The sequence below is a fragment of the Carassius gibelio genome, chromosome A5 (assembly GCF_023724105.1).
Source record: "Carassius gibelio isolate Cgi1373 ecotype wild population from Czech Republic chromosome A5, carGib1.2-hapl.c, whole genome shotgun sequence".
NCBI lineage: Eukaryota > Metazoa > Chordata > Actinopteri > Cypriniformes > Cyprinidae > Carassius > Carassius gibelio.
In genome coordinates this window covers 13373760-13480185 of record NC_068375.1, presented here as the reverse complement: position 1 = coordinate 13480185, position 106426 = coordinate 13373760, and the positions used below count along the sequence as shown (strand labels likewise).

Sequence of the window (106426 nt, the reverse complement as noted above, 5' to 3'; positions counted from 1 at the left end):
GTTAGAGATCAACAGAACAGGCTTATTTGTTTTGTTATGTCTCCACCTACCGGCGTGACATAGTAATGCGTTTATTCCTCACCTCGGTCATTCTGTAGCGGCTGGTCATTAGTTTTGCTGGTGGAAATCATGCTCTTGCTTGCAGATATGTATCTTCAGATGGCCCTGGTGCCCATATGGCCATTATATTTTGCTCTCCGGATATTGCACTAGCTTAAAAAATATATTGGGTCATATCTTCAGGATGATTTGAGGAATGAAAATTCATTTGATAACTTCTTACTAAACTTGTCTCTCAGTGATATATGGGATTTTTAAACTATGAGCTCATTTGGGCCTGTGGATTTTAAGGAAAAGCCTATTATTTTATAACTATTTAATTTAATTTGCTCACTAATAATGTATATAATTGTCATTAATCACTTTTTCCCTATGTGAGAAAAATTACCGTTTGATTAGATAACGGAATAACATTCTCGTATTTAACTTTTAATCAAAAAGATTCTGGAAAATGAATTTAAAAAAAAATTAAATTACGAAAGAATTTTTCAATATTTGTGATTACATATTTATTTTCTGAACTCTTAACAGTCGATATGAATTCTGATCTGCATGTTTCTAGTTCCTTGTAAAATAATGATTTTCTTCTGCAAATTTTTTATTAGGGGGCTAAGACTACACTACAACAAATATTTGATATACTCTAAATAAAACAAAGATTATTTGAGTATGCTTAAGAAAATACTTTTTGTCAGGTTTAGTTTAATGTGGATAATTGTTTCCAATAGTATTTTTCCCCCATTTTTATCCAGCCGACTATCCTACAGTAGCTACCATTACAAGAACTATAACTATTGGTACTATATTTAGAGGGATAGTTCATGCAAAGATTAAAATTCTTTCATCATTTACATCCTGATATTTTGAAAAAGGTGGGTAGCCAAACAGTTTCTGGTCCCCTTTGACTTCCGTAGTATATACAGTCAAAGTTGAAAAGGCAGTACATGTAGGATTGGGGGTAATGGTAATCAGCCACTGAAAATCCCATATTTACTGATCACTAATCTGATTACTAATGCATTTCAATATGACAGTAAACTTTTCAAATAAAATGTTAAAAATCATAAAACTTTCAGGTCCAAATTGCACCATTTTTTGAAATGGCAAATACATTCTTGTGCATATAGTGGTGAACTGAAAAGTGCTTATGTACGCACTTGTTACAAATAATACACACTACAAAGTGTCTCTTTGTTAATATTTAATCACTGATTCTTGGGAATCATTACAGCAAGTGGTGAGTTTCCCAAAGGATAAAGGCATTTTTATGGAATCCAGCTGCAATCTAAAGAAATTTCAACTGCAAAACTTGGGGCCAGCCCTATCATTTTCCCTAGTCCTTTTTTAAAAGAAATGTTTTCTTGGTTCTAATGGCAATCACATCAGTATTATGTTGCTTAATGAACAAACATGACCTAATTGCACAGTATTTCATCCACATGGTTTTTTCAAAGGGGAGTAAATTCCGGAATACCATTGAGCAGACACTGATTTATGGGATTGCAGTTATGTTTTGTACTGCATCTGTTTTAAGATCAGATTTGTTACTAGAGAGATCTGGATGGACAGAGAAATCGGATCATAGTACAAATGTTAAACAGTCTTTTTTGATCTCCCAAGGGGGGGTACTACAGGTGATCCTTTCTTTTTATCAAAATAAACTGACTTGCATATGACAAAAAAATGTAATATGCTATTTATTTATTTTACTTTTTTTACTTTATTAAATCAAATGTGGGCATGTTAATTAACATGCTATTCACACGTTTCTAAAGAAAATCTAAATCTAACAATATCATAGCGGTAAAACATTTGCCATATGATCAAAATGTCATTTCAATGAAAAATAATTCATAGAGTCTCAAAACTGTTCGATTCATATCACTTGTGCGTGTAATACCTCCTCTCAAGCCCATCAAGAAAAGATTCTCCAATTCTCACCTCCAACTGATTCAAAAGAATGAAATCACTCAGCAAAGGATTCAAAACAAGTATCAAAAGCTGTGGATTCAATGTTCATTTGAACTGAACTACAGGTTGGAAGTTGCCATTGTATGCTAATATTTTATAATAGTACCAAAGTATGCACTAATATGGACTGGAACTGCAATACTGGTTTTTGAAGCTTCACGGTGCATCTTAACTTGCAAATTCTGTTGACCATGGTTCCTGAATACTGTATAATTCATACTTTAAAATTCATGTCTCAAAAAAAATCAAAGAAAAAGAAATCAACACAGATATGAGCAGGTGTAGAATAACGGAGCCTGTCTGTTTTATTTACTTGTTTGCTACAGTATCTAGTGACCAGTGACCAGCCAAAGACCTTCACAGCTTTTGCTGGGAGTCTTTGAACATACCATTTTTAAAAAGCATAAATGGCTAATAAATTAAACCGTATAAATCGAGGCCCAAATGTTTTCTAAACTCCAAACGGTCACAGTCGACTGAGAGTATAACAGGGTACTGGTTTATCCGAGCATTCGAGTATCCTGACCAACATTCTTGCGTCTGTTAAGTCAGACATCAGTGTCCATCTCGGAGGTAGTCTACCGGGTCGGTGCGTCAGTTTGTCCGTGCTGTACCACTGACCTTCAAAACCACTTCTATTATGTCTTTTTATAGCATGTCAGATCATCTTAGATACTCTCCGATTTGTGGTTTTTGTTTGTGCCTCTAAAAAAGTCAGGTTTTGGTGTTAACTGTAAACAGATGTCCAGTGAAGCATTAGTCCAAACGTCTAGGCATCAAATTGGCTTCATCTTTTCCAATGCACCTCCTGAGAACCGTTTTAGCCCTCATCAGTGTTCTTCCTAGACAGAGAAACGGAGTTTAGGATGATATAGAAATATCAGGATTCTGAACTCTTTCTGAACAAAGATCTTTTAACCTCTCGTGTGAACGAAGTGTCTTCTTGATGGATTCCATTTGCAGAATTTGCACTAGCATGAGCCTGTGAGCACAAAGAAAGAGGAAAAGACAGAACCTTTGAATATTTGTTACACCGTTAGACTGTGTTGGTATACAAAACAGTGTCCACTGGAGAAATTGTCTGCTGTTGACCTGGTTCTTGTCCGGACGGGTGCGCATGGCCTGCACTAGCTGGTCCACATGTTGGTTGTGTTCTAGAGCGTTCCTCAGGGCATCTTCTGTGCTCAGCAGCCTTTGACGCAGACGGGTCACCTCTGTGTCTGAAGCAGACGGGTCCATCATCGAGTATCGACGGTGGTCTGGAGAGGACCTCTCCCGACCCTGAAATAAGGATAGAAATAGGGAATGTTCTCTCAAATGCAGTTTAAACGTGTCAACAATGGCATGAATTGTTTGTTATAAAACGGAAGCAACAGCAAGTTTCTGCTCATGTATCTCACCAGCAGCAAAAGTTTCTCTCGGAGGGTTTTGATGTCATCCTGTAATTTCTGCTCCTTCATCCTCCACTCGGCGCGGTGGACTTCACGGCTAATTTCCCAATCCACTCCCGCTGAGTGACGCGGAGATTCCAGCAATAACACCCGAAGTTCATTCAGACTCCTGATACGCATTCACACACACACACACACAGAAAATGACAATGTATTTGCATAAAACTAAATAATAATATGAAAAAAAAAATTCTAAACAGAATTTTAGGGCAACATTCTTCGGTACTGTAGCGCCTGTTTGACCCAGTCAAATTTTAAAAAGTACATAATCAAATGTGCTTCTGTACATCGTTCTCAAGGCAAAGTCGTTTAAAACGGATAGTCCACCCAAAAACAGAAATCTTGTCATCATTTACTCACACTCATATCTTTCCAAAGCTGTACCCATAAATTTAAATCTTGTCATTTACCCACCCTCAAGTCTTTCCAAAGATGTATGAGTTTCTTTCCTCCGTGGAACACAAAAGAGGAATTTTGAAGAATATTGATAACCGAATGGTTCTGATTCCAGCTGACATCCATAGTATTTGTTGGTACTAATATGGAAGTGAATATGAAGTGAACCAAAAATGTTTGATTACCAACATTATTCAAAATATCTTCTTTTGTGTTTCACAGAGTTAAGAAACTCATACAGCTTTGGTAAGACTTGAGGGGGAGTAAATGAAAAGATTTTCATTTTCGGGTGGACTGTTCCTTTAAGAGCCCAAACCCCTGACAGGGGTTGAATTGACTGAAAAGGCTAAAATGAAGTTTTGGCCACAGTTTCAATCAGTGTAATTGTCTTCATTAACTGAAATAGCTCTGGACTGGATTACAATCATCTTTATCCTTGTGTACTGGGAAGCAATACGATCCAGATGATGGTTTCTCATGATAGAGTCTGGGATCCTAATTTCAAATACACACTATATTGTATAGTGTAGAAGTTAGATGATCTAAGAATTTCTAGAAATGTGCTTCAAAAATTGAGACAATAATTTCCATGTGGCTCAGACGGTTAAATGGTTAAAAGCTCACTCACACCTGTAATAAATCACAAAGTGTCCTCTCCTTCTCCATGTTAAGCTCTTTACCTCTCTTTCTTCAGAAGCTCCTGGCTAATAACCACCAGCTGGCCTGATGCATCATGGGATTTCTTGGTCATGGACTCCAGCTCTGCCTCCAAGCGTGTCTTTTCCATAACGAGTCCATCTGCCGTCTTCTCTCCCAAACGAACCTTTTCCTCCAAGGCTACACATGCATTTATTGTAAGGAGAACAAAATATCACTAGCATCATACTATGTTATGAGATATATATATATATATAAAGCTCTTAGATGTTTTACAAAAAACATAACAAGAATGGCATAAATGTTGCACCTTAAATGTGATACTTACCAGTTATTTGGGTCTTCAGGGAATCTACTTGGGTTGTTAGAGTGGATACTTCTTTTTCCCTTTTTGTGAGTTTCTCCAGGGTTTCTAATAGAACGTTTGAAGTTATAAACACAGGGTTAGAGAACAACTTTCTCAATTTGAAATGTCTGAAAACTACTGAATAATTACTTTTAAAATTTTGATTAAAAAAAGAATACCAGAATGATCTAGCATACCACTGTCAACTAATTTACATACACTACAGTGCAAAAGTCTGTATCATTAAAATTAAATATATATACTGTATATACCGTATTTTCCGGACTATAAGTCACACTTTTTTTCATAGTTTGGCTTAGTTATAATCAGGTGCGACTTATCAAAATGAATTTGACATGAACCAAGAGGGCGCTGTATGCTGCTCAGTGCTCCTGTAGTCTACACTGAAGACACACAGCGCCCTCTCGCGGCTGGAGACGGTAATGTTTTCTCTTGGTTCTTGGTTCTAAATAAATGCAACTTATAGTCCAGTGTGACTTATATATATTTTGCCTCATCATGACTTATTTTTGGGCTGATGCGACTTATAGTCTGAAAAATACGCTATTTATTTATTCAGCAACAATACATTGAAGCAGTCAAAAGTGACAGTAAAGACATTTTAATATTATTAAAGATTTATTTTTTCAAGTAAATTAGGTTCTTTTGGACATCAAAGAATCCTGAAAAAACAACAGATCACGCTCTCCCAAAAATATGAATCTGCATTTAACTGAACTGTTTTCAACTGTGACGATAATAGAAAATGTTTCTGATGATTTCTGAAAGATCATGTGACACTGAAGACTGGAGTAATGGCTGCTGAAGACTCAGCTTCGTCACCACAGGAATAAATGACATTTTAAATTACACTGAGACAGAAAACAGTCATTTTGACTTTGTAATAATATTTCACAATATTACTGTCTTACTGTACTTTTTTGGTCAAATAAATTCAGCCTTGATGGGCATAAGAGGCAGGTTTCAAAAACAAAAAAAAATCTGAATAGTTACAGAAGTAAACATTCGTTTTTCGTCGTCAGTATTTGTACACATACCTTCCATATTCTGCTTTAGTTTAATCTTCTCTTCCGAGTTTTCATTGTTTTTGATCATCTGGATGGGCAGAAAACATTATATTTAGGTGAACTTAAAAAAAAACAACAACACGTTTCCTGAATTTTTTATGAACCCCAGTCAACAATCCTAAAGGTTTAAGAATGTGTGTTCAAATTAGGAGCTAATGCCATATGATTTCAATGGGGTCACATATTGATAATCTAGGTATCAAATTAAATCCTTTTAGGATTTCAGTTAATCCAGTAGGATCCTTTAGAAGTGGTTCCAGATATATACAAACAAATTGTAATTTTAGCCCTGTATCCACTGGAGTAAAAGAAAATCAGCACATTTTCAAAGAGCAGAATCATTGAAATAAATAGGGTTTTGTCGCAGAGGTCACTGACGTTAACATCCTGGGTGGTGTGGTCCGCCTCTACAGCTTGGAGTCGGTTCTCATTGACTCTCAGCTTCTCCTGCAGAGAGAGGATCTCTGCTCGGCTCTGAGCTTCAGCCTTCTGCAGGGCCTCATAATCTACCATCTTCTTCTCAGCCAGCTCTAGCTGCTCTTTGAGAAGATGGGTGGCCCTTTCCTGCTCTTCACGGGACTTATCCAACTCGCTGATCCTCAGCTCCGCCTTCTGAAGCTTCGCCGAGATCTCTTTGAGCTCCAGAGACTCCTGGTTGCTCTTGGCTTCCAGCTGGATCTTCCAGTTCTCCTCACTCTCCTCTTGCTGGTCCCGCAGTTCCTGAAGTCTGGCACGTAGATCTTCACGCTCTTTGGCCATCACGGCAACATCAATCTCATGTTTGGCCTTCAGGTTCTCTAATTCCAATTGCTGTTCCATCTTTAAGCTCTCCAGAGCTGCTCTCATCTCAGGTGTGGTTCCTTCACCCTCTGCTCCACTGGTCTCACTGGCTCCACGATCTCCTGATAGCGAGGCTTTTAGTTCCACTAGAGCCCGTTGATGGTCTCCGACCAAAGCGTCAAGTTTGGCTTTCCAGCTGTCCATCATCTCCATGTTTTCACGAGTGGCTTGCTGAAGTCTTTGCTTCAGGTCGGAGATCTCTTGGCTCTGACGTTCTGTGGTGGCTTTAAGACGTTCGACTTCTTTCTGGCTGCTGCTCAAAGATGCTTCGTACCTCTCGCGCAGCTGGCTGCTCTCTTCACGGCGTTCACGACCTGCAGAAAGAAGCTGTTCTCGCAAAACCAGAGTCTCTGAGCTTATGCCTGGTCCGCTGTCTCCAGCGTCTGCGCCCGGACCGGAGGAGCCTCTCTGAAGCCGAGCCTGGAGCTCCTCGACCTCAGCCTTGTGCAATGCCAATTCCTCTTCTAGCTGCATAACACGACTCTTCTCCTCAACTGTAGTTTGCTAGAGGACAGAAAAAGGTTTAGAAGGATCTTTTATATGCCAAAAACCTCCAATCACTCAGCTCAGGGGCAACTCTCAAAGGATTTAGTCATTTGACTTCTATGTTAGGATTTAATTAGAGATTAAAAATAAAGCACATTTTGAGGGTGTTTGTCATTGTATCAAATGGAAAAAGCTCATTAAATGACAAAAGTGATGAAAACAACAATACAAACGACTAAACTAGGGATGCACTATAAACACTGGGAACCTTAACGGTTACGGCCAATGCTGAGTAAATCTGTAGGGGTCCTAAAACAATTGAGAAATTACCATTTTAGGACCATACAAATTTTACGTGACGTTATTTTCATGACACTTAAATAAAATTCAACAATACACAATTTTCATGTAAAAAAAAAAGAAAGTAATTATGTAAATAATCCTGTCCAGTAATAATTTATCGTTCAATTTAAATTATCAAGATTCAAATATTTTTGCATTATAGTAATATTTTTGAATTACAGAATACTACTGAGAACTGTGAATATATATATATAACTTTACAATCTGAATCATTAATAAAAGTATATCAGTTTTTCATTATTCTAAAAAGATTTTTAAAATTACAGTACACTAGTAAACTTAAATAAAATAAAATAAAAATATATCACACTGTTTAAAAATATATATCTATACTGAATATTGTGCATCCCCCAAATAAACATTTTAATGTTGTTGATACTGTAATCAGTATGAAATATCTTGGAGAGTTGCCCACTAGAACTAGCAACTGAAGGGCAATTCAGGCATGAGAGGCAAACAAAGCCTTCGCTTGCCCTGCAAAAATTTCAGTAATGGCCATTTCTTCAAAAATGGCTCTTGCATGTGCAAAAAAAAAAAAAAAAAAAGCAGATATAGTGCAACCTATGAAACTACACCAGCATTCCTGTTGAATTCAAGCCCAAGCAAGTCTGTCCATCTAGAAGCAGCCAGGCAAATATGAGATGGAACAGCACACAGCAAGTCCAAAGGAACGCATTCAAATTACGTTTAAAGAAAAAAAAGATTCAGAACACAGAACAACCAAATATTTATATTAGTCATTCTGGAGTCATCTGAAAATGTGACAGTTCAAAGAAAAATACCATTAGAGGTTATCAGAGGTCTGATAATACTATAAGAGTTCATAGATGCAGTCTCAAACCACAAGAGAGAAGTAGGAAAAGCACAGATCTACATAAAATATCTATATTTAATATAGAAGAGCCCTCTGAAAACCACAGTGTGTTACTCCCTTTTTATCACCTTGACACTCTCGCCCAGCCTCATGGGGGTCGGCTGGAGCCTGCCTCTGACCTGTTGATAAATGTGAAGTCCTGTTGATTAGAGTGCCTCAACTGTGCTTCCTTCATTCACAATGACAGCCAAAACTACACTTTTACATTAACTCAAGTAAATGTGAGGCCCTGTTTATGTCTGGTATTAAGATGTGTTTTGATCGATCGGATCACAAGCAGACAAGGTAGACACATTCCCGCTTACACCTGATCTCTTAATCAGTCTCTCTTCAAATAAGCTTGCACATATATTATGTTAGGTAATTTTTTTTTTGCCTGAATGCACTGTAAGTCGCTTAGAATAAAAGCGTCTGCTAAATGCATACATTTATTTAAATTAATATACAGTATAGAGAGAGAGAGAGTGAGACGTTATTTCCGGGTCCAACACATTTCGTGCACTTCAGTCATTGACATAACCGAGTCTTTGAAGCATTTCCTACATTACTTCTTTTATTCTTTTATTCTTTTTTTTTCAGTCATTTAATTTAAATGTGTATTTCAAATTTGTCCTGCCCTTTTTAATTAATTAATTTATAAATTAATAAAAACAAAAATACAGAAAACGAGTCATAAAGTGTACAATAAAGCACAATCAAATCCTTATATATAATCACATTGCGCTTGAATCAAGTTAAAGGTGTAATCTGCCGATTGTCCTGCAGGTGACCGCATAAATCTGTCTTCTTACGATGCACTTAGGGCTTAACGATTACTCCAGAGCACTCTTAGATCTACGATGATTTTTAAGTGCTACTTAAAGGTAAAGGTTGTAGGACCTGCCACTAGAGGGCGCACTACCAAAACAATAACCATCGCATGGTTTGATGACACATAGAAGGAGTGTGGAATGATGGGATTTGTTGTCTTCTATCCAACTGATGGCCATCAATCAGACGGAAAGATAAATCATGGATTTAACAGATGCAAAGACGCGATCATACTATGGATCAGACGCTCCTCGTGCGGGTCTAGAGACGCGATGCCCCGCGTTTGGAGTGTATGCCCCATAATACTAATCTTGTTGATCGTTATAATAGCATAAGTTTTCTGTAAAGATACGAATCAAAACAACTCACCTGTCGAGTAAAAAACAAGCGAGATCGGCATATCTTTCTAGTTAAAGTTTGTCGCGAAGCTCTCTCCATCTACAAAATGCAACACCGATATTGATCCTTGTTCTTTCTCTCCTCTTGGCCCAAACTCTTCTTGGATCGTTTGGTTGGCCCGTACGCTTACGTTTTTATGGGAGCTGTCCTTGTCGACAGAACCGGCGGCAGATGGTAAACAGTAATTATTTTCCATAAATAAGTAACACAATCCACCATAAAATGTGCAAGACGAAGTTAATAAGGAACTGCTTGAAGCAAGCTAGTGGTTTGCTGAACGATAGACACTACTTCCGACACTGTTGTCATGTGGTTTCTACATCAGTAGAGGCGGTAACAAAGGATAACTAATGTCATTGACAGGCGACTGCACTGCCCCGTGTCACTGTTTAGAATGGGAATTTTCTCATGATTTACAAGTAGTTGAAAACATTAGAGATCTTGTTAGTAATCAGCTGGACAAAATACATAACACTAGCCTAGTGGTTTTTGGATATTTTACTGCAAATATCTTACAAATTGTAACTTTAAGTTACGGTGCATTTGGGAAAACTCAGCCCTGGTTGGTAGTTAGGGTGTTGCTAGGGTAAACTAGGCGGTCGCTAGGGTGTTGCTACAGTGGATGTTGTCCATCCACTTGTCTCTAAGACCAGATATGTGATGAGACAGAACACAAGATAAAGGTGTTGCACAAAATGTACAGGGTGATTTAAGTGCAGAAGAGGAATAATATGCACCAACAATAATGAGATCACTGCCGAGAAGAAAACACCTCAACTCCAACCCAAGGGGCTCAGGCAGATGTTTAGAGAACAAGAGAAGACAGACATGAGAAAATATCTTGCAAATGAAAGGTGAAAGCAATTCCTGGCTAACAGGGGCAATGCTGCCACACAAAGACAAGCAAAGATCTCCAACACTCGTGACTTCGGGGGTTTCACAGCAATGCAATTTCTGATCAGAGCTGGAGTCAATTCCAATTAAATCAACATTGTAAATGCCAAAAAAATGGGTGAAATTGAAATAGATCTGAAATATCTGATCTTTTCATCTTTAGGTCAAATGAGCATATATGGGAGCTTTAGGTGAATGATGGAGATCCCAGGCCTGGTCAGTCAAGCGAAAACAGTGGCGAGGCATAGACACTGTCTCTAACAAAGGGACAGAAACATGGCAGTGGGAGAGATGGCTACAGGCTGGGTGTTTCATCTCCCTGCATGTTTACCATCTTTTCCTCTAACTCTTTCTGAAGCCGCTCTGCTTTGGACTTTTCTAAATGCAGACACTGTTCGAGCTGCCGAATACGGGCATGCTCCAGTTTGGTCTGAGTCTACAGAGAGAAAGAGAGGAGGGGGAAAGGAAAGACACAAGAAAAAGAGACATAGGTAGGTAGAACAGAAAAAGATTAACAGGTCTTAGCTTATTCAGCAATCATAATACCACAGTGTGAAGACGTTTAAAGGCAGGACAGAGTTTGTTCTCACATTCGGCATGACAGTATAGGGCTGGATAAATGGAGACGTGTTCAACACATTTTCATACATTTAAACAGATCTTACTAAGAGCAGATATTATATTACATTTCATTTTTTGCAAATTAATATTAAGCTGTTTAAGTACGGTATGTAGGACTGTCATAAAGGTCCTATATTCATAACAAATTTCTTTTTTGGATTGAAGATGTTTGGAAAGACTTTTAAATTGACCCAATTCTATCATTCAGTGATGGTATTTATTTACATCCGCTATCTTCATAGCAATCCTCAAAGTTGTAAAAAAGTACACATTATCTCCCAGTAAAGCAGTAAAAAAGAAAAAAGAAGCAGATACCTCCAGGTCTCCTTTGGTGATGGACTCTTCCTCAACTCTGAACTGAAGATCTTCCACCTTCCTGTTGTAACACATAATGACCATCAGGTGTCAGGGAACTCCTCATTTACTTTTTTATTCGTTTCTTTGGTAGATACCACCATAGAGAGCAGTTTTGGACTTTATACTGAGCCCTATTGGCATGAATGCTGGATCACACAAAACAAAAGTGTTTAATAAGCAAATATAATTGTAGAAATACACTTTTTCCAGGTAGTTGTCAACAATGATTTGTTTTTAGTTTTTTGTGAAGATGTATCAGTATCAGCTGTTTCTGTTTATCTAGCAAACGATACACAGTTATATATCTCATCATATACTGCTTACTGTGATTAAGAGAAAAGTGCACCTTTTTTGTGCTTCAACACATCAAATTGAACTTTCAACATGGTAGGTAAATTACCAAATTATAAAATCATATACATAATTTATGGCCAATTTTTTTATTAGAATTTCCCCCAAAAACTGTGTGGTGAGTGCAGGAAATATTAAAAAAATCAACCACTATTACACCTTTCCCTGGCTTTAACACTGACAATGACAGTGAACAGCCTTTTTTCTGTGATTGTCCATTAGGACTTTTTTTTTCCCTTAATAATTTATTATTTTCATTCCCCCCCACCAGAATTTCTGCAATAACTGTAAGAAAAAGCCAATTGTTTTAAATATATATATATTTTTAATAAACAGAAACTCAGAAACAATAGTTGTTTATAGGGGAAAAAAGATATATGGTTATTTAATTTTATTTATTTAATTAAGATATCGTTATTGATATAATCATAATCATAATAATAATATACATTTTAATAATTTTAAATAAGTCATCTTGTGGCCCCCTTGGAAGCTTGCTAAGGTCCCCGACTGAGATCAAGTGATACGTTTTCATCTTATTTTTCATATTTACCTTTTCTCTTCTTCAAGCTGATTGGCCAGTTCCATTTTGTCTTTCTGTGTGCTCGCCAACATGGCTCCGACTTGCTGTAGATTGCTCTCTGCCTCAGTTGCATACTGAACGAGAGATGAGAAAAGGTCTTTGTCGTACAGAAATGAATCCAAATGTGGTGTTTAATGGAGCGTGTAAGTTTGTATTTGTGGGTAAATGGAATACACATACAAGTGTTGTGTTTATATGTCACACCTGCAGATGTCGGGCCTTCAGAGCCGTCAGCTCTTTTTCCACCTCGCAGATATGGCTGGTTGCCTTTGCGACCTCGGCCCGCTCCAGGTCTCTCTCGGCCAGGAGCTGCTCTATGTGCTGCTGTTTCTCCTTCAAGGCTTCCTGCAGAGCCGTGGTCCCTGAGATCTTCCGCGCGTACCTCGACGACGTCTCTGTCAGCTGCCAGAAAAATAAAGTGAAATAAAATGAGACTACTGAATTCAAATCCACACAATTGAATTGTTAAATGGCTCTTTTCAAGGGGAAAAAATAGCATTTTCTACCCTAGAGGAAAATATGATTCAACATGTTATGGCCCCTTTAACAGTCAAATCAGGAAGCAACGCTGCAAAATGTCAACATAAGAAATGATTTGCATTGGCTCTTCCTAATTGGCATTTTAACATCTCTTACCAGGCCGGTGCGACTGGGACGCCCCCCCACGCTGGAGGCCACAGAGCTGACGGAGCTGATGGAGGAGCTGGAGGGGCTGTGAACCAGAGATGACACACCCATTGCCATTCGCTTGCTCTTCTTAGCTTTAGCTGGACTGGTGGATGGGAAGCCAATGCGGATCACTTTGTGAATTGGAGCAAAAAGGCCAAACTTATGTGGGCACTGAAAATATCTAAAAAGAGACGGAGAGAATAAGAAATAAGCTCTGTGATGAACTGCAAAGCCCCTTTCACACTGCAATTCCAGCAAATACAGGGGTAAAGTGTTCCAGCAATTTCACACTGCCAGTGATGACCCGGTATATGTGCGTGCTTTCACACACAACCCGTGAAGATCCCGTAACGACACATGACATCAGGGCGTGACGTGTAATGTACAAGTTGAAAACACTAAGCACATTATACTTTCCCTGAAGCTAGTAAACGATCTCAGCGTCAGCGCGGAAAGTGAGGAACTAACTGATCTCTGCTTCTTTACAGTTCGCACATATTTTTTTGTCGCAAATATTGATCTTCCTTCAAAACATCCAGTGAAAGAGTTGCGCGATAATGTGCGTCATCACTACGACACGGCATTAGATCTGGCTTTTGTTCACACAAAGCTCGTCCCGGGTTGAACCCGGCAATGTTACTAGGTCCTCGACCCGGGTTCAATGCCGGAATCAATCCCCGGACGTGGTTGCTTTCACACAGAAGGCGACCCGGCAATGTTCCGGCAATTTGCCGAGTCCGACGTGCAGTGTGAAAGGGGCTTAAGAAATGCAAAAATGGATCTCGACTATATTGTTTGAGATTGAGTTTACTCTAACTGTTTACTGTTTATACTGTATATACATAAATGAAGTCTTGGTAAGAATAGAGGCTCTTTCGAAACTTTTGAATGGTAGTGTAATAAAGGTCTGTTTTAATTACTGTTGTAATTCTCTTAGTAAACATTTATTTTCTAATCATCTGAACTTAACAGGGGCAGAAGTCAAACTTGATGTCAAGCTATCATTATAAAAACAAACTCCATAATCTACTCAATTTGGCCTTGGACAAAATGTCAACAGTTAATGAGTATTCATGAAGCTGCTTATTCTTGTTTGGAACTGAACCATTCCCGTTCTTCATTAAAAAGACAGCAGAGGTTTAACCTTGGCTCAGCATGTGAATCATTACTTTCCAAATTACTTGGCCTGTCTTTTACCACTAATAGTCAACACGAAACTGCATTTTATTTTAGTAATGTAACATTATTTCACTTAAATACTATGCAGGGTGGGAGTTTGTCCATCAGGAATTGTTTGGATTGGGAATGGTGAACATTAAATATCTGAATGCAGTTATTTAGTAGATGTTTATTAGATATTTATTCAAGTTATTAGATGTTGATCAAAACATAAATAGCATGCACTGATGGATTGCTGAATAAGTCAAAAAGTGATTCCATGTTGTAAAATAAAGGTTTTTCACATGTAGTAACGGTTCTATTTCATGCTAAAATGGTTCTTTGTGTTAAGAGTTTAGGGCTCTTTATTCTCACCCTTTGTTGTCAAAACAGCTAAATACTGATTTTCTGGAGCTCAGTGATCCAACTACACTCTCAACAGGTAAATTATTTCTTTCTTACATTTAAATAAAAATTTAACAAAAATGTTCTTTTCTCAATCACTTCCAGTCATGTTTTTTTCTCTTTTTTAGTTTAACAGAACATGTAAGTGTGAGCAGCTCTGTTCAGTGAAGTATACCTCTCTCCTCTTCACCACTAAGTAACACAGTTATGGAAATTATTTATTATTTATTTATTTTTGTACATTTATTACTTGGGTTTATGCATAAACATACCCAGCCACAGATATCCCATGACTTTATTTATTTATGTATGTATATTTTTTTACCCGCTCACATACTAAACAGAACAAGAAACAAATGGAAAGAGACACAATGTAATTCTAAACTCAATTGTGTATTTCAGAAGCATCACATCATGCCACAACCTCATCATCTGCAGAGAGAAACTGCCACTCAATTACACCGCAATACACATAATGATAGAAAATACAGTATTTCACTGTAACTTAGTCTCTGTTACATTTTCTGTTTCTATTTTGTTTAACTTCTTTAAGTATTTGTTCATGTTCAATGTCAGCTGTCATTTATTAATGTGCTCTTCTAATAACTGTTAGAGCACTGTAATTATTGCTATAATTTCACATTATAAAAAAAAAGTACCTAACTGACAAAGCATGCTGTTGTGGTTGTTTTTATATAAAAGCATAATAGAGGCTATAAAATATTATAAGACCAGGCAGATAAATACAATATAAATAAATAATACTAATATTAATTATATAGTCCAGTTCTCACTATTAACTAATTATTACCTCCGAATTATGAATTTAAAGAGCCACACAGATGGGAAATCAAAAATTACCTGTATTACAGTGTATGATGTAGCTGTCCATCTGTGTAAACAATGTGCAAAGTAATTAAACCAAAAAGTACACGATTTATAAAGTTATTGGCTTCTAAAGTAAGGAGTCGACTCTGAATCGCTGAAACGAGTCGTTATAGATTTCAAATCTTTTGCCCATCTCTATGTACGTCACTAGGAGCACTTTGCATAATAATCTCCGCCTACCGTCTTTGGGATAAACAGAACTCTGACCTGCCCCACCCCCCCAGTGTGTTTTTAATTGTAAAGGCAAGTTTGTTTTATTTTCACTGCCAAAGAATGAAGATCAGAAAAACCAGTGGCTAAAACTCATTTTCATAAAAGAGGGTTCATTACCAACTTTATTTAGAACAATGAGCATCTCCGAATCACAAAGCGAAGTATGATTATGAAGTTATGTGTCTGTTTTCTCCTGAGCGTCTTATCAGTATGTGTGCTGTCTGCAGCCTTTCTCTGCGCTGATCGTCATGTACAAACACGTAATTAAAATGAAGTGTAACTCCGTGAATACTCAACGAAGAGACATGAGAGAGATATCTATAGAAAGCTTGACATGTCTACTTTAAAACTAAACAAGTGCTGCCGAACAGATATTCTGTGATAAAGTAATCCATATGAAAACAACGCAATGTCTGTTTTTCATGTCTCCCTTCGTTTTATGTGACCACGCCCCCGCGCTGAACGCGCTATTCAGATTCAAACTGAAGCGCGCAGCTTGAATACACCCACACAGAAGAAAAAGCAGCAAGACTGTTCAAGTTTTTTATTTTACTGTTTGCTTCGCGGTAAGAGGAATAAGACATAATAATGACCAATCAGAACACAGTATGCAACCAAAAGGTGGGGTTTAAGGAAACTGAATCTTTTGAACAGCTTCGCGCGAACCATTTGGGGATCTCTGAGAATTGAGGTAATTTTAAAATGATATTTTGACAAAATGACAATGTTTTTTAACCTTGGATGGATTTAAACTTAATGTACAGGACTTATAAACAGTGATAGGAAGCTTAGAATTTTCATCTTACTGGCTCTTTTAGGCATGAAACAATGAGACCTCTTAATGCTGAAGGCATGAGGGTGTTGCTAAAGACAGGACATGATAGCATAAGACTAATGATGTACCTGGTTCCAGCTACAGCTCCATCGTTTTTCCCTAGCGGCTCGTCCAGCTCCACTCCACACCACTCGCCCTTGGCAAAGTCAGTCTCTCCCACATAACGCACTACTCCTGTTTTAGTTCCACCAACCTGAGGAGAGAGCCCAGAGGAGACAAAGTGATAACATGGTCACATTTTTTATTGTGATAACAGTATAATGAAACACTCAACTGAAAAAGGCAAAACAATTATTAGTTTATTACTCTAATAAATCACACACCATATGATAATTATACTAAATTATATATTTTTATATTTATTACTTACATAAAAATATCTACAATTGAATATATGTCTCTTTCAACTTTCAACTCATGGTGTTACTCTTAAAATGGCCAAATTTATCTATCACTAATGAATGTATGTCTAAAATATTTACCGCCTAGAAAAATAGAGCTGGTGCCACTGAATGTCAGCAGTGCAGTGTAGTGTAGTAAAATCTGCCAGTTGGTGCTGAGATATAACTGGGAATGACTGTTGTGTTGGTTGAACTGGCCTACATTCATCAACCCAGTGCGGGGAAAAAAGGAGGTCACAGTCTATTCATTAGTGATGGCACAACTACTATACATAAGAAAGCATATTGTGTCCTTTAGAAACAACGAAGTGTATACACATTCTGTGTGCTTCAGAAGGATGCAATCATATTACTTTAAAAAAACATCTCCCTCCCTTTTATATACACACAATCACAATTGCCATAACAAAAGAGTGTAAGAAAAGTCTCTGGTTCCAAGCAAGTCACATTTAAAGCTTTTCTGATAAATTATGCAGAACATACCGAAATGTAAACTGAATCTCTCAAGGTAAAAGGGTGAATTTAGACTCAGAGCAGAAAGACTAAAAATTATGGTTTATTGCCATATTTGAATTAATAAATTATTCTGACCAAATGATACACTAAACAAAGATTGAAAATCTCTAAATCTCAAGTGCAACTGATCAAAAAATGGCCAATTACCGATATGTTGTCCTTTAAGCATTAAATAAGCCATTGATGCATCCATTGAATGCATCAAATTACATTTGTTTTGTGATGTTCTGTTTTTGTGAATCATTCGACTTAATTCAACATAATTTAACATTTTTGTAACATTTAACTGTACATTATTCCCTAAAAAGAAACAAAAAATAAGAATTCAAATGGGCCTGGTACAGAACCTTGGGGCACGTTTTTACAAATAAAATTATTTACTCTTCTTTATCAACCAGCCTTGCACTCGAATTGTTTTTAGCAATGCTTAGTCATATGACACAGCAAAACAGAACATGAAAAAGCAGGAAACCATCCATCCTTTGACTCCATTCCACATCTGAGAGCGATTATCTAATGACTGCAATAACTAAAGGAATAGCAACAGATAAAACAAAGAATTAATGAAAGTCATACCCTCTTGGTTAGGGATCAAAAGATTGTCTACAATGAATTGCTTCGAAACAAAACTACACACATCTACAATCATACCTTTCAGCCAAAGACATACATAGACTACATAGCCTTTACCAGAGAGTGTGAAGGAGGAGATATGTAAACAGTAGAACATAAATGCATAAACACAAGCTTACATGTGTGCCCTACAGTCGTGTCAACATTTACGTTTTAATCTGACTCTACTCAAATGGAATGAAAAGCCAAACTGCTTATTTGCAGCTGTTGTCAGTTTGCAAAATGCCTAGTCTCAGCTCAGACAGCACACCCCACTTACTGCCCACAGTCTGTTAACTGACTGTCTAATGCATATTGCAGAAAAGAATTGCAAATGTTGGATGAAATTCTGCAGTTCCAATTTTATTTGGCTGGCCTCTAAGCACCACTGGAGGTCAGTTTGTAATCGGTCCACCTGGAAACTAATGTTCTGCATACATTTTAACCATTTTCTATAGCACTGTTTGTACAACTAAAGGCTGATTTATACTTCTGTGTCTGACCTATGCCATAGCCTTGATGCCATAGGCTAAGCGTCAGTTTTTATTTATACTTCTGCATCGTTGTCCACGTCAATGTGCAGTACACATGCAAACCACTAGTGCTGGTGTAGCCTGAAGACCTAAATGACAAATTGTTGGTTATATAGTCCATCCTAAGTGGGTGGTTCTTGGCCATAAACTGCAGTGTGGATCACTTGGACAACATTGTATGCCAATAATTCAAATCCTATCTCTGTAAAACCTTTATAAAAAGAAGTGTGTCTAATAATTGAATGTGCACTTGTACTTCAAATATTAAAAGTATATTTAAAAATAACCGTATTTGCAAATAGTAATAACATAATAGAAGTTAAATGTACGTTAAGAGAGTTCTCTCTCAGGACTAATTTAGAAGAAAAAACTTTTAATAAAGTCAAATTCAAGGTTTTATTTTAATAAGTACATTCTAAATAATTGTTTTAAAAATATTTTGTTGTGCTGTAAAAATAAGTACACTTCTAACATACAAAAGCAAAATATTTGATTTTAACAAAATTTTAACTGTAGAGAGTTATTTGATAATACATATATAGTATATTATCAAATATTTTTATCAGATATTTTTTATGTGCTAAATTGCAACTTTATTATTACAAATGTGTAATTGCAAATTTATAAAAAAAATAATAATAATAAAACACAAGATTCAAAAGAAATGACATTAAAGTTTAAGTTTACCTTAAATGCTTGTCAGTACAGCTGGCAGCTTACTTTAACAAAATTTCAAGACAACAGAGGTTATTTTGAAATTAAAAATGAAGACGAACTTAAGACGTACTTCAGAGGGTAAAAAAAGATCTCTAAAGTTATGCTAATTGGATTTAATATAAATTTAAACTATAACATTTAATTTAATTGTAAAAAACAAAGCATTTTTCAAATACATATTCTTTAAAGTGTTTAATTACTGAAAATGTACTCTTGGTTTTGGTCTTTAATTAGTAATCATGTAAATTTAATCGGAATCAGAACCAGAACAATACAACTACTTAGAATTTCCTTACTTACATGAGAGCACTGCATTTATTAATGTCAAAGGCGAAATTTATTCATGTCAAAGGAAAAAATTCCTTTTCACTGTTGTCAGTTTGTGAGACATTTTCAATCTTTTTAAAAGGATAGATCAAATGACCTTAACAAAAGTTTAAAACTGAAGTAGATGTCTTAATGTTTTCATAGGTTCATCAGGTGGCGTACTAAGCAAAGCGAGACATTCTGCTCCAGAGGCATCTGTGGTTTGGCATTAAAAAGTAGAGCATCCGGAAGGGATTATATTCAGACAGATGCATCACATGCCCCTGCCAGTGAGCGTGTCTGTGTGTATGCATCTGACGTGGCAGATGAGCCATAGTATGCTCCAGCTTGGATAAGGTGATAATACAAACATTCCTGAGGGAACGTTCCAGATGTGCAATGTTTACTTTATCATGTCATCTCACTGCTGTTTTTTCATGCAGGAATGGTTGGAATCCCAAACCAGAACAGCAGCAATTTACAAGGGTAAAAACATATCAAACACACGTTTGGCAAATCCTTCCAAGTCACTTAAGAACAATATGGTTTTGAGCTGCTATTCCCTAACAGTCCTTCTGTGTGAGAGATCATCTATAAATTCAGCAGAATACATGAGCACAGTACAGAGATGAGCGGTGAGGAGTAGAGAAAGCTGACTCAGACAGTCTCTGCTCTCAATATCTCTCATTCCCTATGCTGCAGATCCACAAACGGTCAGCATAAGCCTCAACTTGATCCACCTTCCAGTTCCTTTGATGGACTGTCTTAACCGACTGAGGGACATTCAGAAGTCTGCTCAATAACACCAGAGTGAAAAACCCCTCTACATCATACTACATTATATATAAGGAAAAAGATGTTATCACAGCTCCCTGACAGATATTCAAGATTCAAGATTTTTATTCATCACATACACAATTTAGTTTAGAAGCCTGATGGCCTGGGGGAAGAAACTCCTCCAGAGTCTCTCAGATTTTGCCATCAGGTAACGGAAGCGCTTACCAGATGGCAGCAAAGTGAAAAGATGGTTAGTGGGGTTGACAGAGTCCTTGATGATTTTAACAGCTCTGCTTTTGCAGCATTTGAGGTAGATGTCCTGCAGAGAGGGGAGAGCAGACCCAGATGCCTGAAGTTCATTTTTGAAGCTTAAAGTGTGCAGAGCAGGCCATCGCCATCTTGGCAGCGTGTCACCGCTCGAAAATGGGCAAAAAGGCGGGAGCTAGACCCGTCCACCTAGTATGACGGCACTGTCAGCAGCGGTAAACCACCTGTCACTCAATCACATGCCCCTGCCCCCATGCCCCTGGATCATGAGAGAAGTAGAGGGCTGCTGCTGTCTCTTCCTGAAGTCCACAATCAGTTCTTTAGTTTTGCTCACATTCAGAGAGAGACAGTTGTCCTGGCACCATGATGTTAGTTTCTTTACCTCATCCAAGTATGCAGTCTCATTATTGTTGTGAATGAGGTCCAGAACAACATTATCATCAGCAAATTCGATTATAGATGTGGACCTGTGCGAAGACACGCAGTCATGTGTGTAGAGAGAGTAGAGCAGGGAACTCAGGACACAGCCCTGTGGGGCTCCTACGTTTAGGGTGATGGAGTTGGAGGTGTACTGGGCTAGTGAAGACCACTAAAGGTCTTCCGGTGAGGAAATCAAGAATCCAGATGCAGAGTGAAGAATTCAGACTAAAGTCCATGAGTTTGGAAGCCATCTTTATGGGGACTATAGTATTAAACGCTGAGGTATAGTCGATAAAAAGCAGCCTTACATAGTTCCTGTTATTGCTGTCAATGTGTGTGAGAGAAGAGTGCAGGATGTGAGAGATGGCATCATCGGTGGATCTGTTCGGGTGATAGGCAAACTGAAGAGGGTCCAAAGTATCCGGGACGGAGGAGAAGATGACATTTTTAACAAGTCCCTCGAAGACCTTCATGAATATTGATGTGAGGGCAACTGGACGATAGTCATGAACACTTGCTCCACATATACAATATTTGTTCTTGTATAAACTACAATAATTTTCTCAGAAAACAAGACTGTACGAAAAGTTTTTTTAGTACATATACTGTCCAGTGATGCCGGGAAGAGTGTGTTGTGTGGTTGGCTGTTTTAACAACAGCACAAAACTACAGGCCTGAAATAAAACCGTTTGTGAAATTCATGAACCTTTGTTGCACATTGACTGCCCATGTTTACGGCCATACGGATTACACAGAGTTCCTGGTCAAGCAGAGAAAATGTATGTGTGGTGTGAGAGCATGTGAAAAGTGTCAATTGTGTGCGTCTCACATTTTATTGCATTTGTATTAGCTGTTTGAAGAGTAAAAAAAAAATCAACGCAATTACAATCGGCAAGTTGGTGGGACTAAAAGGGGAAAAAAATAATTGGGTCGGTCCTAAATTGACAGGGTCGGTCGGGTTATGGCAAACAAGAATATTTGTATAGTTGTTTGAAGCTTGTGAACATATAAGCAACACTGCTAGTAATGACAGCGTTCAGTTTTATTGTTGTCATCAATTAATACACTTCTTAATTACATTACATTACATATTTTTACATTATTACATTATGTTGTCAATAAATCAACTTTATCAGTAAGTTTTGGCCACCTCCTGACATCTACCCAATGTTCCCTTTCACCAGACATTTTCTTTAATGAGCAGGATCCGCTTTTATTGAAATGTCATTAGAGGGCAAGTGTCACACCGTCACACTTCGCAGGCACGCAGTAATGGCGGCAGGCAAGATGGCGGGGCCCATAGTGTTCGCGGCGGATGTGTATAGTTGGAATCTCTGTGTGTCAGTACTGCCATATTAAAGTAATTTTTTCTTCAGAAAAAAACTGAATCTTCACTGGTTTCAAAATTCAATTTAATAACGATTATCAATATCAACTCAATATCACGATGCGTCACATTATCAGTTTTCAATACGTATGGCTACCTTTTCATATAAATTTTATATAAAATTATATAAGTTTTTTAAAAAGGTTTTTTTAAATAAGTGTTCAAGTGTCCGAAAGTGTACAGACAATAGTTTAGGATTTTTCACTTTTTTTCCTCCGCATTATTGCACTAATTCGCACAAATGCACAGATCTATTTCGATATCAGATGTTTTTTTTTTTACCTGCTCTGAGTCTGAAAACATAACTGACTGTGTGTACATCAATTTCATATAAAAATATTTGAAAACACAAGTGCATTTAACCGCAGCAGAAACTGAGCTTCAGGACAACAAACACAAAGCGCATGTGAAAGTCTGTCAATGTGTGAGTTTTGTGCATTTAATAGTACTGCATTCCAGATGACATAAACGAAAGCATATCTAAAGTAAAACATGGCGGGTGGAAGCACAGACTGTCAAGCGATGTGCAAATATCTCACTGCGCAAATTCTGTGCATTTTGCAGTGCCATATGCGGGAAAAATAAAAAGCTCAGAATCGATTCTAAAATGGTCTGGCTGATATAACTAATTACTTAACGCAGGGTGCGTGCTTTGTTCAGTTCATTGGTTGTTGACTGAATAAAAGGCTAGTCTTATTGCAAGCTTGCAGTCAAATTGAAAAAGGGGTATATGTGGACATAGCAATTGAAGTTGTCAGGTATACATCACCACAGAGAATTGATTTAATTACAAAGTCCAAAAATATAATCATTAAAATTAAACATATACAAGGACAACTCGTTCACAGTAGGATTTACAAAATCCTGCAAAATAGATTCACAGGTGCCCCAAAATTGGCACCAAGTGCCAAATAAGAATGAACTTGAATGAACGTTTTTAAAACAATTAAATATTTTGCAAACTCTTAGCACATGCCAACAGTGCTTTTTGCGGCTTTTTGTGTAGCACTTTTTGCGATTACATGGTCACAAGTATTTTTATGCGTTTTACTATTTTCGTGTTTTCTCCGAGTTTCTTTCTCGAAATAATTCTTTCCAGTAAATAAATCAATTTTACCCACTTTTTCTCAGACTGCTTTTGGAACAAAAGTCACAAATACCGTTTCTGTGTGTGACAATCATCCTTAAGTCATGCAAGCTCTTTGAATTCAAGAAGCTGCTTTTCTGCACTTTTACTTGGGTGTTCACTGATCAGCATGAAAATATTATCTCAGCAGCGTTGATACTAGACAGAGATGAGGACTGGCATGTTTTTCTGATACGGAAAGCTATGCTTTGCTTTCTTTGTTCGTATTTGTGGAACACAAACTGAAAAATTTTGTGTACTGAATCTCATTTAATGACATAAACACAATGAATGTTTTAACAGGCTACTCCTCACATAACAAATTTTTGTATAATAACGTGTACATTTATGTTGTTGCCAGTGATGATCTCAGCAAAAAATATCACTTGGAAATGAAAATATTTGATCGCAAATCAGACCATTTGAGGCCCAGACTGGAGCCCTTTTACAGACACAAAAATATTTATTTATTGCAAATAAAAAAAATTTTTTTTATTATTTTGATCACATTGATGAAGTTTTGTGTTTTACAAGGCAACGTCATGATGGTCTGTCGAATTCTGGTCCTTGGCTCATATATTGCTGATACATGAGCATCGTTTTCACACATGTGCATGTGGAAGTCTTGGGAGAGCAAACAATGGAAAAGCGCTGACTTTGAGAGGACAGCACAGTCATGGTAATAAGATACCAGTCGTAGGGGGAAACAACAGGGAACTGACATCTTTCCAATGCAGTTCAGTTATACTGCAAGCTGGAATACCACTAAACAGATATGTGCATTTTATATATATAAAAAATGTATATGTCATACAACATGCTAAACATTTTTGTGCACAGTTCTACAGGGTCATCTGAAAGGATTTGAGTTCACCTATAGGAATATACTAGATTAAATTCAACTGCAACTCTATTGACAGCATCTCTGGTGGATTCAATAACTTCGATTTGTCGCTCTACTCAACAAAAATGCTGTAAATTAGCCCCAGAGGGGCAGTGGTGATTTATGTAAAAAAAAAAAAAAACATAATTTTTAGATACTGTGTGACGTGTCTGTGTGTGTCAGGGGGTTTCATCCCATGCGTTCATCACTAAACAAACCAATCAGGTGTCAGTCAGGACTGAAGCAGACAGTCAAGTAGAAAGCTGAGATCAATGGCTGATGGTTTATGGAGAAGTAATCCCATCTGATTAAGAATATTGACTGCCTAAAAAGCTTTAGGACTGAGCTTTACTAAATGGAAAGCAATTTGACCCACAGCCAATCAACTGTATAGTGGAGCAGTAAGCTATTATCTAACATTAGGAATCTAACACAAGGAAAGCCACACAATAGTCGCTCAAAGCCAGATAGACTTTTAAGGACAGGCTAATCCGAAATCAATGATTTCACAATAATATACCAGCATGCAAATGGTGTTAAAATGGTACTGTAGTTTTGTCTGCAAAAGGTTGTAGAGAAAACACAGAGAGGTTCTACACATCACTAGATACTAACAAGATGGAGTATTTCCAAATCCTAATCATAGCTCCAGTCTCCAGCCAATTTTGAATGACTGAATATATAAAACCTTCAAATTCAATTTATTTATAGAGATTTCACTAACAAACCCTATTTCATTAGACTCTTCATGAACTGAAGCACTTGCAAGTAATTTACAGGCTTCAACATCCATGTCAGTGATGTCATTAAACTGAATTGAGCACAGATTTGCAAGTTGGACAATAAAAATAAAATCCACAGAAGAAACCAGATTTATCCTATGACAGTACATTATGCATCAGCACACAACTTGTTCCACATTAAAACTCACTGAATTGGAAACAGTCTTTGGTTCGATTAAAACGACCAGTCAGTTTCCGAGGCATAAGAAATTGAAACAACATAACCACAATGATTACAACAGCCTATAGTGATTACTTCGATTTAAATTTTCAATATAGAGTTTAAAAATGACTAATATTATTTGTCATAACATTGGTCCAGCAAATACACATGTGCGGTCACAAACACACGTAAAGATCTGGATCTGGATCTTCTAGTTAGAAGGCGGGACTTATTCCACCATATAACGTTTTGTATATATTACATTTACATTTATGCATTTAGCAGACACTTTTATCCAAAGCGACTTACAGTGCTTTTAGGCCAACACAACATGTTTTACCTAACATGTGCTCCCGGGAGTCGAACCCACAACCTCACGCTGCTAATATATATATATATATATATATATATATATATATATATATATATATATATATATATATATATATATATATATATATATATATATATATATATTAGCAGCATGTATACATACACACATACACACGTTTGTGAAAAATGGGGACATCCCATAGGCGTAATGGTTTTTATACTGTACAAACTCTATATTCTATCACCCTTCACCAACCCTACACCTAACCCTGACAGGAAACTTTGTGCATTTTTACTTTCTCAAAAAAAATAATTCTGTATGATTTAAAAGCGTTTTGAAAAATAGGGACATGTGTTATGTCTTCATAAGTCACCCTCACCTTGTAATACCTGTGTCATACCCATGTCATTATACAGAGTTGTGTCCTGATATGTCACAAAAACAAGAGTTCACACACACACACACACACACACACACACACTTACACAGAGACACAGTTATACTATTATCCTCACTGAGGAAAAACTTAAACTCACCAGCACTCGATCTCCAACCTTAAGGTCCTTTTCTCCACCTTTCTTCACGGATCCACTGTCAGACATATTGGATCCTGACTCATTGCCGGTTTTGACGGAGCTGTTGAGCATGCCTTCTCTGAGCGGCATGACCACACGCTGGCCGGATGCTCCCGCACCTCCCTGCAGCTGCGCGTTCTGCTGCTGCTCGTCGCTCCCGTCTCCGATGGGTTGCCGCGTGAGCTTGGAAGGCCTGGTGAAGATGCCCTGCAAAGCCTGGCACTCAAAGTAACGCACCCCATTGACGGAGCCGTCATTTTTGCCAACTAGGTCATTCAGCACCACTCCAGCCCACTGTCCCGGGGAAAACTGGGTCTCTCCAAGATAGGCGATAACTCCTGGTTTGACTCCGTTCACCCATACACGTTCACCGACCACAAAGTCCCCAGCCACCTCATCACCCACCTCAGAGGCTTTAGAGCTGGACTTGTCTGAAGTGTTGCTAGAGGGGGTGGGAGTCGTCTGCCTGTAGGGGCAACCTGAGGATAGAAAAAGATTCAGTAGTAGATTATGAAAGGAATATTCCAGGTTCAACGCAACAAAGCTTCACCAACATAACCTGTGGTACATTGTCAGTCAAGAAAGAACTGCCTCAGAGTTTGTGAAAATCAAATTTGTGTCGCGACAGACTTACAGTGGAGGTCTATGGGGCAAGGCATTCTGGAAGGTTCTCTGATGCTCGGACAATTTGAAGTATTACTATTCATTCTGCCATGCAAAAATGTGTGTTATTTGAGATGTGGTCTAAACAGCCCTTTAGTGGTGGGACTACTGCTGTAAGTGGATGAACCTCTAATTATGCAATACCAATGTAATTACTGTGGGTGGAGTTTGCTCCATATAAACAGTGCATTGCATTTTTTGTATTCTTGTGTGTATCATGTTTCTCTATCTCCAGTTTAATGGATATATTACCAAAATAGTACCAAAATGTTTTTAAAAAATGAGGGGAAATCATTTTCTGTGGTAAATGACAGTATGTCAGAGATACAGGAATTTTTAAAGGGTTCATATGATGGTGCTAAAAAGAACATTATTTGGTGTAATGAGATGTGTTTATGCAGTTTAAGGTTAAAAAAAACACATTATTTTCCACATACTGTAAATTATTGTTTCTCCTGTATGCCCTGCCTTCTGAAACACGTACATTTTTACAAGGCTCATCGGTCTGAAAAGCAAGGTGTGCTATGATTGGCCAGGTATCCAGTGTGTTGTGATTGGCCGAACACCACAAGTGTGTGACAGAAATGTTACGCCCCTTATCATATTGTGATGCCCTGTCCATCCGGGGTGACGAGACATAAAGATTTAAATCCCATTATAAATGGGATATAAACAAGATTTCTAGTCTTGTCCTCTTTTGGAAGGCCAAACTAAGTAGTTTAACTTTCACAACGAAACAGCGTCACACTGCGGCCTTGAGTGAGCAGAGGCGGGCTTGCGGCATTGGATATCGTCCTCTTTTGGAAGGCCAAACAAGGTAGTTTTGCTTTCACAACCAAACACTTCCCACATAGTGACGTAGACATCTAGGGGCATGTTAGAACGAGCCGTTTTAGGAGGGCGTGGACGAGTCTTAACTTATATAAAAAATATCTCTTTGGATTTGAGACTTTAGTCTTTGCAACATTACATATCTTCTTTATTCACCAAGAGCTTGTAACACTCCAAAGAGAAAGGAAAAATTGAAATCGCATCATATGACCCCTTTAAGAAACTGGTAGACTTTCAGATGTGTAAGGTATTTAATCATAAGTCAGTCATATAGACAACCAATCTGTTTACCCATCTAGCATGATAGGTCACCGTTAACTAGCTTTGACAGAAAGCAAAATTTGTATTTCTTAAAGAATTATCTGAAAGAAGACTCCATTTATTTAAATAACAAAACAGTGAAATAGTAATACTATGGAATACTATTACAATTTAAACTAACCGTTTTCTAATTTAATATATTTTTTAAAAATGTATTGCTGTGATGGCAAAGCTGGATTTTCAGCAACATTACTCCAGTCTTCAGTGCCACATGATCTTTCAGAAATCATTCTATATGCTGCATGTTTCCGGAAACTATGACATTTTTTCAGAAATCTTTAATGTGATGAATACAAACTAATAAGAACTTATATATATATATATATATATATATATATATATATATATATATATATATATATATATATATATATATATATATATACAGTAAAGTAAAACGTCATTGAAAATGATTTTGACATCTGATAATACCATTACTTTCCATAATCCCTGTCATACAAAGTTCAGTGAAAAATTACACTTTAATGTCAACATGACTCATGTTTCACAATGTTTTCACTTCTGTAATGTGACATTTTTCAGAGGGAAAAATGATATTTGCTTGAGACTTGGTACATTGATGTTATCGAATAGATACTGAAGAATAATAAATCATAATACATAAAAGTAGCATGGGGCACAATGAAAAACATCCATTTTAAGAATTTACAGCGTTCTCTGTATTTCACAGCATTTGTTGTCCACACTTGCTACACAGCTCATTTGATGCATGGCATCAGACAACTTTCATCATTTTTCTCATGTCTGGATGTCACAGCAGCCTTTATGCAAGGCTGAGCAGCACTCTAATTTATGAACGAATCTGGGTCAGTGGGATTTGCAGTATGAACCTGGGAGCTTTACACGTGGTGCTTTTGACACATGCCACATACCCAATACTGCTTGAAGGATACAGCGATGATGTGTGAGCCTCGGCTCATTTAGTGTGTGTTCAGTCAGTCTTTCATACCTCTGTGTATGTGTGGGAGGTCACTGGTGCTGGGGGGAGGGGGATGATGACTGCTTTTGTTTCTCAATTGCTCCAACATGTTACTGGACTGATAAACATAGTAGTTAAAGATGTCTGTTAGGAAGAAAATTCTGGGCTCCTTTGACTTGCTGTTGTTTAGAAATGGCACATAACAATGCTGGAACATTGTGCTCCATAAGAGCTGACAAACTGTACAGAATTTTGGACGTTGTACAAATATTATTGAGGTCAGTAGTCTACCACACAGAAGCAGATGTGTCAGCAGTGATGGAAATATGTAAACAAATCCCCAATTGGCAGAAAGTAGAGTAGAATACAAGAACTATGGTCAATTGCTGCTTGCTCAGCATCGATGTGTAAGCTTCCATTTACCATTTGTGACCTGGACCACCGAAACTTGTTAAGCAATAGCCAAAAAAACATAGTTTAGGTCAAAATTATCGATTTTTCTCTTATGCCAAAAATCATTACGATATTAAGTGAAGATCATGTTCCATGAAGATATTTAGTACATTTCCTACCATAAATATATCAAAAATAAATTTTTGATTAGTAATATTAATTGCTAAGAACTTCATTTGGACAACAAGCGCCATGATTAATCGAAAATAAAACCAAAATCGTGATATGGATTATTGCAATTATAGAACTACAAAGGCTGCGATTTTTTATTAAATAAATATATGCAAACGTCAGCAGTAAATGTTGCTCAATCTCTGCGTGTTTCCATATTATTCCAAATTTACCAAGGGTGATAAATTCTGCCAATATTAGTGGAGGGCACTGTAGTTGTGCTGAAGTTGTAGTTGTGCTCATATATATATATATATATATATATATATATATATATATATATATATATATATATATATATATATGAGCACAACTAACCTGGTGTAATTTATGTATGTATGTATATATGTAAATTCATTTGTTTAAAAAATTACATTTTAAATCACAATTTTAACCAGAAATATCACAATTAAATTTTTCCCCAAATCGTGCCGCCCTAATGTCAATAAAAGCCTAAATTAAATCATTGTGTTTATCATGCAAAATTGTGATGTCTCTTCAAAAGTGGCGATTCCAATAGATTAATTTTACAATGTCTTTATGAAAAGTATAAATATTTTAGTGAAATGGACTTAAATGCGGGGTCAGACATCTCTTAGGTTTCGAAAAAAAAAAATAAATAATTAAAATTAGATGAATGATTATTGGTTTGTAACAACATGAGGATGAATAACGGATGATAGATTTTTCATTTTTTGTTAAACTATCCCTATTTAATTTAGAACAACATAATATAAATCAAAACAACAGTAATATTCCTGTAGTGTATATTCATGGAAAGAATGCAGGAAACTAATTAAATTAAATTAAAATTGACTGTAAATTTTGTACATTCATTTGTTACTTAGTTAGCAACTATGGTTTTGGGAAACGCACCCCAGAGCGGCCTATACATTCTGCCTTTTTTGTGTACCACACAAGAGTGAGTAAATGATGACAGAATTGTCAGTTTTAGTGAATTACTCTTTTTTTAAATAATAGAATATTCTTTTCTTGACTTAAATTGGTTCATTTAGCAGAGACTTGTGTTGTGTTTTCATTCTCCATGTGCTCGGTGACCTAGTTTTTTTTTAATTGCCCTGATTCGTTCATTCTCTTCACCTGTCCTTGTTAATCATCTCATCTCAGCAATATATACATATTTACACCTAGAAAGAATTACACTCGATTTGTTGCATGGTCTGATCCATTGTTTCACTAGCCGATGACCACATTACAAACCAAAATGTGCATCAAACATTAGGCAGCAGTGAAGCGCACTCAGCGCAGTGCAGTGAAACATAAGCAGAAAGGAGTGTGTGCATGTGCCGGGACTCGAGAGAGGAGTTCACGAGCGCTACACCGCAGCAGAATAAACTAGGCCCATTCAGGAAGTCCCGGCCCATTGCGGGGCTTGAACGAAAGGCTCTGGTGCATTTCTTGCCCAAGTGGCTGCGTTGCTACGGTAACACTAGATCAGTAATGGAAAAAAAGAAAAAGGAGTGATGCAGGAAGAAGAGAAGAACACAAGCCTCACTTCACTATTGTGCCTGCACTCCTCCTCCCACCATCTCAATCCCACCATTCAGCAGCACAAGCTAACACAATGACCCCAGCTCAGCCTTTAACCACCCCCTGCTCTCTCTCTCACACACACACACACACACACACACACACCCTGATCACTCTTCCACCATAAACACTCCCTCTTTTCTTCCCTCTGAAAATAAAAGAGTATCTCCTGATAACAAAAACTTGGATAAATAATGTGTGTAACTTTTCTTGTTTGTTGTTGTTGTTGTAATTTTTTAATTTACACTTTATTTGGTCAGGTATCCTTGTTACAATGTAATTACTTAATTATACAAAGAGTAACACTATTTTTTAGGGACCAATTCTCACTATTAACTAGTTTATTAGCATGCATATTACTTGCATATTAACTGTTTATCGAGCACACATTAATGTTTTATTCAGCATAACCATTCACCATACTTGGCTGTATGTCACGTCACTTTCACTATCTGAATGTAGCTTTGGAGAGCATAAGATTGTTATTTTAAAAGGTTGCTTATACAGGTATATGTTAAGAAAATAGTGATTGGTCCTCCTCCTTTTTCTTTTTTCATTCTGTTCCTTCTATGCATTCATCCATTGATGAATCCTTCATCATAAACACTGTTCTTGACCCCTAATTGCTTTACAGATGGTTATTCCTAGATGTCAGAGTAACTTTTCTGAATCAACCGGGACGCTTCTAACCGCAGCTGCAGTGATGCGCTGACTTTACAGATTAGCGATTGGCTCCTTCCTTCACAAGGCGGAGCTTCCTGCGATTGAGCGGCCATATTGAGCGATGCATTTTTTCCCATTCAAAACTATACGAGTCACATTTCTTGGGTATTCTATATATGTATGCCATTACCTCCGACTTGTTTAGTTTAGGTATTGGGTAGGATCAGGAATCAAACTGCAAAAAAATATTTGAGTCTTTACCTATCGAACAATTCTGGAAGTTGCATCTTGAAAATTACATATTACTTAAATTAAAGCCTTAATTCCTAATACAATGAACACAGTGTATTAATGACAACCTGATCCAGTGGTGGTCCATCTAAAGGCTGAGAGAAACTACACTTAAGCACCATTCACACTTATGACGATAACTATAACGATAACGATATAGTTCTAAAATTTGATCTCAATATTAAAGAATAGTCCACACCACAACTATAACAATAATATCTAATATCGTTATTTTTATAGTTATCATTCTTGGTGTGAACAGGGCTTTAGAAAATAGGGTGAAGAACTGTGTGGTAAAAATGTTACTGAACAAAGCGCTCACAATTAATTCATACCAAATTCTCTAGCCTAAAAACTCAAATCTACACTGGTTCAGACAGTCTTGTGTCTAACCCAATGTGCTACTCATTTCCTGTGCCTGGGTGCGTATGTAAGAAATCTACAGGGAAACACTCATCATGACATCATGTCAGAGGATGTTTATATTGTTAACCACTTTATGCATTAGTACAGATTGCAGAATTGGTGCTCCGTTTTTAAGTTTGAGCTAAACATCACTGCAAACTCTAAATAAATAATGCAGAACATTATATTACAATCAACTGAAAGACTTTAAAAATACTTAAAATTATTTTTTAAATCCCACAAAATAATTTTGTCCCTAGGGTTTTTTCTGTTGTGATGATGTACTTTCCATTAAAACAGGAAGTCTGGATGTAGAATAGTTTTGTACTTTTTAAATAGGTTTTATTACATCACAACCATGAACTCTGATTTGCTACTTGATTTAAGCTGTACTGTAGATTTGAAGGATATTCTCACAGTACAAGGTATTTGATTTGACAAAAAACTTTGCAGTAAAATACGAGTTATCGATATTTAAGTCTTTTTTTTTCAATTTTTAACTGTAAACTTTTTATTTACAAGTGAATTTACTCAATGTTTAATAGTAAACTAGCATTAAGATTTCCTCAAAATTGAACAGAAAAAAAAACATCATCTGTTTTCTATAGAAAAAAATATGTCCTTAATTAAATGAACTGTCACACTATATGCCACTTTTAAGGTGTAGTGTATTTTAATAAATAATAATAATAATAATAATAATAATACAAATAAACAGCATTTATTTTTAATTATTACACAAGATTGTGTGCTGCACAACTAAAAACTTTCATCTTTTGATTTTTGTATATTATTATGATTGTTATTGTTTTATTTATTTTTTATTTTTCAGTTGAAATATCAACCGTCCATTCCTGAAGTCACATTTAGCTACAAGCACATACTCTTCTTCTTCTTCTTCTTCTTCTTCAGTCTCTGAGAACAGCCAGCCAAGTTTAACATTTTAAAAAGGCTATCCAAATTTTACCAACGCAGTTAAAAATATCCTGAACTGCTTTTGCTAAACATAAAACACGTACTGTTGGTAGAGACAAACAAAACGTTGATATAAAAAGACTTTTGAGTTTTGGGCAAAATGGCTTTTTAACCTACCCTTTAGGAACATCACATTTAATGACTTCTTTATGTGAAAAGCAGAACAACTCCTGATTTCACTGCACTTCCTGTACATGTGTGTTTTACTGCTTGAACCATGACACCCTTCTGAGTGAGACACAAACTAATGTAGATAACGTGGTCTGGTCTCGTTGTGGTTGGATGCTCACTGTGATTCATGTAAACCAGTGTCTGTGTCAACATGGTAGTATTTTATTAGTAATAATCCAGGCAACACAGAATCTGCAACTAAAAAATTCAATAGAAAATGCCACAGATCTCTGTAGAAGTTGTGCACTACTTATTAAATTAGGCGTGTTTATTATATACAGGTTCTTCCAGCTTTGCCCATGCTCAAATCGATTTCACCCACAAAATCAGTTAAAATTCTTAAAATATTTTTTGAGAATTGAAATTAAGCACTTAAATTACTAAAACAGAAATGTAAATAAAAAAATGCATTTAATCTAAATAAATGTTACAAAAACGATATAAATGACAATGGGCCCTATCTTGCACCCAGCGCAATTGACTTTGTACACCGACGCATGTGTCATTCCTATTTTGCACCCACGCAAAGCGCGCTTTTCCCTCCACAGAGGCACGTCGCTAAACTACTGAATGAACTTGCGCTCCCTGGGCGGTTCAGCGCAAAAAAGGAGGCGTGTTCCGGCGCAAACAATCCCTGGTGCTATTTTGCTGTTCCATTAAACAATTGCGCCACTGACCAGAAAAAACCTAGGGCCCTATTTAAACGATCTGAAACGCAAGTGTCAAAGCGCGAAGCGCAAGTAAGTTTGTGGGCGGGTCTCGGCGCTGTTGCTATTTTCCCGGCGGGATAAATGGCTCTTGCGCCCGGCGCAAATCTAAAATGGGTTGGTCTGAAGTAGCTTCATTATTCATAGGTGTGGTTTGGGCGTAACGTGAAATAAACCAATCAGAGCGTCATCCAACATTCCCTTTAAAAACAGGTGCGCAAGTTCCATTATGGATTGCTATTATTATGGCGTATTTACCAGGCGCACGCCAGGAGCGGTTCACAGCCGAGGAGACTGATGTTCTTGTAAGAGCAGTGAAAGACAGAGAAGTTGTGTTGTATGGGGATGGGAGAAACCCACCCAAAATTGCGTCGGTTAAACAGGCGTGGGAGGAAATAGCCACAATTGTTTCATCGATTTTTTTCCTGGTTCTTGACGGACAAACATATTTGTCAGATGTCCTTACATAGCCTATATGTCTTGCCACTATTGGGCAAACAGGTCTGATCCTTAATTACTACAATTAGCCTGAATAATTTGTAAGCTAGATTTATGCCTATTTTTTCACATCTTCGTGGCACACCACAATGATTTCCGTCATCTCATGTGTTAATATTTTTTTTTAGTGTAACAGTTTATGATAAATGATAGTTAAATAATGCTGGTGGAAAAAGTGTCTGCAGATTCTGGGCCTAGTGAAGGCTAATTTGATGAGACATATCTCTGGCTTGTCTGGGTCTGGAGGCGAGCGAGGCACAGAAGAAGCTGACTTACTGTCTTTTTGAGCCGCAGGACTGGTTGATGGGCCAACAGTTGTTCGTCCCACTGGACTGGAGTGTTTAGGACCCCTGCCAGGGATCTTCAAGCCACTGGACTTCAGCATGTTCATTATGTCCACTGGAGAAACTTCAAGTTTCGCAGCTTATTAAGGTTTTTTTCTTTTCTTTCTTTTCTTTTTTTCCCTTTCGAGGCACTAAATGTGAGGATGGCGGATATCCCTCTCCATTCTACCTGCGGGACTGAAGACAACCATCATGAGAGATTGAAACACACAGCTAAATCCCACTGACTGCATGCAGTTTGCTCCAGTATATGAATGGCCCGAGTCAGCTCATAAACAAGATACTGGCTGAGCCATAGCATCCATAATGACATGCTTCGGGCCAAAGAAAGACACAAAACACACATTTTTATCGCTTGAACGAGGCTGAAACAATGTAATCGACACCGACACACTGTGGATGTGTTGTTTTGCGAATGAATTATTTCCTGAGTGATAAATGAGCGAAAAAGCAAGGTCATTTGCGGTATTCTAGTCTATCTGTGTAACGAGACCCATTATCCACTGAGGTCGGCACTTTCGATATGCTGTCATCACCGCTACCTTCCGAACCCTAAATTCGCCTCGTTGAAAAATCACTGCGTGAATTTCACGTCAAAAGATAGATTACTGCAGCATAAAGCGTATAATATATCCTAATAGAAGCTGAAGTTTGGTGTTCGGGCTCATTTCTGCGCCGTGGAGTCTGCTGCTCTATTGTTTTGGCTCTTCACTGCGGCGCGCTCGCGACCGTCTCCACACGCCCCTGTCAAGCGACATAAAGCCCATCCGCTCTCACAAACAGCACTATTACCTTAAGAAGTCCAAATCCTGCGAATTATGAATGAGTCGGCGCCGGCAAACTTCAGATGTGCAGGGATGGCTCAGTCGGCTTCCCGGCATGAGATTTGTCAGCGTCTGCCACTCCCTTTGCTCTCTCTCTCTCTCTCTTTCTCTCTCCCCCCTCTCTCTCTCTCTCCCACGCGGATGCGAAAAATATGGATGCTGAGTTAAAGCTGGCAGTGAGAGCCGAGTGATAGTGGGCCAGGATGCGAGGCTCACAGACACCCAGTGATGGAGCTAGTGTTTTATAACCTGGGGGTAGTCAAGTCTAAATCAAAGGGTCCATAGACCATGTATTCACAAATAAATCCAACCTGGCATAAAAATTAACGAATAAATCCTGTGATTGCTGATGAGGCTTACTTCACGTTACCATAACTTCAAATGTTAGTTTTACTGAAACTTAACTCTGATTTCTAATTTGTCTGTTTTGGCCAAAACGCTTGAATCCCTGGTGAGTGATCAGATGAAAGACTTCTTGCATGTACAGGACATTTTATCACCAGTTCAGTCAGGTTTTAGAAAAAAAAACATAGTACCATCACATCTGCAATGAAGGTGATAAAGGACATCTCTGTTGCTCGTGACAAGCAGCACTGTGCAGCACTTTTTATTGATTTGTCAAAAGCTTTTGACATGGTTAATCATGACGTTTTAAAGATTAGGCTTCTTAATTCAGGGCTTCCAGAGAATACTGTCTCTTGGTTCTCAAACTATCTTAGTGACAGAACCCAGTGCATTAAGTATGATGGCGTTCAATCGGGTATTTTACCAATCCTTAAAGGGGTTCCACAAGGCTCTGTGTTAGGCCCTCTTTTATTTACTATTTATATAAATAACCTTAATCTGCATGTGTCTGATGCAAACTTTCATTTTTATGCAGATGACACAGTTATTTACTGCTGTGCACCCTCTCTTAAACAAGCCATTGAACATTTACAGAATGCCTTCACTGTGGTCCAAAACACGTTGCTACAGTTGAAACTTGTGCTTAATGCAGAAAAAACCAAATGTATGCTCTTCACAGGCACTCGGAATAGACCACTGAATGTTCCTTCAGTGATTACTCTTGACGGACGTGAAATACAGACTGTTACAACTTATAAGTATCTTGGTACTGTTATTGATGATTACCTGTCATTTAAGCCTCATGTTCACTGTCTAGTGAGAAAGTTGAGGCTAAAATTGGGTTTTTACTTTCGAAATAAGCTGTGTTTTTCTTTTAATGTTAAAAAACGGTTAGTGGCATCCACTTTTTTATCTGTGCTGGACTATGGTGATATATTATATATGCATTCATCTGCTCAATGCCTTCAAATGATTGACGCAGCCTATCATGCATCGCTGAGATTTATTACTAATTGTAAAGCTTGAAGCCACCACTGTGAGCTGTACTCTCGTGTAGGGTGGTCTGCTCTAGCCACACGGAGGCTTTGTCATTGGTACATATTTATATATAAGGTATATATAATTCTTGGTGTGCTTCCATCCTATTTATGTTCACTTCTTATGAAAAAAAGTGCTGGTCATTACTCTCTCCGTTCTCAGGCTGTTGTCTTGTTGTCTGTCCCACATGTCAGTACTGAGCTGGGTAAAAAGGCCTTTTGTTTATTCTGCTCCCTTTACATGGAATTTGCTGCAGAACAACTTAAAACTTAGTAAATTGATTCCTTTGAGTGTTTTTAAAGGGGGGGTGAAATGCTCGTTTTCACTCAATATCCTGTTAATCTTGAGTACCTATAGAGTAGTACTGCATCCTTCATAACTCCAAAAAGTCTTTAGTTTTATTATATTCATAAGAGAAAGATAGTCTGTTTTTTCCCGGAAAAACACGACAGGCTGGAGGCGTGACGTGTGGGCGGAGCTAAAGAATCACGAGCGCCAGTAGGCTTTTGCGTTGAGAGCGTTTGGAAGCTGTGACAGCTGTGAAGGCTGAAACTGAATGAGAGCAGCAGCAGCAACGACTCGCTCCGAGCGGGGCTCGAACTCGGGTCTCCGCATGGGAGGCGGACGCACTAACAAGGAGGCAGAGATATTTTAAGCAGTTTTACTCACCGCATGCGGTTCCAACACACGATCGTGACCCTTTTTCGTTGGGACTGCATTATCCTTAAGAAATAAATGATGTGCAAATCCGGCGTCAAACTGGGCCTTGTGAACAAGCATCTTCGAAATGCAGGGAACAAACACAAACACTTGCACAACTCCGTTGATGCTCTGTAAAATAAACTCCATCCACTGGTCCCTTAATGCTGTTTTTTTTGGTAATCTGTGCAGAGTTGTCTTGCCCTGGCAACCAAAAACACACTCCTTTTGTGACATTTCGCGACGCTCCCGCTCTGATCAGTGAATGCCTGTTCTCTCTCAGTGCTCTGCTATACGGGAGCGCGCGCTCTTCCGGCAGAAGTGCCCTTATAAGGAAATTCCGCTCCATCTAACGTCACACAGAGCCACACTCGAAAAAAACTTTCCGAAACTTGTGACAAACCGGAAGGAGTATTTTTGTTCCAAAAATACTCCTTCAAACGTACAACTTAATTTTTGAAAATGCCTTAGGACCCATATAATTTCCTTATATGGGTCCTAAGGCACTTCTGCCGGAAGAGCGCGCACTCCCATATAGCAGAGCACTGAGAGGCTGAGCACAGCCTGATCAGAGCGAGAGCGTCGCGAAAAGTCACAAAAGGAGTGTGTTTTTGGTTGCCAGGGCAAGACAACCCTGCACAGATTACCAAAAGAGAAACAGCATTAAGAGACCAGTGAATGGAGTTTATTTTTACAGAGCATCAACGGAGTTGTGCAAGTGTTTTTGTTTGTTCCCTGCATTTCGGATTGCACATCGTTTATTTCTTAAGGATAATGCAGTCCCAACGAAAAAGGGTCACGATCGTGTGTTGGAACCACATGCGGTGAGTAAAACTGCTTCAAATATCTCTGTGTTGTTAACTTAGCTATCAGCGCGTAAGCACATCAAGTAAACAACATGCGATGTTGTCATCAAACTGCACTTTCCACATGTACAGCTAAAAAAAAAAAAAAAAGACGACATAAAGTGGAACTTAGTCATTTTCCAAAACCGCTAAGCAAATATATACAGTTTCAGTACATACCACATAGCATACCGCCTTTGCTGATGCTGCTCTTGTTAAATTTCAGCCTGTCACAGCTTCCACATGCTCTCAACTCAAAAGCCTACTGGCGCTTGTGATTCTTTAGCTCCGCCCACATGTCACGCCTCTAGGCGCTCGTGTTTTTCCGGGAAAAATCGGTATAGACTATCTTTCTCTTATAAATATAATAAAAATAAAGACTTTTTGGAGTTATGAAGGATGCAGTACTACTCTATAGGTACTCAAGATACCCCCCCCCCCCCTTTAAGTTATGAATGAGATGTTTTGAGTTGGACTAAATAAAGGATAAATAATAAAAATAATAATAATAATAATAATTAACCGGAGACTGGAGCAAAACATCTAACATTAAAGGGATACTCCATCCCAAAATGAACATTGTCATTAATCACTTACCCCCATGCCATTACAAACCCATAAAAAGCTTCATTCGGATTCAGAACACAACTGAAGATATTTTGGATGAAAAGTGGGAGGCTTGTGACTGTCCCAAGTAAGTTACACTGTCAATTCCAGAAAAGTGTGAAAGACATCGTCAGAATAGTCCATCTGCCATCAGTGGTTCAACTGTAACGTTATGAAGCCCCAAGAATTGACTTTTATCAACAATTTGTCTCCTCTGTTTCTCTCCACATCACTGTAGCGCCATTTTGGAGATTATGAGCTGATCACAAGTAGTGTATGCTCTTCTGTGTCAGCGGTGCAGCAAGGATACAATTTTTACGTATATTCACGCTATGATTTGAAAGAAAACAGTGCAACCTTGTGGGGGGCTAACCCAGAAGAGCAAACGCTCCTGCATTCAGTTCATAATCTCCAAAATGGCGCTACAGTGACGTGGAGAGAAACAGGAGAGGAATAGTTGATTACTTCATTTCTGGACTTTGACAGTGTAAATTACTTGGCAGTTAATGGGGCAGTCACAAGCCTCCCACTTTTCATCCAAAATATTAAAATTGTGTTCCGAAGATGAATGAAGCTTTTACGGGTTTGGAATGATAAGTTATTAATGAAAAAAAAACTTAATTTAGGGGTAGAGAGGTATCCCTTTAACTTATGCTGCAAATTTTGTAAATGTTGTTCAGGAATCCTTAAACGTCAACTTAGACTAGGCTACGTCAAACAGAGCTGCCACCTTTTGAGTGAGAATTACTCAGGAATAATTAACAAGTTTCCAATCAAATGTTTTTTTTTTTTTTTTTCTAAAAAAAAAAAAACGTCTTAACTCAACAGGAAACCCTGTAAGATTAAAAGTAACACTTGATTGTATACAAGTTCACATTGGCCACTTTTATAATAACGTTAAATCTGTTTGCTCCATTTTATTAATCATAATGTAAAGAGTAATTATATTAGTAAATATAGCCTATAATACATGTCATTTTTGCAAAATTCTCCTCTCTAGTGTACATTTTTCTCACTAGTTTATGGACACTAAATGGATTTTCTGTGGTTATGTGACTTGTAGGTGTTTTCAAGCTGCTGTCTTTCCGCGGTTGAAACAGTCATTGAGTGAATACACAAGACACTAATTCAGTAAGTTGTACTGTACCTCAGATGTTCATTCATGTTCATTTCATAATGCACTCTCGCTTTGCTTTAACTGAGGATCTGTCACTACAAAACTGTATTTATCGTTTGAAATTCTTCATAAATCTAACAGAAATTGAATGTTGAGACTTTGTTTCATATTTACAAAAGTAACCTGCTTTGTCTTGTCTGTCTGCTCTGTGATGTTTTTCATTCCTTAAGACTGAAAGAAGCATTTATTTTAGCCTTGAAATTGCACTTCATCTCATGTGTTGTCATCATGATTGTGTGGCATACGCTACATGAGATGAATTGTGATTCAATGCTAAAATAAACGCTTCTTTCAGTACGATTAAACAAAGAAAATGAAATAGTAGCATATTCAATTTTGGGGTGGCCAATCAGATGTCAGTTGGGTCCAGTGCCACAGACACCCCTCTGGCTCTGCCACGGCACATTTTAGCAAAGCTCTTTTAACACAGATGCCCAGAAATGTCCTCAAAGTGTGTCGGTGGTGAGCAAATGGTTGCTGAATAGATGAGTGTCATAAAGCAGGAGGGGGGAAAGCCTTCAGGCAGGGAGGCCATTTCAGCGATGTCCGATTTCGAGATTAATAAATATAGAAAAATGTTAATTCCTGGCTTTATTTGTACCGATTTAGAGCATGTAGTAGTACATACATGCTGGGATGACAGGGACCATGAGGAATCAGTACTGAATCACGTTTAACTTCTTCTTTGAACATAGGCTAACTGTTTAAAAGAACCGATTCGCACAAAACGAGTACTTCCTATTACTACACTTTGGAGGACACAGTTTACTATCCTACCAGGAGGAGGAAGTTATGCCAATGTGGAGGACTTTTTTTTTTTTTTTTTGCTTTAGAAGACAGGGACATGGAAACATATTTAAGCCATATCATTTCTATACCAGTTACGTCCACATTACACACTCCTAGTCTTCAGATTCGTGAAAATGGAATCACAATGAAATAAAAGTTCAAATAAACATTCACACACATACACATGGCAAACATGCAATGAAGAGAACTCGATATCCTTAAAACATTGCATGTTTGCCATGTGTGCAAAATAATCTAGTAAATAATATACATAATTATATAAATGGGTGATTTGTGGAATGTGCTTTCAAAGTCTAAAACCTGTGTGACTGTCATAATATAATCTAACTTTGTTAAGGTTTTCACCTGAAGACCACAGATCCTCTTCATGGGAAAGCAAAAAAGTTAACAGGCAGGAAGAAAGAGAGCTCTTTTGCTATTCATGCCTTTTTTATTGATTTGTGCATGAACACATTTCATGATCATGAGGAAATTAAAACATGCTTAAAATCCTTTTGAAATAGGTAAGAAAAGGTCAGAAAAGTACAACCTCAATTTTATGAATTTTATGATTCTGCCATACTACTAATAATAACCAGAACCTTGGAGTGAAAATCATCAGCTGGGCTGCTATAGCTTCCCATTTCCAAAGAAACTGTTATTTCTCTTATCCTTAATAAACAATAGAAAACTGAGCCAAAAAAATCTCCTCCAACCAGTGCCTCCTCTTTAGCATGTGAAATAAGTGCCTGTTTTAATAATAGAGAAGAGGTGAAACACAATAATGTGTTTCCCTCAAAAGAAAACACAGTGAGGTGGAGAGAGAGAGAAAATAACAGAGGGCTAGTCATGTTTCAGATGACTACTGAAGAGAAAACAGGAAGCACATTCTTTCTTGCAAACATAAGCCACCACTTTAACTGACTCTTTAATAACAGGAGCTATGAATGCAAAATTATCAAAACTCAGAGAATAAAATACTCATACCATCAGTCTTAGGCTAATAATAAGAAACCAACGCGCTATGAAAAGGTACAAAGCTTTCGCCGGTACCCTAACAAACCCTAAAGTTAAGTGTAAGAAAGAATAATGAATTTTTATATATATATATATATATATATATATATATATTTACATACACACACACACACACACACACACAAAATAATAATTAAATAATAATAAAAAAGAAAGAAAAATGGTCCAAATATCTCAATGAATGATATAGGCTACTCAAATCATAATTATTATGAGCATATTGCCCTATATTGACTTACTTGGTTATATTGTCAATAAAAAGACATCCAGTTTTATTTCCAAAACATACTGAACATATGACTTTAGGAATTGTGTAACTGCAGCATGGAGATTCTGGAAATATGTGTATATATATATATATATATATATATATATATATATATATATATATATATATATATATATATATATATATTGTATTGAAAAAAGAAAATAATACAGGTTTCAACATTAGGGAGGAATAAAAGATGATCGTCTTGAAATTTTACACTTAGGTTAATGCAAGCCGCTCTCAAGAGATTTGTTTATTGCAAGTAATATTTACTAAAAGTTAGTACATTTCAGTTATAAGTAAATATGGCTGCCGATATGGCTGCCGAGGAATTGAACACACCATCCAATAGAGACATTCTTGATCATTTTCTGGAACTGAAATTTAAAGAGTTTTGTATTTACAAGCACTGCTGTAAAGCGAAAGAAGCCTGACTTCAGCTCATGAATAAAAACATTCTAATGCCACCTAGTGGAGAAAAACTAAACACCACTTTTTAGGAAAAAAGTAATGGTCCACGTTTTAAAATGACAGAAATACACAGTTTATATCATAAAAAGACAACAGGAAAGGCAGCTTTCTATGGGTTTCAGATCTAAGAATAAACTAATTATCTTCTTGCCATCAGCCTAAAGAAAACAAATGAAAAACAAACATCTTAAATCTATTTAAACAGTTTAATAAAACTGAATTAATAGAAGATTACACGGTGGAAGAGTTGACATGCATATCTACAGTGCTTTTTAAAGTCAAAAGCACATTAAATAAAGAATGCTGATTAGTTGAAGTTAATGCTGAAAATCATTACAGTTGAAACTAATTTGTTTGAATGCATGTAAAAGCTGCAGAGGTTTTGGAGTTTGCAACCCACTTGAATCACTGCAGTAAGTTAACACTGTCCTTACCTTGATACAAAATACACAGCAAACACACCAGAACTATCCTTTAATAAAGGGATCGCAATCACAGCCCTCTACATGTTCCATCTGTGCACCAAGAACTGCTTCAAAAGTTCAAGAACACAAGAACAAATCAAACTTACTGTACAGTATTTCTTCTCTCATCTATGTGTTTGAAGCCTGCGGATGAGCTCGGTGACTGAATAACACTGAGAATTATGAAATGCAACCAGTTTAAGACAAAAGTCCTTTTGTTTACGCTTGTTATTTCAAGAAAACCTTTTTATTCTTCGATCTTTCCTCTTCTTCCACCGCGGCATGTGCGTCATGTAGGTCTTGGAGAATACTGAAAAGCTTTGATAGTCCATCTACTTTCTTCTGGTCTGTAGAACAAAAAGCCATCAGTAGAACAAATGTTACTTGGAAATAATACACGCGAGTTGTGTTTCAACACGGACACTAATCATTAAATGGAATGGAGGATGCATTGAAATGGGAAAAGAAAACAGTGCTATTTTTGCTATATATCATTTAAATATCATTATAGCATTTATTGGTATTTTAAATAAGCTTTTGTTTTTATATATTCAGTTTTCATTTTAAATTTTGCAACTATGTGTTTTTGTCATTTTTATTAGTTTATTATATTCTTCAGTTTTAGTTTGAGTCATCTTAATACTTCTAACTTAAACTTATTTCACCTGTCAAGACACCATTTATAATTATCAGTGTAAATTTCCCATTTAATATGCATTTCATTTTATTTCAGTATTTTCTAATTGTAAAAAAACACAGAAAGAAAGCAGGCTTGAAAACATACCTCTTCCTGAATCTGCCTCCTGAACCCCCTGCTGCTCTATCAACTCATAATATTTATCTCTGCAAAAAAAAAGTGCCAACATCATATTTAGATGACCTGGACTTATAGCTAATTGACATGGATTATAGACACAAATAGGACAAAACTGTTTCGTATAAACACATTTAACTGTTGCATACAATTGAAGTCTAATTGAATTGTTATTGTATAGATTTATGTGTTTGATGTCAGTCCTTTCCAGTATGTTAAAGGCACATTACCGCATAGCGTGCTGGACACTACGGAGGTGTTGGTAGATGAGCTGCGCCTCCAGGTCTGGGTCCAGTGGGTCGAACCACTCCTGCAGAGTCACTCCATGCCTGGTTTTATCACAGCCAGGGTCTATCAACAAAGAGTTTTCACTGCAGTTTAGTCAGAAAGATAAAAAAACAGGATAAGAAATCATTCATTCAGGGCCACATTAACCTGATAAAAAGTAACTGTAAAGACTACGTCTACTTTCTTTCTAGAATATGTACCACTGTTTTATGCAGCACAACATGTGTCCGACCTTGATAATAATAATAAAAACATTTATTGAGGAGCAAATCAGCATGTTAGAATGATTTCTGAAGGATCATGTGACCAGCTGCTGAAAATTCAGCTGTGCCATTACAGGAAACCAATTATGTATTAAATGTATTAAAATAGAAAACAGTTAGTAGTTATTTTAAATTATTGATACTTAACAGTATTACTGTTTTCACTGTAACAAATGTAGCCTTCTTGAACATATGAGAAAAAAAAGAGAAAAAAAAGTTAGATGATCTAACATTTGCAGTACCTGATTTCTCCTTCTGATGGCAGCAGCTCCATCTGTCGGTTTTGTAGATGCCAGGATGGTAGCAGCTCATAGTGTTTGTGTTGTGACTGCAGGCTTTCCTCAAAGCAGACAGCCAGTGATTCAACTCATTTACACTCTACAGCCACGCAGAGAGACAAAGCCCTTTTCACAGCCCATTCTTATAAGCTCACCAACAACAAACAGATATCTGAGTCAGTGCCTATGAATAGCCACATTCACGATTTATTTGTGAATCCGGTGCAATACTAACTTTGCAGTTGAGGTACAGGGTCTCCTGCTGGCCAGAGTCTTCACTTGAGATAACCTGCATGACGTTGGCACTGCCGAAGCACTTCTCCTCCACCTTCTCTACCGCCTGGATCTTTGGCAGCGAAATAAACGAGCTCTTCTGCAGATTCAGAGACCACAGTCTACTTCATTTATCTTACATACCTTATAAATGGGTGTTTCTATAGACACTTTTGGTCGCTTTAAAAAAAAACCTAATATTTCATCTGTAACCAGGCACTGTAACCATCTTTTGATCATGATGGAAATAAGGCTAAATATTTGAGGGAATTCATTTGAAATATTTTGACATAATGTTTAGACCATGGTTATTTTAGCTAACAGACTATTGGAAACAATGAAATAAAGCTGAAGTAAACTAAATATAAACATGAAATAAAACTTAAATATAAATATTAGATGAAAAACGGAAAGAAAGAGAGAAATGTTGCCTTTGAAAATAAGTTTGAGGGGAAGTAAATAGACTGGAAAATAAATGAAAACTAAAAATAAAACGGAGACAAAACTTAAATACATAGAAATAGAAATATTTACAAAATAATAATAAAAAAATGAGAAACACTACAAAACTACTAAAAATGTGACAATACCAAGATACTTATAAAAATGTTTTAATATATAAAATAAAAGCAAATTCAAATACTAATAAAACTTATAACAACATAAATATAGAAAAATAATAGAATAAATAGTTTCAAATTTTTTTACAATTAAATCATATTATTAGTTTAGTTTTATAGGTTCAGGCCAATACAAGTTATTTGTAAGTACAATAAAAACATCCATTAAGAGTCAGGACATGTAGTGCAGAGTAATGCTCACTAGAGTAATGTTCACTCAAGATCAACTAATTATATAATTATATAACATATAATAATCTCAACTTTTGAATGCATTATTAGTTTTGTGTATAAAAATGCAATTAATTGCACTTAATCGCAGACATTAATTCAAAAGTTGTGTATTGTGCACTTTTTTTTCATTTAAAAATACTGCTACATGAACAAAAGTAATAACTTTAAACTAATAAGGTGCTTTTTTTACAGCAGTCTTACTTTTACAGAGTAGCAGTTAAAATATTTATTGTAGCCTAAATCTCAACTTATAACATTAATGTAATTAAATTAAATATAAAACAAGCCATGCACTGCCAGGACATTAATGTTTTATAGAAAATATTTTATAGTTTGTTATAGAAAAACAAGTCCAGAGCTTCGATCATATCATTATAACAGGCACCTTCCTGTTAGAGACCTGTATATTATATAAAGACCAGTGAGAGTGAGCTCTAACTGCACCGTAGCGCAGATCTTCTGATATGTGCTGTACGATTGCATAAATATTTCTGAGCAGCATAAGTGATAGATCTGTAAAGCAATATACTGTGAGAGGGACATGTGTTACCGTGTCCCACACGACTCAAAATAATAAACCACAAAGTTAACAAAACGATTCACTCCACTATGTTGAGCGAGAGCGCTTCTCCGTGTTCACATGCTATCGGAAACTTCCTATTTCAGAAACATATAAAGTCATGATTACGAGCTCGCATTCTTTTCTGTTAAAAATAACAGTGGACAGCCTAAATAATTTGATCGAGAGAGTCCCCTCCTGTGACCCATGATTTGACACTATGTGTATTCAGAGCCAGTGAGCAACGGACTTCCATACTAATTAAAAACTACATTAACACGTGATAAAATAATTGTCAGTGTTAATCAATTAAATAGTTAACGCGATAACGTGTTAACTTTCCCAGTTAACAGAGTTAATGGAAAGAGACCAAATCAATAGCAGCTTTAAACCTGAATCACTGCGACTCACTTTAGAGTGCTGCGTCCGCGAGTACGACAGAGTGTCTTTACTGAGCGTAACATAGTACTTCTTAAAGGGTGATGTCATGGGCATGCACTTGTCCTTGGTCCTGTGGAGTAAAAGGAAGCCTTCTTTCTCCATAGTGCCACACTGGAGGCTCATTCTTGTCTGAAGCTCAAGATCTGTTTTAAAAATAAAGCAAACAAGAGAGAGAGAGAGAGAGAGAGAGAGAGAGAGAGAGAGAGAGAGAGCAAGAAAAGTGTATAAAATCAGGGTTTGGGTTGTCTTCTGTTTATTTTTGGATGAACTACACAATTAAACCTGCAGCTTCAAGAGAGCTTGGGGGGGAGGGGGGGGGGGGTGAAATGCTATTTCATGCATACTGAGTTTTTTACACTGTTAAAGAGTTGGATTCCCATGCTAAACATGGACAAAGTTTCAAAAATTAAGTTGTACGTTTGAAGGAGTATTTTTGGAACAAGTTTCGGAAAGTTTTTTTCGAGTATGGGTCTGTGTGACGTTAGATGGAGCAGAATTTCCTTATATGGGTCCTGAGGGCACTTCTGCCGGAAGAGCGCGCGCTCCCGTATAGCAGAGCAGAGACGAGACATTCACTGATCAGAGCGAGAGACCGAATTGTCACAAAAGACGTGTGTTTTTGGTTGCCAGGGCAAGACAACCCTGCACAGATTACCAAAAAAAAAAAAACACGCCGGATTTGCGTATCGTTTATTTCTTAAGGATAATGAAGTCCCAACGAAAAAGGGTCACGATCGTGTGTTGGAACCGCTTCAAATATCTCTGTGTTGTTAACTTAGCAATCGGCGCGTAAGGACATCAAGTAAACAACATGCGATGTTGTCATCAAACTGCACTTTCCACATGTACAGCTTAAAAAAAAAAAAAAAAAGATGACATAAAGTGAAACTTAGTCATTTTCCAAAACCGTTAAGCAAATATATACAGTTTCAGTACATACCACATAGAGACATCCTGCTGTAGTCGTTGCTGCTGCTGCTCTTGTTCAATTTGGAAGAGGAAAAATTTATAACTTTTTAAAACTTTTTAAAACTTATACGTATTCATCCACATTTAATCTCTGCGTTGCCTTTGTTGCCGCCGATGTAAAATCAGCAACAGAATACACTCCTCTTCAGTTGCCATTGTGATCCGAATATCACGCGACCCGACTCTACTAATATCACCCGACTCTACTACCCCCTGTTGCGTGAGCGGTGTATTGCATACACGCATTGCCCGTGATGCTTGCATCCACTGTTTAGACTATGAAAGGGAGCGTGTCGCTCGCGTTGACTATGTAACGGCCCTAATGTCACAGTTTCCAGATGCTCTCAATGCAAAAGCTTACAGACGATCGTGATTCTTTAGCTCCGCCCACACGTCACGCCTCCAGCCGCTCGTGTTTTTCCGGGAAATAACGGTACAGACTATCTTTCTCTTATAAATATAATAAAACTAAAGACTTTTTGGAGATATGAAGGATGCAGTACTGCTCTGTAGGAACTCAAGATTAACAGGATATTGAGTGAAACCGAGCATTTCACCTCCCCTTTAATTATCTAAAGATTGATCGGATATGACAGGTATGAATGAGTCTCAATTTTTCATCTAATAAGTAATTTCGAGCAGCTCACCTTCTGACTCATGGCAGTTGACCAGTTTGGTGATGAAGTCTTTGAGCTGAGTGATGCCTTGCTGTATGGCTGGCTGCAAGCAGACCATCCATGGCTCTTTCGAGCAACATGTGAGAGTGTCCATGTTCCCAATGGTCTGCACAGCCTGAGGAAACACACGAGACAGACACAGGAGGGAATAACCATATAACGAGGTCTTTGAATGACCTGAGGTCATAATCCATGACTATAATGTGACCAAAATAATGGATGTTTTTGTACCAGTGAGTGCAACATCTTAGCCTCCATTAAGTGAAAGGACATGAGCTTGATTTGTGTTATGTTAAAGTGATATGAATGCTAGACAAAGGTAATATGTTAATATGCTATGGGTATTCACAAGAATGGTTTCCTTGAAAATGGATCATACTTTGGCAAGTAGCAGGAGTGTTCGGCTTGTACGAGCGTCAGCATGTTTCTCTCGCAGGTGAAATAATTTTGGAGACATGATGGCAGGTGAGATGAACCGCAGACACAGGAAGCTGGTCACTGCAATGAACTTCACCTTCTGAGGAAGAATATACAAACTGGTTATAAAAGTATTGTGATCTAAATAGTATCTTTTTAAATGTATGTGTGATCTTTATGTCAAATCTTTCAAATTAATAAATTATATTGCAATATTATTACACTATAGGGCTTTTACCAATCAAATGAAATCAGTAACAACAAAATCCATCTTTGCAATGCATGAATGCATTACACTGATTTTACAGTTTCATTATTAATGTTATGATATTCATGCTTTAAATATAAAATTTTGAGTAAAATATGAATTTTTGAAACGACATGAGTGTGAGCAAATGATGACAGAAATGTCATTTTGAGTGAACTATCCCTCAATTCTAGGGTCATTTTAAAATGGTACAAAATAGTCCACCTCTAAATCTGCATTATATTCTAGTAAGGCTCAAGCATTTCTGGGCTGGAAAACAGCTGAACTCTGGACATATTAACATTTTTTTGTGACTGTTCCATACTGTTTCAGGTGACCTTTTAAATATTGTTTTTGAAAAGGAATGTGACTGACCCGGTACTCTGGCTCAGGGAAGCGTTCCTGCACTCGGAGGTAGAGTTGATGGAAAACCTGGCAGATGAGCAGGGGGCAGTAGGAGGCCGACTGCAGGACGGAGGTGAGCAGCTCAGACAGGTACGACTGCAGGAGGATGGAGCTCTGCTGAATAATATCAGACTCAGTCTGCTGACGGTGCAAGCCTGCACACCTACAATATCAAAAGAACCAGGAAAAACTCACAGAAAACTTTTACAAGCCATTAAAAGGCTAAATGCAGGATATATATATATATATATATATATATATATATATATATATATATATATATATATATATATATGTAGTCTTACCCTGCCTCTTTCAGTTCTACTTTACTTGGGTCCAGTTCTACGTATTTCTTTTCTTCAAAGATTCGGTTTATTATCGGGCCCAGAAGTCTGTGCAGATATTGCATCCCAGCCACCTGCGGCAACAGAATAAAGACAAAGGTGCATTTGTGTAATATTGTACATTATCACATTATGAAATCGTCTGGAATAAAATATAATAAAACAGCAGGAGGATTAAGCTGGAATAGGTATGCAATACAGCAAAAATCAAGTTTAATTTAACATGAAATTACTAATTAACATATTCATTGATTCATCTGTGTGTATGTTTGCCTTTGTAATCTTTCCTCAAAATGTAAGATGGTCTCTTTCTGGCTAAGTGGGCAACTCTTTTCTAGAATAAACATCAATGAAGATCAGACTTTATGCTCCAAGTCAAAAGTCTTGCTTTCATATTCAATCAGTTTAAAGATTTCAGCATAATTATTAAACATTCTGCACGTCAAATCTGGCCCACAAGATCCACTTTCCTACAGAGCTTAGCTCTAAACCTAATCCCACGAAAACCTGAGCAAGATCATGTCTTCAGGATCATTAAAAAGCCACAGGTAGGTTAGTTTGATCAGGGTTGGAGCTAAACTCTGCAGCACATTGGCCCTCCAGGGCACGATTTGAGGAACCCTGGGTTAGGGTGACCACACTATAACAGGGCCTAAATTTGCGCACCATTTAAACATTCATGAAAGCTCAAAATAACAAGCCTAACTAGTGATAGTAAATATCTGTATCCAAAAGCACAAACATGAAATAGCATTTGAAAAATGTAAAAAGTTATAGTGTGTCCATCATGTGTTCCTTGACCTAGTTTTCCCTCATGTATGATAATGTAATTATGTTCAGGTGTGTCTTGTTAATTATTTTCATTTGCCTGTGTATTTAAGTTCCTGTCTGTTTAGTTAGTGTTTGTCGGGTCTTAAATGTCAATTACTGTATTTTCCGGACTATAAGTCATGTAGACGGTAATGTTTTCTCGGTATAAATACGGTATAAGTGTGTTTCCATCCTTCCTTGTGTGGATTGTTAACCTTCATCTTCATCATTGTCTTCAAGAGTGTTCATTCTACACCGTAGTGTGACAAGTATAGAGTATATTCACAGTTTGTGAAAAAAAAAAAAATTAATACAATTAGAAAAAGTGTGTGTGTGTGTGTGTGAAGTCATTCATTTTATTATACTGTTTTGATCTGTTTGACATTTGCAATGGTTACTATTAATCATTTTCCATATAGTGACATTTGTGTCAGTTTGATCCACAAAAATTATAATCATTATTAATTATAATAATAATGAACCCACAACAATGAAAACAAGTCCATGATTTTTAATTCATAGATAATATCAAATTCAACAAAATTCTGTAATATTTTGACTATGAAATATCCCAGACTAAGTATTTTACCTTCAGAAATGATTCCATAGACTTGGATGCTAATGAATTATTGCGGAACAGTGTGTTGGGTTCATCTGAGGAGAGGAAGAATAACAGAAAATCATCACATTAATAGCATGACAGTGCACATAAGATGTTGAAAGCTTTTGGGTTTTCCCAAAATAAACAGCTAATTCACATGTATATGTTTCTGGTTTGCTTACTAGTCTTTCCCAGCTCCAGCTTGAAAATAACATCCAAGAACTCCTTGACAAGTCCTTGACCCAAAAACAGCTTCACCAGATTATTAGCTACTTCTTGTCTGTTCTCGGCTGTGGTGGTCTCATCAATCAGCATGATGAAATCAGGCCAGTTGCCCTACAATTATTAGTCATTTCAGTCTCAAACGAGGATATGCTCAAAATGAACTTGATATACACAATGCAACACTGTGAGCTAAAACATTACATTAAAACTAGGGGTGCTTTCCTTTTAACATTAGCAGGCGAGAATAGAGTATCCATCAAATGCATACAAATGAGATCAGATAACACATCTCGCAATCCATATACCAAGTTATGCCTTGTTATCTTGTTATGAGGAATGCCATGTGAATTTAAGAGATAATGCACAGGCATATTCCCTGAGATAAGGCTCTGTCCAAATGGCATCAGACTCACTTTGAGCTGAGAGCAGACCGACTGGCTGAGTAGCTCTGTGACTGGCTTGTAATGGCTGGATGGCAACACAACCTCATCTCGAAGACGTAGCTGCAGCCGCAGAGAACCCAGAGTTCCTCTAGGAGAGAATAAGAGAATCGCAACAACATTTTATTACTATTACTTCTTCTCTTTTTGGATTAAAACGTGATTTCAACGTTAGATTAACCTTAACCTTTCGTTTCACTCAAGAAAACATGCTGTGAGGGCTTACTCATAGTGAAAGAAACACAGTGAAAACTTTCCAGGAAGTAACACACAGCATGACAGACAAACGGTATTACACAGAATGACTCCACTAAGGACACTGTTCTGTTCAGCAATACATAAAAAAGCCAAACAGTATGTGTTATTACTGTGGATGTGGGTGGCTATGTTTTCTAACTCTGTCATGATGGAACAGAAAATGAGGACACCGTGGCAGACCAACTGAAAAACACAATATTGTGGCAAGCATTTGAAGACAACTTGGCCTTAAAAATGTATGTTTCACACCAAAGTATTGGATTGGAATTTCTCTACTATGCGACAGAGAGTCGAAGGTTAAGACACAATCGTTAGCCTATTTTTACAAAAACTACATTTTCGTGTTTCTTTTCGTGTGTGCCAATTTAGCCACAACGATTCATAAAACACTCCATAATGAAATGTGGCTGACAAACTGTTTAAGAATGCAAGACTGTCTACAATTATCTCAAATTTCCTCTTTTTTATTTCAAAATATTACAATTTGTCAGATCTGTCATGATATGACCCACTTAAACCTTTGTTATTCCAAATAGCATTAATATGTTGTAACTTGCACACGTAGTCACTCCATACGCCACATGCTCTCTCAATGTAAAGATGGGTAATACTCAAGGGAGGTGGAAATTTGGAAGAGTTCATGTGTGTGTAGCGAGTCTGAGCCAGTCACTGAACAGCAGGCAACAGATGGTGAGCTGTCAAAAATCCAATCAGGAAGAAGATGGTGAGAGAGTGAAAAAGAGGGGAGCCAAGGGGAGCCAGGGACTATAAGAGCTTAATGGGAAACTTTTCATTAGGATGACATATGAGAAAGAGTAGAAAAATAAAAATAAAAATCATGATGACTTAGGGTTGATTATCAACATTACAATATTACAATATGGTTATTGCATGATGTCACAAAAAAAAAAAAAAAAAAAAAATACAGTTAAATAATTGGATTGGCTATGACATTTTTATTCCCATTTTGTTTGTTTTTTTTTGTTTTGTTTGTTTTTTTGTCAGAATAGAAAAAAGTCAAAACTGTTTAGCAGGAAAGGACGATTGTATATTAGCATTTTCAAAACAAGCCAAAATCTGTAAATTTTGAATACAAAAGTGTTATATATTATAAAATATAGTTAAAATATTAATAAGTTTAAAAGCAGCTGTTTGTTTACCATAAACAATGAAGCTGCCTGGTGATATCAATTACAATGGTAATTTCAATGTTCTTATGTTTTCTACGTGTGTAAAAGGTGATATTAAATTCATGAATAAAAAAATATTAAGTTCACATATTTTATATAAAATTAAGGTAATGTAAAATTTTAAGTGACATCCACTACCATTCCAAATTTGGGCTATGTTTTTTTTTTTTTTTTTTATGAATACTTTTATTTAACAAAGATGCATTAAATTGGTTAAAAGTTAAAGAAAATGCATTTATAATGTTAAAAAGAAAGTGTATCATGGTTTGCACAAAAATATTAGGCAGTATAACCGTGCCAACACTGATAATAATAAGAAATGTCTCTTGAGCAGCAAATGAGCATATTAGAATGATTTCTGAAGGATTATTTGACATTAGGCTCATTTGAGATGAGCCTCGCCTGAAATTTGTGCTGTGTGCTGACACACTGAATAGCAGAGTAATGATGCTGAAAATGTATTTCATATTATTACTGTTTAAAATGCATTTTTGATCAAATAAATGCAGCCTTGTTGAGCATAAGAAATGTATTTAAAAAATATAAAAATCGCACCAACTTTTAAACTGTTGTGTAGATTTTGCTTCATTAGCAAAATCAATTATTAATTTCTGTTAATTAATGTTAATAAATGCATAAAGCAAAGAAATGGTCATTGTCAGATTACAGGTGGTGGTCATATAATTAGAATATCATCAAAAAGTTGATTTATTTCACTAATTCTGTCACGTGCGGTGATACAGGAACTAGAAGAGATCCAAGTGCAGGAATGATTCTTTATTAAGGGTAATTCAAACGGGTAAACAAGCCAGGCAGGGTCAAAACCAGAAGATCCAAAACAAAACATAAACAAGACACGAACACAAGGCAAGGCAAGAATGACGGACATGAAATAACTTTTACATTAAACAAGGACTCCGTAACAAAGACAGAAACAAACCAGGTATTTATAGACAGGTGCAAATGATGTACGTGGGAACAGCTGAATACAATGAACAGTGACGATAAGGGGAAGTGAGACCTCTAGTGGACACCCAGGGATACACAGACCAGACACTGTGACATTACCCCCCCCCTAAGGAGCAGCTACCAGATGCTCCTCAGACACACAAAAACAAACCAAAAAGACCAGGAGGGAGGAGGACCGGAGGAGGCTCAGGTGGAGGGATGGAGGGCCAGACTAACTGAGGGGAACAGACAGAAACAAAACAGAACTCAAGCACACAAAACAGAAGTCCATAAGGAACATCATGTGGCGCCCCCCAGGGCGGAGCGGACGACCACCACGTCCTCGTGGTCGATGTCGGAGTCCCCCAGGGTGGAGCAGATGACCAACACGCCCCCGTGGTTGAGGCCGGAGTCCCCCAGGACGGAGCAGCAGACCACCCAGTGACTTGACTTGGCTCTGGAGGGTCATCGAACATCTGACTCAACTCTGGAGTGTCCACTGGCACCTGACTTGACTCCGGAGGGTCCACTGGAACCTGCCTCGACTCCGGAAGGTCCACCGTAACCTGACTCGACACCGGAGAGTCCACGGGAATCTGACTCGACTCCGGAGAGTTCACGGGAACATGACTCGACTCCGGAGAGTCCACCGGAACCTGACTCGACTCTGGAGAGTCCACCGGAACCTGACTCGACTCCGGAGAGTCCACCGGAACCTGATTCGACTCCGGAGAGTCCACGGGAATCTGACTCGACTCTGGAGAGTTCACAGGAACATGACTCGACTCTGGAGAATTCACCGGAACCTGACTCAACTCCGGAGAGTCCACCGGAACCTGACTCGACTCTAGAGAGTCCACGGGAATCTGAATCTATCTGGAGAGTTCACGGGAACATGACTCTACTCTGGAGAGTTCACAGGATCCTGACTAGACTCTGGACTGTCTGTGGAGACCTGAGGCGCCTCGGCTTCCACCGCCTCTGTCACGGCATCGGGAGCGGCCTCGGGCACTGCATCGGGAACGGCCTCGGGGACCGCCTCGGCATCGGGCACCACCTGGGCCTCCGGAACAGCATCGGGCACCGCCTCGGCCTCTGGAACAGCATCGGGCACCGCCTCGGGATCAGGCACTACCTCGGCCTCCGGAACAGCATCGGTCACCGCCTCGGCCTCCAGAACAGCATCGGGCACCTCCTCGACCTCTGGAGCAGCATCGGGCACCGCCTCGACCTCTGGAACAGCATCGAGCACTGCCTCGATCTCTGGAACAACCTCGGGCACTGCCTTGGCCTCCGGGACAGCATCGGGCACCGCCTCGGCCTCCGGAACAACATCGGGCACCGCCTCGGCATTGGGCACCACCTCGGCCTCCGGAACAGCATCGGACACCACCTCGGCCTCCAGAACAGCATCGGGCACCACCTCGACCTCCGGAACAGCATTGGGCACCACCTCAGCATCGGGCACCACATCGGCCTTCGGAACAGCCTCGGGCACCACCTCGGCCTCCGGAACAGCATCGGGCACCGCCTCAACCTCCGGAACAGCATCGGGCACCACCTCGGGGACGGCAGCGGCCCGCTCGGGAACGTCCTCCTGGACGGCAGTGGCCCGCTCGGGAATGTCCCCCTGGACGGCAGCGGCCCGCTCGAGAACGTTCTCCAGGCCTTGAGGAATGGTAGACGCCTGTCTCCTCGTCCTCCGCCCTTTATGATGGTGAGTCGGTGGCACCTTGACTGGCGACTCAGGATTTGAGTCGGCAATCTTGTGCTGTGGTGCTGGGTTGGCGGCCATCTTGTGCTGTGGCTCTAAGCTGGCGCCCATCTTGTGCTATGGGGCTAGGCTGGCGGCCATCTTGGGCTGTAGCGCTAGGCTGGCGGCCATCTTGGGTTGTGGCGCTGGACTGGCGGCCATCTTGTACTGTGGCGCTGGACTGGTGGCCAATTTGGGCATTGGCGCTGGGTTAGCGGCCCTCTTGTGCTGTGGCGCTGGGCTGACAGTTATCTTGTGCTGTGGTGCTGGATTGGCGGCCATCTTGGTTTGTGGTGCTGGCTCAGCAGCTTTGACGTGAACAGTCTTGGGAACTTCTAGGATCTGTGACAGCATGGAGAAATACTCTAAGAATGAGTCAGCGGCCATCTTGAACGTCGGCGCTGAGCTGGTGGCCATCTGGTACTGTGGTGTGAGGCTGGCTTCCATCTTGCCTCGTGGTGCGGGGTTGGTGGCCATGCACCGCAGCGGCGCTGGGTTGGCGGCCATTTTGTGCTGTGGCGCGGGGCTGGCGGCCATCTTGTGTTGTGGTACTGGGCTGGCGACCACTTGGTGCTGTGGCACTGGGCTGGCAGCCATCTTTGGGTTGTGGCGCTGTGCTGGCGTCCATCCTGCCTCTTGGCACGGATCTAGCGGCCATCATGGGCAGTGGCTCCACCATGGCGGGTGTGCGCTTCTTCTCACCTCTCCGTCCGCCATGGTGAGACGGTGACTCTGACCCATTCCACGGGAGCCCAGGATTGAAGGGAGGCCATGGTTGAGAGCGATGCTGAGTCTCCTCTCGACCACTCCCTCCTCGGCGACCTCCCCTAGTCCCCCGGAAAACCACCAGGCGAGTTCCCTCAAAACCGCCTCTCTCCCGCTCTGTGGCTGGGGATGAGACATGGGCAGACATAACGCTGGTTCTCTGTGTGACGGAGTCCTTCTGTCACGTGCGGTGATACAGGAACGAGAAGAGATCCAAGTGCAGGTATGATTCTTTATTAAGGGTAATCCAAACGGGTAAACAAGCCAGGCAGGGTCAAAACCAGAAGATCCAAAACAAAACATAAACAAGACACGAACACAAGGCAAGGCAAGAATGCCGGACATGAAATAACTTTTACATTACACAAGGACTCCGTAACAAAGACAGAAACAAACCAGGTATTTATAGACAGGTGCAAACTATGTAAGTGGGAACAGCTGAATACAATGAACAGTGACGATAAGGGGAAGTGAGACCTCTAGTGGACACCCAGGGATACACAGACCAGACACTGTGACAAATTCCATTCAAAAAGTGAAACTTGTATATTATTTTCATTCATAACACAAAGACTGATATATTTCAAATGTTTATTTCTTTTAATTTTGATGATTATAACTGACAACTAAGGAAAATCCCAAATTTAGTATTTCAGAAAATTTGAATATTGTGAAAAGCTTCAATATTGAAGACACCTGGTGCCACACTCTAATCATCTGATTAAATCAAAACACTTATAAAGGCCTTTAAATGTTCTCTCAGTCTAGTTCTGTAGGCTACACAATCATGGAGAAGACTGCTGACTTGACAGTTGTCCAAAAGACGACGACTAACACCTTGCACAAGGAGGGCAAGACACAAAAGGTCATTGCAAAAGAGGCTAGCTGTTCACAGAGCTCTGTGTCCAAGCACATTAATAGAGAAGCGAAGGGAAGGAAAAGATGTGGTAGAAAAAAAGTGTACAAGCAATAGGCATAACTGCACCCTGGAGAGGATTGTGAAACAAAACCCATTCAAAGATGTGGGGGAGATTCACAAAGAGTGGACTGCAGCTGGAGTCAGTGCTTCAAGAACCACTACACAAAGACATATGCAAGACATGGGTTTCAGCTGTCGCATACCTTGTGTCAAGCCACTCTTGAACAACAGACAGTGTCAGAAGCATCTCACCTGGGCTAAAGACAAAAAAACCTGGACTGCTGCCAAGTGGTCTAAAGTTATGTTCTCTGATGAAAGTAAATTTGGCATTTACTTTGGAAATCAGGGTCCCAGAGTCTGGAGGAAGAGAGGAGAGACACACAATCCACGTTGTTTGAGGTCCAGTGTAAAGTTTCCACAGTCAGTGATGGTTTGGGGTGCCATGTCTTCTGCTGGTGTTGGTCCACTGTGTTTTCTGAGGTCCAAGGTCAACACAGCCATATACCAGGAAGTTTTAGATCACTTCATGCTTCCTGCTGCTGACCAACTTTAGGGAGATGCATATTTCATTTTCCAACAGGACTTGGCACCTGCACACAGTGCCAAAGCTACCAGTACCTGGTTTAAGGAACATGGTATCCCTGTTCTTAATTGGCCAGCAAACTCACCTGACCTTATTGTGAAGAGGAAGATGCGATATGTCAGACCCAAGAATGTAGAAATGCTGAAGGTCACTATCAGAGCAACCTGGGCTCTCATAAAACCTGAGCAGTGCCACAGACTGATCAACTCCATGCCAGGCCGCATTGCTGCAGTAATTCAGGCAAAAGGAGCCCCAACTAAGTATTGAGTGCTGTGCATGCTCATACTTTTCAGTTTCATACTTTTTAGTTGGCTAAGATATCTAAAAATCCTTTCTTTATATTGGTCTTAAGTTATATTCAAGTTTTCTGACATACTGAATTTGGGATTTTCCTTAGTTTCAGTTATAATCATCAAAATGAAAAGAAATAAACATTTTAATGTTTTTAACATGGTGGATGCCTGCTTGTCCCATAGATGATCTGCTCACGATCTTTAACTTCCTGCACGAGCAGGTTGGTTTCTTCACCTGAGAAGCGTTCAGCTTTTCCACCAACAAATTCCGCCATGTAAATAGCGATCCGCCATGGCGCAAGCACATCTCGCTCTTAAAGGGAATTGGAGATGAAACTCTGATTGGTTTATTGAACGTTACGCTCATTACTTAAGAGAACAGGGACTACCCATTCCAAAAATGGACCGTTTTTTCCGTCTTTAAAATAGAAAAAGTGGATTTGGACACGCCCTGAGTGCACCTACAATGTGTGCTTTAAACTTTAGATTTAGATTGTTAACATAGGGCCCAATTACTTTCATTAGTTTTGGGTGAGCGTTTCAATAATATTAATAGTGTTTCAAACTGAAAGAGAGGTTAACAGAGGTTAACAAAACAGTTTTGGTTCCCATTTACTTCCACTGTGTGGTTAAAATATATAACTGAAATCAGTGGGAACTGAAATGTTTTGGCTACCAACATTCTTAAAAAACAAAAACTTATTTTGTGTTTCAAAGAAGAAATAAAGTTATACAGGTTTGGAACAACATGAGAATGAGTAAATGATGATAGAATTTTAATTTTACATTTTGTAATTTTTCGTATTATTTTTAAACTTAAATAATTTGAGGTCCTTTATTGATAATAAAGTCAATTTGTGACCCCAAACAAGTCAATCTCAAGTCAACAGAACATGATATTCAGTGGAACATGATAATCATGGATATTCAGTCTTAGCACTCCCTAAATGCAATCCCTTAGCCAATAAGAATAGATACGAAAACGGGATGCTCCAATATTTTGAATATTAAAATGAAAAATGATGTACATATGATACTCAAATGCCAAAACTTTCATTCATCTACCCCAAACATTTCAAGAAAATTACACCTTGCTTACATAAATCAGACCTTGTAGATGTGGAACCTGAACTGTGTGACTCATAGAAGGAATTAGACAGTAAGTTATTTGGCACCATCGTGTCAAGTGAATTAATAAATGAACAATTTAATGTCACTGACTCCTTTGCCAACATTTTATGCATTTAGCAGACGCTTTTTTTCCAAAGCGACTTACAGTGCATTCAGGCTATCAATTTTTACTTATCATGTGTTCCCGGGGAATCGAACCCCCAACCTTGACAGACAGACGTCTCTCACACCGACTCGCCACGTCCCCAAAAAAACACTCTGTCTTAATCTACCCACATACTTGCACAAGCTCTCAAATGAGGCATAACTTTTGTCATCACCCAACTGAATCCCCCTTACTGAAGTTTTTACATAAGCCTTTCCATCCCACTCTTCCTGTGCCATCTTGAGATATAATCTCCACTGTCAATCCACGTAGCCAAATTATCTCTTATGGGTGGAGAGGAAGGATAGGTGGAGGGGGAGATAGAGCAAATGAACAGAAAAAAAATCCCAGGATTTAACCAGGGTAAGGATTAGTTCTTCCTGTCAACAAATGGACCGGAACAAACAAGCGTAAGACTGCAAAAGCCTGAGGGCAGAATGCATAACAATCCTCCAATGTTAGCTCAGAGAAATTCCCAGGAAAGCTGCACTTTTTCAAAAGTATAGTTATATTATCCATTATATTTTATTGCCCTTCTGCCAATTGCTTAATGTGCTCTGCCACAGGCAACCGTTAAAGGGTTTATAAGATGCGATTTCAGTTTTTCCTTTCTCTTTGGAGTGTAACAAGCTCTTGGTGCATTAAGAAAATCTGTAAAGTTGCAAAGACTAAAGTCTAATATCCAAAGAGATATTCTTTATCAAAGTTAAGACTCGTCCACACCACCCTAAACCAGCTCGTTCTAACATGCCCCTATATGTCTACGTCACTATGTGGGAAAGATTTGCATAATGACGCCAAAATGTTAACACACAAAGAAAGAAGGTGTACCTTTTATTCTCGTTGTAGTATTATTAATGCCACCACCTCCATCTCGTATAGATACTGTGTGTTTCACTGTGAAAGTGAAACTACTTTATTTGGCCTCTGCTCACTCTAGGCCACTCACTCAAGGCTGTGGTGTGTGATGATGTTTTGTTAAGAAAGTGCAACTACTTAGGCCTTCCAAAAGAGGACATGACTAGAAATCATGTTTATATCACATTTAGAATGGGTTTTATATTTATGCATCGTCGCTCCGGCTGCACAGGGCATCATTATTTGTTAAGGGGCGTAATATTTCCACCACATGCTTGAGGTATTCGGCAAATCACAATACACTGGATAGCTGGCTAATCACAGCACACCTTGCTTTTCAGACCGATGAGCCTTGTAAAAATCGACGTGTTTCAGAAGGCAGGGCATATAGGAGAAACAATAATGTACAGTACGTGGACAATAATGTGTTTTTTGAACCTTAAACAACATTAACACATTTCATTACACCAAATAATGTTCTTTTTGACTCCTTTAAAGATGAATATTTGCCACGTTCACACTGCCAGTTTTTGGGACTGGCAACCGTATTTACTTAAAGGTGTGAGTATCGACATGCCCCGTTCACACAGCAACTTACAGTAGCTTCTCAGATACGGTCTGTATGCAACGGGAGTCAAGCCCATTAACCTTCATTAAAGGGCTCATATGACGTTGCTAAAAAGAACATTATGTTGTGTATTTGATTTAATGCAATGTGTTTATGTGCTTTGAGGTAAATTATTGGGGTGGTGTTGCACAGTAGATAAGTCACACACCTTTGGTGTGAGAGACCCAGGTTTGAATCCACTGTGAGACACCAATGTGTCCCTGAGCAAGACATAACCCTTAGTTGCTCCAGAGGCGTGCACCCTCTGACATATATAGCAATTGTAAGTCGTTTTGGATAAAAGCATCAGATAAATGTAAAAAAACTTTATTTTCTTAGAATGAGCAGCTGGTGGGCTTGCGCCAACCACATGTGACGACCCTGGGCCTTCTTTCTTTGCATGAAAATTTCGGTGGTGTTATGCAAATCTTCCCACACAATGACATCGACATGTGGGGGCGTGTTTAACCGAGGCGTTTTAGGAGGGTGTGGGCAAGTTTTTATAAAAAATATCTCTTTGGGTTTGAGACTTAAGTCTTTGCAACTTTAGGGATCTTATCTATGCATGATCAGCTTGTAACACTCCAAAAGAGAAAGGACATTTTGAATTTGCATCATACAGTATGACTCCTTTGACCGACAGCAGCTTTTACTTTTGGGTGGAGAGCAGAGCCTTTCTGTCGTGCACTGACAGTAGCTGCTCCAGTGCTACACACAGCTCATTTCTCCATCACTGTAAGTTATCCCACATGATATTTGCCACAATTCCAAATACACTCACTCATATTCACTGTGTTTGGATTTGTCAGGCCCCAGGTGAAACCAGCCCTCCTCTTGCTTGGCGGACTGAAGCTTGTTGATGTTGAACAGGACCTGAAGGAAAACATCAATCAACGTGAAAATTGGCTGTCAAACCAACCGAAGCTAAACACAGCAATTGGAAAAATTATTATTGGGTGACAAAGGCAATGTCACAGTGAACATCTGTCAAATAGAATTTTTCCACAAAAGCAATGTTATGAAACTGTCACTATTCATCAATTGGTTAGGTAAATTCAGAAATTGCACTATACTGACTATAAGTAAAACATATTTGCTACAGATATATAGGAGCATGAATAATGAACATAGTTGCATAGTTTGACTGTTTGCCTGTTTCGTTTGTAAAATGTATATTGTCACCATGAATTTAAAAACATTCCCACAACCTACGTATATTCATTATTTACTCATACTCAGTTAATCATGATGAGATTCCAGATCTTTGAGGATAAAAGTGATGAATGAATAAAACTTTAATTTTCTAAACTTTTCAAACTAGTATGGCTTCAGACAACTAATATAGTGCATGAGCTTTATGAACTATTGTTATGATACTATATGTACAGTTCATATTTTTGTAATCCACTGCAAGTACAACATACACATTTTTAACAATATGAAGGTGAAAAAAAATATGACAGTTTTTTTAACACATAATCTCATACATAATTAAATGCATTGTATTTTATTTTGAACAAAGACAAAGGTCAACTTTAGAACATGAGGGAATCCTCTAAGGACTCATGGAAATTTCTATTCTGTACAGTCACCTTTCCCAGAAAGTCGTTTCTGCTGACCAGATCCCAGTCCCATACTTCCACACTCAATAATCCAGTGTCAGCTAGCGTCTCGTCCAGCTCAAACTCAAAACTCTCGTTCCACCGTGGGTAACAGGACTTTTTAACCACCTGGAGGAAGCAGGGCCATGGTAATCAGTAACAAACAGAGAGTTGTAACTGTGTGTAAAATGAAATCATAAATGTAGAGAGCCATGTCCTTACCGTACTCTCATACGTTTTGCCATTGTATCTCACTCTAACAAAAGGATCAGAAGCCCCATTGCGATCCTTTTTTGCAAGATCTCTAAAAACAAAGCCAAAAGTTTTTAAAGCTATTAGACGTGAATCCAAATGAAGCTTATGAAGATAAAATCTTTGAATTCCCATTCCAGCAGTCCTGAATTACACACACTGAAATGTTTTTTGTTTTCAAAATTTAAAATGTTTTAAATACATTGTCCTAATAATACTTAAACATCAAAGTGTATACCCAGGGTTAATTTTATGTAATGCTGGAGTATCTTTTTCCATTTATTTCATGGTTTAATTCAGACAGTATACATTTAACACTATAATTCAGAGTTTCTGTGGCTCTAGCCATGCCAATTGGCATGCATTCCTCCACCAATGCACATGGGACATTCTATTCAAATAAAAAATGAAAAATACTGTATTAAAAATAAAACTTCTTTTGATACCCTTGTTCCCAGATAGAGGTAATGGAGACAGTGTTTTGAAGTTCTGATACTAGGGGTCGCACTTGGGAGCCTAGACACCTCTGACATCATTGAGAAAAGGCCAGTGAAATTTGTGAGCAAAAATTGCATAGCTGGCCATTCCCCAGACACCCGGGTATAAATAGGCCAGCATGGCATTTGCTCACTCGTTTTGTTCTGAGGAGTCAAGAGGTATCTCAATCACTCAGAAGCAGTTCAAATTTGTGGCAAAGTGAACACAATGTCTCCATTCCCTCCATCAGGGAACAAGGGATACCATACGTAACCAAGAAGCTCACTTCCTGCTGGTAGCTTCGACATTGTGACATCCAGGAGAGCCTCCATATAAGGCAGAGATCACCTTTAGCCATTGACTTTCCTCAATCAAGCAAAGAAAAGAAAAAAAAAAAACCTTGGAGAAGTGTTCCTGGTTGTAACGTTGGGGAAGTATTAATTTCCCCAAGGCGGAAAAGAACAGTATAGAGGCCACATCCTACCCAAAGGGGAGATTAAATGTGGAAATACATGGCCTCACTACAAGGGAGTACTACATAGGGAAGGTTTCTGTGGAGAGCTCCGCATAAGAGGAGAACTACAAAGTACAGAAACAAGCAATTCAGAACAGAGCAGTGGACTAATACACATATGGGGCCGCCAAAGTGAGACACATCATATGGAGCACTTATCCATTATGAGAGTTCATGCAAGGGATACTTACCCGTAATGGTTCCTTGTAGTGAGTTCCTCCGCTAAACTCAGCTATGTAGAACGGTAGTCCAGGGTTCATAAGAAGGAACTGAACTATACTAAATAAGTGCACTTTATCACCTCAGAGGGGGAAAGGTGCTAAATGCAAGCTCTACACCCTACCAGCAACCTGAGTTTAAAAGCTTAGCTCAAAACTCTGGATGAAGCTGGTTCCATTCGCTGACTGTAGAATCTAGCAAATGTATCAGGTGAAGCCCAACTTGCAGCTCTGAAAATGTCTGCTAGCGAGGAGCTATTCACTAAATCTGACACAGCAGCAACACCCCTGATTGAGCGTGAGCCTTCACTTGCCTTGGAGCATGACCTGCCATGGGAGGAAGTCTGCTGCACGATAGGTCACCAGGAATGTGAGTGGCACGCAGAGACCTGACCTCAAAGGCAAACCAAAGAAATGGACTATGTTTTGGAAGGACCGAGAGATGAAAGCATGTGTCCTTCGGTCTACTGTTGCAAACCATCTCGGTACCTCACACATGTTAGCATGCTTGAGCATACAATTCTGAATGGGAGCTTGTGAAGGGATCGGTTCGGCACCTTTAAGTCCAAGATTGGTCTGAACCCCCCATCCTTCATGGGTACAATGAAGCAGGGACTGTAAAACCCCTTCATCAGGCTTTATCGGGCCCTTTGCCAGAAAGATTTCAACTTTCACTCAAAGAACAGCAGAAAGGAACTGGGGCACTCAGTCTCCAAGAACTAGCCATCTGAGAGAGTGCGCTCAGGACAGGGTCCACTTAAGCCTGATGCTCTCTGCTGCCCAGGCAAGCATGGCTGCCATTTCACTGTAAGGCTCTGACTGGCACACAGCACCCAGAAGTGTCACCGATTCTGATCAGTCGGGCCCACCCTCTATTGCTTTGATAGATAACTTATCCTCATCATGAGCCCCGAATGAGAGATCAAACCCATGCTGAGGTGGGCTCTCAAATTCACCCAGAAAATCTACTGAAGAACACTTTCGGTTTGAGGAGTGAGAGGTCCACGGGAATTCACTCCCACAACATCACCTTGCTCTTCTACAGTGCTCTCCTATAGAGGCCTCATACTCTGAAGTAGAAGGGCCAGGATGGGAAGCAGCTGACGTGACTGGCAGTCTTTTTTATAAAAAAAAAAGACAAAAAAGAAAGAATGCGAGCCGCAATCGCTATGTACTGATAGACATGTCCTCAGAAGAAGGACATAAATCATCAACCAAAGCTGCTACAGCAAATAATGAGCACAGCAATCCTGCCTGTGAGAGAGTGCAAACGGCAATTACAAGGACATGGACGGAAAAGCATTTTGTAAACATATACAAATCCATCTGTGAAGCTCATTTAGAGAAATTGCTCTATTAAGAGGAAATTTCCTTTCAAAGAACGCCGTTGAAGCACTCAGGGGTACTCTCACTACACTTATCTGTGTATGGGCAAGGGAGAAACCGCTGTTTGTGCCAAAGATCTAACAACAAGGAGATTGAGAGGTGAATGCATACTGCATCTCCCAGAGAGACGCTGCATTGGCTTTTCTGATGTTACGTTCATAAATCATTATTTTTGAACAAATCTTCTGAGCGAATGAATTGTTCTCCTAAATAAAATGTTACTTAAAAACCTGAACCACTTATTTAGTCTTTTTAATAAAGCCAAATCAGTTTAATAAATACGTAAAAAAATATACGTTTGTTGACTTAAGACTTAACACTTAAGACACTCTTTTTCACCACCTGCAGGCATATTTATGTAATATGAAGAAATGGGCATTGAGCGAATCAGTGAATAAATCTGAACTAATCTGAACTCCTTTCAAGAGTGCCTTCTTGTGTGAACGCAAACATGACCCGGGATGGATCCTGGGTTGGGGACCTAAAAACATTGCTGGGATCAGTCCCAGAACGAGCCCTGTGTTAACAAAAGCCAGAACCAATGCCATAAAAGGTTTGTCTTAGTGATGATGCACATTATCGTGAGACTCTTTTACAGAGTGTTTTGAAGGCAGTTCAATGTTCACAATGACAAAATATGTGCAACTGGTATGTAGCAGAGATCAGGGAGCTCCTCACTATCTGCGCAGAAGCCGAGATTGTTCACCAGCTTAGTGAAATGGTATGCATCACATTACGTCACAGCATAATGTCCCATGTCTTTTTCGGGATCCATACGGGATGTTTGTGAACACACACACAGAATCTGGAAAATCACTGGCAGTAAATGAAATTACGGAACACATCATCCATGTATTTTCCGGAAGCTCTGAGTAAGGGCTTTACAGTGCACATTTTATTGGCATAGTATTTGAAATATATTACCATATTTTTTGTTGTTTTTTTGTATTGTTTATACATTTTTATATATAGTTAGTCAATTCTTGCATTGCATTTGTGAAGCCTGAAAGGTCATTTAAGATTAAATGGTGACACTTAATAATAAGGGCTTATTTGTTAACTTTAGTTAAAGCATTAAGTCATAAACTAACTATGAGTAATTTATTTTTACAGCATTCAAAAAAAATTTTTTTTTCTAAAATCCTGTCAAACGTGTACAAACTGACAGTCACCGCAATAAGCTACTACTAAATATTGTAGACACATAATTTTCTGTAAAGTTGCTTTGTAACGATTTGTATTGTAAAAAGCGCTATACAAATGAACTTGAAATTAATTGAAAAAATTGAAAAAATACTGTAGAAATATTGGTAATTGATATCTTCATATTTGCTAGTAAGTTGTTTGCATTCCAAATATTTTTTCCTCACATCTAAAATAACTAATAGAATCATTCAAGAAGAATTGTTCATGTAATTATTAAGGATCCAGAATTGTTTAGATGAATCAGAACCAGAACTGTTATATTCTGTACTATTCCCATTCGTGAATTAATAAAATGGCTTTACTGATCATTAAGGATGCACACAAATATACAAATAACAGTTTCAGTCACAAATCATTTGCTGCTCCTCACAGTAACTCACCTTGCCTCTAGGACTTGGCAGCACAGTTTTCGTGGAATATCTCCATCTCCCTGAACTGAAATCTGGAGGTGAATCTCCCCTTGCACCTCCTCATCTGGGTCGATCTCTGTTAGGTTCATCCATCCATCTACACCTAAACAAAAAAGATAAAAAAGACAAGAATCTGAAAAAGGAGAGTTCATATATCTGTCATTGACACCGATATGAATAATTTAGCAGACAATCAAGTCATCATGGGCGAAGTTCACAGACAAGGACTCTAAAGCGATCTAGTTCACAGCGCCCTAATGATGCAGGAACAGAATTCAGAGCAGTATTATTATGGCTTCCACTGCTCCTTAACATTACTGTACATCTGCAAACACACACATACGACCTGATAGGGGAAAGTCAGTAGATATATACACATGTAGTTGGGAAAATTTATTATATCATCTCTCTCCAGTACCTCTAAGAGGCTTAGATTAATATAATTAATGGCCTTGCTGTATTTCTACAGAATAGGCTTATGGTAGTCAAAGAGTATTCACTGACATGTTGGATGTTCAATAAATGTGTGTACACTAAGAATATACTGAGATTTAAGCAGTTTTTCACTGAAAATCTGCTCTGTTGCAGCCCTTACAATAATATGCAATAACGGCTCATATTCTCTCAGAGACAACAAGAGACGACTCCACGTCCACATACGCTGATAACAGCATATAACTGTCTTGAATTACTCCTTAATATTTCTCATGGGCCCATACATAGTGGGAAAAAATAGAAATGATAAATTAATTTTGTGTTAAACAGGTTCTTTTTGAAAGTTAGTGCTTGAAATAAAGCTGCTATTAATTTTCATTAATGACTACAGTGTAAACAATTTTATTAACCGGACTATAATTCATTGTATAAATTAATAAACCTGTTTAAAAATACCTTTTTAAAATATTTTCAATGAGGATTAGGAATAGTTTATCTTTTATTATCCTCACAGGATGTCAGTTATGCGGTGATGTTTGATGAAATTATTGCTAGGCAAATGAATTGTAATTTAATAATAAAAGTAAACTAATAATAATAACAGGCCTACATTAATTGGAAATGCAAAATCCTGTTAATACTGCAAATATTATTGATTTTTACAATATCACTGGCTATAGTTGACACAGTATGCTAACTCAGTGGAAACTAACTGAATCTGGGTGGCTATGGTGACCTCAGAATAAGAATGAAACAGATTAATATTAGCGTAGATGCCATTCTTATGAGGGAAGTGTTCCCGGTTCCGGTTGGCCTAATTAATGCAGCCTAAACATCCTTCAATAGATTTGAATTATAGAAATGTGATAGTGTGTTATGTGTATGTCAGGCTAATGACATGAGTCTTTAATCTAGATTTAAACTGACAGAGTGTTTCTGCCTCCCGAACAACACTAGGTAGATTGTTCTAGAGTCTGGGGCTAAACAGGTAAAAAGATCTGGTGCTCGCAGTTGATTTTGATATTCTAGCCATTATCAAATGGCCAGAGTTTTGAGATTGCAACAGATGTGTTATAATGTCATATGAGCTTGCTCTAGTATTCAGGGCTTTATAGGTTATTAGCAAGGCATTAAAATGTATACAATGTTCAATTTGGGAGCTAGTGCAGAGTTGACAGAACTGGGCTAATATGTTCATTCTTCCTGGTTCTAGTAAGAACCCCAGCTGCGGAACTTTGGACTAACTATAGGTTGTTTATTAAGCGTGCAGAGCAACTACCCAATAAATCATTACAATAATCTAACCTCGAGGTCATGAAGGTGTGAATAAACATTCCTGCATTTGTCATTGAGAGCACAGGTCGTAATTTATATGTTTTTAAGATGGAACATTTTTACAAATGTTTTACAAATGCTAAAAACATGGTTTTCAAAGGAAACACAGCTATCAAATAGCACACCTAGGCTCCTAACTGATGACAAGGAATTGAAATAGCAGCAATCTAGTGTTAGACAATGTTCTAAGTTATAACATGCAGAGGTTTTTGGTCCAATAATTATCACCTCTGTTTTTTCAGAATTTAGCAGTAGGAAATTACTAATTATCCAGTCGTTGTTAGAACTTTGCATTCCGTTAGTTTTGGGAATTGGTTAAGTCTAAATCGCTGGGTTATATTTTTAGCAATAGCCAAAAAATCATTCCATGGGTCAAAATGATACATTTTTCTTTTATGCCAAAAATCATTAGGATATTGAGTAAAGATCATGTTCCATGAATATATTTTTTAAATTTCCTACCTTAAATATATCAAAACTTAGTTTTTGATTAGTAATATGTATTGCTAAGAACTTTATTTGGACAATTTTAAAGGTGATTTTCTCAGTATTTTATCGATTCAGATTCCAGATTCCTTTCAAACCATGCATCAATGGAAAGCTTATTTATTCAGCTTTCATTCGGAAAAACGGGTACTTAAGACTGGTTTTGTGGTCCAAGGTCACATATAGAGCTGAGTTTAATTAAAGCAAACACCATTTTTCCTGATGATATCTCCCAAGTAGTGTTGTTTTTAGCAGCCTGTTTTAATTTCAAAGTTTTAAAGTTTTAGTCACATTCATACTCTTTTTAGTCTAGTCAAGTTCTAGCCAACTAAAAGTCTGAACATTTTTAGTCTTATTTTAGTCAGAATTATCCATGACTCTTTTCATCTAAATTTAGTCATTGTATTTTAGTCTCTTTTTAGTAATGCAATTCTATTTAACCCAGTCAATATAGTATAATACCTAGCAGTATAGAAGAAACCAACATTTCCCTTTAGCCAAAACCATTTTAAAAAAGATTATCTTATTATATTATTGTTACCTTATAGGCTCAAGGACACTTCCATTCCATACACACATACATTTATTTTACCAGCCAAACATGTTAGAAGAACACACATTGGTCCCTTTCTCTGTGTCAGACTTAACTTTGTTGTCTTCTATTACAGTGTCTGATATCGTATTTGTAAGTTCACACTTTATCATCTCTTTAATGTTATTTTTAGTAATCTCCAGCTGGTGAGGTCGAACATTAGTACAGACATGAATAACGATCTTACTGAATTTACATTTAGTATTAGCCAGCCATTTTAAATTAAAAATATATATATATATAAAATGTGAAAGATGTCAGGCACTCTGGCTCCCGGTAAATATTGAACTATGGTGGCTGGTGTCTCTATTTTCACGTTCCATACAATCGAATCTCCAATGACTTTAGGGCACTTTCATCAGGTTTCTCAGTGGGTGCGTCACTGAGTGGGAAGAACCTGTTTAATGCTTTGATCGGAACGGAAAAGCCACCTCATAGTCACCCAGTCGCCCTGCTGTGGGGGCTCTGCAACCGGAACTGAACAATATACAAGACTTGCTAAGCTAGTCACATCCAAAGGCCCTAGCTCACATTCTTACTAAACTCGATAAAGGTTGGATGCATCTCTAGAGCTGAAATCTTCTCTGTCAAACGAACTATTTCCCTGAATTTATCACATATGAATCCCTCACCTCTGACAGAGAAGGCTACACTATACTTGTGGCAATATTTAAGCAGTTTAAACAAAAGAGAGTGATAGAAAGATTCCAACAGAAAAAGAAAGCTATACGAAGCTACAATCACAAACCACTCAGCAGCATTGCAGCATGTGTGAGCTCCATCCTTAAAATGTCTGTATTTAGGAAATCAAGCAGCTCTTCAACTGAAAGACTGACCCAAGGACCATTAAACCACTCAGATTTTGCAGTCACTAGTTATTTTGGCTGTTCTGATGTGGACATTAGGCTTGTTTGTTCCTGTGGCCTGATAAGCAGATTTTCCTCTTAATTAGTATTCCAGTGAATCACTCGTCAAGGTCTGTTTTTCTTTATTGCTCTGGTGAGAAGCCCAAAAATAAGTTGGGCATGCCAAGGACAACCTTTCCATTTAGATGAATGCTGCTTTCCATTTATTTTCTGGAACTAAAATTATTTGCAGTATCTGACTAAACATGCATTTTTCATATATTTGTTTGAAGCTCAGATGCAATTGTTATCTTCAATACACCACACAATACTGTCATAAATAAATAAGTGAGAGAGAGAGAGAGAGAGAGAGAGCTCATGCTTTCCAGGAAAAAAATAAGTTTTTGTTACACTGTATGGCTTAAAAGAAATAAACTGAAAAGAGAATGCAAAATCACCATAATAACCAGAAAATAGTCTGAAATAGCCCATTCTTGACTTCAATCATCCTGCCGCTGAAAATAAAAGACAAAAACATGAAATTTAAATGGAAGAATTTGTTCACAAACAATCTTTTTAAAGAAAAGAACAGAACCATGAAAAAATAAGCTCAAGTCAACTACTAAACAGCTATTTTCTAGAAGCAATTTTTCCAGTGATATAGTATTCATGCAATGAAAAACTCCACTGGAATGAGGTATAGAAGGCATAGACTGACAGTTAAAAGTCTGATTCGTGAATATGTTCAAAACAGTGGCCCACACACACACAAGGCCAACCTTTAAAGTGGGGGTGAAATGCTATTTCATGCATACTGAGTTGTTTATACTGTTAAAGAGTTGGATTCCCATGCTAAACATGGACAAAGTTTCAAAAATTAAGTTGTATGTTTGAAGGAGTATTTCTGTTCCAAAAATACTCCTTCCGGTTTGTCACAAGTTTCGGAAAGTTTTTTTCGAGTATGGCTCTGTGTGACGTTAGATGGAGCGGAATGTCCTTATATGGGTTCTGAGGGGACTTCTGCCAGAAGAGCGCGCGCTCCCGTATAGCAGAGCACTGAAAGCACAACAGACTTCACTGATCAGAGCAAGAGCGTCGCGAAATGTCACAAAAGGAGTGTGTTTTTGGTTGCCAGGGCAAGACAACCCTGCACAGATTACCTAAAGAGAAACAGCATTAAGGGACCAGTGGATGGAGTTTATTTTTACAGAGCATCAATGGAGTTGTGCAAGTGTTTTTGTTTGTTCCCTGCATTTCGAAGATGCTTGTTTTACAAACAAGGCCCAGTTTGACGACGGATTTGCGTATCGTTTATTTCTTAAGGATAATGCAGTCCCAACGAAAAAAGGTCACGATCGTGTGTTGGAACTCCAGGCGGTGACTAAAACTGCTTCAAATATCTCTGTGTTGTTAACTTAGCTATCGGCGCGTAAGCACATCAAGTAAACAACATGTGATGTTGTCATCAAACTGCACGAGTAAAACTGCTTCAAATATCTCTGTGTTGTTAACTTAGCTATCGGCGCGTAAGCACATCAAGTAAACAACATGCGATGTTGTCATCAAACTGCACTTTCCACATGTACAGCTTAAAAAAATAATAATAATAAAAAGACGACAAAGTGGAACTTAGTCATTTTCCAAAACCGCTAAGCAAATATATATACAGTTTCAGTACATACCACATAGAGACGCTGTTGTTGCTGCTGCTCTTGTTAAATTTCAGCCTCTGGATCTGATTCTGGATCATAAAAATATGCTGAATCTGACTGTTAGCCATGGTTTGTTTTGGTTGGTTTTGTCCTCAAGCTTCCAAACGCTCTCAAAGCAAAAGCCTACTGGCGCTCGTGATTCTTTAGCTCCGCCCACACGTCACGCCTACAGACGCTCGTGTTTTTCCGGGAAAAATCGGTACAGACTATCTTTCTCTTATGAATATAATAAAACTAAAGACTTTTTGGAGTTATGAAGGATGCAGTACTACTCTATAGGTACTCAAGATTAACAGGAGATTGAGTGAAAACGAGCATTTCACCCCCCCTTTAAAGAGTGAAGGTCTCTGCTTCAAACAGATTCTACGCCACTAGCCAAAGTCACTTATAACAGAGTGCATTCTTCTCTCATCTGGGGGGCCCAGAGAGTAAACAATGCACACAAATGTTCTTAAAAAAAAAAAAAAGTCCAAAAGTTGCTTCTAATATTTTATTTGTTACCAAGGTGTTGTACAGATATTAATAAGTGTTTTTAGCGCATTGCTAATGTTTTAGCAACTTGCTAGGTTTTTCTCACGATGTTACAGGTGGCTGTTAGTGGCAATACTTTATTAGAACCACATTATAGAATTCATTTGACATGTAAAATGTCAATGATTTGTTGTTGTCAATAAGGTAAGAATATGATAGCTAACTTGAATGTTCACATCCTGTCAAAACCAAGGGAAACTTGTGCGCAGGGCTATTTCTGTACTCTGCAGAACGTTTCCTTTCACTAAAAGCTATTTTAGAGGCCTTGGAGAGAAAGGTTATGCAAGGCAATTTGATTATAGCTACAGTGAGAGTAAGTGTGAGAAGAGGACAGATGAAGAGAGAACTGACATAAAGAGTCATTCAAAAGTCAATGAAGGCTGACTTGAGTTATAGTTACTGTCAGACCCACTACTTCTAGATACTTCTTAGACACTCATTGGCTTATTTTTTCATGTCATGTCTGGTAAGGACATGCAGACCATTAATATTTATTCATGTTTTTGAAAGAAGATTCTTAAGCTCTTCAATTTCAAAGAACAATTTTCTATTTTATTTATTACTTCAGACATCTGTGTCAAATTATTCTTCAGAAATCATTTGAATATGCTGATCTGGTGCTAAATTATTAATAAATTACTTAAAAGGTTATTACAGAAATTGCAATTGGTTCTAGTTGCATTAGCAGCCAGTGAGATTGCTGCTCAGCATTCTAATGATTGGCTGGTGCTTGCAGTTGCAGCGCACTTCAGAAGACCTCCACCTCCACCTTCCCCAGCTCCACCTGTATATATCTTCTACTAGGTTTTATGAATGCTATAAATGGGGGTTATTTCAAATATGTTCTATGTGCAGCAGCAGTATTTCTGTACTTCACAGTAGCATGACTGTGGATTTTGTGTATTGGCATCTATCCCGCCAAGACCAAACACATTATCATTGTCATGTATACCCCCATGCTAAACTTTCTGAGAGTTGTCATGACAGAAATAAACTAATAAATATTAGCCAGCAAAATAGTAAGAAATGTTTCTCAGGCAGCAAATCAGTATATTTCTTTAATAAGTTTTTCTAAATTAAGTCTAAATTATTCCAAAATTTGATAGTATATTTGTTTATATGGTAGTATCTGTATGTAGTGTGGGGAACAAGATGAAGAACTGTTGCAAGCATCATTCGAACCAGAATTACCCACATGAGAACCAAAGCTCAACATGTTACCTCTGACAAACCGGCTGTGGTCGTGAAATGAGGCTCGGGTTGCTGACCAACTTAACAGGCTCTCGATCATGTTTAGGCTTTTGTTAATGCTAACAAGCTGAGCCACACATCCAAAAAATCGTTACTAAACGTCTCTCTGAGACACAGTGAACTAAATAATGTTAATGAATGGTGTCATTTCGTTTTTTATTCCATTACGGATGGCCTGTGTTCTGTGACTAGTCATGACCACGACACAGGGAGTACAATGAGTGATGCTCTCTACCATTTTGTGTCATGATAATGGATAACCCTGCCATGTCCTTGCCCCTCAGGCATAACACACATGAGTTGCAAGCCCAGACACACAATGACTCACCAGCACCAATCTCAAAAACACCACCTCACAGGAACCCTAGAGTTTGGTCATAATACACAAGTGAGTCCTACTACAGCTTTGTTGAATTAAAGTCAGTTCATGCAGTTTTTCAATCTTCCTCACCAGTTTTGCTGTCTTGTTTTCAGAGTAAAAAATTAAATTTGCCAGAGAAAGAGTCAGAACATATTGAAGAGAATATGGCTGTGACACATTCGTTCCCTAGTCCACTATGTTGTGAATCACTGTTTCATGAACATGAGTTTGGGACACTGAAGACAAATCATAAATAAATAAACAAATCAAATTGAATTGTAATGTTCTTCTAATTTCTACATTTGGCCTGCGTGTTTCCCTTTAATGCACATTATGAACATTCATTACACACAAAATTAAAAATAAAGATTTATTTATATTCATTTACACATTTGCACTTATCTTCTGGCCACAAAGCATCATTACCAGCAAGTGAATATAGTGGACAAAAGATAAATGATTTAAACTGTGCTTTCTGGCTATTTGTTCTGAGTTTTTGGTGACATAATTTTCCTCCATTATTTTAGTGTGTTGAGGGCGTTTGTGGTTAATCACAGTCACATGACAGTTGAGTTTTAAGTCTACTTTTATGACTTATTTATGATTACTTGTCACAACTTTCTTGAAACACTTGTCTTAAAATCTCTACTTTGTTGACACTGAGAAATGCCTTGTTGCCTCTGGATATTGATTTCCCATTTCACAACAGCAAGTGAATAAAAGCCGTAAATGCTCTGTAGGAAATACTCTCTCTTACCTTGAGGTTTCGCGGTGAGAACCTCCTTAGTGATTGACACCTTCCCAATGACATCATCTTGACTGTAAACAGAACAGTTGTTCAGACTGCAGGTATCCATCGAGCAGACATAAGTAGTACTAAGATTTATATGAATCACATTGACACTGCTGTTAAATTCAATAAAGTTAATCACATAAGTAGTTGAAAGTGTGAGATTTCAGAAAAAAAATCACTTCATCTTCAACCGGACTACACAGACTAGTAAGTAGGTTCAGACCTGAGAGAGTCCTCATCCAGCACACAAAAAGACACTGTATGAAAGTAGGGAGGAAGATGGACAGTGTATTCTTCACCCCAAAAAGGAGACAATGTCTTCCATATTGTTGCTGTCCTAAGAGACAAATTAAAAAACAAAAAACAAAAAACTCATAACTCTGTACACAATGTGGGAGAAGTTCAATATCATCCTGGAGTGCCTATAAATGACCATTTTTATTATGTAATATTTTTGAACATTAAACATTTTGCTTGTTTTATTTGTATAAAACAACTACTAATTTGTTGAGTCTGAAAAAGAATAAATATTAAAATGTTTTTTTGTGTGTGTGTGTTGTTGAAATGAAGCTGAAATAAAATATAAATATATAAACTTAAACTTACAAAATAAGTGAAAATAAGAAATACTAACTAACTAAAATAAAAGAAGTACTAAAATCACCAAAACTGAAAAATAAAAGACTAACTAAAACTAAAAAACTAACATATAATTCTAATTTAAAAAAAAAAAAAAAAAAATATATATATATATATATATATATATATATATATATATATATATATATATATATATATATAAAATATATGAAAATATAAAAATAAAAGCTAGTTAAAAGAACTATAATTGTCACGATCATTAGATGGAGTGCCCATGAACTTCAGTAGAGGGCACTCCACTCAGGACCATTCCACCCATCAACCACCAGATGTCACTTGGACACTAGCACTTCTCATACTGTTGCACCACACCCGAACTACATTCCCCATAAGTCACTGCATCACAATCCTGCCACACCTGCACCTCATTCATTAGCCAATTTCCTTGCCACACCTGCACCTCATTTACACACACATAAAAGCAGCATACTCACTCTCATTCACTGCAAAGTCTTGTTTAGCCTTTCTAACATTTCCGAGCATTTCTCACTGTGTTTGTCATTCCCGTGTTTGATCTTTGGACTGATTACTCTGACTCTGATTCTCTGCTGCCTGCCCCAATCTCTGCTTGTTTTTTGGTTTCGATTCTGGTTATCCCTGACACACCTGACGCCATTCCTGATTTCTACCTGTTTGACCATTCTTTAATAAAGCGCTGCATTTGGATCCGAACGTCTCTGGCTCATCATTACAATAATAGTATATAATCAATAGTAATAATAAAACACTGAAACACATTAACTTTAATAAATCGGATGGTTGACACAGAACACTGCTTAGGTTTATATATAAAAAAAGTATTTTAAAACTCCAAATGAATGGAGAATGTCTGGAGAATAGGTATAAAGATAATTATTTCGATTTAAACAGTAGCAAAACCAGGCAGCAGTTTTTCTTTAACCACAGTGATAGACAAGACAAGACTTATTTACAGCTGTAATGATCCTGTGGAAACAAACATGAGACTACTATCCTTACTTAACATTTATTTACCTTCAGATTTGGTATTCCGGGGAAAGAATGTGAACTATGGACCCCAAAAAATCAATATGGCTCAGGAAACACTCACATAACATTTACTGATTATATCAGATTGTTAAACGTTTCAGTTCAGAGGGGAAATAAGATCTTTTCATAGGCACTGGAAATAGAGTGAGTCACAAAAGAGACGGTGGAGTGAACAACATCTATAACAATATAATAAACTTAAGTACAATTTAAGATGCCAGAGTTTTCAATGCTCTAATTGTGGTAGCAGTTATATCAAGGTTTTCATGCATATAAGATGGATTTTCATTTCGTCTACATTCTACCTCCTACTCTTAATTCCATTTGGAGCACCAGGAATCAATATGCCCACACTGTCGGTCACGGCATATATATTTTGTGTTTTAACCTCCACCTCAGACTCCTCAAATTGTAGGTTTGTTTAGTGTGACCTTCACATAGCTGCCAAATGTGGAGGTACAAAAGAACACACAGCACTCTTTGGAACAGGAGATATTTCAATATTTCAATGTGGCACAAATGCAATTAGTTCTGCTTCACAGAAAATTTCATTTTTATCCTGTCCATTTTGTGATAATTGACTTATTATGTGCTGTATAGCAATGTGGAACGATATTACATCATCAAACACTGGGGCACAAATAAAATGTAAGGGGCAAAAATCATACCTACCGAATTATTGCCTCATTATCAATTTTCACGATGCAGTATGGATCACTGCTTCCAGATCTGCAAGTGAAATAAACAATAAAGTTACTGCATACCGGCAAAAATCTCTGAGCAATAGTTATCAATCTCGTGGTCACCCATGACTGGTTTATGCAATCAAAAATTTATGTAAAGAAAATTATTCTTTCTTTATGGAATAAAAATTACCATCAGCATCGTAAATCCTGTAAAGCTTTATATATTTTCATTATTATACTATGACGACTTCTGCTTCTGAAAACACAGAAATGTGAAAGATTCCATTGCTCTAATATTGATAAAAGATTATTCCAAACTACTTGCAGATTGTTTTTTGACTTCATCCGGCACAAACCAATTAAGCAAATTCCACTGGGATGAATGGGAAAAGCTAACACATAGCCTTCTATAGGAACTACACACTTCAACTTTAAATTACATCTTCCAGTTCTTTGTCAAATGAATAATACCTTTTTGTGTCTATTGGGCATCTACCATATTTTAACTGTCGCTATGCCTGTTTCAACATGACTTTAAGTATTAGATTGATACTTCTTGATTTTATGTTGAAAATGCCCCGAATTTTGTTAACACTTGAAGATTTCATATATAATATTTTTAATACATTCATTATGTCTTGTAATACACCCTTATAATGCATTCTATGATTTCATTAACAATTGTAACCACAGTTCTAATATATTATAATACTTTGTTACATCTTGAGAAAATAAATGAATAGATAAAAGACACATGACAAAAACCCAATTTCGAATTAACAAGGAATCTTTTTAATACATTTTAACTTTGGATACAATTTCTGAAAATGTATTCATTTCTGAAGATATATAATGTATTATAATGCATTACAATGCTCTTAATGAATAACTTTAGAATGCATTATACATAAAGGCTTCAAGTAAAGTGTTACTGAAATACTCATCCATCTTAAAAACCATGAAATCAGTCTTCATGTGTTCAAGGATTTTTCAATAATCAACATATCATGCAATTAATTTTACTAAAATTTTTATTTGATTGAAAGTCCTGTAACTTTTTACACACACTTATTTGGTATCTCTGGAAGCGCAAATTTTATTTAATTTTTTTAATGGTTTAAGTGGGTTCTTTGTCGCTTGATAGAGACCAGGTCCACCTGACAGCAGAAGCTCTTTAACACACTAAAATCTCATCTGTCTGCTGGATTCATTTGTTATTTTCTGATTCTGGTTCAGACTATCATCTCATAGAGGATGACACAACTATGTCAGCTGTAACTGATTAACACTGATCCTCATTCTAAACACTAATCTAACAGCCAATGGATAGATGAGAAACTACAAGATTTAGATGCTTTTGCTCTCAAACTTCAACAAAAGCTTAAGGCTGCACAATTAATTAAAATACAGCTCTGTGTATTAAATGCCGCTCCATCTGAAAGCACGTGATGGAGATTAACTACTAATCACAGAACCGGCTTTACTGTTGAGATGCGCACGACAATCGCATGGATTTATCATGCAGTCCTGTTTCCGACATAATAAAAACTTGGTTTAGTGTTTGAAAATGAAGACATTAGGACATAAATATTATTGTACCATAAACTTGTACTGTAGAATTTTTGTTACATTTCTTTTCTTAAATACTTTAAAAATAAAATACGTTATTTTTTCTTCATTTTAGTTAAATATTCATTAAATAATATTAAATGGTAATTTTTTTTATTTTTTTTAATCATTTTATTTAGCAATAACAAATTATTATTATTACAGTTTCAAAACTGCGTGGGGACACGAAGGTTGAGGATCCAAGTGCAATAGTTTAGAGGCATAATCCACAACCTTTGTTAAAACAGGCATGAGATTAAACACAATAAGTAATCCAAACAATGAGAGTTCAGGGCGTATAAAAACACCAGGCTTATATAGGCACAGGTAATGAGCAACAGGTGAGAACAATCAGGTATGATGATTCCGGCAATGGGTTATAAGAAATGGAGTCAAGGATAGAGTGGCAATGGTTTGGGATGGAGTCCCCTCTCATGAATATCTAAGGGCACTTGTTTTATATTCATGTTGATATGTAATTACAAATTTTTTTGCCAAACTGATCAGCCCTACAAACAAGCCCTGAAATATGGAGCTTTTTATCTCATTTTACATTTATTAACAAAATCAGAATTCAAATCAGACTGTGGACATAATTTAAAATTTTAAATGGTCCCATACTTGACCGCCAAAGTGAATTGGTATCATAAGATGGTTGCCAGGGTGTTGGTATTCAGTTCGGTTGCTAGGTTGTTGATAAGGCAATTTAAGGTATCAAATAATGTCAGGATAAGTTACTTTCAGGGTAAAATGTTTAGAAAAAAATTACAACATTAACAGTTTGTCTTGTCCAGTACCCGATTGCTTCTCTATTTAAAAAGTCCCAATCAAGGAATATTTATCTTAGAAATACCCACCCAGCTAAACAGTTCTGCAAATTTGATATTAATCATACAAGGGAAGTGAAATCAGTAACTCAGGAAGAGAAGGGCAGCGAATCATATTCCTCGCACTGACATGAACACAGTGCTGAAATGTTAATGTGGATGACCTCCCTAACCAATAAAATAATTTCTTCACAGAACATGGGAGAGCTATCCTTTTCACAAATGAACATTAAAACATTTTCATCTGGGCTGCCGTTGAAAAATCAAAACTATGTGAATTTCATGCCAGACAAAGAAAACACTGAGCTGAGCACTGAATGAATTTGTGTTAATCACAATGGAATGCTGACAATTCCAGAAAGGGAACTAATTAACCCGCTTATTTCATTTTTCCCTGCATATTAAATCTTTAAAAATAGTATTTTGGTGTGAGATTTAAAAAGAAAAAAACTGAATATAATTGATTGAATCTGGTGTTATGTATGATATACTAATGAATACTATCTGATAGTATTATTAAGAGAAATGCACTATGTTTCTGTTATGTATTTCCCTACAGGGAGCATCTGTCCCAAAAGTGTACCAATCACACACTGTTTTTTTTTTTTTTTTTTTTTTTTACTTTCATCAATTGTTCCGTTATATATTATTTCCAATGCCTCTATCTGCCTCTAGTTATAATACTTATATAAGAAATGCACATCATATAATTTTGACTTATCACTTGTGGGTGCACTTTCACTGATTTGTGTTTCAAATACAGGCAAGTCTATAGGACATATATTTGTTCATGTTTATGTATGTGGTTAAAATGCCAGAACTGTATTTTTGGTTTCATCTTTTAATCCATTGTATTTAAAAAAAGTAAAGTAGCATGATAATAATTTTACAGGTTTTTATTGTATTTATTTATTTTAACTGGGATGTACTCTAATAGGCTACTGTATATATGATCTTTCAAATCCCACATATTGGTTTCAGTTTCTTTATCATCATACTAAACTTCCCACATATTTCATGTTATAATTATCACATCAAGTCATCAGCACTTACATGTCCTTGATTGGCAGGTTCTTTCCTTCCACAATCCTGATGAATAGTGTGCTTCGTTTAGCCATGCTGGCATTCAGAGAATACATCACGCGCTGACACTTCTTATTCCTTCAATAACACCCGATCGGTCCAGCGGTCGTCCACACAGTCCACGCGTTTAGACTCGGGTGAGTTTGAGATCTCTGTGGGTTGTTTGTAGGAGGAGTGACTGACTGAATCACACACTTGAAGGGAAATGGTATTAACAGACGCGACGCGACAAAACTAAAACACTCACGTTAGAATCAACACAGCTGATCATAAACTGTTAAGACTTGGAGACGATTATAGACAACTTTGTTGAGTTTTCTACATTTGTCTCGTAGCGTCAAGTGGAGGCGAGGTGTGGCGTGACGCGACGCGACGAGTGAAATTAATTCTCCGTTCGAGGGGAAAATGAATCCTTTCTTACCGTCGAGATTACCAAAAGCTAACATAGCTGAGATAAACAAACAACGGTGTTGATAGACTACTCAATAGTAAACAGACACACAAAAAAACTAATAGTCACACTCTTTACTCCAGTAAATATTTTTTTAAAAGTAAATGTTTGCATCGATTGTATCTTGAAGGGGTTGGCTGAACGCACGTTCTCACATGAGACTATGTGGGGTAAATTGTCACAAAAGAACCAGTCCTTTAGGATTTTACGCTAAATTTAAACAGTATAATAATAAAGGTTGCAGGTACGTTTGACAGCTACCCTAATAAAAATGTGACGACATGCACATGACATTTTACACTTCTTTTGAGTTAAAATATAGGCTGCCTACCTTCATTTTGCCCATTGTCTGAATGTATGTCAGTGTGGTTTAACTTTTGTTTACTTGGTTAGCCAAAGATGTGATGATAACCTATTGGAGAAGGGGAAAAAAATGCCCCAATTTAATATGGTTTTGAAATAGGTGTTTGAAACCAACATGTGAAACCAACATGTAAAACCACTAGTGAAAACATATTGTGACATTTAGATTTTTTTTTTTCTGATTTCTACATAAAGGTTCGCTGGCGGAAAAGGGTATTTTAGATCATTAAAATATTCTTCACACAATGAAAAAAAAAAATGGTTGTTTCAAGGACTGTTCTCTGAAAGGTTCTTTGGGGAACCCAAAATGGTTATTTTGGCATCACTGTGAAAACCCTCTTTTTGAACCTTTTAAAGGTTTATTTGAGGACATCCATTATTATTATTATTATTATTATTATTATTATTATTATGGGGCATGAGTCTTAGTGAAATACTGATGTGCTTTTTTTTCTTCTAATGTTTCAGTATACATATTATTTAGTGTGAAAAAAGAAGTAGAAAAAAATATTGCATTCAAAATGCTGATTCTGAACATCAGAGAGCTTTAAGTGTTATAAGGCGGTGTACTTCCTTTTTTCACAGAGGAATTATGCTCAGCACGGGTTTTTATGACTGATAACCTCATGATCTGACCAAACATCCCCAGTCTGCTTTCATAATAGAAAGAGATTCCATTTTAACCGAAGTGACTCACACAAGAAAATATCTCCCTAACCTCACCAGTAGCTGTTTTGGAAGGCAGACAGAATAAACGAGGTGAAAAACTGAATGTCTTGATTATGGTCTTTGGTGGAAATCAAAGCATAGACTCTAACATAATGTCACCGACATATTCTGAAATGCACAAGTGCTGTCAACATGAGCAGAGAAAGATCAAGATGTGTTCCTTCATCATGGAAAAAGGAAGGTGATTCACTGTCCAGTCAAAACAGTCTCAGTCCAGACAGAATTGACCAACACTACAGGAATAAAAGAGAAGTTCACGCAATAGGAGAACATTCTCAGACAAGGGAAAATGTCGATGTTGTATAGGCTTCCCTTCAAATGAGATGTTTTTACACGTAACTGATGTATGTGAGTGTGAGCACGGCTGACTCATTGATCCAGGAATACAGACTCATCTTTAGAGCTGTGACCAGAGGAGGGGATACGCTGTGTGGGCTTCTTGTGACTCACCAGTCTCTTTCAAAGAAATACCAGATCACAACGCTCTTTTTAGATAAAGTGTGTGTAAAAATGAGTCGCCGTTTAGCTGAGGCTTTTCATCTGGAATAAAAGGATATCCCATGTTTTCACAAATCGTTTTAAATAGCACTTTATAATAAAGTACCATTAATTAACATAAGTTGCAAAATTAACAATCAATGAGCAATATATTTGTTACAGTAGGCCTAATTATTAATCTTTTTTTACATTCATTAATACATTTTAAATTTAATTTATGTTAACTCAGGCACATTAGATATCAGATATTTAGATTTTATTAATGTATAAGTAAATACTGGAATTGATTAAGAAGTATTTTTCACTGTTAGTTAATGTTAAAGGAATAGTTCACCCAAAAATAAAAATTTGTTAAAAATGTACCGAAAATGTAAGCATGAAGGTTCATGCATTAACCATAAGCAGTACAAAAACATACTAATGAGATATGTTGGTATTTTATAATGTATGGATGTATTGCTTGACTTTTTAAGGTATTGTGAGTAGTACAGTTACCCGGACAATAAAAGTGGTTTATGTCCAAAATAACCAAATAATAATCAGATTGTATATTCTAATACAAAGGGTTTCCAAAGGTGCAGTATACTTTGAAGGTTCTAAAAGCTTAATTAATCGTAAAAACTCAATTAACTGATGGCATGACATGACAGAAATGTTGATTAGAAATAAACTTTTATTTACTCCAATACTGAGTATCAACAAAAAGAGTAATTAAAATGAGTTCTTTGTGTTTGCTCTGTATTATATGCTCATTATGTCATAGTAACATGAAACTTGATTTGCTTATGAGGTTGTATGACAGTTAGGATGCTTCCTTAACGGTCATGTTTTTCTTGTTTTTTTTTTTTTGAGGATTTGATTGTGTTTGCAGTGTGCAATATAACGTGTTCATGTTTCGCATGTAAAAAAAAAACAGTATTTTTCACACAATTCACTTATCTGTATACTGCTGTTTTCACACGGACTGATGACTTCCTTGTTCTATGAAGTCCCTCCTTCAGAAATACGTAACGAGTTCTGATTGGGCCAGCAGTTACTGTGTTGTGATTCGACACCAGCTTAGATCAGGCTGACCTCCTGGAAATGCGATTGGGCTAGTTTTGGATAGTTTTGAGAAGCAAGTGGGCAGGATTTGTTTTGAAAACCTGGCAATCCTGATCTAAACGCACGTGCTGGAGATGTACTTATAATCACAGAAGCGTTTTTACTGATGAGATGCGCATGAAAATCACATTCAATTTTTTTGCACAGCCCTAACATCTAGTCAACAAAGCTAAACAGCATTGCCTTTTGTGTAATAAGTTACAGAAACTGATAAACGCACCAACTTAAATAATAAAATACACTTACCTGTTGTGGTACATAAGCCATGCCTTCTCCAAACAAATAGGGAAGTGCTCCATCTCTCAGGAATAATCTTTGTGCGAATCCGGCATTAAACTGATTGAGATTGAGGAAGTTGTCCTCAGCAAACTGTCCTCAGCAAAATGTGCTGCACATAGTTTTACATGTGGATTATAATTTTTGGGAACAGAGTTAAACATAAATTGTAACCATTGATCTCTAAGTACAGCGTCCCTGGGAAGGCCAAACAAAGATGATTGGACACCGAGATGAAAATAATTATTAAACATACAGTTTTTATGATTTTATGATGATAATGTTGTATTAATTAAAAAACTACATGGAATAGCTGTACTTTTGAAAATATATTTGGTCACAGTCCAAGACTGTATAAATCCTGCATAAAATGTAATTAAAATAACACACACACAAAGCGTAGTTACCTGTACACCTGCAAATTTCATGACTTTCAAAAAAAAAAAAAAAAAAACAATTAGAGAGAGACTGATAACAGCAGTCAGTAGAGAGAACAATGTCAAACTTACCATCACTCCCATGCTGTATTAGAAACACTCTTGCATTAGCATTAAAGGGATAGTTTACCCAAAAATAAAAAAAATGTGATGTTTATCTGCTTACCCCGAGGGCATCCAAAATGTAGGTGACTTTGTTTCTTCAGTAGAACACAAACAGAGATTTTTAACTCAAACCATTGCAGTCTGTCTGTCATGTAATGTAAGTGGATGGGAATCACGGCTTCGAGGGTCATAAAACAAAACCAAATTAAACCCTGCATTTCGTGAAGATACATTGATTTGTAAAGACACAAAACGATTGGTCTGTGCATGAAACTGAACAGTATTTATATCGTTTTTTACTTACTTCTTGTCCTGAGCTCATTCTGTCTTTTTCTTCAGTCTGTGCTTGAGGAATCTTCTTCTTACAGCAGATCGCAGACTTAAAAGTGTATTATGACACATTGACTTATCTACAATCTCAATTAGGAGTGTCAGTGGTCCATTTTAGAAATTGGTGGCGGTAATGCACTTATAAATCTGTGATCCACCGTAAACCAAGAAGAAGAAGACAAGACGCCTCTTGCACAGGCTGTGTTTTGAGGAGACGCTCATACAGTTAAGGCCTTGCAGTGCATCAGAGAAAGAAAAAAAAACGATATAAATACTGTTCAGTTTCTTGCCCAGACCGATTGTTTTGTGTCTTTACACATCAATGTATCGTCACAAGCCATAGGGTTTAATTTGGTTTTGTTTGTATGTTTTATGTCTCTCAAAGCCGTGACTCCCATCCACCTCCATTATACGACTGAAAGACTGCAACGGTTTCAGTTAAAAATCTCTGTTTGTGTTCTGCTGAAGAAACAAAGTCACCTACATTCTGGATGCCCTGGGGGTATGCAGATAAACATCAAATTTTAAAATTTTTGGTGAACTATCCCTTTAACTAGTTTTATGTAATTTGATGCAAAGGTAATATAATACAAAGTATAGTGTAGTATAAATGTGCATGAAAAAAATGTAGATACAAAAAATGTATTTGTATTTTTTTATTTTTGTATCATCGCAGTCTTTTGAAAAGGGTCCACTGTCTTTTTCTTGCATTTCAATAAAATGTACAGTACAACTAACCTCAAGTTTGCCATTAAAGCATTATAATCATCTTGTGTTGTTTCCCAGGACAAGAGGGAGAATTACAGTCTAGGATGTGGCCTAGACCAGAATAAACTGCTTTGTAAACTTACAGCACATACACAGCTGAAAACTAATAAATGACTAATCCTGATTAAACATGAAGAAGAAAGTATTTTTTACCTACTTAACTTTTTTTTTGTTTTTTATAATATGTGTTTTAAGAATATTAATAATGAAAGATATACAATATAATATGAGTTAAAAGAAACAAATCCACCTGGCTTAATGTTCATTAAAGGTTATTTAAGCCTATCTGACCCTTAAGACATAGAAGGTTGGAAAACACTGCACTAGTAAATAACTAAAGTATGACTGTCGCTCTCCCACACATTTCCTTATTTACTAAACACCGCCATCTAGTGAATTTGCTTGTTGAAGTCAAGTGGTTTTCAGTTCTGGTTCCTTGGGACCCACTGCTCTGCACATTTTGTATGTCTCTCTTATCTGGCACACTCAGTTCAGTTCATGGAGCTCTCTTCTTATGAGCTGATGATCTGAATCAGGTGTTTTAAATAAGGGAGACATGCTGAATGTGCAGATGTGTGTTGGATTGAAGACCATGCACTGTTGTAGTCAGGGTAGTGTAGTCCTGTCCTGTCTTTTCCGTTGATCACAAACAATAATGAGGCCAATGATGGCTAAAAAATAAACATAAAACACAACTATTCTAGTTTGATACTACACATGAAACAATGTTCTGATGCCAAACAGCAGTGTAACATATGCATGATGTAAGTGCCCTATTGTTGATGAGTTAATTTCAAGTCCACTTCCTGTCCTCAATTTCGCCTTGTAACATATTGAAAGAGAAAATACTGCATAGTAATTTGGTTTCCCGTGAAATATGCAGTGCAGTGATGGTGGCTTCAGTAGTAGCTCACAGCTTTTGTTTGGCGCCGTCCCTGGGCAGAGTTTTGGCTGTGGAGTAATTTTTCAAGTCCGACTGGTAAGCAGGGTTGTCGTACGGGTGCACGTGCTCCTTTAGGTCGTGGGTGTCATAGCGGGGGATACGGATTGAGTCCGTGACTGAGATTTGCTTACTTTCTTTCTTGGTACAGCTGGATGGACAAGATTGAGTCATTTGTTCGAAAAATGCATTACATTTGGACCATTAAGAAATAATATGTGACAATAAAAGTAATATATGATAATGGAATTATCATAAATGTACACAAGTGTGATTTAAGTGCTATTTACTCACCAGGTTATGCATAACATAATGAAGAAAAGAAGTAAAAGCAGACCCGCTGCCGCACATAGGATGGCAGTAATCACAACCATGGCACCAGATCTCGCACTCAGACCATCATTGATGGTTTGATGGTTTAGTACTGTATGAATAGATTATTAAGATATCTATTAACTCCCAAACAGCTATTAGGATGAATCCAGTATTACTTAGCAATAATTCAAATTATTTGATATATATTCTTACGTTTGGGGAGAGTGATGTTGACGGACCAGTTCGACGAATTAACAAGATTCCCATTAGTATTGATTAGAAGATACTTGAAACTGTAAGTAAAAAATAGTTTCAATACATTAAAAGCAAACTCAAAGTCTAGTGTTTAAGAAGTTATTGAAACTGCAATCAAGACACCTTTTTGACTATGCAAAATAGTTAGGGAAAAATACTATGGAGGACCATGGTTTCCATCAATAGTCCAAATACTAACATTTTTCAAAATATCTTCTTTTGTGTTCAGCAGAAGTTAGAAATTCATACAGGTTTGGAAAAAGTGGAAGGTGAGTAACTGATGTCAATTTTCAAGCGAACTACTCCTTTAAGATGAAAATGACATGAAATTAGCATTATAATCAGTAGATGGCAGCAGAGTATCACTCATTTCAACTCCCTAGTCTTGCTTCTGGGTTTATTATAAATGGACTATTATAACAAATGTGAGCACTTTTACTGTACTTAAGTATAAAGAATAGCAAGCGCAGGAAGTCACAAAGTCTCATGTCATTTAAAAAATAAATAAGCCCAGACACCAACAACCAAGGGTTATTTATTTAAAACATAGTTAACTACAAGTTAAATAAGCTAATTATGAATGGTATAAAAATCAAATAATGCATTGAATATTTTTTAATTTAAAAAGCTAAATATATTCAGCCTTGTTACTGCTGTAGTTTTTTTTTTTTTTACCATGATTAACTGTACATCACTCAAGGGGGGAAAAAATCCGTTTTTGACTACACCGTTGTAGTGTAAACAGATCCTGAGTTTCGTTCCCATTTTCCCGCCACTAGTTTGTTTCCATAGCTCCTGATTAGGTCACACCTGTTCTCTGTTCCTTTGATTAGTCCCTGTGTATTTAATCCCTCAGTATAGTTGTACTTCTTTGTCCACTATTATCTTTGTATTAGTGGCAAAGCTGTTTTAATATCCTGTGTCTTTGGTCCGTGTTTTTGATAGTCTTTGTAAACAAAATGTAAAGCTGCAAAAGATCCTCCACTTCTCCTTTCTTGACCTGACATGATAAAACTAAAATTTTACACTTTTAAAGTCAAAAATATAATCGACAGTATGTCAGTATTTACTACTTTCTATTGAAATTACATAATTAGTAGTAAAGTAGTAAATGTTGACATCCTGTCTAAATCCACGCAATCAGTTATTTGGTGTGAGGGTGAAATATACATTTGGTATTAGTTCTAGTTAATCATGCAAATTTCAAAAGAAAGCTGCTTAGTTTAAAAGAAACATATGTGTGAGTGGTAATTTATACATTACAATAATGGCAATAGACAATTGAGCTGCAAAATAGGGGGTGGCAATTTTAGGCAATTGTTTATTGTGTTTTATCCTTGCTACGCCCTGTAGTTGAGCTAAATGTAGTTATCTAATGACCACATGACATCAAAATGGCTTTTGTTAACTAAGTTAACAACACAAATTTCCTTTTAGAATGGCAGATTTGGACCCTTTGTGCATGATAAGCGACTTCTTAGATTCACATTGCAGAACACACTTGAAAGGTCCTACCAGACGGGGAGTCCATCAGGAAGTACACCATTACAGTTGATGCCACTACATTGCCCATCAGCTCCGACTACGAAGTAGCGATCATTGGAGGACTGACTACAGGGGAAATCTGACAGAAGTCCAACTCTGGTCAGAAAGAAGTTTTTTGATGATGGGTTGAATGCTGTTGGGTAGGGTGACAAGCCGAGGATGTTGGGAGTTGAGCTGTTCACTTGAGCATCAAAGATGCCGTTTGCTAAAGGTGAAAGAGGATTGATAGTATAAAAAGATGGGAGAATTTGCATTAGATTTTTTTATATATAAGTCTCTAATGCTATTTGATCAAGATACATCAAAAACAGCAATATTGGGAAATATTATTAAAATTAATAAAGACGTTTTACCGGAGCACAGCCCAGCTGCCAGCCATATCTCACAGCCAAGGCACGTCTGGTCAAATACACAATACGGCTGTTTCAGTATCACTGTATTGCTGGTGACATTGGCTAGAAAAGCATTAGGTGTAAGCTCAGGCTGGAAAATCTGACCTGTAGACAGAGAAAAAGACTTTCAAAGCCGTTTTAATATGACATCATTGTTCCAACTTGATCCCCATTCAGATCAGTCACAGAATAAAAGCAGGTTCAGCCTTATTCATGCACCTGTCCTAGGAAAAAGGATTGCGTAACACCTACAGTACCAACCCAAAATGCTGTAACTGCAGTGCTACAGGTGAACTGATGGAAAACTGCCACGGAACAGAACGTACAAGCTCAGTCTTGCCTCCTATTGTGGGTTTTCCTCGAGACTCGAGAATAGATTCTGATTTTATAACTTTAACCAAGACATGCAAAAGGCTTCTTTGGAGGTTTATTTGGAGGTAAATATTGCTGTGTCATCATACCTGGAGGATTTTTGATTCCTCCTACTTTGTTAAAATTATTAACAGATCCTGTGCACACGCATGCACACACACACACATTATATATATATATATATATATATATATATATATATATATATATATATATATATATATATATATATAGTTTTTTTTTTTTATTGGAATATCAGCCAGTTTCCATTCCATTAACCCCATTTATCGTCACTACATTGTATTTTTATGATTTGATATATTTTATATATATATAGCAGTTACTTTTTTCATAGACGGCGGGCCATGGGTACAAATAATCAGTAACTTTTTATAAACTACATTAGTCATTCGTTCATAATAGATGCCAGGGTATTTTTACTTAACGGGAGAAAGATTTTTAGCTTATTACTCTGTAATCATCTTTGTCTGATATCCAACATGATGAAAATGTAATGGAATATTTGTGTGACTTTAATGAGTTATTATATAAGAAAGCATCTCCATTAAAACTGAGGGAAGGTAAACAACACAATTAAAGAATAAATGAAGTGCATTTGTAATGTAAAACAGAAACCAGATCTCTATAGTAACAACCATATAAAAAGAACAAACAAACATTGGTAATTAAGGCTAAAATGCACTTACCTTCTCCAGTCTGCAACCAGATGGACAGCAATGACATCAAACAGATCATTTTCATCACACCATTCATGTTCATCTTGTAACAAGGATGCAGATAGCTTCTTATTAATAAAATCGGGAGTAAAATCAAACCTGGCTGGTGTCTCTGTTCAGTAATGTGCCCAGTAGACACTAATCAACTTCTATTAAAAGAAGCTGAAAGGAGGGAGAGTTTTTCATGAGGGTGTGTGAATCCCAGGTAGAAACCGGGAGGTGCTGTAGGCATAAAAAGTGCTTTGAAATTCCAAAGATTGACTGTTGCCTCATTGTAGGCAGTTAAAAATGCTTGAATCATTTTAAAACATTTCTGCTTTAATCTATATAGCACAGGACACGTTTTTATTGGCAATGCCACACTTACAATGTCAAGGTGGCGAAAATGCTAAAGTCGCAAAATGTGATCAAACTCTCTGACACTTGAATGGAAAACAAAGCATAGTCAGAGCGAAAGGCTGTTTGTATGACTAATGTTAAAGTCAACAAACCCTCCACATACTGGTGACTTAATTCCCACCAAACAGGCACATGACGTCAATTGACATCCAAAAGCAGAGGCATGTTTATACATACAATAATATATCAGTGAAATTCCATTCCTAGTGTCTTGAGGGCTAAGCACCCATGGTAATTAATTTATGCCATTATATTGGTTTTCTAGGACAAACTAGGCTGTGTATTCTGCAGCTCCGGCAACTTTCTAAAGTGGTTGTTATCAAATAAACAAAATTGTGTTTGCTGTTAAAACCAGCTTAACCAGACCTGCTTAGACATGAAGCAAATGAACCGTTGTTTATAGGTAGAAGTCACTGACATTTCTCTGTTACGTTTGCACTCTGTTAGAGGCCTCAATGGAAACATGTTAAACTCCGAATCCATATTATTTGCAAAGGCTGGATTGGTTAGTGGTAAAACAACAATATCCAGAATCCCATTGTGGTGAATCAGACTATGAACTAGAGCCTTTAACAGTATTTGTCAAGTGGTAATTCAGGGTGGAGATGATAATGCAGGGCTTTGTATTGTTTTCACATGAGCTTTAAAGGAATGTGGTACACATGACAACCATTAGTGACTACTGAACACTTACACCGCTAGTTCTCGCAATCAATTATTTTTTTTATTTTTATGCAGATTATTGTAAATTTAGGTGATTTTTGATTAGAGATCATTTGCGTCAAAATCCTCAACTGAAACAAATTTTTTATTGTTTTTATTATGTGCCATTTTAAATGTTCCTGCGTATACAAATGTTTTTACTATATCTATTATAATATAAAGTCAGAAAAAAAATGGTGTGCAAAATGATTAAAAAGAGCAACATTTTAGTTTCAGGTTTAAATTTTAAAACATCCAAAATTCAAGGAATGGTCTCAGACATTTAAGCAAAAAAAAAATAAATAAATAAATAAATAAATAAATAAATATATATATATATATATATATATATATATATATATATATATATATATATATATATATTTTTTTTTTTTTTGGATGGGGGAATTCTTGTTTTAGGCATAAACTCACTTATTTGTTATACATATTTCAAGACTTAATTTTATGTTTGCATCTTAAGTATATGTATCCTCATTTAAGGTTGTTTAGATATTTGTATTGGAAAACAAAAAAAAAGATCCACACACACACATTTGTTTAGAGGTGAATTAAAACCTTTTTAAGACCTGCAGAAATCATGTAGCATAATAAAACATACTCTATAATATATGCTCAGCAAGGTTGCGTCTTAAAATACAGTAAAAACAATATATTTGTGATTAATATAATCATACATGATTGTGTACAGTGCAATTGTAATACTGAAAAAATGTCTATTTAAAAAGCTTTTCTTTTTTACCAATTTAAAATGTAATGTATTCCTTAATGTAAAATAAAAGCTGAATGATAGAAGCTATTAGAAAAGAGACCTACTACAATCATTCAGTAAGGACACGAGGTTAAACGACAGTGGGAGGGGGTGTTCCATGATACACTGTAATGCAAAACGCCAGTATTGTTTATTTCTCTTGTAGTTTATTTTTTATTAAATAAATAAAATACATATTTACAAATAGAATAAAGGTTGATTCTGATCACATTCTTTCATCATCATCCAGCAAAGACAAACATCCAGCTTTTCATATGTCCAGCTCAAGTGTTGAACATCTGACTCAAGCAGTCGATCCTTTCATCCAGTCACCTCTTCCCCATGATGAAGCTGGGCTCTTCTGCTTCAGAAGCAGAGGATGATGATGATGATGAATTCTCCTCTGAGCCTGCGGACACAACAAACACAGCCTTTTGGTTTTCTCTCACCATCTTAATATATTCTTCATCCAACTTTTGCTGCAAGAGTTAAGCAAATTACTTGAAAACCAATTCTACCTGTATATCATATCTATCTATATATATATATATATATATATATATATATATATATATATATATATATATATATATATATATATATATATATAATTTTTTAAGACACTGGCCAAGTTCAAGACCCAAAACTATGCAAAAAGCAAAGTGTTGGCAAAGTTATTTTTTAATCAATTTAATCTTAAATAATGTTATTTATTAATATTATTATTGTTATCATGTGACACTGCAGACTGGAGTAATGGTTTTTACAAAACGTTAAAAATTCAAATAGAAAATGGTTTATATTGCTTACTGTGTTGTTGATCAAATAAATGCAGCCTTGCCCGAACGTTATTTAGAAATCTTATAACCCTAAACTTTTGAGCAGTGGTGTAAATTTCACTTGAATGAAGAGAGAGAGAGAGGAACTTGACTCCACACCCAAATTCTCTTATTTAAGCCACTACAAATAATGGGTGGACCCACATTCCACTGAAGCAGTAATTTAAAGTAAAAAAAAACAAAAACTGCTCTGTATGTCACCAATAAGCGTGACACATACCGTTTTTAAATCTACAGTGAATAATATACCTATTATTCACACATACGGTTTTGCAACAATTCTGAGAACCTTATATTTTCACGTTTTCATGAAATTCATTATTTGATAGTCATGTGCTTTAGGCAAATTTTTTAAAAATTAGCTCCAGGAAGTCTTGTCTTGGATATTCCCGACAGCACAGATGTCTATACACATGAAATACACCGCTGCCTGCTCCAGCACTGGAACCTGCGAAAAATCAACCAATATATATAGTAAAAATGAATCCTGACCGATTATTTGCGAGGGCAGAATTCCTGAGTATGTATCACCCAATTACAGTAAAGTGTGTGAAGCACAAAAAAAAAAAAAATTGGGGGAAACCTGCTTGATTTGATTAAAAATTAATTGGAATACCATCCTAAAATTATCGGAGAGTTATCTGTAGCTTACTACTACTACTATGCAGCGCCGCAACATCACTACTGAAGCCACAGCGCAAGACATACAACCCCGAGGAGACCAAATGACTCTTCCACTGTGTCTACACCAGACACAAGTGGTGCAACGTGAAGTGACAACTGTTTCGTCTGGAGAAAACAAACGTTTGGAAAACCAAACACACACACACACACACACACACACACATTGACCAACCATTGGAAACACATTTTGAAAACATGCTTATGTTCAATACACTGTATTAAGTTTGTGTGTTTCTTATGTGTGATGGGTTTGAATGAGTTTCAATTATAATTTAAATTTAAATTATGGATTTAATTTATTTTCAGAATTTAAATTCATATATATATATGTATGTATATGTGTGTGTGTGTGTGTGTACATACATAATGTTATGCATTACATTGTTCAACATTACAAGACATGTTCAAGAAAATACTATTAAATACAATTAAATTAATTCAACAGAGATTCAGTTCTTAGGGCTTCTAGACCTTTTAAAAACTTTGCCGATTTTAAATGTACTTTAAAAGCTGTTTGAAAATTAGGTTTTGGGTAACTCGATTTAGTCTGATTAATACAAAATGCTCCAAAGAACAATAACAACAAAAAAGATAATATAAATGCCCTTTTTGGAAAATCCATATTGAATGAAATGAAGTGACACTAGATTAAGCTGAGATTTCATTGAACTTCATATCTAGATCTGAGAAAGTAAAGAAACAACAGGAACCCATCACATCGCGCGTGGATTCCCCTCCTCTGGTCTGGTTTCTCTGGTATGGGCGCAGATTTAGCCTTTAAAAATATCAAACTCAGCACTGTTTGTGTTCAGTGCTTCTGCGACAGTTCAGTAGAATCATTACTCCAAATAAAACCGAGGTAAAGTTAAGGGTAAACGCATCAGTTTCTCCAACTTGAAGCGCTGCTGCTCTGCTGGAGTTTGGGCGGTAATTAAAGACTGCGACTGTTTTTTAGGATCTTTCCCTGAAGGCGCATCTTTCTCATCCACCTCCATGATTCTTTCAGACTCTTCTTTGATGTAGTTCTTCTTCTGTCCGTTCACAGATCTGAGTGCGCATACTGCCACTTAATGGACTGATGTTGATCTACATCGTTTTTGAGGATGAAAGAAATAACGCGCCAACAACTGAATGACAGGAAACAATGTTATAATGATGTCTTGTGTTGTGATTATGTTGTTCATTGTTTTGCAGCTTTGCATGCATCATTTATATTTGTTGTTGCTGTTTTCAGTTGGACTTCAATTTCAGAATATCTCCAACAACACTGCAAAAAATAGCCTTTATACCATTAGGCTACCATACAAATGGTATACCACGGTGCCACTACAGGGATTTTTTTGTATTGGTCTCAAATATTCTCCATTTAAAACTACTGCATTTCAGTTTTCACAAAAAATAAAATGTTCCCTTATTTCCTGAAATACTGCAAACTTTACAATTTATGGAATGTACGGAGAATGAAAGATTTAAACCATGTTTTCCCTAGTCTTATCATATAAAAATGCTATTAAAAATGCTATTACCATGACACATGACACATAAAGGAAGCAGAATGTTCAAGTAAGCACGTGCAACTAGTATTCTATTTGTGACCTGTTACTATAGTGACAGTGATTATGTAAACATCAAAGATGGCAACACCCAAACTACAAAGTCTTATTACATTTGATTCTATAAAAATTAAATGGAGGCATGATTTCCTTAACCAAATGCAGCTTTTATACCTTAGTAAAAAGTGGAGCCATATATTACGATAGGAGTGTATAAATGCCAGTACACAATGTGTTCTTATTTTTATTTTTTAGTATGGACATAAATAACAATCATAAGTGAAAAAATCCAGAGTTTCAGCATGTGAACTGTTAGCAGGAGTACCAATGGATTAACGGTGTTAACTTAAGCAAGTGTTTGTGTGTGTACTTATAATGAGTATATATATATATATATATATATATATATATATATATATATATATATATATGAAACACAACAAATAAAAAAAGAAAGGCTATTTAAAAGTTGATTTTGAATTCATAAATTCATAGATAATAACAAATTATCATTTTATATATATATCATTTTATTATTTATTTATTTAATAATACTTTGACCACTCAAATGGGATATGTCCCTGGTTTGCGCCTGGCCATGTTATTTTATTAGAGCTAATAATTTCATCCCAAAGAAGGTGAAATCCCTCCAGGAATGTCTTAATTATTACCTCACCCTTCCTCAAGGGGACACAGGACTGACCCAACCAAAACGTCATGACGTTATCGCCTACTACATGGTTCCTAAACTTTTTGAGCATTCCACACAAATTAGCTCTAAAATACCGAGCCCTAGTCAGTTAAAGTGACACAAATCACAACAGAGCTCAGAACTTTATAGTTCGGTCAACTGCATAACGACATTTGACTGTTATGACCTTATTGGTTATGAGCTAGTACAACTGTTTGGGATTACAGTGTCGGGAAACAGTAATATTGTTCCTGATGATCAGGGTCTATGGTATAAAACTAAGAAATACGATGCCAGTTTTATTTAGATGCGTTAGGAAATATATGCTCAACATCTGTTTTTGGATCCTCAAACCACCTGTACATATTTCCAAACTGGAAAATTTTTTTAGTTTTTATTTAATGTCCCCTGGCCTGCAGTCACGGATTTATTCCTTAAACTAATCTTTGAACATCAAAAATTATATATTAAACTTTTTTTTTTTTAGTGAAATGAATTTTTCTAATGAATTAATTCAGCCATATACTGTACTTTGTGTTTGAACCAGAAACTGATTCCGAAAAACAATACATGTATTACAGTATTTATAAAACATTGTCAATGAAAATACAGTTAAACTGTTACCTTGTTTCACTGTGAGTTCATGATAATTCACAGTGCATTAACTAATGTTAACAAGCACTAATGTAAATTTTTAATAATGCATTAGTAAATGTTGAAATTAACTAAGATTAATAAATGCTGTAGAAGTATTGTTCATTCTTAGTTCATGTTAAGTAAAGTAGTTAACTAATGTTAACTAATGAACGATACTGAAAAGTGTTGCCATCATTTCTATAGTCATACATCATACTTTTAAGTAAAATAATTACATTTTCTCACTGAAGTCAGTCCTCATATACTCATCATTTGATTTACCACCATCAACCCGTAAAGCATTAACATGTGTTGACATAACTGTCACCATAAACTTCTTTTACCCTTTCATGGCAGGAAGTAAAGAGTTTTTAGTGACATGAGTGACAACAGAGAATGTTTGATTTGAAATCAAATGATGACATTTAAAGTGGTTAAGAGTGAAACAGAAAGGGGTATCGTGTCCTTGTTATGCTAGGGGAGCATAATGGGAGCATAATTTGCACACTGTGTCAATGCCAGCAGTAAGTGATTTTAAATGCAATAGTTCCCAGGCTATAGCCATCATCAGTGAGCAGTGAAATATTCAGCAGAATTCAACCATAGCAGTATCTCACATATCCACTCAGCCATGATTGTGAGATCTGATCCACACACAATGCAGCTGTTGATTCTTCGATTGTTATCACAAACGGTTCGTATAGGGCAATTCCTCAAACATGCTGGAGCGAGCTGGCATCAGTGCGTGATATACTTCATTCTTTTTTGTGCTTTTATTTTCAAAACTTTCTCTTAATCAATATTTGTATATTTTCTTCCAAAAAATATCTTATATCAACTATTAGTGGATGGGGTAAACATTTTAACTAGATCTGACTATACTTTTCCCTGTGTGTTAAAGGGATAATTCACCTAACAATGAAAATGTGATGTTTATCTGCTTACCCCCAGGGCATAGGTGACTTTGTTTCTTCAGTTTCTTCTGACTTTGTTTCTTCAGTAGAACACAAACAGAGATTTTTAACTCAAACCGTTGGAGTCTATCATTCTTATAATGTAAGTGGATGGGAATCACGGCTAAAACATACAGTAAAACAAAACAAAAAATAAATAAATCCTGCAGCTTGTGACGATACACTGATGTGTAAAGACACAAAACAATCAGTCTGTGCAAGAAACTTAACAGTTTAGACTCACGCTGAACTGTTAGAGTTCTCCTGAGCGCGTTCTCAGCAGCAGGCACATTAGGCTTTTCTTCTTCTTCTTCTTGCTTTATGGTGGATCACAGACTTATAAGTGCATTACCACCACCTATCTCTCTAATGGACCATTGACACTCTATCTACAATCTCAATTAGGATTGTCAATGGTCCACTCGAGAGATAGGAGGTGGTAATGCATTTATAAGTCTGCGATCTGCCATAAAGGAGAAGGTTTTAACAGTTTGGACATTGTGTAAATCAGAGGTAAAAAAAAAAAAAAAAAACATGTAAATACTTTTCTGCATAAGATGAAAAGATCATGTGAGCAAATTTAAAATAAAAAATGTCATTCACAAATAATTGTTACACTGAATTACACTAAATAAAATTTTTGTTTGTGTTTTTCTTCTTAATATTCTTTATTGCCTTAAATCCCTTTAAATTATATTGATACAAATGACAATAATGAAACGGTCCCCGCCCCCACAACCCAAACCTACACACACATGCATAAAAAATTTTCCCCCAAAAGTCCCCCCAGTGTTCAAGTCATGTATAATACCATTTTGTCAGATATTATTGATGATTCAAAGTATCAGGTTAACATAATCTAGGCAAACAGTATTGGAAATTTCAGTCTTTCCCCATTCAAGTAGACAGTAGCTGTATCAGTGTCAGTAGCTGTCAGTTTTGTGCAGTAACTAAGTAAATGTATTGACACTACTGACTACTAACATTTTTTTTTGTATTAGCGTGACCGATTGTCTGTATTGTGTGCTTCACTGTACTAAAAAGTGTTCTTTAGACTGTCTCTGAGTGTTTCAATATGCTTGAGTTTTCGATGAACTGAGAGATAACAGGAAATCTATTTAATGTTTATGTGCAAGACAAGTGTGAGACAGGAAATCTTATTTTAGCTTAGACGTCCTGACTTCCTCTGTTGCAATCTACAGCCAAACCTAAATGACCTTGTTTCATACCTTTAATTAACATGGAAAATTGCCACAACAGTGACAATCGTTCAAAAACAGTTTAAAAATTCTGTAGGGTTCCAGTTACAAGCAACTTTTTCCACTATAAGTTAAGATTTTGCATATAGCTTCACAGCTGACACACACACACATACACTCACCAGCCACTTTATTAGGTACACCTGCTCAATTTCTTGTTAACAAAATCACATGGCAGCAACTCAATGCATTTAGGCATCTACATGTGCTGGAGATGAGTTGGTAAAGTTCAATCCAAGCATCAGAATGGGGAAGAAAGGGGATTTAAGTGACTTTGAACGTGGAATAGTAAATGGTGCCAGATGAGCTGGTCTGAGTATTTCAAAAACTGCTGATCTACAGGGATTTTCATGCACAACTATCTCTAGGGTTTGCAGAGAATGGTCCGAAAAAGAGAAAATAAATCTAGTGAACAGCAGTTGTCTGGACAAACATGCCTTGTTGATGTCAGAGGTCAGAGAAGAATGTCAGACTGGTTAGAGATGATAGAAAGGCAACAGTAACTCAAATAACCACTCGTTACAACCGATGTACACAGAATACCATCTCTGAACACACAACACATCGAACCCTGAAGCAGATGTGCTACAGCAGCAGAAGACCACACCGCTCATGTGCCGCTCATGTCAGCTAAGAACAGGAAACAGAGGCAACAATTCACACTGGCCCACCAAAACTGGACAATAGAAGATTGGAAAAACGTTGCCTGGTCTGATGAGTCTCAATTTCTGCTGCGACACTCAGATGGTAGGATCAGAATTTGGTGTAAAGAGCATGAATGCATGGATCCATCCTGCATTGTTTCAACGGTTCAGGCTGGTGGTGGTGTAATGGTGTGGGGATATTTTCTTGGCACACTTTTTGCCTCTTAGTACCAACTGAGCATTGTTTAAATGTCACGGCCTACCTGAGTATTGTTGCTGACCATCCCTTCATGACTACAGTGTACTCCTCTTCTGATGGCTACTTCCAGCAGTATAATGCACCATGTCACAAAGCTCAAAACAGCTGCTTTCTTGAACCTGTACATTGAGTAAATTCACTTAACTCAAATGGCCTCCACAGTCACCAGATCTCAATCCAATAGAGCATCTGTGAGATGTGGTGGAACGGGAGATTTGCATCATGGATGTGAAACTGACAAATCTGCAGCAACTGAGTGATGCTATCATGTCGATATGGACCAAAATCTCTGAGGAATGTTTTCAACACCTTGTTGAATCTATGCCACAAAGAATTTAAGACCGTTCTAAAGGCAAAAGGGGGTCCAACCCAGTACTAGCAAGGTGTACCTAATAAAGTGGCCATAGTGTATGGAATGATAAGTTTGTTTTGTTTAATGACAAATGACTTGAGACCCTATTTTTAAATTATGTCACTGGATAGTTAATATAGTTATATTTCAATTAAGATATTCCCAATGTAGTTGTATCAGACTATCATGTTTTGCTAGTTGCTTGTAGTGTAAAGCTAGCTAGCTACGAAAGCATAATTTAACTCTTTGACTCAATTTTTTTAACTTTGACTCAATTTTTTAACTTTAATTTCTTAGTCAAAAATTGTTGTAGTTTTGCAAGTTACAAAGCAGCTTTCCTTGTAAGGCTATTTGTATTACCAAGATGGCCGCTGCATGATCCGACTTTGATCAAACATTGATGAAAAACTGCAGCATCTTAAACAGAGAGATGGGTCTGACTTATCACAGCTGATATAGCTCAGTGGTTAGTGATAAATGGCTTTGTCGTTCTTGCTTTTCTTTATATTTGTTTCTCTCACACACACACTCTTTTAAACAGCTTGTCTAATTTACAACCTTGTATGCTGTGGCTAGTGGATTCAGTTGATAAAAGCAGTGGAGGATCAAAGGTGGCTACACCATCCCCCTTCTCATTTTCTCATTACATACCAGCTGATACTGCATTCAGCAGGCTGCCTACCCAACATCCATCAAAACAAGGAAAACATTTGACAGTTTGTATTTGAGGCTCTTTTCCCCTTCTGAAAATAGTGAGATATGATGAGCTCTCATTTAAATATTACAGCTACCATTAAACATCAAGGCTGTCTGTCTGTGTGTATTACTATAAGACATTTCCGAAAGGATAGAGAATGATTTAAACAGAATCCTTTGAACTTAAAGGCTTACAGCTTTTAGGACACAGCAAAGATAAGGATAATCTGAGGCTTCAAGATTATCTATATATGCGATATATGATTATATGCATATATGCATATATACCATATATGCATATATATATATATATATGATTTAAATTGATCAATAGTGATAGTAAAGACAATTGTAAAAACATTAATTTCAAATTAATGATGTTCATTTGAACTATTAACTCTGCAAAAAATGAAAAACAAAAGAATAAGTACAAATTATTAAGCAGCACAACTGTTTTCAACATTGATGATACTAAGAAATGTTTATTGAGCGACAGATGAGTATATTAGGATGATTTCTGAAGGATCATGTGACACTGAAGCCTGGGGTAAGGATGCTGAATGTTCATAATTGAGTGTTACCACAAATAGCTAAACGTATTATTAATAATAATTGCACTGTTGTCTTATTTGTATAATTCCTAGATTGAATTTGATGCTAAATAAAGTCGTCTGCATTAGCAAATAAATAACAGCATCGGTAGACACAATTTGTTCTTAATGAATTCCCTCTTTATATTCAGTTTTAATTATAATTAAGCTAACATTCAGCCCTGGAGATGTGCAATTTATATATAATTGAATTATTTACAGAATGTTTATCAGGCGCAGTTTTCGCTCGTGGTTATAGTATGTCCAAAATGAATCTCTCTGTACATGATTGCCATGAGATATAATCAACTCTGTGACTCCCTCAGGTCCTTCATTTCATCCTCAGTATTAAATCAGGGGATCAGGCCATCCAGAAACGAGCTGAGCCCTAAAGAAATCATTTGACCGACACAAACAGCCTGAAGGGACACAGTCTGAGAACGAAGGAAGGTCATAACCCTTCTTTTCACTGCAGGGTGGAATTGCATCAAGCAGAAAATGGACATCCAGTCCACCAGTGACCCGTCTAAACAGATTACAATGGCAAACACAGACTAACAGCATCCATGTTTAGAAAAAGATTACAGAATGGTTAGATAAAACATTTGTTTGAATGTTTGAATGCACACCAGATAGCCTGGGTGTTGTTTGGTCTTGCGGCCATGAACATAATAATGTGTTTCTCTACAAAAGCACATTTGTAAGAATCTCTGCAAGCAGAGTTCAGTATTCAAAAGCCACACAATAAGTTTGCTTCATACTGATCAAATAATGCTGTGCTGAAATGCATAATAATGCTGTTGTGACTGAAGTTTACCACAGGATGTCAACAGGCCCGACAGCACCTTTTGATGCTCCTCAAAGATGTCATCACGCTAAACAAAGCAGTTCTGTTCACGACAAAGCCTCCATCTTCCTTTTTAATGCAAAGCACACTGTGAGATCTGTCTGTGCCTTGGCATTCTGTGTGATTTAATCAGTTTAATGCCAAGCTGCGTTGATGATGGACTTATGGACTTACGCAAGCTCATTTACAAAATGAAAACTTACTGTAATGTATGCTCTTGCTAACTTTGTATACATTATACATAGTGTTACTACCCTACAATGAATATTATTACATTTTTAGTTCTAACATGTTCTACATATATATATATATATATATATATATATATATATATATATATATATATATAAAAAATTAGCTGAATATTTAGCAGCCATTACTCCACTTACTTTAGTGTCACGTGATCATTCATAAAACATTTTAAATTGCTGATTTGCTTCTCAATTTTTATCAGTTATGATTGGTGCTCAATTATTAGTAATAATTTTTTGCTGCTTAATATTTTTTGGAGGATTAGAAAGCTTAAAAACAGCATTTATTTGAAATAGAAATGTTTTGTAGCATTATCAATTTATTTACTGTCACTTTTAATACATTTTACGCATCCTTCCTGAATAAAAAAAAAAATACATAATTAGTATAAAAGTACTAAATTATGTTCTTTTTTAAAATCATGCTTACCCCAAACTTCAGGACAGTCATGTATCATGATTTCCACAAAAATATTAAGCAGCAAAACTAATTTTCCTAACTGATAATAAGAAGAAATATTTCCTGAGTAGCAAATCATAATTTCTGAAGAATCATGTGACACCGAAGACTAATATGAAAATTGAAAACAGTCGTTTTAAATTGTAATATTTCACAATTGAACTGTATTCATAACCATGTTTTAAATCAAATTAAAAAAATCTTAGTTTCCCCGTAGTTTGTGGTGATGACATGAATACGATACTGTTTGAATTTTACGAGGAAGCATTTGCCATTTTCCACTTGAAGGAAATTATGTTTCTTGGATATATTACTGAGATGAAATACATGCTTTACAGATGTTGCGATTGTGTATTGTCTTGACTTGACATGTTATGATCAGATCCGATTGAAATCTGCAGCATGAAATCGACCAAATGAAATCAGTAAAGAACCGAGAACACCTTCCCGCTTTTGTGTGGACAGCATTCCTTCTGCCTCCATAATGAAAACACTGATCTGCTCCATGATAGCACATGCTAGAACAAATTAAACCCTGCAGTCTGATAAACAAACTCGGGCTTTTAGGAGTCAAATCACTCCTCTGGGCCGCCCCTCTGCATGTCAAGAGCCAGTGTTGTTGCGGAATGAAAATGAAGACATATCAGAGTAGTAGCAGGATTTGAGGATCTCTGAGGAGGGGGAATGGGATCAGGATATCATGTTCAAGGTCACGTTATGCTAGATGTGGTGATGGGATGACAGATGTGGACTCTGTCTGACCTCACGGACTGACGCTACCACTACGACGGGGTGTCTGAAGGCTCATAGATGCCGAGAAGAGGCTTCATGTTCTCAGAAACCACTGTGCTTCAAGGCTTCATGCTAATTATTGTGGAGTGGTGTCATAGCTCTTCAGTTGATGATCTACTGAGTGAGTTTCATATCATTCTGAGGCTGGATTTACCACAGCATATATATATATATATATATATATATATATATATATATATATATATATATATATATATATATATATATATACAATATAAAACATATCTTTTGCCCAATTCCATTACTGTATACTGTAGATATTTGTGAAACCCACAGTATCTGTTGGATATTTGAATCTCTTTGATTCTTGCAGTTGTTTTTAGAAATGTAGGTCTGCTCTTTGTGTTCAAGTCTGCTTTGTATTTGATAATCATTTTCAAGAAAGGTTTAACTCTTATAGCATCATGTGGTGTAGCCATCAACTAAAAATACATTTTTCTTACACCTCTGTGGAGCCCCGCACATGATATGAGGGAGAAAAATGAAGAATTCATCCCTGAATTCATCCCTTATTAATTAGTGGCCATGTTTTACTAATGAACTCCCTTGTTTTAATTAATTTGTGGCCACATTGTACTTATTTCCTCGCTCACTTTAATTAAATAATGGTCTGATCTCACTAAATTAAAACTAATTAGCACAACATGCAGGTAAAGAAAAGTCGTGGCTTCAAAATATGTACAATATATACAAAATATATAAGCTCCATGCACTT

The 106426-nt window shown here is 37.1% G+C and overlaps 3 protein-coding genes and 1 long non-coding RNA gene across 8 annotated transcripts; all 4 read right to left on the bottom strand.

The window, feature by feature from the left end:
- Positions 1-1246: 1246 nt before the first annotated feature.
- Positions 1247-36530, bottom strand: LOC127995455 (CAP-Gly domain-containing linker protein 2). Of its 4 annotated transcripts, none has more exons than XM_052591874.1 (17): positions 36291-36530; positions 35431-35675; positions 26476-26993; positions 16784-16908; positions 13184-13397; positions 12752-12949; positions 12518-12621; positions 11572-11632; positions 10967-11071; positions 6348-7313; positions 5940-5997; positions 4864-4947; positions 4559-4715; positions 3432-3591; positions 3124-3312; positions 2951-3013; positions 1247-2873 (listed from the first exon to the last, which is right to left on the bottom strand). In XM_052591874.1, exons 2-17 carry the CDS (start codon positions 35543-35545, stop codon positions 2862-2864), a joined length of 3129 nt encoding a protein of 1042 aa, XP_052447834.1. In that variant the 5' UTR covers positions 35546-35675; positions 36291-36530; the 3' UTR covers positions 1247-2861. The 4 variants fall into 4 exon arrangements, with proteins under 4 accessions (XP_052447834.1, XP_052447836.1, XP_052447835.1 ...); XM_052591876.1 differs by lacking the exon at positions 10967-11071 and adding an exon at positions 8601-8651; XM_052591875.1 differs by having other exon boundaries at positions 35431-35667.
- A 6967-nt stretch (positions 36531-43497) lies between these two features.
- Positions 43498-83119, bottom strand: LOC127995271 (ras GTPase-activating protein 4). Of its 2 annotated transcripts, XM_052591864.1 has the most exons (22): positions 82945-83119; positions 82668-82849; positions 79166-79222; positions 77049-77162; positions 76790-76851; positions 68455-68587; positions 64244-64325; positions 64013-64150; positions 63202-63293; positions 52944-53061; positions 52488-52641; positions 52294-52358; positions 50856-50968; positions 50521-50713; positions 49861-49998; positions 49452-49596; positions 47806-47978; positions 45944-46081; positions 45673-45808; positions 45110-45230; positions 44850-44908; positions 43498-44412 (listed from the first exon to the last, which is right to left on the bottom strand). In XM_052591864.1, exons 2-22 carry the CDS (start codon positions 82751-82753, stop codon positions 44294-44296), a joined length of 2436 nt encoding a protein of 811 aa, XP_052447824.1. In that variant the 5' UTR covers positions 82754-82849; positions 82945-83119; the 3' UTR covers positions 43498-44293. The 2 variants fall into 2 exon arrangements, with proteins under 2 accessions (XP_052447824.1, XP_052447825.1); XM_052591865.1 differs by lacking the exons at positions 76790-76851; positions 77049-77162 and having other exon boundaries at positions 82668-83118.
- Positions 83120-87631: 4512 nt separating this feature from the next.
- Positions 87632-92568, bottom strand: LOC127995349 (uncharacterized). The gene is made up of 6 exons (XM_052591870.1): positions 92285-92568; positions 91167-91310; positions 90784-91018; positions 89227-89306; positions 88993-89122; positions 87632-88849 (listed from the first exon to the last, which is right to left on the bottom strand). Exons 1-6 carry the CDS (start codon positions 92355-92357, stop codon positions 88669-88671), a joined length of 843 nt encoding a protein of 280 aa, XP_052447830.1. The 5' UTR covers positions 92358-92568; the 3' UTR covers positions 87632-88668.
- Positions 92569-94331: 1763 nt separating this feature from the next.
- LOC127995444 (uncharacterized) lies at positions 94332-97564 on the bottom strand. Its single transcript, XR_008168397.1, has 2 exons — positions 96418-97564; positions 94332-94593 (listed from the first exon to the last, which is right to left on the bottom strand). It is a non-coding gene; the product is annotated as an uncharacterized LOC127995444 (long non-coding RNA).
- Positions 97565-106426: the final 8862 nt, after the last annotated feature.

Excerpts from the sequence above, each read along its gene's own strand:
- LOC127995455 (XM_052591874.1), bottom strand. The coding sequence starts at position 35,545 with ATGAACATGCTGAAGTCCAGTGGCTTGAAGATCCCTGGCAGGGGTCCT. Across the intron at positions 11,633-12,517 it reads CAGCTTGAAGAAGAGAAAAG|GAAGGTGGAAGATCTTCAGT; the intron begins GTAAATATGAAA and ends GTGTTACAACAG. Across the intron at positions 3,014-3,123 it reads CCCGTCCGGACAAGAACCAG|GCTCATGCTAGTGCAAATTC; the intron begins GTCAACAGCAGA and ends TTGTGCTCACAG.
- LOC127995271 (XM_052591864.1), bottom strand. The coding sequence starts at position 82,753 with ATGTATTCTCTGAATGCCAGCATGGCTAAACGAAGCACACTATTCATC. Across the intron at positions 52,359-52,487 it reads GCTGGAGCTGGGAAAGACTA|ATGAACCCAACACACTGTTC; the intron begins GTAAGCAAACCA and ends TCCTCTCCTCAG. Across the intron at positions 45,231-45,672 it reads CCATCAGAAGGAGAAATCAG|ACCCTGGCTGTGATAAAACC; the intron begins GTACTGCAAATG and ends CTTTGTTGATAG.
- LOC127995349 (XM_052591870.1), bottom strand. The coding sequence starts at position 92,357 with ATGAACATGAATGGTGTGATGAAAATGATCTGTTTGATGTCATTGCTG. Across the intron at positions 91,311-92,284 it reads CTGGTTGCAGACTGGAGAAG|GTCAGATTTTCCAGCCTGAG; the intron begins GTAAGTGCATTT and ends CTCTGTCTACAG. Across the intron at positions 88,850-88,992 it reads ATTATGTTATGCATAACCTG|CTGTACCAAGAAAGAAAGTA; the intron begins GTGAGTAAATAG and ends TTGTCCATCCAG.